At 49.2% G+C, this 136,200-nt stretch overlaps 11 protein-coding genes and 1 long non-coding RNA gene across 17 annotated transcripts; 6 read left to right on the top strand and 6 right to left on the bottom strand.

The window, feature by feature from the left end:
* Window positions 1-4,565: 4,565 nt before the first annotated feature.
* GP1BA (glycoprotein Ib platelet subunit alpha) lies at window positions 4,566-6,704 on the top strand. Its single transcript, XM_063113285.1, has 2 exons — window positions 4,566-6,024; window positions 6,205-6,704. Exons 1-2 carry the CDS (start codon window positions 4,566-4,568, stop codon window positions 6,702-6,704), a joined length of 1,959 nt encoding a protein of 652 aa, XP_062969355.1.
* A 2,092-nt stretch (window positions 6,705-8,796) lies between these two features.
* SLC25A11 (solute carrier family 25 member 11) lies at window positions 8,797-11,663 on the bottom strand. The gene is made up of 8 exons (XM_063110525.1): window positions 11,430-11,663; window positions 10,670-10,822; window positions 10,375-10,581; window positions 10,149-10,239; window positions 9,976-10,066; window positions 9,792-9,891; window positions 9,660-9,711; window positions 8,797-9,543 (listed from the first exon to the last, which is right to left on the bottom strand). Exons 1-8 carry the CDS (start codon window positions 11,522-11,524, stop codon window positions 9,388-9,390), a joined length of 945 nt encoding a protein of 314 aa, XP_062966595.1. The 5' UTR covers window positions 11,525-11,663; the 3' UTR covers window positions 8,797-9,387.
* A 62-nt stretch (window positions 11,664-11,725) lies between these two features.
* RNF167 (ring finger protein 167) lies at window positions 11,726-16,045 on the top strand. The gene is made up of 10 exons (XM_063111060.1): window positions 11,726-11,931; window positions 12,068-12,568; window positions 12,652-12,732; window positions 13,607-13,732; window positions 13,845-13,932; window positions 14,128-14,218; window positions 14,443-14,548; window positions 14,684-14,777; window positions 15,376-15,456; window positions 15,535-16,045. The coding sequence occupies exons 2-10, from the start codon at window positions 12,485-12,487 to the stop codon at window positions 15,840-15,842; spliced, it is 1,059 nt and encodes a 352-aa protein (XP_062967130.1). The 5' UTR covers window positions 11,726-11,931; window positions 12,068-12,484; the 3' UTR covers window positions 15,843-16,045.
* Window positions 16,046-16,522: 477 nt separating this feature from the next.
* PFN1 (profilin 1) lies at window positions 16,523-19,381 on the bottom strand. Its single transcript, XM_063112293.1, has 3 exons — window positions 19,069-19,381; window positions 17,441-17,633; window positions 16,523-16,857 (listed from the first exon to the last, which is right to left on the bottom strand). Exons 1-3 carry the CDS (start codon window positions 19,198-19,200, stop codon window positions 16,760-16,762), a joined length of 423 nt encoding a protein of 140 aa, XP_062968363.1. The 5' UTR covers window positions 19,201-19,381; the 3' UTR covers window positions 16,523-16,759.
* A 1,948-nt stretch (window positions 19,382-21,329) lies between these two features.
* ENO3 (enolase 3) lies at window positions 21,330-27,035 on the top strand. Of its 2 annotated transcripts, none has more exons than XM_063109584.1 (12): window positions 21,330-21,438; window positions 22,656-22,742; window positions 23,007-23,102; window positions 23,263-23,321; window positions 23,465-23,534; window positions 23,914-24,047; window positions 25,156-25,378; window positions 25,489-25,686; window positions 25,891-26,092; window positions 26,495-26,603; window positions 26,738-26,796; window positions 26,884-27,035. In XM_063109584.1, the coding sequence occupies exons 1-12, from the start codon at window positions 21,414-21,416 to the stop codon at window positions 26,951-26,953; spliced, it is 1,332 nt and encodes a 443-aa protein (XP_062965654.1). In that variant the 5' UTR covers window positions 21,330-21,413; the 3' UTR covers window positions 26,954-27,035. The 2 variants fall into 2 exon arrangements, with proteins under 2 accessions (XP_062965654.1, XP_062965655.1); XM_063109585.1 differs by lacking the exon at window positions 21,330-21,438 and adding an exon at window positions 21,931-22,025.
* A 798-nt stretch (window positions 27,036-27,833) lies between these two features.
* SPAG7 (sperm associated antigen 7) lies at window positions 27,834-32,587 on the bottom strand. The gene is made up of 7 exons (XM_063112469.1): window positions 32,478-32,587; window positions 29,414-29,481; window positions 29,089-29,177; window positions 28,864-28,948; window positions 28,626-28,715; window positions 28,370-28,526; window positions 27,834-28,254 (listed from the first exon to the last, which is right to left on the bottom strand). Exons 1-7 carry the CDS (start codon window positions 32,560-32,562, stop codon window positions 28,145-28,147), a joined length of 684 nt encoding a protein of 227 aa, XP_062968539.1. The 5' UTR covers window positions 32,563-32,587; the 3' UTR covers window positions 27,834-28,144.
* Window positions 32,588-32,764: 177 nt separating this feature from the next.
* CAMTA2 (calmodulin binding transcription activator 2) lies at window positions 32,765-49,711 on the bottom strand. Of its 3 annotated transcripts, none has more exons than XM_063112467.1 (22): window positions 49,639-49,711; window positions 48,195-48,289; window positions 47,911-48,014; window positions 46,647-46,714; window positions 46,429-46,564; window positions 45,796-45,867; window positions 45,383-45,536; window positions 44,956-45,090; window positions 43,432-44,369; window positions 42,579-42,705; window positions 41,069-41,203; window positions 38,655-38,770; window positions 37,818-38,002; window positions 37,294-37,372; window positions 36,927-37,149; window positions 36,390-36,691; window positions 35,094-35,290; window positions 34,676-34,859; window positions 34,400-34,471; window positions 33,910-34,097; window positions 33,667-33,741; window positions 32,765-33,580 (listed from the first exon to the last, which is right to left on the bottom strand). In XM_063112467.1, the coding sequence occupies exons 2-22, from the start codon at window positions 48,223-48,225 to the stop codon at window positions 33,517-33,519; spliced, it is 3,585 nt and encodes a 1,194-aa protein (XP_062968537.1). In that variant the 5' UTR covers window positions 48,226-48,289; window positions 49,639-49,711; the 3' UTR covers window positions 32,765-33,516. The 3 variants fall into 3 exon arrangements, with proteins under 3 accessions (XP_062968537.1, XP_062968536.1, XP_062968538.1); XM_063112466.1 differs by having other exon boundaries at window positions 45,796-45,882; XM_063112468.1 differs by lacking the exon at window positions 45,796-45,867.
* On the top strand, window positions 36,998-40,312 carry LOC134389044 (uncharacterized). Its single transcript, XR_010024673.1, has 3 exons — window positions 36,998-37,169; window positions 38,129-38,287; window positions 38,604-40,312. It is a non-coding gene; the product is annotated as an uncharacterized LOC134389044 (long non-coding RNA).
* Window positions 49,712-50,201: 490 nt separating the features above from the next.
* INCA1 (inhibitor of CDK, cyclin A1 interacting protein 1) lies at window positions 50,202-58,129 on the bottom strand. Of its 2 annotated transcripts, XM_063112462.1 has the most exons (7): window positions 57,969-58,129; window positions 54,174-54,261; window positions 52,173-52,286; window positions 51,876-51,915; window positions 51,426-51,619; window positions 50,807-50,963; window positions 50,202-50,586 (listed from the first exon to the last, which is right to left on the bottom strand). In XM_063112462.1, exons 2-7 carry the CDS (start codon window positions 54,215-54,217, stop codon window positions 50,446-50,448), a joined length of 690 nt encoding a protein of 229 aa, XP_062968532.1. In that variant the 5' UTR covers window positions 54,218-54,261; window positions 57,969-58,129; the 3' UTR covers window positions 50,202-50,445. The 2 variants fall into 2 exon arrangements, with proteins under 2 accessions (XP_062968532.1, XP_062968533.1); XM_063112463.1 differs by lacking the exons at window positions 54,174-54,261; window positions 57,969-58,129 and adding an exon at window positions 52,626-52,687.
* Window positions 56,460-79,629, top strand: KIF1C (kinesin family member 1C). 2 transcript variants are annotated; one of them, XM_063112461.1, is made up of 23 exons: window positions 56,460-56,696; window positions 58,383-58,503; window positions 58,750-58,882; window positions 59,304-59,380; window positions 59,758-59,937; window positions 60,630-60,695; window positions 61,181-61,359; window positions 61,446-61,557; window positions 62,009-62,086; window positions 62,238-62,303; window positions 62,395-62,470; window positions 62,931-63,009; window positions 63,223-63,368; window positions 64,511-64,680; window positions 64,844-64,923; window positions 65,058-65,133; window positions 70,730-70,809; window positions 71,709-71,803; window positions 74,813-74,896; window positions 75,303-75,489; window positions 75,635-75,707; window positions 76,388-77,008; window positions 78,402-79,629. In XM_063112461.1, exons 3-23 carry the CDS (start codon window positions 58,777-58,779, stop codon window positions 79,083-79,085), a joined length of 3,315 nt encoding a protein of 1,104 aa, XP_062968531.1. In that variant the 5' UTR covers window positions 56,460-56,696; window positions 58,383-58,503; window positions 58,750-58,776; the 3' UTR covers window positions 79,086-79,629. The 2 variants fall into 2 exon arrangements, with proteins under 2 accessions (XP_062968531.1, XP_062968529.1); XM_063112459.1 differs by having other exon boundaries at window positions 58,397-58,503.
* A 4,896-nt stretch (window positions 79,630-84,525) lies between these two features.
* On the bottom strand, window positions 84,526-85,846 carry SLC52A1 (solute carrier family 52 member 1). Its single transcript, XM_063109827.1, is given in 6 exon segments — window positions 84,526-84,575; window positions 84,578-84,725; window positions 84,831-84,957; window positions 85,051-85,502; window positions 85,505-85,583; window positions 85,585-85,846. Coding segments are annotated over 6 exon segments (1,053 nt in total). The 5' UTR covers window positions 85,782-85,846.
* A 30,006-nt stretch (window positions 85,847-115,852) lies between these two features.
* Window positions 115,853-128,013, top strand: ZFP3 (ZFP3 zinc finger protein). Its single transcript, XM_063111639.1, has 2 exons — window positions 115,853-116,006; window positions 126,270-128,013. Exon 2 carries the CDS (start codon window positions 126,278-126,280, stop codon window positions 127,787-127,789), a length of 1,512 nt encoding a protein of 503 aa, XP_062967709.1. The 5' UTR covers window positions 115,853-116,006; window positions 126,270-126,277; the 3' UTR covers window positions 127,790-128,013.
* Window positions 128,014-136,200: the final 8,187 nt, after the last annotated feature.

Raw genomic sequence — 136,200 nt, forward strand, 5'->3', positions numbered from 1 at the left:
TTCATGATTAGGTCGCACCCTGGGCTGAACTCAGGTAATGACAAGAAGAATCTAGTGGAAGGAACTTACAAAGACATTTTAGCTTTCTTGTTTTTCTTTTTCATGGCTGGCTGGTACCAGGATCCAAACCCTTGATCTTGGTGTAAAATACCACACTCTAACCAACTGAGCTAACCAGCCAGGCTCCCATTTTAGCTTTCATACTGAGAGGAAAAGGTGCCTACTTTTACAGTGCCATCAAGTTTGCACTCATTTGTGGAGATATAATCCCTCAAAAGGAAATTAGAGTCCTCTTATCCCAGAGGAATGATGCTGGATGAAAAAATTACAAATTCTCACCTTGGGTTCTACATTATAAAACATGTAGGATGCCACAAAGCAGTACTCAAATGAAAAGTATAATTGAAATAGATTTACCTAAAAAGCAAGAACCGTTGAAAATAAGTGAACCAAGATTTCAACTCAAGATAGTAGAAAGAAAATATGAAGATAGGCTCAAAATACGAGGAATTATTTTTTTTTAATTTTATTTTGTTGATACAAGGAATTATTAAAGATAAATGTAGATATTCATCAAATAGAAAAAAATTAATGAGCAATTGACTAATAAAATTAGAAACTGGTTCTTTAAATAGTTCAGTAAAATAGACCAATCTTTGGCAAGTTTGATGAAGACAGAAAGAAGGAGGGGGGACAGGATAGGGAGAAAGAGAGAGAGAATACAAATAAACAATATTGGGAGTCATAATTATAGATAAGGAGATTTTAACAAGTGATAAAAGTATTTTGGCTTTTTCTGTTGTTGACCTTTTTTTTGGCAGCTTGCCAGTAAGGGGACCTGAACCCTTGATCTTGGTGTTACCAACACCATGCTCTAACCAACTGAGCTAACTGGTTAGCCTGCAAATGATAAAAGTATGTGTTCAACTTTATACTAATAAATTTGAACATCCATATGAAATAGGAGATTTTATTGGAAAATATAAATGACCAAAATCGACTCAAGAAGTAGAAAACTCAACAGACCAGTCATTAGGAGCTGGAAAGGTATTCAAAGAGCTATCTCCCAAATGACGTCAGGTCCAGATGGGTTTATAGGTGAATTTCACCAGTCTACATAGATCAGAAAATCCCTGTGATCTATAACTGTCCCAGAGAATATAAAGTCTCCCAAATTATTTTGCAAGGCTAGCACAACCCTGATCACAAAACAAAATAAAATAAACACACAAACAGAAAAACAGACAAAACGCCCAAAAGAAATCTATAGGCCACACCTATTTTTTAATTTAGATGCAGAAGTTCTAAATAAAATGTAAGCAAATCAACCCAGAATTATGTTAAAAGAATAATTCATAATGACCAACTAGGGTTAATTCTAAGCATTCAAAGATGCAAATTTGAAAATGTGCTAACATAACATAACTCAGGACATTGACATCTGAAGAAAGTAAAACATTGATCACTTCAGTAGGTTCCAAAGCATCTGAGTCTTTTTTCTATATTTGGAAAATCCTTCAACTCAGGAATCTTTGGAGAAGCAGAATATATTTCTCATTACAGAAGCTGAAAATGCCAGATACTTCCTTTTCTAGACTCCCCTGCAGCTGGGTCACAGGCACATGACCAGTTAGACCCACACCCAGACTTTGAATAAGAGCTAGTATCACAAAGGAAGGGGTTGGCTGGTTAGCTCAGTTGGTTAGAGTGCAGCCTTATAACACCAAGGGCACCAGTTCAGATTCCCAGTACCAGCCAGCTGCCAAAAAACAAAAAGCAAAAAACTCAAAGGAATAAGAATAGTGCATAATTGTCTCTGCAGAGAGGAGGTTGTGGTAACAAAGAGTTTCTGGCTCAGCAGCTGGAGCCATGCAAGCAAGCTTCAGTCTTGCCGCAGGAGCAGAGCTCACCAGACTGGTTCTGCAGCCTGGTTCTGGACAGTGTTCCTGGCTGCATGGTCCTATGTCTGGTTCTCCAAGCCTCACTATCTGTGAAGTAGCTCATGTATTTTTAACAAATTCCTTTCCAGCCTAAATTAGCCAGAACATTTTCTGTTGCTTACAACACTGTTCCACCAGTGCAGTCAAAATCAACAGCCTCAGGTTCTTACTCAGCATCATGGCTTCTCTCTGTGTCCCACCTCACTTCCTGGTACTAACTGCCTCATTTTCTCCACATTTTCCATTACCTTTTGTAGCTAGAAAATCATATAAATAGCAAGTCTATGGATTAACTGCATCAGGCTCAAGTGTCCAGTCACCAGCTATAAGCAGTTAGGAGCAGGCTCATACAGTTGCATGGTGCCCCTTCTGGGGAACAGCAGGTGAGTATTTTCATCATCTTCTAATGATGGCAGTGAACCAACAGACGTGGTGGCTGACTTTCTGAAACAGACTCCTAACCTGGCCTTAGGAAGTCAGAAAAGGCTTTCCAGACAGGCCGGCCCATGGCTCACTCGGGAGAGTGTGGTGCTGATAACACCAAGGCCACAGGTTCAGATACTATATAGGGATGGCCGGTTAGCTCACTGGGTGAGCATGGTGCTGACAACACCAAGTCAAGGGTTAAGATCCCCTTACCGGTCATCTTTTAAAAAAAAAAGAAAGAAAGAAAAGGCTTTCCAGAGGAAGAAATTCTGAGCTGGAACTTGCCAGATAAGTAAGAGTTAGGCAGAAGAAGGAGAAAGTTCAAGTGCAGGAAAGAAATGATCAAGAGAGAGGGCAGAGTAGCAAAAACTGGGGCTGGACAGATAGGCAAAGATGAGATCTCACAGGACCTCGTAGGCCATGTTAGGGGCTTTAGACTTCCTCCTGAGAGCTATAAGGAGCCATTGGTGAGCTCCAAGCAGTGAAAGTGGAGCAAATTTGCAGTTCTGAAAGCCCATTCTGGCAGAGAATGGAGAGAAGAAGGAAATCAGAAAGTTGGGAGAAGGGCCAGCCCATGGCTCACTCGGGAGAGTGTGGTGCTGATAACACCAAGGCCACGGGTTCGGATCCCTATGTAGGGATGGCCGGTTAGCTCACTGGGTGAGCGTGGTGCTGACAACACCAAGTCAAGGGTAAAGATTCCCTTACCAGTCATCAAAAAAAAAAAAAAAAAGAAAGAAAGAAAGAAAGAAAGGAAGTTGGTAGACCAGCTAGGAGGCTTTCGCAGGGAAGTATTAGAAGACGGTGCCCCGGACAAGGAACGGGGGCGGTGGGGATGGAGAGCAGATGGAGAGACCGGAGATAAAATCAGCAGGACTGGTGGTAGGTTGGGTGTGGGGATCAAGGCGGGAGGAGGTAGGGGTGACTCTCAGGGATTTTGTTTGTACTGACCGAGTCAGTGAGTGGATGTTGGTACCGTTCACCAGGTTGAACAACTCAGGAGAATCTATTTGGAGAGAGATGATGAGCTCAGTCTTGAAAATATTGTTTTAGTGCCTGTGGGACATCCAAGTAGAGAAGCCCAAAAGGCAGTTGGACATATGTGTTTGGGTCTCCGGAGAGGAGTCTGGACTAGAGATACAGATCTGAGAGTCATTGGGGTCTAAGGGGTTGAAGACAAGGGAATGAATGAGGATAATCTCAGGTGGTTGTGTAGCATAAGAAAAAAAGAGGGCCTAAGAACCAACTCTGGGGGCAGGTAAATTGTTCAGGAAGGGCAGAGGAAGAGGAATCCACAAAGGAGGTTGAGAAGGACCAATCAGACGGGTAAGAGGAGAACCAAGAAAATTACAGCATCTTGTCTGACAGAGGCCAAAGAAAGATTCCCAAGGAGAGAGCGGCCATGGGTGTGCAGGCTGTGGAGATCAAGTGAGATCGTAATGGAGAAGGGTCCTGTGGTTGTAGAGGAAGGGAGGGCACCTGGCCTCAGCGAGAACTGAGTCAATGGAGAAGTGAGGGGAAGAAATCAACCTAGAGTGCAGTGAGAAGGCAGGGGGAGGTGAAGCAGGAGAGAATTAAAATTAGGCAACTCTAAAAATGCAGCCGTGAAGGGGGGCAGAGGGTGGCATCCGGAGAGGTTGGTAAAAGATGGATGAGAGGGGGTGGAGGAGTTCACTCCTGATCTCCCCAGTGCAATAGGAAAGTTGGAGAGAGAAGAGCCAAAAGGAGGGCTTGGGGGAAAGTTGTGGACGGAGGTGATAAGGGCCTGTGTCCAGGAGAGAGACTGTTCCCCGGGTCCCAGGAGCCCCTATCAGGCTGGTGTTTCCTCCCCATCCCCATCCCCTTCCTGCCACTGGCCAAGCCCTCCCTGGAGCTGGAAGAGAGAAGGACTGAGTCACACCCTGGAAGAAGCTCGGTGCCTTTGGAGGTCTTTCTGCCTGCCTGTAAGCTGGGGTTGGGGCTGGGAGAGAGGGGATCTGAGGGGAAAGTAAGAGCCAAGAGCTCGGAGCTAGTGGCTTAGGCTTTGGTAACAAGGGTGGGAGAAGGGAGTAGAGAGGATGGCAGCAGGCACGGAAACAAGTTTCTGGGAGAGATCCTGGGAGCTGCCCAGGGAATGCGGGGACTGGTCCTGGGGGAGTGATGCTGGGGACTGATGGGGCATCCACTCACCCCCCTCCTGCCCCCCACCCACAGGTCCCCATGCCTCTCCTCCTCTTGCTGCTCCTGCTGCCAAGCCCCTCACACCTCCAACACGTCTGTGAGGTCTCCATAGTGGCCAGCCAGGTAGAAGTGAACTGTGATGAGAAGAAACTGACAGCACTGCCTCCAGACCTGCCAGCAAACATAACCATCCTCCACCTGGGTAAGAACCCTCTGGAGACCTTCTCCACAGCTTCCCTGATGCCTTTCACTCGCCTCACTCGGCTGTACTTGGATAGAAGCAAGCTGGCCAGTCTACAGACTGATGAGATGCTGCCGCTGCTGGAGACCCTGGATCTATCTCACAATATGCTGAAGAAGCTGCCCTCACTGGGGCAGGCACTACCTAACCTCATTACCCTGGACGTCTCCTTCAACCAGCTGGACTCGTTGTCTCCTGGGGCTCTGGAAGGCCTGAGCCAACTCCATGAACTCTCCCTGCGTGGCAATAACCTGGCGACTCTGCCCCCAGGGCTCCTGGCACCCACAACCCAGCTGCAGAAGCTCAATCTGGCTGACAACAAGTTGCATGAGCTGCCCCATGGGCTCCTGGATGGGTTGGAGGACCTTGACACCCTCTACCTTCAAGGGAACATGCTGCGCACGATACCAAAAGGCTTCTTTGGGGACCACCTTCTGCCTTTTGCCTTTCTTCATGGCAACTACTGGCAATGCAACTGTGAGATCCTCTATTTCCGTCGCTGGCTGGAGAACAATGACAACAATGTCTACATATGGAAGGAGGGTGTGGATGTTAAGGCCATGACCCCCAACGTGAGCAGTGTGCAGTGTTACAATCTGGACAATATCCCCATCAGCAGCTTCCCAGGGAAGGACTGCCCCACCCTTGGTGATGTGGACAGCGCAGAAGACTATGATGTCTATTCAGAAGTGGACACTGAGGGTGCTAAGTTGTCTATCACTGGGACAGTGGTCAAGTTCTCTATCAACACCGAAGCCCACACAATCCACTGGGGCCTACTCTATCCACAATCTCCTGCTTCTCTAGACAGCCAAATTCCCTCCTTGCCTCCGACCCAAGAATCCACTAAGAAACAGACCACATTCCTAACCAGATGGATCCCAAATTCCACCATGTTCCCGGCTACCAAGGAATACATCACATTCTCCAAAACCCCGAAGCCCACCACTAAACCCACCACAACCCCAACCACCCCAAAGCCCACCACAACCCCAACCACCCCAAAGCCCACCACAACCCCGACCACCCCAAAGCCCACCACAACCCCAACCACCCCAAAGCCCACCACAACCCCAACCACCCCAAAGCCCACCACAACCCCAACCACCCCAAAGCCCACCACAACCCCAACTACCCCAAAGCCCACCACAACCCCGACCACCCCAAAGCCCACCACAACCCCAACCACCCCAAAGCCCACCACAACCCCAACCACCCCAAAGCCCACCACTAAACCCACCACAACCCCAACCACACCAGAGCACACAACCTCAACCACCCAGGAGCCCACCACAACCCCACCCACCCCAAAGCTTACCACAACCCTGACAACCCCAGAACACACAACCTCAGCCACCCCGGAGCCCACCCCAACCTCAACCATCCCAGAACCCGCCACAGTCCCAACCACGCTGGAGCCCACCTTACTCTCTACTATCTTAGAATCCACTACAATGTTCATCTCTAAAACTGCCAACACTTCAAAGGTCCGTGGAATGGCTCGAAGGAATTCGGATAGCTTCAGAACTGACCCTTTCCTCAATCCTGACTTTTGCTGCCTTCTCTCCCTGGGCTTCTATGTCTTGGGTCTCCTCTGGCTCCTGTGTGCTTCTGTGGTCCTTATCCTGCTGCTGACCTGGGTTCAGCACGTGAACCTACGGGCCCTGGACTCTGCCCAGCACGCTGCTCTGGCCACAGCCACGCAAACCTCACATGTGGAGGTGCAGAAGGGAAGGCAAGTGACAGTGCCCCGGGCCTGGCTGCTCTTCCTTCAAGGCTCACTCCCCACTTTCCGCTCCAGCCTCTTCCTGTGGGTGCGGCCTAGTGGTCGTGTGGGGCCTCTCATAGCAGGACGGCGGCCCTCAGCCCTGAGTCAGAGTCGTGGTCAGGACCTGCTGGGCACAGTGGGCATTAGGTACTCTGGCCACAGCCTCTGATGGTGGGAGGTTCAGGGACCTTGAGAAAGGCTCCAGTGAGCTTTTTATTGGGGTCTAGTGGGGGTGGGTGAGTAAGGAGCATGCGGTCATGGGGCGGTCTTAGTTACTTTTCCTTTATGAGAAGCCCCTCTTCACACCACAGGCACACGAACTCAGACCCAGCAGATGAGGAGGTAATGAGATGGAGGTGCTGGGGGTGGTCATAGAACAAAGCTCCCTACACTGCATGGGGGCTGCCAGACCACGTGGTTATTACCAGCACTTTTGGGAAGTTTTTAGGAAAAAAACAAGTGAATAGAATAGAGCATGCGTGGTTTCCACATGCTTCTGTGCATAGAATAAAATTTGGAAAGCCATTTATCAAGATGTGAGTTACAAGTATGGGTGGTTTTATTATTTTTCCTCTGCTTAGCATTTCTTAGTTTTCCACCATTATTGTACATTATTTATATAATAAAAAGTAGTTTTAAAAAGAAAATGTAGTTTCTTTTGAAGAGGAAGAGTGGCTGGGGCACCTGTTACAAGAATTCCCAAGGTCCCAACCATCTGCATCTTGGTCGCAACTACTCACCCAATAACCCCCTGGTCATAGCCTGCACTCCCCCTGCCCGGGGGGGGTCTCCTTCTCTCCTCCAGGAGTGAACACCCACCAGACCCCCCCAAGCATCAGATCTAGCTCAAGAACCATAAATCTCCCTGGAGTTTAGTGACACTACTGAGGTCTACCTGCCTGTAGCCTGCAGTACTAAGGGGAGAAAGCTGGGAGCCTGTTCATACCTGCAGCCGCAGAAATACAGCTCTCTTCACTGCCAGGTCAGTGGGCAATGGGAAGGGTGTGGGCCTGGAAGTGTGTGCCGTCCTGGTAGGTGTGACTGAATAGTCTTGGGTTTCCTACCATCAAGCTAGGACGCAGGCAAACGAGATCGACTTCCCTCCCCTGGTTCCATAGATTCTGCCATTCCCTAACCACATTGCTGAGGCTTTCTTTCCTGCCTCGTCTCCAGCTCAATCCAGGGCTTGGGGCCCAGAAATGGGATTTAAGGATGACCTTCCACAGAGAGCCCCCTCCTACAGATCATACTGGAAGGATCTTCCTAACCTGAAAATCTGACATCTCTCTCTTGCTTTGAACTCTTCCCCAGGCAGAGGACAAACTCCTGAGCTTAGAAATCGAGGACTTCCATACACTGACCCCAACTTAACAGTACAGCTGCATCTCTTTGCACTCTCCTCTGCAAGCTGTGCTCCAGCTATGGCAAACTTCTCATAGATTACCTGCTCCCCACCACTGTTCCTCCTCTGAGCCTTTGCCCTCGCTCTATGCCAGGAGTGCTGCCCCACTCCCTTCCCCAATCAGTCTAACTGCTACTATGAGCAGGTCTTGCCTCCTAGGCTGCGCCAAGTGCTCCAAGTTATAGTCTATTGCTACACTCTGTTTCCCAACTGCTCCTGCATCATCTGCCCCTCTGGACGTGGAACTCCTTAAGGACAAGGTCCAGGCTTCACTTCTCAAAGAAGCCACCAAACCCTAGGACAGTATGCATGGAGGGGTAAGGCAGTGGTAGCAGTACAGCCACCAGATGCTGAACTCCACCTCTCCTTCTGTTGACAAGGCTCTGCCAAGGGGACAGCTCCCACCTGCTGCCTGCCTGTCCCCTGGCCTGGCCTGAAGCCCTCTTGCTGCCCAGCACTCCTCCCAGTTTCACCTTCCCATGCCCTTTTACACCCTAAGAGGTTCCTAGGCCCCTTTAGGGCAGGGCCTGGGAATCACACATCTAAAGAAATGGAAAAGACCATAGCTCTCCCCACCTGAGGCCCAGATCAAGTCTTTGGCCAACATGCTCCCTTTCCTCAAGCCTCCAGGCTTTGGGGGTCTGGCTCCAGTGCCCATCCCCACAAGCCCTGCCCTGCCCTGCCACCCCCTGCTGGCTCCAGTCCATCACCAGACTCTAGGGACTTTTCCTGGGGTTTATGTAAGATGACTTGCGTGTCTGCTGCATTCTTGGGCAAGTAGCTGGGAAGCAACACACAGGACTGGAGTTTGGGTTTTCTTTCCCCGTCAGCTGCTGCGGCACGACTGATGTACAAAGCATTTGCATAAAACCAGCAGGTATTTCTTTAATAATTCTTCTTAAAAATTCCAGTTCCTGTTCTCCAGGGGTACCAGCTTCTTTGTCCAGTCTCCTCCCCCTCCTAAACCCCACAACTCTCCAGATTTGGGAGTGGTGTCATCCATCTAATTTATTGATTAAGTCCTCACTGAGGTAGAGGGAGGCAGGACCACATCCTCCCACTGCGAACCTTCTGACCATCTTAATAGCTTCTGCTCTCTCCTGTCCCCTCAGCTCTACCTTGGTTTCCCCACTGAGAAGGGGAATCTTCTGCTGTCCTGCGTGCCCTGAAACTAACACCCAAGAGGAGGTCATAAATCCTCAGGGAGTTTCCCAGCTCCCCCCAGGGAACAGCCAGGGACAGAGCAGTCATAAGGATCAGGACAAGCAGGGCAAACTAGAACGGGGGGTAGAAGAGACCAAAGTCCTTTACCACAAAGGAGGAAACCACACCGTGGAAGGGAAATAAATAGATGGGCCCAGGGCAGCAGAGTCCAGGCCCCAGGGGCACCGTAAATGTAGGTGGCGGAGAATGGGAGCCCTGGCACACCAGCTCCAGGCCCACTGCTGCCTCAGCCACTGAGGAAGAGACGCTTGTAGGCCTTGTTCATCTGCTCCAAGAAGATGAAGGTGAGGACGGTGTGGGGGCCCAGGCGGGCATAGTATGGTGTGAAGCCCTTCCACAGGCTGAAGAAGCCCTCATAGCGGATGACCTTCACCAGCACATCCTAGACAGACAGGCAGGCAGGGCGCCGGGGCTAGGACTTGGCCTCCAGGGCCTGTACCCCTACCCTCCCAGAGCATCCAACACTCCAGACCTAGCCCCCCAGCCCTGCTTCCTCACCAGCCCATTCTTGTATTCTGGCTTCCCGTCAATCATTCGCATGTTCTGAATCCTGAAAGAGTGAAGGTAGGGGCATGAGAGACAGAAAGGGGGCCCTCCCACCCCTCTCCAGGCCCAGGCCTGCACACTCACCGGGTCTTGGCAATGTCCACAGGCATGGAGGCGGCAGTGGTGACAAGGCCGCTGATCATGCTGGCACAGAAGTGGCACAGGATGTTATCAGAAAAGTAGCCTGGGGGGTGAAACAGAGGGTGGCAGTCTGCTTGGCGGTGGTGCAGGCCAGTCTGGGAGCTGAGGGCCCAGCTCTAGGTCTCACCTGAGTCCAGCAAGAACTGCTTGGATTGGGAGTAGGAGGCGAGCTGGGCAGCGTTGACAACAACAGCCCGAGCCATGGTAGGGATGCAGCCCTGGAGGTGAGGGAGTCGGGGAAGAGTCAGAAATACCTGAGAACTGACCCCACATTCCCTAAGTCTCCAGCACCTCACTCACCCGCCATAGTGTGGGGACCCCCTCTTCCCGGGTGATTCGAATCAGGGCGTTAAATACATTTTTGTAGCCACGGCGCTGGTCAGCTGGAAGCCTGGTGGGAAGGCAGGGAGAGGCCAAGGTCAGGACAGCCCACTCTGCCCCAAAGTAGCGGTGGGATTAGACATTGGTTCTTTCATTCTAGATCCCAGGAAATGCGGCTGGAGTTAGGTTCAGACCTGGAACTCACCGGCCATCGGCAGTCATGCGGATAAGAGCCACCTCAGCTGGTGTACCCACAAAGGCACCAGTTGCACCTGCGGTCATGCCAATCAGGGCTTTCAGCAGAAAGCCAGGGGGTGTACCATCGGCCCCAGTCAGGCGCTCAAACAGCACGGTATAGATGCCAAGGCGAGTAGTCGTGTAGGTGGCCTGGCGCAGCAGGCCAGCTGACAGCCTGGAGAGCAAAGGGATCAGTGAGCATGTCAGGCCAAGGTCTGGAGCTGCCAACCCACACCCTACCTCTCATCCTGAGGCTGCAGTACCCAGTGTAAATGCCCCTTAGCCCTTCTGCCTTCAGGATGCTGGTGAGGGCATGGAAGCTGGTTTTGTACTCTCGAGTCTTGGCCCCTTCCCCGCTCAGCTGCATCCGGTTCTTCACAAGGTCCAGAGGCTGCACAAAAACTGTAGCTCCCATCCTGGGGGTAGACGGGGATGAAGTCAAGGGTCTGGTGTTCAGATCTACCAAGGCCCACTATAGCCTAGCAGCAAGGAGTTACAAAGATCAGAGCCTGCCATGCGATTAAGGACTCAAGAAGCTGGTGGGCATGTGTATGAGTCTGTGTGTATACCAAGAGCAATGGTCTGAAAAGTCCAGTTGTCCAGCAGGAGCCATTCAATGAAAGAGCTCCAAGCAGCTCCATGGGGGTGAAGCAGTGACCTGGGACGGCATGCAGTCCGACCCAGGGAGGGAAGAAGGCGGGCATCCATGGCCTTTGACTCCAAGTATTCCTTCAGAAGCCATTTAATGATCTGGAACCCCACACAGCCCGGCAGAGCCAAGCAATAGGCTGGGGAACTCGGATGACCCGGGAGGGTTGTGCAATGACCCTGCATGCAGACCAGGAGGGGCCCTGCAATGCGCGAAAAGATCCTGGCAGGTCATACAGAACCTAGCAATATGCTGGCAATCGCGCTGACCCCGTGCTGGCTCAGTTCACTGCAAGAGACCCAGAGATGAACTGAGCCCGGTTCCTTGCGCTCGTCCCTTCCTCCTCCTTTCCCATCCCTGGGGCCTGAGCTTACCCGGCCAGGCCCCCAAACAGGAACTTGACGGACTTAGGGGAGGTACGGGGCTTCCCGTCCATCCCGCCGGCCCCAGGACTCGCCGTCGCCGCCATCGCCCCTCAATGGCCCTCGGCTCCGGGTCCCGTGTGCGCGCGGCCCTGCTCGCGCCCAAGGTGACACCGCGCGCGCGCGCGCGCACGCCACTCGGGCTCTCAGGTCCGGCACCAGCTGGAAGCTGGAAGCTGGTGCCGGCGCAGGCGCGCAGCGCAAAGGCGGCCGGGAGTAAGGAGGAGCTTGAAGGATACGGGCAGGAAGGGGTGTGGCTGATTTAGGAAGCCCGAGTATAGGAGCAGTATTTACCGATTTGGAATCGCGGGAAAATAGAGCAGTTTGTTTGAAGGTCTCGCGAGATCGAGTGAGTCAGGCTAGCTAGAGTTAGGAGGTCTCGCGATAGATACAGCAAGATTTCAGCTCGCGATACTTGAAGACACTACAGCGGCAACCAGAGGGAGGAGGAGAGGTTGGTAAAACAGGGCAGCTGCAGGATCCCGGGCACTAAGGGGAAACGATTAGGACGTCTTCTGGGGCACTGGTGCATTCTCTATCTTCATAAGCCCTCTCTCCATTTCTAACCTTTCTTTTAACCGGCCTTTTAGGGCCGGAAGTCCTTCATCTCGAGCACCCAATGCTGGAAGCGGCCGAACTTTCCTTACCGGAAACCCTTTTCCAGGGATAGGAAGACGACCTACCTGTCCGGAAGTCCCACCTCCTTGTGCTCCCCCACCCTTCCAGAAGTTTTTTTCTCACTGTGTTTACCTCTGTCCCTTCTCCTAGTGTTATCCCTGCACCAGAGAAGTATACATTTAGTGTCTCCCTCCAGCTCCAGTAAACGGGCTGGATATCTCACTCCCCGAGTCGGGGTTCCTTCCCCAGCGCCCCCATGTAGCTGGAAAGTGGGACCTGGGGGTGGTTGGACCCCTGGGATTTTGAAGGAGGGGCGGGGAGAGCGCAGAACTCGGCTTCTGCTCCTGCTACCGGGCCGCGGCCTTCTCAGCTTCCCCCCTCCCGCTATCATGCACCCTGCGGCCTTCTCTCTTCCTGTGGTTGTGGCCATTGTGCTGTGGGGAGCGGCCCCCATCCGGGGGCTCATTCGAGCGGTGAGTCTGAGGGGTGGATGGGGGAAGGGCGCTGAAGGGAACGTTTGCAGGCTGGAGGGGAACATGGACTTTTTTGTGCGCAGACCTCGGAACACAATGCCAGTATGGACTTTGCAGACCTCCCAGCTCTCTTTGGGGCTACCCTGAGCCAGGAGGGACTCCAGGTGATTTTCCTTTTTTTCTATTTCCTCAAATCCTCCACCCTGAGCAGGGGTTGAGGAGTCTTGCCTGGGTGAAGCTGGAGGTTGGAAAAGAGTCAAGTTAGGAGCTAAGTGCACAAGCACATCTAGTATAGAATCCAGAATCTAGAGGGAGAAGACAAAGTGTCCAGCCATGGAACTCTGAGCTTATGAGGGTGACTGAAAGTGGACTAAGACTAAAGGCAGGACGAAGTGGTGCTTATCAGTAGGGTCTCGGGAGCCAGTAATCGCTTGTATGACGTTGGACAAGTTAATTATCTCTAAGCCTTAGCTTATTTTACTGTAAAATAGGATAATAACAGAAGGTATTTTAGAATTATTGTGAAGATTAAGTTAGGCAAGTAATTTTGTAGTGCTTCGTCACAAAGACTGTCACATAGCTGGAACTCATTTGGGCCATAGATACTAGTAGAGTTTTGGGTAACTGGAAAGTTGAAAGGGGAGTGCATTCTGTTTGAGTATGTACTGGAGGGGGAATGTGAAACAATTTGAGAGAAAGTGATGTGGATGGGTAGAGAATTAAATTACCATCAGTGAGAAACTGGAAGGTAGAAGAATTGAGTTATCCTGGAGTATGGGGTACAGGATAGCACATCTGGGACAGAGAGAGATGATGGGAGTGTCCGGTGAAGAGATTTTGTTTGATGTAATTGCATCTTCAGGATGCTAAAGAGAAGATGTAGATTTCTGACTTGGGGGGGATGCTCAGACCCCAGGAATGAGAAGGAAATAAGGATAGAGGCTGTGTGGCATGTTGGAGCCAGTGTGCTTAGTGGGCTTTGTGAGGAGCAGAACCTAGAGAGAAGAAATCCAACTGTTGTTTGCTTCTCTCCCTCAGGGGTTCCTTGTGGAGGCTCACCCAGACAATGCATGCAGCCCCATTGCCCCACCACCCCCAGCCCCGGTCAACGGGTCAGTCTTTATTGCACTGCTTCGAAGATTCGACTGCAACTTTGACCTCAAGGTTGCTGAATGTGGAGTGGGAGCTGGGAAGCTGAGGGTAAAAAAAAAGGGCACCAGGAATGAAGGGAGGCAAGGCCCCTGATGGTTCTTTATCCTCCGTCTTGTTTCTCTAGGTCCTAAATGCTCAGAAGGCTGGGTATGGTGCAGCTGTGGTACACAACGTGAATTCCAATGAACTTTTGAACATGGTGTGGAATAGTGGTAAGGTTGGGGTATCTGGACAGTTGGGTTTCCAGAAGAGCTCAGACTGAGAGATGGTGGGAGGGCTGAAGGCTTAGGGAAAAGAAGCCAATTATTCTTTGGGTGGGATGAGGTAGAAATGCCAAATGCCAGCGTTCCCAAAGGATTTAAGGAGAGTAAGGTTGAGTCCCTGGTGTAACACCCTGATCCCTGCAGAGGAAATCCAGCAGCAGATCTGGATCCCGTCTGTGTTTATTGGGGAGAGGAGCTCCGAATACCTGCGTGCCCTCTTTGTCTACGAGAAGGGGTAGGACATGCGCCTCTTTCCCACTCTTCCTTCAGTAGTTCCATGCCAGCCTGCAGCCTCACTGCCCAATCATTTAGCCTCAGCTCCCTCCTGCCCTGCCTCTTGGCTTTTCTTCCCACTCCCTTTACTCTCCCATGGTCCTTGTCCAGAGCCAGTTACTTTGTCCCTCTTCCTTTGTCTCTTTGCCTTTCTTGCCCCTCTGAGATTGGACTTCCTTTCCCCAGGGCTCAGGTGCTTCTGGTTCCAGACAATAGCTTCCCCTTGGGCTATTACCTCATCCCTTTCACAGGGATTGTGGGACTGCTGGTATTGGCCATGGGAGCAGTGATGGTGAGTAGCTTAAGGAACATGATGGGAAGAGCTGGGGCCTGTAAGGCCAGACTGGATCTGGAGGTGGGGTTGGTTTGTACTAGATTGTCCAGTTTTGTTCCCTAAGCTTGGTCCATCCACTTTCCCTTCCCCTAGATAGTTCGTTGTATCCAGCATCGGAAACGGCTGCAGCGGAATCGACTTACCAAAGAGCAACTGAAACAGATTCCTACACACGAATATCAGAAGGGTGAGGGGGAGATGAGGGCCTTTCCCCCAGTTTACCTGGTTCTGAAGGAGTTTGTCAGCCTGAGATGCTCTTTTTCTTCTCTTTTTACCCACAAATACAATGAGGACAGCAGAGGACAGTAGAGCAGGAAGTGGAAAGCAAAGATGAGAAATGAAATAGTTGGGGGAAATAGAGGGTACAGATTTTGCTTATAAGAGAGAAGGTGGGGAGGATTCAGTCTGAGAAGGAAGAAACAGGTAAGGAGGGGCTGGGTCTTTAGGCCCTGAAGCCTTCAATGCCCATATAAGGATATAGCAGAAGCCCTGCCCCTCATTTCCACTCTTCCCACTCCCTCCCTCTCCACCCTCAGGCCACCTCCCCCAAAACCCACTTCCCTTACCTCTGCTTCTCTTTGCTTGTCCCTTCTAACCCCAAATTCATCCATGTTCAGCCCTGGCCTTATCTTACCTGCGAGTCTTAGCTCATTCACTGGCTTTGTAAGTCCAGGGAAAATAATTTTTGCAGAGCTTAGCTCCACCGCTGGCCTCCCAGAGTGAGTTCTTGTGGGCCTTGGTTGAGGGTGGCTCAGTGAGGGACTGGATTCCTTTTTCTCCCTCAGGAGACGAGTATGACGTCTGTGCCATCTGCCTGGATGAATATGAGGATGGGGACAAGCTGCGAGTACTCCCCTGTGCCCACGGTGAGGCCCTCACTGCCTGTGCTTATGCCCCCACCCCACCAGCAGGCACCAGGTGCTTCACCTCATTCCTCTCTGCAGCCTATCACAGCCGCTGTGTGGATCCCTGGCTCACTCAGACCCGGAAGACCTGCCCCATCTGCAAGCAACCTGTTCATCGGGGTCCTGGGGATGAGGAGCAGGAGGAAGAAATTCAGGGGCAAGAGGAGGGTGATGAGGAAGGGGAGCCAAGGGATCACCCTGCCTCAGAACGGACCCCACTCCTGGGCTCCAGCCCCATTCTTCCTACTTCCTTTGGCTCCCTGGCCCCAGCCCCTCTTGTTTTTCCTGGGCCCTCAACGGATCCCCCACCTTCTCCTTCCACCTCTTCACCTGCCATCCTGGTCTAGTATTCCTTCCCTTCGCCCCCACCTCTGGTGACCTATTTGCACAGGCCCTCTTCCTCCAGTCTTCTAAGTTGAGGGATAGAGGACATTTTCATCCCATGTTTCTCCCTCACACAGCCCCATCCTTTTGAGGGGATGGGCAGGGAGGGGTGCAAAGGGACTGGGTCTTCACTTCTTGGGTTAATAAAATTGTTTTTGTGGACTAAGGAAGGGTAAGATCATTCTCATACAGGTGAACTTATCCTTTGGGGGAAATCATCCCTTTATTTGCCATAAAGGGGCAGAGGAGAACTGGAGACTAACCTGTAGTCATGGGGACAGCCCCAGCAGGCATTTACTGTGACTCAGGAGGAGCCCCACCCACATGAGGATGACTCAATTGGCCCTGCCTTTCCCGCAGGCCTGGACCTATTCTCTAGCCTGGATGGCTCTATTCCATTACCCACCAATTCCACTAGCACACTTGAGAACTTAGCCCTGGAAATGCCACTGTGGAGGGGTGGGCCACCTAGCCAGGTAGGCCTAAAGCAGGTGCTTAGTCCTGGACCATGGAGGCAAGAAGCTAAAAATCCTGGACTTTGTAGTGCCTCAGTCTTTCAGCTCACAACCCAAAGCCAGAATGAAGGAGGCAGGTCACGGTGCCTGTCTCCCATTCTGACACCCAAGCTCAAGCCACACAGCACTTGTTAGTAGAATCTTTTTTATTCAGAAAAAAAAACAAAAAAAGTTTTCCAAGCACACACAGGAGGGGTATGGGTAGGGGGAGGTGTCTGTCCATCCAGCCCTGGCCCCCAGCCCATGTGGTTTTGGCAGCAATAAGGGGTATGGGGTAATGGCCCAAAAAATAAAAATGATGTGTGTGTATGGGAAGGAGGGGTGCAAAAGCTGTGGGGAGTGGTGGAGGGGAGGGACAGACGAGGTCAGTACTGGGCACGTCGCAGATGGGAGGCCATTTCATAACATTTCTTGTTGATCAAACCGCCGTGGACACCTTCTTTGCCCATCAGCAGAACTAGCGCTGGAGGAAAGAGAAAAGAGGCTAGGACCCAGGTGTCACAATTCCACCCCCTGCCAGCTGTTCAGCAGCTGTCCAGCCCTGGGGGCTGTAACCCAACCTCATCCCTCTCAACCCCCCCCCACACAGGGAGGCTGTCAGTCACCCTGAAACAATAGGGCTTTTCAAAAAGGGAAAATCAAGCTTAAAGGCTGAAGAGTAACAGACTAAAACTTAGGGGTCAAAGGCTTGTGTTCAGGCTAGCATCAGCTGTGCATGAGCCTGCCACTTCCAAATTTTAACAAAAGAGCTCAAAAGGTGAGACCTAAATGCTGACTTGGGACCTCACAGATCTACCTGCTCCAAGAGAAGAGAGTTTCTAAACTGAAAGGCTTAAAACAAGAAGGAACTTAACAGGTAATGCAGTTCAACTTCTTTATGTTACAAGATGAGGAACTGAGACAGCTGGGACTATCCAATGTGCCAGCATCCAGCAATGCTGGTCTCCCTTCCCACCGGAGAACCACAAAGAAAAACACCCAAAAGATTAATGGAAGGAGGTACATTAGGGATCTCAGAGCTATAGGAGTCAGACTCAGAAACTCACTCTTGGCAGTCATGGTGACAGTGACGTTGAAGGTAGGGGCTCCACTGGTGCTCTTGGTACGAAGATCCATGGTAAATTCCCCATCCTGCAGCAGTGAGTCCCGGATCACAGAACATTTCTGTCCCCCAAGTGTCAGCCCATTCACGAAAAAACTTGACCGATCTTTGCCAACCAGGACACCAACCTCAGCTGGCTGGAAGAGGAACCAAGTACTCATCAAGTTAGTACACCAAGGTTCCCACCTTTTTCTCCAAGGACCCACCTGCCTTTCACTTCTCTAGGAGCTAGAACCCCCGGGGGGGAGAGGTGTATGTTATGTACTTTGTACAAATCAATGAAATTTGAAAAACTCTTGGGATTATGGGAAGTTAGTGCAGAAAAATACCATGATCCTCAAACCTAGAAAACGGGATCAGAGAGGAAGGGATGACATATTCCTCTGAAGCCTTAGATCTCGGTGTTTAGTAAGGAAAGCAAATCCAGGAAATAAAGGGAGCCAAAAGTCAGTGAGGAGAGGGGAGAGTCTTTGGATGCTCAGAACTCTCCTTCAGGAAAAGCAGAAGCGGAGAGGGGAAGGGAGGGGGCGGGCGAGGCAGGAGAAGCAACTTTGCCCTTATTTGGTCAAAGGTTCTGAAGGAGTTGTTAGGGGCCCGGACGCCTGGGTCTCCAAGTAACCTAGAGTTTAAGCCTAGGTATCTATGCCCCGAGATGAAGAAGCAGACCCCTGGGGGCTTTTCGGGTAAGTTGGAAAACTTTTGAAGGTAGCCGGGGACTAGACACAGCAAGCCAGTTTTCGGGTCCAGATACCCCAGGGAACCTTTTTCTCCCACCCCCTTACACCCCAAGCCCCCACATCCGGTCCCCTCCCGCCCGGAAATCCCCTTACCCCTTTCAAACTTCCGCTCCCCCTCCCCACTTCCGGGCAGTGTGGACAGGGGAGATGGTGGTGGGGAAAGCAGCAGTCATCCCTTATTCCTTCACTTTACTATCCCGAACTTCTCACAAAGTTCCCCTGCTCCAGGCCCCGCCGGATGGCGGGAAGGCAGGGCGAGGGGACTTCCGGGACTGGCCTCACAGGAATGTTGAGTCCAACGTGCCGAGTTAGGGGGGGCGTGTGGCGGCCTCGCCCTCTCTAACGGAGTTGGGAGGAGCAGGTAGCCCACGGAGGACGGGCACGGAACGAAGGCCACGCGCCCGGAGCTCCCTCCCGCAGAGCGGGTAACAATAATGGAACGGGGCGCGAGCTGGCGGCCGGGGGTCCCCGAGTCCCTTCTCAATCACAATCCCTGGTTAAAATTGCAGCGCGCGCGCCCGCCCCGCCCTAGAGGAGGCGGAAGTGGGCCGCCGTACCGGGCGGCGCGCCCCTCCCCGCCCTGTGCCCCGGATGTAACGCCCCAGCGCAGAAAGCGGGGCGGCGGGCTGGATGGGCGGCCGCCGCCTGGGGCGTAGGACTTAGGGGCAACGGAGGGACCGGCTCACGTGCAGCCGCCATTCGCGCCGCTTCCAGGGCAAGGACCCGGTCAGGGCCTTTCGCTGCCCTCCCTAGCCCCCGCGCCGGCCCCCACCCAAGTCCCCCCCTCAGGGTCCGAGCATGACCAGTGCCCTGGACCGCGCAGACCTCGCAGTACCGTGATATTAACGAAGGTTTTCCCGGGGACGGCGGCCCAGACGGAGGGCGAATCCTTGTAGCCCACGATGGCCGCGTCCTGACAGGTCCCATCCGCCATGAGGTTGTCGATGTAGGCGTTCCACCCGGCCATGGCGCTGCTAACTGGGGCTGTTCTAGGCGCTGCTGCTAAGACCGCGGGCTAGGCTCGGGCTGCCTCGAGCTGGCGGGCGGGGGGAGGTGGAGAGCTCGGGGCACGCGCTGCCGTCCGGACCGCGGCTCTGGTAGCTGTGCAGCAGCCCTCGCACCGCCACTTCCTGCTCCTCCCCCCCCCCGATTTTTATTTGCAAAGGATGGTAGGGGCGGAGCCTTCTCCACATTCCCTCCCTCCCCCTTCTCCCCTGCTCAGACACCGAACTTTGCAAGTGCAATTTTAAAAATCCCTCCCCCATTGCAAAATTTGCAGAGTTCGATGGAAAGCAATGTAAAAGGATGTGGGAGGTGGCGGGAGAAGGGTTAAGGTTAAGGTTCTCTCCAGTTCCCACTGAATATTAACCAGACTTTGGTATAGGGGAAGTGAGCCTGAGGAAAGAAAGAAAGAGAAAGGAGGAAGAATGAGCAAGCTGCAAATTTAGCAAATTGAACAGGGTTCGGGGAACCCAGGGTTAAACGGCGTGACTCCTTCCCCCACCTCTGCCGGAGGGAAGGGACAGCGGGCGGCGGCGGCGCGTGCGCCCGCGCCTGCGCCGGGGTCGACAGGAAGAGCGCGTGGGGCGGTTGGGGCTGGCGGCCGGCTGTGCGGGCGCGCGTGGCCAGGCCATTTGGACCCTCCTGGGAACGAAGGCTGGCCCGGGACGTGTCTCCCGCCTGGCGGAAGGGGCGGGGGTGTGCGCGCAGCCGTCTCTCCACTCTTCATTTTACTTATTCAATAAACAAGGGAGGAAAGGGGGAATTTGACAAAGTACCCGCGGTCGTTCTCAGACCTAAAGGCACCCAGCGGCGCACTTCTGTCCCCAGCATCTGTCCGGGTTGCACTAGTTGGGGTCATTCGAACCCATCCCCACTCCAAGGAATCGGCTCCAGCCCAGGGCCTCACCCCGTGTCCCGGCCCCGCCCGCCCCTGCCGGGCCAGCAGTTGGGGTCACCGACCGTGCCCCTTGGCCCATCTCTCCAGAGGCCACTGAGCGCGGGCGCCCGCGGGGCGAAACGGGCGGGGCTATTTTTCAAGGCGGAGGAATACTAACGTTCCAAGATGGGCAACTTTTTCAAGAAGGGGAAAGTCCTTTCTACTTTGGGCCCACTGGGTTTTTTCTTCTTTTCCAGTCAAACTTTTGCTAAGTACTTGTGAGTCATTAGTTCGCTCACCGGGGAAGGGGGTGGGGCAGGTCTGTGCCGGGGGCTTAGCGCCCTCTCGCCGCTGAGGGGCTCGGCCGCTTCCGGTCCCTCGGGGGAGGGGCGCCGGGGTCACGCCCGCCTCTCGAGCGGGAAGGGGCTTCGTTCCTCTCTCATCCTCCCGAGCAGGGAGCCGCTCCCCGGCGTCCACCTCGACTCCCATGGCCCCCGACGCCCCCCGAGCCCGTGTTCCTCGACAGCCGCGCGGCTGAGTCACCGGCGGGCTCGGGCGGGGCCGCATTCGGGCACGTGGCGGCGCTCCCAGCTTGCCATCTCCTGACCTCTGGCCTGCCGCACCCCCCACCCCAGGGTGGAATACTCCCGGGAGGGAGCGGCCGGAGATAAAGGGGGAGGGCCGAGGTGGGAGACCGGCGGGGGGGCGGGTAGGGATCTGGGGTGGGGGCTGGGAGACGCACCGCGGGGCAGGCCGGCGGGGAGGAGAGCTGGGGAGAGGGCCGCCGGGGTGAGTCACCGGGCGCGGGCCGCTCGAGCGCCGGCGGGAGGGGCCTCCGAGTCGGGGGCGAGGAGCCCAGGCGCCCCAGAACCTCCGCCCATCGGCCGACTGGGGTTGCGGCAGAACTCGGGGCAAACCGCACACTCCCCCAGGAGCCACCAAGGCGAGAGGATGACCGGGTGCAGAGACCCACTACCTGGCAATGCTACAAGCGGACCGCCGGACGGGCCTCGGGCGTTCAGACGCGCACAAAGGGCCACCCCTCTCCTTCCGTCCATTCATTTTTTTCACTCCTGATTGAACACCAATCACTGATGGGCTGGGGCCGCGCGCTGAAGCTCCCACAGTCTGTGGGGAAAGGGACTCCTGACCGACAGTCTCCACGCTGGGCGACAAGTGCCCTCCCAGCGCTATCAGTCGGGCGCCGCGCCAGCTCAGAGGGCCCGTCTAAATTCGTCTCCCGGCCCCCACTCTCACCCTCCTCAATGGCCGGGAGAGGGTAGGATGGGGTGGCGCCGAGAATGGCCGTTATTAGGACCCTGAGAGGTGAGCCCCTCCCGCCTTCTGGGTGGGGGGTTCAGTTTGAGATCTTAGAACTTGCCCAGAATCCCCAGTCCCTTCCCCCAACGAGGGCAGAGGCCCGCCAAGTGAGCTGAGCATGTGTGAATGTCAATCCCGCAGCCCCTCTTCCAGGCCCCCTCCCCAGCCCTGCAGGGCTCAGGTTACCCCTGGCCTTTTCTAAAGGGCACTTGTTCCTCTTTAACCTTTGCAAAAGAGGAATATAATCCTGGGGAGGGGAGAGACCCCCCAATATGAAGCCTCTCCCCTGCCCCTCCCAACGGGTGGAATTAAAAGTAGAGACTTTTCTTGGGGGACAGAGAGAAAGTGAGGGCAGTCATTGACCTCTGGAAAGGGGGCAGGTGCCCAGGGCCAAAGACTTCTGCTTTAGGCTGTAGTGGGCACTTGGCGGCCAGCCCGGTGTGGAGGGGGGAGGATGGACAGAGAGGCGGGGCTGGCTGGGGGCTAGTGTGGCTCAGGGATAAATGCCCAGCCTGAGAGGGGGTGAGCTGACACTGTCCCAGCTGCCACCTAGACTCGGAGCTCCATCCAAACCCCCAGGGAAGACATCCCAGGTCTGGTGAATCTTTCAGCCCCAGCGGGTGGAGGTGATAAAGGGTGCGAGTAGTGCTGGCTTGAGGAAAGTGGGAGAAATTTAGGCTTTTTTTCTCCCTGTGACTGAGGATGCTTGAACAAAAGAGAGAAGCTGGAGCAGGCAGGACAGGGCAAACTCTGGGAGTACCCAAGGGCATATTGGAAAAGGAGGCTGTGGGGAGGGGCAGGCAGGGATGGATATAGAAGTGTAGAGTTGGAGCTGGTAGGGAATTGGGGGCCCAGGAGGGTTTGGGAGCAGGAAAATGGAAACCAGAAAGGATCTGAGGGAGAGGAAGCCATGGAGAACAGATTGCTTGACCAGAAGGGTGGAAGAACAAGACATAAGTGCAGTTTTGGGGGAGGTGGGGGTTCATGGAGTGGCAGAATCCGAAGAGTTATAAAGGAGAGGCCCCCTGGATTCTTAGGATGGGAGGGTGGAATAGGAGCTGTTCTGAGTGGGGGAGGGGGCGGCCTCTTTGGTCTGTGACCTTTTGGTGGGTATTTTTAGCTCAGGCACCTGCCTTCTTGGGGTGGGGAAGACTCTTAAAGGGCAAGGGATTTCTGGTTCCTTAAGAGATCAACTGTCCAAACTCACATCTCTTGTCCTGCAGCCATGGCCATGCAGAAAATCTTTGCCCGGGAAATCCTGGACTCCAGGGGCAACCCCACAGTGGAGGTGGATCTGTACACGGCCAAGGGTACCACAGGCCCATTGAATTAGTTTGCCTCAGAAGACCCCAACCCCATCTGGCCTTTGTCCCCCAATTCTGTACCACATCCTCTCCTTTCTCTGGGGTCCCCTTCCCAAAACTTTTGCAACTCTTCCAACCTGGCTCCAGAGCTAGGAGCAGCAGGAGTCTCTCTCTGTGCTGTCTCCCTGGGCTCAGAGAGAGTAGCTCACACTCAGCCCTCGGGAGGGGAGAGTGGGAACTCTTTTTGATATTCCAATTCCTCCTACCCAGGCCGATTCCGAGCAGCTGTGCCCAGCGGGGCTTCCACAGGTATCTATGAGGCTCTGGAACTTAGAGATGGAGATAAATCCCGCTACCTGGGCAAAGGTGAGGAAAGACCAGCGCAGAAGGAACCTTGTGTGGGTGGTTTCAGGACATGGGCACACAGGGGTAGAGGACTGGAATGCAAAGCTCTTCAGGAGCTGGGGGCTACAGGAAAAGGCCTGATTGAATCGGAGATCTGAACCTCCTCCTCTGGCCTCTCTAGGAGTCCTGAAGGCTGTGGAACACATCAACAAGACTCTAGGCCCTGCTCTGCTGGAAAAGGCAAGTGGAGGAGACTGCTCCTCTACGCTCCCCCCAACGCCCCAGCCGCCTCATCTTGGGCAGCTTCCTCCCCCAAATATCTTCACTTATCCTTCCACACGTGCCCTGACTTCTGAGAAATCTGACCTCTGCTCTTCCCTCAGAAACTAAGTGTTGTGGATCAAGAAAAAGTCGACAAATTTATGATTGAGCTGGATGGGACCGAGAATAAGTGTGAGTGAAGGGTTGGAGACGGGCAAGGGATGGGGAGAGACCACGTGAGGTCTGACTAGGGTTATTTCTGTGTCCCACATTTGGGGGCACACAGTAGCTGGATGGGTTTTTATTCATTCCACAGGCATTTCCTGATGTCTGCCCTCTGCCAGGCCTGGGCCAGACTGTGGACACAGACTTAAATTGAAACATTCCTCTGGGGTGGGGGCTCCCAGAGCTCCTCAGGCCATGTAGGGAGAGATCTGTTAACAAACTCTTAATGCACAATGGTTTGGAGCTCTGGATTCTTCCTGGGGTGACCAGAGGGGACGTTCAAGGAGATAACCCCAGACCCTGCAGGAGAAGATCTCACCCTTTCTTCCCACTTGCCTCCTTCCAGCCAAGTTTGGGGCCAATGCCATTCTGGGCGTGTCCTTGGCGGTGTGTAAGGCGGGAGCAGCCGAGAAGGGGGTCCCACTGTACCGACACATCGCAGATCTCGCTGGGAACCCTGACCTCATACTCCCAGTGCCTGTGAGTGCAGCTGCCCCTGCCAGATCCCACAGTGACAAAGCTGCCCCCACCCCGTGAGCAGTGCTTTAACAGTCCCTGGAAAATCCACCTTTCAGACCTGCTCCAAAGAAGCGGTTTCCTGAAACTGAATCTCTCCTGCTGCGGTTCAGCCCCTCCCTCTTTCCCACAATTCAAACCTTCCCTTACCAAGTAACCTGCTTCCTTCACATTCCAATCCTAGTCTCAAAAATTCCAACCTCAGCTAGCCGGTTAGTTCAGTTGGTGAGAACACATCCTCTTAACACCAAGGTCACGGGTTCAGATCCCAGTACCGGCCAGCACCTAAAAAAATAAATTCCAACCTTGTTCCGCCCATGCCTCCCACCCCCAGATCATTTTGAGACCTCTTTCATGGTGAGAATCTTGGCATTTCTTTGTATCTTCTTGAGTCCTTATTAAACCCATGCCCTCTTAACGGAAACCCTTTGAATTTAATCTCAATAATAATGTTACCATTTATTGTTACTTATTAGGAAGATTGTAGAAGAGCATGGACTGCTAGAGACAAACCACTGGGTTCCGATCCTGGCTCTCCCTGTTTCCTAGTTGTGTGATCTTAGGCGAATTACTTAACCTCTCTATGTCTCAATTTCCTCATGTGTAAAATGGGGGGTAATAATGGTACCTACTTAATAAAGGTGTTTTGAGAATGAAATGAGCTAATATATGTAAAGCACTTAGAACAGTGCCTGTCATGTTGTAAGTGCTGTAAAAGTGTTAGCTATTATAGAACTGGGCACATGCATAGAACTTCACATTCAATTTATCTAATTTTCAGCAAAAGATCCTGCAGGGAAGTTGTTATCCCCAATTTATAGATATGAGGAAAGAGGCTCTGAGGAGTAAAATTACTCATCCTAGACTACTCAGCTAATAAGTAGGGAAGCCAGGATTCCACCTTGAACCCCCTTCTTTTTTATTGGCGGCTGGCTGGTACAGGAATCCAGACCATTGACCTTGGTATTACCGGCACCACGCTCTAACCAAGTGAGCTAACAGACCAGCCCTCCCATCCTTTCTTGATCCCTCATGCCCTGGCCTAGACATGAGCCCTCTCTCCCCATCTCAGGCCTTCAACGTGATCAATGGGGGCTCCCATGCTGGAAACAAGCTGGCCATGCAGGAGTTCATGATTCTGCCTGTGGGAGCCAGCTCCTTCAAGGAAGCCATGCGCATTGGCGCCGAGGTCTACCACCACCTCAAGGGGGTCATCAAGGCCAAGTATGGGAAGGACGCCACCAACGTGGGTGACGAGGGTGGCTTTGCACCCAATATCCTGGAGAACAATGAGGGTCAGTGCTGAGCACCCGGGGGGGACAGATCCCCTGGGTCCTCATGGGGAAGGGAAGCTGCAAAGACAGGGGGCGCTGGAGTCTCAGGTCCTTTCTTGCTCCTCTCCCAGCCCTGGAGCTGCTGAAGACGGCCATCCAGGCAGCTGGTTACCCGGACAAGGTGGTGATCGGCATGGATGTGGCAGCATCTGAGTTCTATCGCAGCGGGAAATATGATCTTGACTTCAAGTCACCTGATGATCCTGCACGGTACATCACTGGGGAGAAGCTTGGGGAGCTGTACAAGAGCTTCATCAAGAACTATCCTGGTGAGACTCCCAGGTGTTCTAGTGTTCCTGCCCACGTACCCTGCAACTGCCTTATATACTGATTCGGTGCCCTGCTTTGCCACAGACATGGGTCCTTCCAACCCTTAGCCCCATGACAATCCCTATCCAAACTCTTCTGACCTGTTACCCCTCAATGAGGCCCCTTCTGACTTTGACTGTGACTCTGCTCCCAACCCTCACCAGTGGTCTCCATTGAGGATCCCTTTGACCAGGATGACTGGGCCACTTGGACCTCGTTCCTTTCTGGGGTGAACATCCAGATTGTGGGGGATGACCTCACAGTCACCAACCCCAAGAGGATTGCCCAGGCTGTTGAGAAGAAGGCCTGCAACTGCCTGCTGCTGAAGGTCAACCAGATTGGCTCTGTGACTGAATCCATCCAGGCGTGAGTGCCTCTCTGCTCCAGCTCTGCCCACTCCAGCTACAGTCTTGTCCACTAACTCCAAGTCTACCCTTCCCTTGGCACTTGACCCACCCATGTCTTCTTGACCTTAAGGCTTTGACTAACTCTTGGCCTGACCCCAAGAGTTTTGCCATTGCGGCCCTGCCATGTCCCCCACCCCCAGCCCATGCCATTCCTCTCACCCAGAGCCTGCCGTTCTCACCATCATTGCAGGAGCCCATATTCAACATCAGAAATCCCTCTTCTCTCCTACTTCCCAAAGAACATAGTCACTGCCTTTCCTGCAGTGTCCACTCCCCAAAACACAAGGGAAAAGCCCCATCCAGCCACTGGCTTCCCATGAGAGGGTCTCATAAGGCCTCATCATGTGTCCTCTCTACCCAGCTGCAAACTGGCTCAGTCTAACGGCTGGGGGGTGATGGTGAGCCACCGCTCTGGGGAGACTGAGGACACATTCATCGCTGACCTCGTGGTGGGGCTCTGCACAGGACAGGTACTTGTGGCTTCCTTCTACTGACAAGTTGTTCTTGGGGTTCCAGCCTCCTGCCCCTGAGTTGATGCCACCACAGGATGCTTTCTTGGGGCCAGGCCCAACTGCTTCCCTTCAAATTCTTCTTCCCTCCTCAGATCAAGACTGGCGCCCCCTGCCGCTCAGAACGTCTGGCCAAATACAACCAACTCATGAGGTACGAGGGGTACAGTGGGCTTGGGCATTGGGGAGCTGAGGGTTATTGGATTGGAAGGCAGCAGTTCTGACTTTATCTGCATCCTAGGATTGAAGAGGCTCTCGGGGACAAGGCTATCTTTGCTGGACGCAAGTTCCGTAACCCAAAGGCCAAGTGAGAAGCCGGAGGCCCCAGGACCCCACTGGACAGACCCGGGCCTTTGAGCCCTTCTCCCTGAAATAAACTCTAGTTCCAACCAAGACAGTGGTGTGCTCCTTTGTGGGAGGGAGGGAGGACAGGCTGGTCTCTGGGTTAGGAAATCCTGACAGGAGGTGGAGAGATATGGATTGAAAGAGGGGAGGCAGACACAGACATGTAACCTACTGGGACAAGAAGGAAGTGAGGGACTCAGAGACCGAATTTCACATTTTGGAAGGAGGTTGGGAGAAACATGCTGTGTGTGAAATAAAGCTGAAGAGGGGCTGATGAAACAAGGAACCAGCTCCAGGAGAAGGGGAGCACAGTGGGGAACCGAGCGTCCCACCACCACCATGAAAGGGGAGCGGGAGCAGGCCTGCCTCTGAGTTGAAGTGAATGGTCTGCAGAGTGCACTGTGGAGTAGAGGTCCCAGTCCCAGTGAGTGCTCTGTAAGGATAAGAGTGGGAATGAGAGCAGCTGCCACTTCCAGGGAGCGTATGAGGATCTGGAATTGTTCTAAACATTTGACACATACTGACCTGTGTAATCTTTGGAACAGTCCCATCACAGAGTTACCATGACTATCCCTATTTTACCAGTGAGGGAACTGAGGTACCAACAGTTAAATACCTTACCTAAGGTAACAGAGTTAGCAAATGGCAGAGCCAGGATACAAGGCTAGGCCATCTGGCTCCAGCAACTGCACCCTTGAAATACTGTATCTTATAAATCCCTAAGATAGTGCCATTAATTGGCCACCTTTCACCTAGACAGACAGCAATTTTATACTATTCAACCTAAAATTATTCCCCTTCTCTGCCAGTAGCTCCAAGACCCACCTTTCTGCTACAAACGAGGACTTTGGGTCAAACAGTGTTTATTGAATGTAAAGTAACCCCAGCCCCATGGGGAAGAAAACTCCAAGGAGATCAGCGAATAATACAGATTAAATACCCACCTGTGCATTCACACTCTCTTTCACACAAACACACACACCACAAACATATCCAAGTTCCAACAGTGACATCAAACACCTGCATCCCCCCAGCCTGAGTGACAGTTGGTAGGAGGTGCTTCAGAGGTGGGGCTCCAGGATGGGTTTTAATAGCAGCAGCCTTGTCCCTCCTGCCCCTGCCCTGCCCCAGGGGTCAAAGGGAGCTGGGTGGGGTGCCTAGGAAGTAGGCGGCAACTCTTCCCCGCTCTGCCGCAGACGCTTCTTGGCTCGGATTTCATTCATGGCCTCTTCGATGGAACGTGTGTCCCTCTTGTTGGCCACAGGCACTGGGGGCAGAGGAGAGGGTGGGGCGGGCCTAGGGGCTCTGTGCCCGGGCCTCGGCTCCCTTATCCCCCCTCCTATGTCCCCCCAGCCCTCCCCCAGCCCCCACAGTGGCCTCACCACAGCCGTAGGTCTTGTTGGCCTGTAGCATGTGGGCTGCATCCTTGGCTGCTCCCTTGCCAATGAGGTGGCTGTACTTGTCCTTGTAGTCACTGGCGGGGCTCACCACCACGGGGCCCTGCTGGGCTGCCTCCTCCTCCTGCCGCTGGGCCAGCTCCTACGGGTGCAGAGGTGGGACGCTGGTGCTCAGGAGCCTGACCTGCCCCCTCCCAGGTGGTGGGCTGCGGGGCTCCAGGGACTGCCCGGTATAGGTCACCTTTAGCTTCCGTTTCTCCTCAGCCTTCTGGGGGTCCCACTCCTCTCCACGACGGTAGGAGTCCAGCTCTTCATCTGAGGGTGCAAACTCCTGGGGAAGAAGGGAATGATGAGGTCAGGAGTCCAGATAAACATTTAACCTCATTCTCCCCGGGGGCCGGGGGTGGGGTGGGGGTGGGGGGTGTGCAGGGGCAGTGGCTGAGAAGGAGAGAGGAGAGTGAGGAATTTGGGCCTTTCACCTTTTTGAAGATCATGACATAGCGACACTCATCATCTTCCCCGAAGGAGAAGGATGTCAGGCCAGCCACTTCCACCACGTCGTGTCTGGGAAGGGACAACAGAGGGGAAAGAATACATTGAGCCACAAGGGGACCTATTGCCCTCCTCTTGAGGAGTCCCCCGCTAGCCCTTACATGCGCTCTTCAGCCGCCACTTCCTGCCTCCCGCAGCCCAGAGACACTCACAGTATGCTCCTCTCTATCTTGTTCATCGGCTGAAACTTTTTCTTGATCTGCCCACTGTCTTGGATGAAATCTGACACCTCTTTCTCCATCTTGGGAGAGGGGAAAGGGAAGACATGAGATGATGGCTCCACCCAAATATCCCTGTCCCCAACTGTGCCAACTGCCCCTCTATGCCTCCCCAAACCTTCCCCAGCCGCCATGCCACTGGCTTTCACGCTTCACCTCTCTTGAGACATTTTCAACAAAACTGAGTCCTCAACCTGCCAATTCTAACTTATTGGAAATCCTTCCTGAGGCTGTCTTCCATCTCTCCAGTTGTTCTTACCCTTTTCCGAAACTCCACTTTCTGTTGTTTCTCTTGCTCTTGCAGTTTCTTCAGGCGGGCAGCTTGCTCTGAGGGTAAGAAAAGGCAGCATGAGGCCAGGGCTGGCAGCATGGGTGGGGGGGGGTTTTGTAAGGCTTCAAAGGAAGTCTGGTTTCCACTGGGAGGCGTCAGGCTGAGAAGGTAGGATCACTGTTTATTCACCAAGCATTTATTGATCTTTATTGTATACCTGGCAGTGCGCTAGGCCTTGGGGTACCAAGATAATTAAGACACAGCTTTGCCCTTCAAGATTTAACAGTTTAGTGGGAGTGACATAGATTGGAATCATGCTTAACCCCATTTCTCAACCCCACTGGGGAAACCAATTAACAAGCATTTATTTAATGCCCACAGGGGGAGAAGAAGACACAACATTACAATTCCTTGAAGTTGACAGGACAAGCATACAGAAAGGACATTGTTGGGTGGGAGGGGGGAGAGAGAGGAGGGAGGGAGGTTTCAGTAATGGACCGCGATAATCAACCACATTGTATACCGACAAAATAAAATTAAAAAAAAAAAAAATTAATGCCCACAACATATAAAGAACTATAGGGCACCAGGGGAGGTGGCCTTAAAGCCTAAAGGGTTTATAATTTCATAGTCTACATAGGAAACGGGAAATTATTTAACTTCCTATATTCTGTAATACCTGCCGCCCCCCCCCCCCCCCACTTCTCACTTCTACAGACAGGATGAAGCTGAAAAGGCTAATCTGACACGCTTCCCTTTTGGGAGCGTAGGTGTCTAAGGCGGGCTGCAAAGGAACTCTCCACCCTCGGGTCTTGTTTAACTCTCCTCCTCTTCTTCAGATCCTGCCTCTGCACCAGACCTCCTCCATCTCGGTGGGTGGGGGGGGGGATATATTTCTAACCTGGACCCTCAACTTCTGCCTGTCTTCTCCCATGATGTGATTTTACTGTCTCTGAAGATTTGGGCATGGGCCCCTTACTACTCCTGCTCCTCAGCCTGAAATGCCCCATCCTCTTCTGCCATTTCAAATCCTTTACATTCTTAAGTCCCACTTCTTCCATAGGATATGAATCCCCCACAGCTGTGCCGAACCTCTTCCCACCTTCCTGTTACTCCATGCTTTGCACACGTTGTTCCTTCTACTTGGAATGCTTTTCCTCCTTTTGCAAATGTTGAGATTCACAGTGAGTCAGAGTTACTCATTTCTTCTTCTTGGTTCCAAGTGTTTGGTTCAGACACCCACTATAGCACGTGCTTTGAACTAACATACTATAATTTTTTATTTGTTTGTCTCCCCTCCCAGACTGTAAGCTCCTGGAAGGCATAAACGTTGTTCATCTCTCCTCCAGTTATCCTGCAGCAGCCCTAGGGCCTAACAGCGGAGGAGCTCTCATCTCTCTGACCTCAGTGTATCCCATTTTGGCCACTGACTGTTCTCTAACTGGTCTTGTTGTTTTTTCAAAATCCTTATATTTCTGACCACATAACTTATGTTCCCACATCAACAATCAACATCAACAGATGAACTCCATAAAATGAAAGTTTGTGCTGTTTGATGCATCACACAGTATGTTATGGTTAAATATATCCACTCCTTTTTATATTCCTGGCACCCAGGATCTAACTGGTTTTTGAGTCTTCTCTGTTTCTGGGGAGGTGGCATAAGATTATGGTTAAGAACATAGGTTTAAAAGTCACACTGGGCTTGAAACTCTGCCACTTACTAACCGTGTGACCTCAAGCAAGTGACTGAACTCTGAACTTAAGCTTCCTAGACTGTCAACTGCCGCTGGTGATCCCCAACCTAGACAGTCATTTGAGCATTAAATGATTCCAATTACCCCTTCCCATTATGCTCCCTCCTTCTGCAGAGCTTTCAAACACATACACTTCTTCTTTGTAACACTTTGCTCTTCTCTCCAGACCTCTGCTCACTAGCAGGCTAGGTTAGGACCCCCCGAGCAGCAGCTCTCATAGTTATTTTTTCCTTTAGAGTACGAATCAAGTTGGGTTATTAAACTTCTGTGTGACCACTGCATCAGTGAGCATCTCAGCCCCAGACTGTGGGCTCTTTGAGGGTACCCCTGTCCCCTGGCAGGCGTTCATTAAATAAGGGACATATTTAGATATTAAGCAGCCCTTGAACACTCTGAAGACATTCTGCCTGCCCTGGTCCCCCTCGGGCAGGCGGGAAGTCTGTGCCCGAGACGGGGCTCGTCCACAGTCAAGGCGGCAGGGTTGGGAGCTGGAATCCCGTGCAGGGCAGTCACTCCGCCGGCTCATTCATACGCCGCAGCGCGAAAAACCCTAGAGGGGCCTCCAGCGCCGGCCGGGACGCGCACTCACTGGCCGCCGACTCGAGCCTGCCTGCAGGGCAGCTACTCGGAGAGGGGAGACTATGGCCAATCGGATCCGGCGGGACATTCATGTCCCTCCAATCAACATCACGATCCATCCGCGTAGCTTGGGAACTTAAGGCTACACAAAAAAGCTGCGGGCGGGAGGCTGAAAATACTGGGTTAAGTCAAGCAGGCGGGGCGTGAGGACACTGAGAGGACCCAGGAACCAATGAGAGATGCTGGGGGGTGGGTGAGAAGGTAGGTCGAATGAAATAGCCAATAGAGGTGAAAGGACTGTGGATGGGCGTGCCCAGAGACCAATCGGAATAAAGATGTAGGTGGACGGGGCCAGGATGCGGTCGAACAGCCATTGTCCAATCCGAGAAGGGACGAGAGGGGTGGGGTTGGGGGGCGTCCTACCAATGAGAGCACGCTAGCAGCGGACAGGCGGGCCTGTCGGCTAATTGGAAACAAGGACTGCGGAAGGCCGGGACAGGGAGAAGAGGCCAGAGGCTGGAGCTCGGTTTCAGGTAGCCAATCATCGTCCGCTCAGAGCAGCGGGCGGGTCGACAGCCCTTTTAGGGACTCTAGGAGTCTCAGAAGGGGCCTGTGAGGGGTCTTTCAAGGTTGAGGAGACAGTATCATCCAAAGAGGGGAGAATGCGGTTCCGAGAACCGGGCGAAGTAAGGCGGTTGTGAATTTGGGATCCTCACCTCGGGCCTTGCGCCGAGTCTCCTGGTCACCGAGGCTGGGCGGCTTCTCCATGGAGCTCAGGATGGAGCCCAGTAGGTCCGCCATCTTGGAAGTGACTGAGAGGGGGCGGTGCGTCTTAAAGGGAAGGGCGAAATGCCTTTAAGGCCGGAAATACGTCGGCGGGGAAAAACCACGCACCCGTCCTGGCCCGGCGCTGATCCCAGGCTGGTGGCCACCTCCCGGCCCGCTCGGCCCCGTCCCGTCCCCCTCCCCCCCTCCCCCCCGCAGACAGACGCCGGAGGCTGGCTGGTGCAGCGATGTTTAATGGCAATTCGTATAAACCAAGCCCATGCACAAATAGAAAGTGCTCGTGGAGCCGGCAGGAGGCCCCCCGACGCGCCGGGGGACCACGAGCCGGGCTGTGCAGCCCTCCTCGCGGCGCCTTAAATAGATTCTTCACTATACTCTGTATGTTACAGTATGTACAAGCCCCTCCCCTCGGGGGACGGGTGCGGGACTCCGCAGCGCGTTCCTCTGGACACCCCCTCCCCTTCGGCCCCGAGGTTGGTGGCCAGAGTCGGGGTGATGGGGGAAGACAGGGCCAGGAAGGGAGGAGAGACGCAAACATGCGGAGTCGGGGTGGGGCACGGTCAGCCCTGAAACACGAGGGGCGCGCGCAGCGAAGGCGGATACATTCAGAGACGCGTCGAACAAATAAATAAGGCAAGTCAGGAAGGGGCCGAGTCGGGTGCACGCAGGGAGGGAGCTGTGGAGAAGGGGCAGGCAGGGCTCCGTAGGTCACAGCTGAAGATGCAGGTATGTGGGGCCTGGGTCTTCCGGAGCCAGGGACCAAAATAGGGGGCAAGACCAGGAGGGAAGAGGAGAGAGGTGTAGGAGCAGGGGGTGGGGAAAGGAAAGGGGAATAGGGTGGAGGCCTATGAAGGGCTCCTACGGAGGTGAAGGGAAAGCTGCCGACAGGGGCCTCCCCCGGCCCCAGAAAGCCCTCTCCCTGTTAAGACTGCAAAAAGCCCCTCAGGGTGGTGAGAAGGCGGGGAGAGGTCAGGTGGCCAGTCCAGGCTGGGGAAGCCCTTCCATCTCCTGGTTCTGCTTCAGTTCTCTCATCCTGCAGAGAGACAAGGGAAGGAGTCAAGAGACGGCGGGTCAGGGGAGGTGGCAGGGCAAAAATCCAGCCAGAGGAGGGATGAGTACCTGTGTCGGCAGCGCCGCAGGAATCTCATGATTTTCCGGGCTGCCTGGTCCTGCTTCTTAGTGAGAAAGGAGCCTCTGGTGGAAGAAAGAAAAGGTGGGGAGACCTCGGAACATTCCAGTATCCCATGCCCTCTGCCCTTTAGGCACCCTAGGAGGAAGGGGGTGGGGGGGCAAGATGATGATGATGAATAACAGGGAATGGACATGGAAGCAGTGGGTAGGCACGGAGGGCTGGGGCCATACTTGTTGCGGGCAGGCAGGGTGCCCGAGGACCGGTGGGGAGGCCCTGGCCGGCGGCGGTAGGAGCGGTAGTGCTGCTGGATGAGCACGGCTGCCCTGCGGCTCTGCTGAAATCGCTTCTGTTCATAGTAGCTTCGGAACTTGCTCTGGATCAGAATGGCCGCCTGGGTCATCTTCTTATAGAGTGCAAACTGCAGGAGTGGGGAGGAGGGACAAGGTATGAAATGGAGGGACAGACCCAAACCCCAGAGGGTCACCCCAACTTAGGTTGATGCAAGTCTCTTTCTCTAACCCACGCACTCATGGAAAGACTGAATCATCACAGACAACCTCACACTCAGATCTCATGCCTAATACCTTAAGTGCAATCCAGGTCAGCTTGTGGAGAGAGAAGGGGAGTTATGGCTCTGGCAGCATTCTGGATGCTCTGGGCTGGAATGGGTGCATGTGGGTGTGGGCTAGTGGGTATGCTTTCAGTAAAGAAGGTTCTCACCTGCTTGTACTTCCGGTAACAGCGCTGGATCACAGCTGCTGCTACCTCTTGCTGCTCCTTCAGCCTCCGGCCCTGAAGGGAGATGAGGAAGTCTAAGCACCTCACAGCCCACCTAATGGACCCCTGACCTGTCCCTCCAACTTTCCTGGGGTTCCCAACAGTTTACCCTATCTGAGGCCTGTCTGGATGACTGCTCTTCCTCCAAAAGCCCTGGGAGCCCACAGTCTCCCCTGACTGAAGATTGTGTAATTCATCCTGAGACCCCTGGCCCCTGACCTTGTACTTTCGGAAGGCTGTCTGGATGACTCTGGCTGCCTCATACAGTTCCCGCTGCTCATGATCCGATAGTGTCAGCAGGGCAAAATCACTTTCCATCTTGCCACTGGTTGATGCAGAGAGAAACTCTGCCCAGGAAGGTGCTGGAGGGATAGCCAGGCGACCTCGCTCAAAGGGCAGCTCACTGTAGGGGATAGGGAGGGGTGTCACAGGTGTCTGAAGTCCCACTTCTCCCACCTAGAAATCACTATGAAGACCCTCAGCAACAGAGTCCGGAGAGAATGGCTTCAGAGTTCATCAGCCAGTTCTGTTCCCTTCTCAAAGGCCCTGGGGCCTCATCCCCAGGCTGAGAAGCCTGCTCCCTCCCTCCCACCTTCCTTTGAAGAAGAATCCAGGGGCTTTGTCTTGAGCTGATCACCTGGGAGGTGCTGAGCTGGGGAAATGGTCCACGTTCTCCAGGTAGCTGGCCAGCCAGGACATGGTCTCACTGAGCCCCACGGCCCCTGGCCGCTCCCGCATTGAGGCTCCTGCCTCAGGGAGCCCCGTGAAGTCCTCTCGTTTAATCCTCTCTGGTGTGGCTTCAATGATCTGTTTGGCCAGTGAGATCATGTCCACCTGGATGAAGGGAGAAGCAGAGTGAGCCCTGAGGGGCCCCAATTGCCAGATGTTCCTGCCCTGCTGAAGCTGTAACCTCAGTCTCCCCTCCCCACATCTAGTTCTTTCTCTCTCCACCAAGCATTGAGGCCACACACTGAGATTGCTCTCCCTGCTAACCCTGTCTTCCTCAGTCACTGTTCCAGACTCATTCATTTATACTTATTGGGCTCCGCCTTGGGCGTATAGCCCTCCGTGCTGAGATGTTGTAGAGAACGTAGGGTAGGAGGGACATATTCCAAATGGGGATTCAGGAGCTGAGCAAATGAAGGACTTGACACTTTTCCAGCGTGCCTGCCCACTGTCCTACCTGGAACTGCCTCATGCCAGCCACCCAGCACATACTCCCACAGGCCTGGTCATGCCTGCCACCCCCCCCCCCCCACAGCTCTCAAAGAAACAGCCCCACTTGCTGACCACATGACACCCTTTTCAATGGCTCCAGCCCAGCCTCTGCTTCAGCCCTGAAGCCTGTGGCACTTCCTACTAGCCACACTCAGACACCCTGCCTTGTAGAGTTCTCTAAGTTTTTTGTACTTATTAGTGCTACCCAATTACCCAGTTAGCTTCTCTAAGGCAGATACGTCCCCAGTTTCTAGCAGAGAATTACATGGCTACACTTGAAGATTCACTGTCTCTTATTCATTCCACAAGACTTTCTTAGCTTTTATCATGTGCAAGTCTCCTTCCCACCCCAGATCACTACCAAATACCTCCATCCTGCCAACCTCTGCACCATACACCTCCCAGCTGCCTTGCATCACTTGGATTCCCCAAGAACCTTGTCCCTTCTTGGATCAACAGGTAACCCCTACAACCCAGCTTTGACTTAAGATATTCCCCAGAATTTTTAACCTCTGCTGCCTCATGACTTCTGAGTCACGAGGTCTGAAAGGAGCTAAGCAAAGAGTTACCTTGCCTATCCCAAAATATGAGTAAATGGCCCTTTCTTCCCATACTGAAGCCAGAGTGATTCTGATTCATGGAATAGTCTGCCTCATCCCACCTCTGCACCTCATTCCACTTCTAGCCCTTGTAATTCCATCAACAGAAGCAGTACCGGGATCACATCCACAGCCTGTGGGCTGTCAGTGTCCTCTGGAGCAGCTCCATCGTCTGGGGCTGGCAGGAGGACAGGAAGCGGGGGTGGGGGCCCTTTGGAGTTGGTGGCCTCATAGTCCATGAGGAGTAGGGGGGCCTGTGGGGCACCAGAGGAGAGCTGGCCTGGGACCATTTCCATAGTAATCTCAGAGGCTGGCAGAGGAGCAGGGGGAGGACTGCCATCCGGGGCACTAGAATAGGCTGATGTGACAGAGAAAGTGCCATCTGACAGTTCCGAGGGTGAGGAGACACTGCTCAGACCTGTAAGGGAAGGGAAGAGGGTGAGGGTGGCAGGAGCCATCAGCCATCCCTCAAGTCTCCCGCCTTCCCCATCCATCCTCGTTCTCAGTTTTCTTGTCTGCTCTTGCTCCTATTACCTCCCCATCCCTGCCTCCTCAGTTTGCCTCCTCCTCCTCCACTCTCTCCCACCTTTTGGCTTTGCCCTGGCTTATCCTACCTACATCCCTCTCGCACAAAGATTAGGGACAGTCCCCACCAGTGTCTGGGCTGGAGGAGGGTGGTGATAGGGGAAGTGGGGGCTCAGTTGAAGCCTCCTGTCTCTGCAGTTCCTCAAGACAGCGGGCAAGGCGCACATGACCCCGGGAATGAGCCACAGACAAGGGTAGACGGCCCAGAGAGTCAGGAATGCTCAGCGCCTGTCGGTTCCAACGGAAAAGGAGCACAGCAGCTTCCAGGTGTCCCAGGGCACAAGCCCACATCTGGGGAGAGGGGCACAGAGGTAAGGCCCAGGGCCCTTCCTCCAGGTGGCCAGGTCTTCAGACCCTAGCCCCCTCACCCCTCCTTGCATCCCTCAAAGGATCATCCCTTTGCCCATCGCCCCACATGCACTCAGTTATCCTCACCAGAGGTGTGCAAGAGAAATGATCCACGTTGAGTGGGTCAACCTCTTGCTCTAAGTCCAGACTTCCAGTCTCCACACTCCTGGAGGGTTTGGGAGAGGGACAACAGAGCCCAGTCAAGGGAAAGGTAACCAAAGTTGGAACATCAGAAGTAAAGGGACCGGGAACTGGGCTGTCTAAAAGCATTAAGGCCAGTGGGATGAGGCAGTCAAAGAGACTAATCAATTTGAGTAGGTCAAGAAGCCAAAGTGTCATAAGTCAGGGGATATTAAAATTCCCCAAGGCCGGCCCGTGGCTCACTCGGTAGAGCGTGGTGCTGACAACACCAAGCCAAGGGTTGAGATACCCTTACCGGTCATCTTTAAAAAAAAAAAAAAAAAAATTCCCCAGAATGCAAGTCCTCTCTCAGCCCCCTCCCTTCCCACAATGACCCCAGCTCTCTTTTGGCAGGGCTCTAGGTCCTCCTCAGTTCCCTGGCCCTTCTGTCCCAGTGGCTGCCCAGCCCCGTCCCTGCGGCCCCTGCTCACCGCCACTGGCTCAGGGTCTCGATGAGGCGGGCGTAGCCCTGGGCAGCGGCCAGGTGCAGAAGGCTCATGCCACGGAAGGGGCTTCCATGGGCCAGACGTTCAGGACCCCTCCAGGTGGAGCGTGGGATCATGCTCTCTACCAAGACCACCACCCGTGCCTCGAACCCAGGCCCCTGGCCTTCATCCTGCAGTACACACACCCTTATGCAGAGACCTGAGCATCTGGTCCCCTGACTAAGGATGGCCTTGGCCACCCCAATTCTGTCCTCCCAGCATCTAATTCTGCCCCCTCCCCACATTTCCTACTCCAGGTTCCCACCACTTTGACCTCTGATGGCCCATCACTTCTCCCAGTTTGAGTTCCTGTGTGGCCTCAGTGTCCCCTACTCCCACTGCCAACTTCCTCCAGTCCATCTGGAGGACCAGACCTCTCACACCCTTGCCTGTTATGTGCCTTCACATCAGCTCAGGTTAGTGCCACATCCACACATGGCTTCTCCCCCTCTTCTGCAAGCTTTTGCCAGCCCTCTTCCTTCAGAGACTCGGGACCCACAGAGTACTGATCCCCAACTCTCCTGACCCCCTCCCCCACCCTCTCCTTCACCTCCACCCTTCTTCAGACCAGAAATAGTCTGAAGCCTGTCATGCCAAGAGGGTGCCCAGAATAGCCACTCTTGCCACAGGGTGGGGGTGGGAGCAGGGTGACGTCAGGGAGAGGGAGGAAGGCTGGCTGAGGAGGCTGCGGACAGCAGAGCAAGGAGTCAGCCGGTAGAGCATTTTCTTCAGGTGGACCCTCCCCTTGTTCCTCACTGTGGACCTCCCTCCTCATGGAAGTACCTGAACTGGAGGAGTGTCAGGACCCTGGCAAGGTGTCTGTCCAGCTGCTGCAATCTCTGCCATCCGCTTCTCCATCTGCTCCAGTCGCTCCAGTATGGACATCCGGAACTGGTTGTCTGAGGGGGAATGGGTATGGGAGCTGAGTGGGCAGGGTCTAGGTGATGCCCTCAACACCAAAACTGGACCTGTCCCAGGATCTGGGGGGTGAAGACACAGAATCACTCTTTTCTCTTCCCCCAAACAGCAGCCCCTTTACCCACTCACCTTCTCAGTAAAGCCCGCCAGGACTCAGTCCTTAATTTAGAGCTTTTAATACTACCCAAGACCTAGAACCAGTATCCAGAACCAAGATTGTTTCCTTCAAGACACAGACAGTAGGAATTCCCAGACAGCCATCTAGCCCCCAGCTGGCCCAAATCACACATGTACACACCCTCCCCCCGCTTTTTTCTAGGTGAATGTTCTATCAGTTCTCGCCCCAGATACTACCTTTGTCCCCCATGCTGGGGCTGAAGGACACCAGGGTCCCTTCTTTCTGTTAACCAGTACCCAAAAGAGCTCAGGGACTGTGACCTGAAAGCACCACCCCCTCCTCCCAGCCCCCCGCAGCTGTCCATAAAGAGGATGGCGGGGGAGGGAAGGTGACAGAGATGAATAGCCATGTCCATTCCTCCTTCCTCCCACCCCATACACAAATACACATACGCGCACACACGCACGCACGCACACACACACACACACACACACACCCCAAGCTATATCTGTCCCCTCCTGAGATCAAACAAGGACAAGGAAGGGAAACAGGAGGGGCTCAGAGCCCTGGAAAAACAGGCACAGAGAAACTGAGTGAAGGTCGGGGGTGTTCTGAGATGCCAGGATAGAAGGGGATGAAGGAAGAGAGGTGACAGTGGGGGAGGGAGGCAGAGAACGCTGAGCAGAAACCCAGATATAACAGAGAAGAGAGAGAACAGAAAAGATAAACAAGGTGAAGGAGATGAGAGAAAAGACAAAAGAGCAGGGGGGAGTACCAAACCAACAATAAGAAAGGCAGACAAGAAGAGAGGCAAGTTAAGAAGAAATGGCAAGAAGAGGGAGGGAGGAAACTCATACAAGAGATGGTAAAACAAAAATTACACAGGGACAGAAAAATGAGATGAACAATCAGAGCAGGACAAAGAACAGGACCGAGAGACCGGGCAAGAGCCCAAGGCAGGCAGACTCGAAGCAGACAGGCAACCCAGCACACAGGCTTTGTGACTGGGGCCAGCTCCAAGAGTGGCAAAAGGAGGGACCAGAGCCCCTAGGGGAGAGAAACTGGCATGGAGGGACAAACTTGATAGGGATGACAGCAGAACGGACATCCGAGAGGCGACAATAGAGACACCAAGAGGATGACAAAGGAAAGCAAACATCAAGAAAGCAGCAGATTTCTCAAAGCCACAGGAGAGAGAACAAATACAAGGAACAAAAATAGTCCCAGATTTAAATAAATAAATACACCCCTCCACACACATATACATGTATGTGTGTGCCTCTGTGTTTTTGTGTAAGAAAGTACACCATGATATGAGCAGTGGATATCACTGGGTAGTAACAGTATAGGAAATTTTCATTTTCTACTTTGTGTTTTTCTGTAATTTCCAACTTTTCTATAATAAACACATATCTTTATAATCAGAGGAAGGAAACAACAAAACTTAAATATATTCAAGTGTGTGTGTATATATATATTTATATACTGTGCATAGCACCCATGAGAGCACTTTTAAAAGTTCATGGAAAGATTCATATTATCATTCAATTCTATTTTTTCCATGAACTTTTTTGAAGTACCCACACATGTATTGCTCTAGACCCTGTCCCTGCCCCAGCCTCTTGGTCTTCCTTGGCTAGATCCCATCCTTGGGATGGAGAGGACAGGGCAAGAACTGGGATAAAGATGGCTGCAAGAGTTATAGGGAAAGAAGGTAAGGAAAGTTTGCTGCCACATTCAGAAGTGACTAATGAAACAGGAACTGAAAAAAGAGTGGTGGGGCTGGCCGGTTAGCTTAGTTGGTTAGACTGTGCTGTTATAACAACAAGGTCAAGTGTTTGGATCCCTGTGCAGGCCAGCCACCAAAGCGTGGTGAAACAGGCTAAGTGGTGGCAATCTGAATCCTGAGGGGTATAGAAGCATGTCATGCTCAAAAGCTGTGGGGCAGGGGCCAGCCCATGGCTCACTTTGGAAAGTGCGGTGCTGATAACACCAAGACCATGGGTTCAGATCCCTATATAGCGATGGCCGGTTAGCTCACTTGGGAGAGCGTGGTGCTGACAACACCAGGTCAAGGGTTAAGATCCCCTTATTGGTCATCTTAAAAAAAAAAAAAAAGTTGTGGGGCATGACACTTGGGGTCAGAGAGCTAGGTACTTACCGTCCAGGGACAACCAGTCAAGTTGAGTACTAGGCAGAGACAGGAATCGGCGGGCTCGATACTCAAAGAGCACAGAAGCAGAAAGGGGTCCCTCCCGTCCTGCCACCTGCAAAGACACCAGCCCTACCTCATGGGCTGGAGAGGAAAGGGTCAGCGAAAAGGGCTCTTTTTCCCTGGCTCCTTCTCTTGCCACCTGTGTCAGAGCCACAGATGATCACTCCATATATATCTCCCCCCAACTCCCCTGATGTAGGCCAAGAGGCCCCTAGCTTCAGTGACCTTACCAATAACTGGGAAGGGAGTCTATTCATTTGAGAACTCAATATCTACTAGATAGGCCAGAGACCATTTGGATTCTAGACCCTGTAGATAAGGATGTTTGTTATTCAGCAGCAAGGTTTGGACGCTGAGGGTCAAGAGACACCTATACTTATGAACAACTTGATGGTAGATAAACCCTTGATCACTAAGATGAGAGTTCAGAGGTCATGACCCTGTTACTAAGATGGGGAGAAGGGGAGCTAGCTGCTCATGAACAGTGAGAGCTGTGTCCCAGGGTCTCAACGTTTATGTCCCTGAGGATGGAATTACCAGGCCCTGATCCCAAGATGAGGGGCCGAGACTTTTTCTGCCAATCCCCAGCTTCTCTGTTCTCATCCTCTTTCCTTCCATACATGGTTCAATGGAGCTATTGAGATTAGGGGAGAACATACTCATAGACAGCAAAGCTGTCAACCTGTCACTGTGGTGGTCTGTGGGGCCCCACAGGCTGACTGTGGAGTACAGGGTAAGGGGCATGGTTGGTGACAAAAGACTGGTGGTGCAGGGTAAGGGGCAAGGCTGGTGGTAGAGATGAGCCTAGGCAATGAAGTCTAGACCAGTGCTATCCAATAGAACTTTCTGCAATGACAGATATATTCTATATCTGCACTATCCAATAGCGCAATACTAGCCATATGTGGCTACTAAGCACTTGAAATATGATCAGTGTGACTAGAGAACTGAATTTTAAATTTTACTTAATTAAACAGGCACACGTGGCTAATGGCTACTGTATTGGACAGTGCAGGTATGGAAGCCAATGTCCTTCAGTTCCAAGACTGGTCAGAGGAGACCAAAATCATTCCCTTTTCATTCTCCCTGGATTGGGGTTGGAGGCTCTGGCTCCATTTAAGCCAGAGAACCTGAATGGATATGAGAGATCCCTTTGGTCAATGCCCGACCTTAGAAGGAGGGGAGGCCAAAGACCCAAGAAAGGAGCAGACTTATCTAAGGTCATGGGTTAGCTAATGAGTAGATTTCTTGGACCAGAACCTAGACATTCTGACACTTAAGACCAGGATCTTCTGCCTGCTGGGGGAGCTTGATGTTCAACCTTAGGACTGGACGATGTCCTTATACTCTCAGAACAACCCATTTCTTCCCAGTGCTTCCTAAAAGCCTGGACTTCCTGATCTGTCCTAACCACCCATATGTCAGTCCCTTCCCCTACTGTTCCCAATCTCCATACCAGGACAGTAGCAGCGTAAGACACCAGGCTGGACAAGTGAGGCTGGCACTGCGATGTGATCAAAGACACAGGAGTAATGCTCGGTGGCCTCTGTCCAAGGACCTGTGATGAGCACCTTGACCCCACCCTGCAGACAGAAGTCAGACAGTCATGTGAATGGAGTTGAGTCTTCATTCACTTATTCATTCACTTATTTATTCAGATCCTTAAAGAGTATCTACTGTATGGCAGGCCCTGTGCTAGAGTCTGGGGGTACAGGGGGAATAGTACCCAGTGGGTGAGGTCAGCTAGTCTATCCTTCCTCCCCAACATTCCTGCCAAGTAGTTACCTGATGTCTACCAGAATCTGCCAGAAATGGGAAACTCAGGGCCTCCCACAAGGCTACCAGAAAGCTGTCATCAGGAAGAAGTTCTGTTCTTAGGCTAATTCACCCCCACTGTAGTTCCTCCTTTCCCTCTCAGAGGCAACATAAAACAAAACTTCCCCACTGCTAAAGACAGCCTTTCAGCTACCTGAAGTCTGCAATCACATCCACACTGTATTTTCTTCTCCAGGCTGAACAGCCCCAGTTCCCTCCCCCAGAAAACAGTCACCAAGGGAATAAGGTCCCCAGGGGACTGGACAATGACATACGGAAGGGGGAGGGAAGGAAAAAGTGTTAGTCGGTGAGGACTGTGGAAACAAGAAAGAAGCTACACTCTACATAAAAATAGAGGTTGGAAAGAGAACTAAGAATCCATGAAAACTGACGGAAACTAGGTCACAGACCATGGGGTAAGAGTTAATACAATTTGTTTTGGGTATCAGAAAACAGATGGGAGGGAGAGGGGAGGAGATAAGCCTGAGACTCACCTCTGGGTAGGACCACTCTGGGGAGAAGTCTGTGATGGTGCTAAGAGCAGGAGAGAGCTGGGGGGCTGGGGCAGGGACACTTGGAGTTTCGTCACTGATGAGTTCTCCCATAAGGTCTGGGAATGATGAAAGACTGAAGGGCTCCAGTTCGCTGGCCCCACCAGGTCCTCCAAACAAGGCCTCCCCTCTTCCTACCCTGCCCGATGGCTCCAAGGGGGCAGGTGAGGGTGGGGGTGAAGGAGGGGATGAAGGTACAGATGGGACAGCCCCCTGGCCCTTGAGCTCCTCCCCACTGTCATCATCTTGGATGAAGAAGCAGTTTCCTCTTCTACCACCTGCTCCTGACTGGGGCGGGGGACCCTGAGCAGCCACCTGGGGCTCCAGGGCAGCAGCAGGCTCTAGGGCAGGACAGGGGGTATGGGCAGCCTCTGCCTCGGGGAAGTCTGGACTTAGCCCCTGGCCCCCTCCATATGTCTGGCCCCTCTGGGGGCTGTTGAGAAAACGATCAGGGTCAAAGGCAGGGCTAGGAGGAGCTGGTGGGGCAGAGGGCTCGGAGCTTACAACCACTGCCAAGCTCATGGAAGGCCTAGGATCAGCCTGGGGAGCCAAGTGCCTGGTAGGCGTCAAGCCACCAGCACGCTGCTCCAGTCCTGTCAGGAGGAGGATAGCTGTGCCTCCTCTCGACGAACCCCCTCGAGAGGTGGGAGGGCTAGGTCTGATTTCTAGGGGTTCGGCAAAGCCTGAGGAGGAGGAGGAGGAAGAAGAAGATGGGGAAGTATGTGCCTTGGGGAGCTCTGGGGGAAGTGGGGCTATCAGTGGAGGAGGCTCCGGGGGATGGGGATGGGGGATAGAGGTCAGGGTTAAAGCTCGGGGCTCCACTTTAGGAGAGATGATGCGGTGTTTCGTGCTGCTGCATTTGTGGGTAAGGCTCCCAGAACCTAGAGTGGAGAGGGGTGGGGAGGAGAGAAAGGATAAGACCCATTCTTCTCCAGCTTTTCCTTTCTGAAAGGCTTTATAAAAAATTTCCTGGGACCTCTCTATAGACCAGAGGTGTAATACTGATTATGGCCACTGGGAGGCATCAGAAATGCTCCCCACAACACACCACCCCCTTCCCCTCAAAACAAACAGGACTGATTGGAGGAATATTGCAGAGGACTGTGGGCTCAGGGGAGTAGCTGAGAGCAATAGGTAAAGGCAAAGAAAAAGGACAAAAGAACAGAACCAAGATGCCAACTGGGACTAAAGCTGAGGCTGGATATAATTGGTGGTGCTGCAGGGACAGGAGTTGCTAAAGGTAGAAGGCAGAAAAGGGCACGGGAAACCAGGACTGTTGAGTAAAAGGAACTGGGGCCAGTATGCACCCAGATGGGAAGGCCTCTGTTCATCTGTCCCATCTTTCCGGGACATACAAAAGACTTGCAAATCAGCATGCAAATCCCATCAATACAGAAATTCCCCTGGCTCGAGTAAGAGCAGTTTGGCTAGGTGGGAAGAGAGCTCCAGGGTCAGGGCTTAACTCACCAAGGCCCCCACTGCAGAGACAGGCGTGGGTTCGGGGGGCAGGCTTGGTTGGGTGCGTGTCCAAGATCTGCTGCACCAGCTGTTCTACAGAGAACTCCTCTGTCCCGTTCCCACAGCTCCACTTGATGCCATGAACTAGAGGAGAGTTGGAGGGAAGTACTGTGGGACCCCCACAAATCATCCCCCAATGTACCTTGATGGCTCCTCCAAGCACCTGACATGCTCCAAGACTTCTGGCTGGGTGAGGAGAGGCGAGCAACCTCTCCTCACCCAGCTTGGACACGGCTATCCTTTAGTAACCTTCTGCATATTTCAACACTTTTGAATGCACCAGCACCCCCACAGGGAAGTGGCCATCACCTTGGCCCCTTTGGAAGGCCCATTTCCATTTTCCCGTTGGAGCTCTATCCTCACCCTGCTGACTTACACATGGGCTTCAGCTGTCCCAACAGCTCCTCCCGGGACCACTTCAGCCACTCTCGACGGTCGCTGCTGATGGAACAAAAGATGGGGCTGCAGCCCTTTCCACAATCCTCCAGGGCTGGGACGTTCAGGTAGTGCACAAGGACGATGTCAGGGTTCTGAGAGCACAAGAGTATACACAGAGAGCCATGGGGTCCTGAGGTCCAAAGGCTCAGATTCCTAGTCCTCATTTTCTTCCTGGACATCCCCCCACCACACCCCCAATTTCTGGCTCTTTCCATCTTCAACCCCCCTCTCTTCTTCCCAGTCTCCTTTCCATGCTCAGAACCTAGTCATCCTTCCACTTCATCCTTTCAGACCCCCATATCCCTCAAAGAGCCAGGAAGAGTCTGGCTTCCTGAGCTCTTCTGTCCTTACCTGGAGTAGCCAGTAGCAGCGCCGATGGAATGTGGGGACGATGGAAGAGTGAACGTAGCAGCCATAGAGACACTGCCAGGAGACAGGCTGGGGTGGGGGGAGGGCTAGTCTGCTCCCCAACTCTTCCTCTGTTCAGTCCCTTTGCAGGAATCCCAGTCTTTCCACCAGTTCTCTTTAACCCTCCCCCCACTCCTTTCCAATCCCAGCTGCCTCAAGTCATAGATGAGGGATAGAGATAAGGGAACAGAGTCGCTGGGGCCCTACAGCAAGAACTATATGGGACCATCTAGAAATGTCAGAGGGCAGAGCAAGTGTACATTTGAGATGAAGAGCAATGATTTGGGGAAAAGAAACCTGTGCTTAGAGCATCATTGCTTGGATCCCTGAGGGAAATGCAAGAGAAGTGAGGGGCCTGGAGGGGAGGCCTAAGGCCTGGAGAGCTAGGTCATGGAGGGAAACAGGAAGCAGAGAGTGGGCTAAGCAGTCAGTCAGCTGATCCAAAGGGAGTGAGAAGGGAAAAGTGACTGGGAGTGAGTGAGGCAGACAATGCCACCAAGCCCCAGCAGGGCTGGAGCCCAGGTGAGGGTGGAGGAGGGTGGGCTAGGGCAGATAAGCTGGATGCCTGACTCTTACCTCCATGCCCTGGACCTTCAGCTTCATGTGGTCCTCTCGGGTGGTCTTCCCATCCTTCCGCTTCTTCCAGAGGTAACCATCCTTCCGATATTTCACCTTCTTGCGGTTGTAGAGGATGATGGAGCCATTCTGAGGCCTGGGAAGGGAAGGGTTGGCCTTGAGTTCTGTCAACAGAACCCAGGGCTGCTGCCACTCTCCACCTTCTTGGACTTTCTCACCTTGTCTTTGGGGCACAGGATAGCCACTCATCATGCTTCTCAAAGGTGATCAAGTAGGACGCAATCTCCTGTAGGACAAGAAGCACTCAGGTGGGTGTCCCCTTCATAGAGAGTCTCGGCCTGGCCTCTTGGTCATCCCTTCAGAATCTCACTCCCTGCTGAGTTGTGGCAGCTAGTGGAGCATGTTTCCAGGTATCTGGACCCTGCGATGTCCACTACCCTCCTAAGAATCCCAGGTTGCATCTCAGATGAAAGTCTAACCTTCTCTCCTTCTCTTCTTCTCTCCCTCCCAACTGGGGCCTTTATCCTGGGGCCAGGTCCATATTCTTGATCATTCTTTCTGCATACTATGAATAATTTTAGTCTCCCCAAATTCCATTTGTGTACCCTTTCCTGACTCAAAAAACTTCAATGGTTTGACACTGCCAGGAATTCCAGATTCTTCAGTCTGACTCCAAGGTTCTCCCAACAAGGGATCAAACCATCATTTCTACTATTTATCCATATTTCACCTACCATTCCTGCCAGATGGGCCCATTGATTCCTCCCTGAACATGCCCTGACCAGTCAGCTCCTGCATGTTAGTGCCCTGTAAACCAAAAGTGCCATGTGCACACCTCTCCATGTCTGGCAATCCTAGCCATTCTACAGACCAAATCCTTTCCTAGATGCTCCATGAAAGCCTCTGACCACCTGGTCTTTTCAGGGTGGCTCTATGGCATTTAAAACAATTACATACACACACTCTTTTACTGACAGTTCTCTTCTAACATCAAACCAATAATTATTGACCACCAACTACCTACGAGGCACTAAGTGTACAGAATACAGATGTGTAACACAAGGACTGCCCTCCAGAAGGAGCCAGTATGAGTGGTGGTTAAAACCAGGGGCTCTGGAGTGAGTTAGACAAACTACATGAGGTAAATTGGTTTCCTCATCAATAATACAGGGGTAATAACAGTGCCTGCTCTGAGCGTCCTTAGAGGATTAAATGAGATAACACAGGCCAAGTGCTTAGCACTGTGCCCAGTGTGTAAGAAATACTTTATAGACAGTAGCTGTTGTTTTTACTCAGGTGGATATGCCAAGGAGAAATGGGCTCCTACAAGATTCATGTCTTTATACCTCTTCTATGATCCCCAAAGAGCCTAGAACAGCACTCTACACTTAGGAGTGTCACAGACACAGAAAGACCCCCACTCACCCTCCTCTAGCCCACTAGACCTCTATGGGCCCTAATCCCCCAGGCTCCCTAGAAAACCTCATTTGTATTCCACCGTAGCCGCTCTGGAGGCAGCAGCGGGCAGCGAGGAAGACACTCCAGCAGCTTCTTGGGGAGAAAGATCTTCAGGTGGTGGCTGTTCTCTAGAGGGAATTAGAAGGGAGGGCTTAGTGTGCTGTCCCTGGCATCCCTGAGATGATAGTCTGGGGGGAAAGGGCAGAAGGCAATTCAGAGCATTGGGGAAAACTGAAACCATGGCAACAGCAGTGGGAAGGGTAGGGAAGAGGGGGGACGAGGACAAAAGACCTGGTCTGTGAACTCACCAGCAACCTCGGTGGTGTCCTTGGTATTCATGGTGAGGGCTCCGGGGGGCAAGGTCACCCCCGGCCTGAGGGGCCGGGGGGAGGGGGAGTCTGTGCTGGAAAGGGAGAGAACAAGGTCATGGCAGACTCCCCCACATTGATCCAGGATGAGGAGTGTAAGGTGGGGGAGGGGGTACAGAACTGGGTCATGTCATCTGGGAAAGATGAGGAAGAGGGCAGAAAGGGCTGGACTGTGATGTGACAGTAGAGCCAGGGAATAGAGGTGAGGGAGGACCCAGACATGGTGCCAGGAACCAACAGGAGTGGGGAGATACGACAGAACACAGTGATCAGGAAGAAACGGAGTGGGGTGGGGGAGGGGAGAAGGCTGGCAGGGCTGGGGCCTCAGAGGCCCTTCAGCTCCAGCTCTTGCAGCCGCCGGGCTATGTGGTCAGGTCCTGGGGGCTGGAACTCAGGGCATCCGGTCCTCAGAGGATGGTTTGGCAAGAGAGCCTGGATGCTGGGGGGAGGGCAGGAGATCTAAGTTTGGGGGGGGGGAGCTAGGCCTTAGAAGACACACCCTGAGTTTCTTCTCTATTTGATTTTTCCAAAGGGAAGGGCAGCTCTGGTAACTGATCCTAACCTACTCTCCTCCAGGTTGTCAGGGCCTGCTAGAATATGGGCTAGACACCCAGAACCCAGCTTCTCACTCTCAGGACAACCCATCCTCGGCCCTGAGGCTGACAGCTCTCTCCACCATCCTCCCCTTCTGCACCCTACTCCCCAAACGCCTCTGCCTCCCCTGGTCTCCAGGCCTACCCTACCCCATCTACCGCTCTGGCTCCAGCCTGAGCCTCCGCCCTTCTGGGGAAACAGATGGGAGCTGGAGGAGGCTCTCAGCGCCGGCTCCGCCAGGTGTCCAGGGATGGAGAGGGGGAGGAGGCCCGTCCGAGCTCGGCAGTGTGCAGCGAAGCTGGGGTTGGGGTAAGGAATCCACCCCAGGACGCAGGTGCGCAGTCCCGGCTAGGCAGCCTGCCAGGGTGCGGAGCGGGTCCTCGGCTGCGGGCCCGGGATCGGCGTGGGACTCGGACGCCTGGCGCCCCGGGCGGCCCCCCACTGGGGGACGGCGGTCCCCGGAGAACCTCCGAGGTGGGAGGGTCCTGCCCGCACAGAGGGATGTTCTGGAGTAGTCGCGGAGCAGAGTCCGCGGGCGCGCGGAGGGCGAGGGACAGTGCAGGTGCCGGGTGCGGGGGTCCCCGGGACAGTCCCGGCACGCGCTGGTTTGTCTTGGGGCCCAGGGCGGAGCGGCGCCCCCTGGCGCGGGGGAGGAGGAGGAAGCGGGGAGGTGGGGACGAAGCGGGAGGAGGGACGGTGGTCCCTGGCGCGGCGCTCCACGTCAGGACAGGGTAAAGTTGCGCCCCCTGGCGCGGGGGCGGGGAGGCGGACGGAAGGCCCTGGCTCTTACCTCCTGGGGTCCCGCGGGTGACGGCGGCAGCGGCCATTCTACCCCACACCGACCCCCCCCAGCGCCGGCTGACAGCGGCGTCTGACGTCACTGCGCACGGGGCGGGGCCTCCCAATTAAGGGGATGGGGGTCGGGAAGGGAACCTGGGGTCAGCACACTTGGGGTTCTGGCTGGGGCGCAGGGCGGAGGGATCCAGCTGCTGGGGCTTGACCCAGGCGGAGGGACTGGCTGCTGAGAAGGGAGCAACTGCTCTGAGGCGCGGGATGCCGGGTCCCGGAGGCGGAAGCCCAGCTGACTGACCGACGGACGGACGGACGGGAGGGCGGGGGCGGCGGTCTAGGGCTGGAACTGGAGGGGCTGGGCAAGGAACGCTGGACTGGGGGCGGGATTTTCCTCGCCTTGGCAACACTCCTTGACTTTGGGGACCCAGCCCATCTTCATTGTAGCTGGGTCCTCGAGAAGGTGAAAGGAGCCCTCCTGCCCCGTTAGCCTGTCCAACACTGCTTCACAGAAGGGAGAACAATTCCAGGCTCCACTTGCTTGATTTTTAATAACAGAACAGACAGAAAAGCACAGGGCAGGAGTGCGGCCCGGAGGAAAACGACTTGGGGAGTTGCTGGGAGAGGGGCAGGCAGAGATGGGGGCCAACGGAGGCTGTTAATGCCTAGTCCAGAGGACGGGAAAGGCAGGTGGAGAGGCCGAGGGAAGGGAAACCCCTTGAAGCCAGCAATGGGGGCGCTTCTGGTGATGCAGCTAGTCTTGGGTCCCTGAGGAAGCACCAGCATCGTGGGCTCGGATGGTTTCTCCTTACTCCTCAAACTCCATCTCCCAAGGGCTGGAAAAGGGGTTCCTACTGGCTGTGACAGTGTGGAAGGGGAGCAGAGAGCTCCACCGCCTGGAGGGGCAAGCCCCCGCCTGGCCCAGGGGACTCCATGGAGACCAAAGCAGCTGTAAAGATGAGAGAAATTGAGAAAAGAATGAAAGAATGGAAAAGCAGGTCTCTCTCCAGATTTCCTGTCGCCAATCCCAGGTACCCCAATCTCTGGCTCTCACCTGCTTTATTTTTGTTCCTCCCAAATCCAGCTATCCAACCTGGCTCTTGGCTTCATGCAAGACCAGGGATCCCCATCTCCCTCCACCACCCCAACAATTTCCACTCCAACCACACCTGGGCCCTGCCAGGAGCGAGAAAATGGTTCTGTTCCTGTGGGTAGGTTGCCCTCTCCTCTTCCAGATCAGTGGTGCTGGGGAATCCACAGGTGTCTTCGTCAAGCACTAGGGGCTCAGATGCAGCCCTAGAGCTGCCCCACTGGGCCTTTTTCAGTCTGTGGAGACTTTAGGCTTAGGAGAGAGGTACCTGGGGGCCAGGCTTCCTGTCCCTCCATTCTTCACCTTTCCATTCTGAAATACTTCCTGCTGGGACCCAAGGGTGTTGTCATTTGACCTCCAACTCTCCATTCCCAATTCTGCTTCTCTCAGACTGAAGTATTTTCAGTCCAAGGACCCAGAAGTGCCCCCTAGCTCCCCACTGTCCTACAGTTCTATAATATGCTTTCTTGTTTTCAGTGATCCAGTTTCCACTCCTTCCAGCTCATGTGGCTCATCCTCCGTCCCTCAGTTCCCTCCTTCTTTCCACATAATAGAAATTGTTTCAATAGCACCAAACTCACGGTTCCTTCCCAAACAACCTCCAATTCCCTTAAACCTTTCAACCCCTTCCTTACCTTAAGCCATCCTGCCCCCAAACCCTTATTGGCTCCCAGAGCCCAGATGTCTCGACTCCTTACTCATTGATGGTTCTCTGACGCCTCCTTAGGTCCTCCAGGTGATAAGTGACAGCCCTTACCCGGGCAGGGATGCCCCCAGGTCCCTGCTGCATTCCCTTCAAACGTGGTTTCCTCCTCTTTCTTCTGCAAAGCATCTCAGGGGGTGGGAGCCCCTCAGGGGGGAACAAGCCAGGCTGGGAGCAACCAGCGGCTCTCTGTGCCGGAGAATGGGGAAAATGAGCTAGAGGGCAGAACTGGGTCTCTCAGGGGAGCTTGAACTGAACTAGGGAGACAGGAGTCTTGAGAAGCCCAGCTGTGATCTGGAAAACAGGATAACTGATTCACAGAAAGGAGGGTCAGTACACTGGTTGGGGAACTCCAGAGCGAAGGGGTGATAGGAGGGCTGGGGACAGGATGGCAGTGGGTGCAATTTTCACAGAGAAGTGTTGAAGGGCAGAGAGTTTGTCATACCAGCATGGGTGGAAAATACTGTTCCTCCATCCTGATGGGGCTGTGAAGCACAAAAAGGGGGCTAAGTGCAGAGGGGATACCCCCTTTTACTTCTCTATTGACCTCTATATTCCCTATTGCTTCTCTAATGACCTCTCCCAACCACCTGTCTGGCATTTGGAGCTACAATGTCCATTAGCCATTGGGAAATTATGCCCAGACTAGGGCTTATTGCTATAAGGATTTATGGCAGTTTAAAATTGTACAGCCTCATCTTCCCACCTGCAGTTAGTCCCAATTTTCTCCTTCCCTACTCACCTGGGCCTTTGACTGAGGTTCTCCCAGAAGACATCTCCATAACGCTGGGGCATTGGTCTGAGGCTCTGGGAAGGCAAACTGGGGGGTAGAGATCGGCTGACCACCCTGGAACACCTGAGGTGAGGACAAGGTAGGCTCGGGTCTGGCTCTTCCTCTTCAGCATCTACTCACCTCAAGGATCAGGGGCCCGTCTTTCCAGGGGACCATACAGCTGCCAAGGTTCCCTTAGGCTATGTCCTCTCTTATCTACTTTGGCTGAGGAAGGTAGTGAGACCTCTGATTTGAAAGATTGGAGCTGGGATGAGGGTGGATATTGGCTATGGTTTGAGCCTCAGACTTCATTGCATCTCTAGCTTCTACACCTCATAGCCAGAGAACATGATATTTAGCAAGCAGAGTTTTAAAGAGGAAGGTCCTGAGCACTCAGGTAATATGACAGACAGGTCATATTACCTTTAGGTCAATGCAAGGATCCAGAAGAGAGGACTTTGCTGTTTACTCCAACTTTGTCTCCCGTATCTTAGAAGGACTAATATCCTTGTAGATAGGGAGGGGTATGCAGAGCTGTTTGAGAACAGTACTAATTACTTCCAAAGTCCCCAAATTGAATGATGACTGCTCTCCTGATCTCTAATAAGTGACTAGGCCTGGGGCCCTTTATCTTCTCCATCTCCATCTCTCTTTAGGTGATCTCACCCAGTCCCATAACTTTAAATAAATACCGCCAACGTGCTGATGACTCCCAAATCTCTATTTCCAGCCATGGTTCCTCCCTGGGCTCCACTCAACATCTCCTCCCCAGCCTTCTCTCTGAAAGGTGCCCCCAAAATGCCCAGTTGCTAGGGCCAAAAACCTGATATGCCTCATTTTCTTCACCTCCCACATCCAATCCACCAGCAAGTGCTGTCAGTTCTATATCTAAAATATACCTGCATTTCACCACTCCTCACTATTTCCATTCCCATCACCACATTCCAGATCATCTTCCCTTTCCTGAACTATTGCAATGGTCCCCTCCTCCTCTCCCTGATTCTATTCTCATCCTCCAACAAGCTATTCTGCACAGAGCAGTGAGAGTAATCTTTTAAAACACAATCACGTGAAATAAGACTTGAAACGTATTTCACAATTCTTTGGGCAGTGGGGGGCTGGATGAGTGAAGAAATGAAAAGATTATCCACATAATGATAATTATTGAAGCTGACTGAAAAGGGTACATCAGGTTCATGATACTATTTTTTCTACTTTTGTATTTGTTTGATATTTTCCACAACAAAAAATTGAAGAAAAAAATCCGCTTATGTCACTCCCTTGTTTAAAAAATTCCACTGATTTGTACTGTCTTTAGTATAAGATCCTAACTCTTCTCAGTGGCCTATAAGGTTCTGTATGATCTGGGCTCTGCCTAACTCTCTGACTTTACTCTCTACTCTTCCCTTGATGACTAGGTTTCAGTTACACTGGCTTGCTTCCTGTTCCTAGAACATACCAAGGTTGTTCCTTTTGGGGGTTTTACCTACTATTCCTTTTTCTCCCTCTTTGTCCTTATCTAAGCTACCTCCTTCTCATTTTTCAGATCTCAGTTCAAATTCACCTCCCCAGAACAGTCTTCCACAATCACCCTATCTAACCCTGTGTACCCCAAGACACTCTATTTTCCATTGTATTATACTTCTGTTTTATTTTTTTCATGGTACTCATCACTAGCTGAAATTATATTTATTTGTTTACATATCCCATCTCCCCCCACCTAGAATATAAGATCTATGAGAAGAGGACCTCTATCTTGCTAACTGTTGAATCCCCAGCACCTAATACAGTTCTTGGAACATTGCTGTGTTCAAAAACCATTTGTTGAATAAATTAATGAATCATCAATCCCCTGAGACGAGGCACTGAACTTCCTGTTCCTTATTTCCTGCTCTTCTCAGGGAAGGACCCACACGTGCAATCTTCTCTCCATTCCATTCACATTCTTCCCACCCAGTAGGAAGGACTCACTTGGCAAAGGGGATGAGGTTGTCTCCGTCTCCCTGTATCTGCATGATTGGACTGGGCTGGGTAGCTGGACTGAGTCTCCTCCTTGGTGCTGGGAGGATAATGGAAAAAGAATCATTCACTCATGTAACGGCTGTAAGGATGAGACCAGTAGCATATCTAGCAAATGGAAAGAGGATGTGTGTATCCTAAAAAAGGAAAGAGAGCTTAAAAGGTATTTTTAGTGCTGGACTATTAAATGAACATACAGGTTGAAGATGGTGAACACAGGAAAGGTGGATGTAGTAAAAGGTAAAGGAGAAAGAAAATTTCCTGAAGCTAAATGTGTAGAGTAAGTGAAATTTACAGATGACAGTTAAGTGACAACTGGCAATATGATGATGAAATGAAAAAGGATGACAGGTGAAGACTGAATGGGGCAGAGGCATTTGGGGATAGTTGGTATAGAACTGGTGCTTGCGGGTAGAGAAGTGGCAGAATTGATGGTTGTTAAATGAATCAGACATGAGTGGTTAGTGAAAGTTAAGGGCGGACAGAGTGGTCAATTGGTGATATTCCCTATTGGAATGGAGTGGGCAGTTAGGAATGTCTATAGTTAAAAAGGTGAGCTAAGAGGTCAGCTGAGCAGAGCCAGAATCAGAGGCAGCCAAAGATGACCTGATAGCCAGTTGGGGTGGGTAGAAAAAGTTAAGAATACTAGAAGATAGGGCCGGCCCGTGGCTCACTTGGGAGAGTGCGGTGCTGATAACACCAAGGCCATGGGTTCGGATCCCTATATAGGGATGGCCAGTTAGCTCACTTGGGAGACCGTGGTGCTGACAACACCAACTCAGGGGTTAAGATCCCCTTACCGGTCATCTTTTTTTTTTTTTTTTTTTTTTTAAAGAATACTAGGGCTGGCCCCCTGGCTCACGCGGGTTCGGATCCTATATAGGGATGGCCGGTGCGCTGACTGGCTGAGTGTGGTGCAGACCACACCGTGCCGAGAGTTGCGATCCCCTTACGGGTCCAAAAAAAAAAAGAATACTAGAAGTTAGGGAAGTGCACGTAGGCTGCACAAAGGACAGAAGAAGCCAAATGGAAACTGTTAGAGGTGAACGACTCTTTATCCAACTAGGGATGACTCCCAAACAAAACTGGAGATGGGCCGAGAAAGCAGTTAGGTGAGGTAAAAAATGGAGAGAGGAGTATTTAGGGCGCAGATGGCTGGGATAGAGTTGGGCTGAAAGGGCAGGTGGGGTTTAAATGGGATGTCCTCGGCCAGATGGGGTCAGCAGAACTCAGGGGCAGTAGGGAGCTGAGGGGCCCTCACACCTCAGGTAGTTGGGCCTGTATGGGTGGCCTAGATCTAAGGGGCAGGATGGAGCTTAAGGAAGCCAGACAGGATCCTCAACAGTTGACCTAGGGGTAGCCAAAGCCTTGGAGGGCAACCCAAGCCTGAAACGGTGTATGAGGACCCAGCTGGGGCTGAGGAGTCTGCCGAAGCCTGGAGCTGGGGTCTGGTGGTGGTGGCGGCGGCGGCCCAATCCTGAGGGCGTGGCTTGCCCCTGAAGTGGTTAGGGGACCTTCGGCAGGTGGAGTGGGGTGTGGCCAGACCTTCCGGAGCAGCCTAGCCTGAGGGCATAATTGCGGCCTGAGGAGTCCCTCTAGCCCTGAGGTGGTGAGCCCGTGTCTGAGGGTGCAGTCTGGGTCGGGAGGGGTGGTCTGGGCCTGAGAGGGCAGCTCCGGGCGTGAGGTGGTGGCCGGGGCTGAGGGGACTGCCGAACTTGAGGGCCAGGCGGGGACACTGCGCACGAGTGGCTACGCCGCCGCCGACCGCACTTGGCCCCTGCACCTGAGGCTGCTGTGCGGCGAAATCTAGAACGACGGGCCGGCGGGGAGGAGGAGAGAGGCGCTGACTGGAGCGGAGGGAGGAGCCGGCCGGCGCCTGCCGGCGCGCGCGCCGAGGGGCGGGGCCTAAGCTGAGCCGCCTCCTGGGCGGGGCCAGGGTGGAGGCCCCGCCCCCAGGCGCGCCTCCGACGGCGGCGACGTGCGCGGGTCCGGGGCCTGGGTCTCCTCCAGGGCCCACCCCCACTATTCTCCGGTCCTCAGGCTCCGATAACCCTTCCGAATGCCGGCGTCCTGCTGGCCCTTCTGTGTTCCGCGCTGGTTTCCTGGGTCCCCGCCCGGTGGGCCCCACAATCCAGGAGCACTGCCCCTTTAACAAGAGTAGCCCCGGTCGCTCCGGCCCCTTCTCGGGACGGCGCGCGCCCGCCCGTCCGCGCGCGCGCGCCGCCCCCACCCCCGCGCGTCCCCCGCCCCTCGCTCCCGCCCCAGCTCGCGCTGCCCGGGCGGGCGCCGGCCGCTGGCGCCGCTCCTGCTGTAGCCCCGGGGGCGCGAGTCCGTCGCCCGCCGCCCCGGCACCCGGCGAGGGGCGGGGGCAGCCCCGAACCGGCCCCGGATCTCCTCCGCTGCCATCTCACGCTTCCCGGAAAGTTTATCCCTTTGCACTCAGCGGAGGTGCCCCGGGAGCCCCGCCGCGACGAGGTGAGAGCTGGAGGCGGGGGGGGGGGCGGTGGGGGGACGCCCGCGGAGGAATGTGCCGGACTGGGGGGCGGGGAGCCGGGGTCCCGTTTGCACGACCGGGCGGAGGCCGGCTAGGCGCGAGAGCCGGGATCATGTGCTGTTTGTCCCGCGGAGGCGCAGAGAGGTGCCAGGCCCGGGGCGGCCGTCGGTTGGCTGGACAGGAGGACGGGGTCCTCATGGCGGCCCAGAGAAGCCAGGCGGAGGCCTCTTTGAGAACTACCCGGTGGGCAACGTGAAGGTGGCCCGAGGTCCCCTTTCGGGTCGGTCGGCCCCTCTCCAGCCGCAGGCTTCTCTCTGTTACCCCACTGTTCCTTTTCAGCTGCACCGCCTGACCCAGTACCTATCCCCCATTCCCTTACTCCACTATCTCCCAGCCATGTCCACCATTCCCTGTCCCATTAGCCGCAACGGTGTCACTATTGCGTGTCTCCACCAGTGTCCTTCCCTCCCCTGATCAGGGTCTGGAGGGTCAGGACTGTTCTTCCTGAGCCAGCCTCTGTGATTTCAGTTACTCCCTTCCTGTCCTGGGACAGACCAGCCCCCCTCACCCCTCCCATGCTCTGCCCAGGAAGGCTGGTGAGGTGAGGCTCAGCATGACAGGGGTTTGGGGTCCTTTGGGGCCGCAGAAGGGGGCCCAGCATCCCTTATCCCTTTCCATAGTCCTCCACCCTGCTGTCCGTGGGCGTGGGCCACTCAGCCTCTCCTCCTAGGGTGTGGGCACCTGATCACCCACATTCCTGGGCTACAGCCTGGCACCTTCCCCAGGGCAGTGGACGCCATGGCACTAGCCCTAGGCTGGGGTTTCGACCAGTCTGCCTCCTTTCCCTTCTTTCCCGTTTCAAGGAGTCCCCTAATACCCCCTCAACGAATCCTCCAAAAACACAGGTATTCTGGGACCCCAAGGGTAGAGCCCTGGGGGTTGGTATGATGGATACAGGATGACCCCACCCTCCCCTGCCTATTGTCTTGGATCCTGAGGAGGAAGTGCTGGGGGCTGGGGCAAGGGGTTTGAAGCCCAGGAAGCAAGCCCTATGGATCCTTGGACTTTTCCCATCAGCAGTCCTTACCTTATGTGTGGAGGTTGTGGTCCCTAGGGAGGAACTGGTTTCTTCTTTTCCCTTGCTAACTCTCTGGGGGACTTTTAGGGCAGATTTTGTGTTTGGGGTCTTCTCTCCTCCCATCTCTCTTCTGGGCTCCCAGTTTGTGCTTTGGTCCCGGAGTTCCCCTCCTTACCTGGTTAACATCTCTGTGTTTGATAACCCCTGTGTCTTCATTCCTTTCCTTCTTTTATTCTTTCCTTCATAATGTGACCTCAGTTTTGCCTTTTGTCTTATTTCTCTCATTTTCTACGTCTGTGACTTTGCGCATCCTCTCCCTCTTCCCACCATCTTCAGTGTTTCTGCCCATGTGTCCATCTCTCTGAATTGCCCTCTCTTACCCCTCTATCTGAATGTTCAGTACACATGTGAGTGACGAGGAATAAAATTATCACCGTCCTTGCCCTTGGATTCACATTGCATTCGGCCACTCCAGAGGGGCAGCTATCCTGACTTTTCCTAACATTCTGCCCCAGCCTGCCTAGCTAGGAACCGCAGACGGACCTCTGGAACCACAGGTGCCTCCTAACCATTCTTCCCCCACAACCAGCGTTTCCCCCACAGCCCCAGCTGGCGTGGCCGGGCCCCAAGAGTAGGATGGGGCTCCCCCTACAAGGGCCGGTGGCAGCCAGAACTGATACAGCCTCCCTGGTCTGGGGCCAGGACGCCAGGTAACTCTGGGGTGACAGTCCAGGTCCCTGCTACCTGGGATATGCCTTGGAGAGAGACAGAAATGCCTTTGGGAGTCCCCAAGACAATGCTAGTTGGGAGGAAGGCCAGGGGAGCAGGAACTGCGTCCTTGAGGGGCTGTGCAGCTGGGGTGGGAGAGTGGAGAGACTGGTTCCAGGGAGAAGCTGGGAGGCAACGTCTGGGTCCCCACAGTGGCTCTGACCACCCCTTCTTTCTCTGTCCTCCAGCTGAGGAGGGCGGGAGTGTCTGGAGCCATGGCTGGTGCCTCGGTGAAAGTGGCAGTGAGGGTTCGGCCCTTTAATGCCCGTGAGACCAGCCGGGATGCCAAGTGTGTGGTCAGCATGCAGGGCAACACCACCTGTGAGTGAGTCCCAGGGGCCTGGCTGGGCACAGGCAGGGAAGGCTGGGCCCACCATGTAGGCCAGTTCTGCCAGGCTGAACCGGGAGGAGGGCTGTGCTGGGCACAGAGCAGGTGCTAGTTGTAAGGGTGGGGGCTGGGACAGGCTGGCCTTTCCGTGTTCCCAGTCTCTGGGAGGGGGAATGTTGGCCTGGAGCCCTCCATTGCCCAATCCAGGGAGGCAGCTCAGTGGGGGCGGGTCCTAGGAAGCCAAAATTAGCTTTGGTGGCTGGAGGGGGTGGGGAGTATTAAAGGGGAGAGATGAGCTAGGACAGAGGTGTGGGGAGTGGGATGCCTGGATTCCAGGGGCTTGTGGGTTAGTGAGCAGAGGTTGGGAGTACCTGACCTTGGATTTCCCTTTTTTCTCCTTTCCTGTCCCGTCAGCCATCATCAATCCCAAACAGAGCAAGGATGCCCCCAAAAGCTTCACCTTTGACTACTCATACTGGTCACATACTTCGGTGAGGTTGTTGTGCTGGGGGAAGAGCTAAAATTTGGGACAGGGGATTTAGGTTCCAGGGAGGGGACACTGTTGGGAAATAGGACCTCCAGGAGATTGGTTGGGACTGGATTGGGAGGACTAGGACCCCTGGGTGGGGGTAGGTAGGACCCTTAGGTTGTGATTGGGATCACGATGGGGGAGGCAGAATTCCTTGGGATAATTAGGATCAGCAGGGGCTGGATAGGATCCCCAGGGATGATTAGGACAGTGCAGGTGGGGGGCATACTGGACCCTTGGGCAGTCATCAGTGATGGAGGCAAGACTCTTAGGATGTAGGCACCAAGGACAAAGTCATCCAGAGCTCTTGCTGTCTTTCTCGGTTCCCCTTACACCTAGGCTGAGGACCCCCAGTTTGCATCTCAGCAACAGGTATATCGGGACATTGGAGAAGAGATGCTCCTCCACGCCTTTGAAGGATACAATGTGTGCATCTTTGCCTATGGGCAGACTGGGGCTGGGAAATCCTACACCATGATGGGGCGTCAGGAGCCAGGGCAGCAGGGCATTGTGCCCCAGGTATGGGCTCAGGACTTGGCTGGGCAGCAGCCATCTTTAGCTGCCCCTAGGGGAGGAAGGACAGAGGTCTAAGGATCATGGATCAGACACCTGGCTTTCTGAGGCTGTCAGTGATAGGAACTGTGATGGGAGATATGGGCTAGCTGTGACCTGGACATCCAGGGCCCCTTGTGGAGAGGGTCTTTGCCCCTACTAGAGACAGTGAGGCTCAGTGAGAAGTGCCAAGGCTTTGGCATCAGAAAGCCTTGGGTTCACACCCTTGTTTTACCACTTACTACTGTGTTAACTTTGTTTCATAATTATTTGTGAATGTAGTTCACAAATATACTCACAAATACACTTGCTGGCTTGTGTACCATAGGCGAAGTGTTAACTGTAGAAAAAGCTGGTTGTGGATAACTGAAAGTCTATCATAATTCTCCCTGGCTATGCAGCATAGTGGCCTTGCATACAGGCTTGGGAGTCAGGATTCCTGGGTTTGTGTCCTGGCTCGCTGAGTACTAGCCTGTGATCTGGGCAAGTGTGAACCTCTCTGAGGTTGTTTTCCCTTCGGTAAAATGGGAATGACCCCTTCCTCAGGGCTGTGGTAGGGGTTAAATAGGGCCACTTGGGACTGGGCCTGGCCTGGGGTTGGGTGCTGCAGGTATGCCATTAACAGGAGCTTCTCTGTGCTTCTCTGTGTCCCCCTCCAGCTCTGTGAGGATCTCTTCTCTCGAGTTAGTGAGAACCAGAGTCCCCAGCTATCCTACTCTGTGGAAGTAAGCCCAGGTCTTGGTGGGGGCTTGGGAGGGGGCCTGGTGTCCCTGGGCAGGAAAGCAGGAGAGCAGAGCGATTAAGACTGAGCGCAGAGCTGGCCAGTTGGCTCAGTTGTTTAGAGTGTGGTGTTATAACACCAAGGTCAAAGGTTCGGATCCCTGTACCAGGCAGCAGCCAAAAAAAAAAAAAGCACAGTCTCTGGAGTCAGACAGCCCGAGATCTCATCCTGGCTCTTCTGGTTACTAACTGTGACTTTGGGCAGTGATTCCATCCTTCAGCTCCTGGGTATGTATATCTGTGGAATGCTAATTGTCAGACCCACTTCCTGGGGTTGTTGAGACGATCAGTGAGCAGGCATGTGCAAAATGCTTAGCACCACGGCTGGTGTACGTGAGCTACCTGTATCAGGCCCAGTGGAGTGTAGGATAAGTTTTGTTATCAGTATTATCACTAGCTTTGTTACTTCTTATTGGCTTCTCCCACTCAGGTGAGCTATATGGAGATCTATTGTGAGCGGGTACGAGACCTCTTGAACCCCAAGAGTCGGGGCTCTCTGCGGGTCCGGGAACACCCCATCCTGGGTCCCTACGTGCAAGACCTGTCAAAATTGGCTGTGACCTCCTATGCAGACATTGCTGACCTCATGGATTGTGGAAATAAGGCGCGGTGAGGCAGGCTGATGGAGTGGAGGGGAGGGAGCCAGGGTGGAAGGTGAGAGGCGGGACGCAGTGACTGCTCCTGAATCCCCCCAGGACTGTGGCTGCCACCAACATGAATGAGACCAGCAGCCGTTCCCATGCCGTCTTCACCATTGTCTTCACGCAGCGCTCTCACGACCAGCTCACTGGGCTGGACTCAGAGAAGGTGGGACCCATCTTCCCACCCACCTGTCTCTCTCCTCCCCTGTAATAAGGACAGTAATGTGATGGGAGGGGCTTGAGCCCTCCCTCCCTACCCATGCTGGGTCAAGCGCCTCCTCAGGACTCCACGGCCCCACTCTTCTTCCTCTCTTGTGTGCTTGTTTGTCTTTCTTACTGCGCTCCTCAGGGCAGGGCTTGGGTCCCACTCTGTCCCCTGTCCTGGCACACAGTGGGTCTATAAATATTTGAAAATGAGTTAATGAGCCAATGAATGAGTAACCAGCTCCTCTCTGTTGTCTTTTATATATTCGTTGCTTGTGTCCTTTTCCCTCGCTCCCTTCTGGCTTTCTCCAGCCCTCGCCAACCACCTACATTCCTGCTGCATGCTCCCTTGATTTGCCTGCCCTGTTCCCCCACTGACCCAATCACCTCCCGCTTCTTTCTTCTGACCCCAGGTCAGTAAGATCAGTTTGGTGGACCTTGCTGGGAGTGAGCGGGCCGACTCCTCAGGGGCCCGGGGCATGCGCCTGAAGGTGAGGGGGCTTTGGATGGGGGGCAGTGTTTGGGGCTGTGTGTGGAGGTCACTGATCATAACCTGGGACTCTCGCTGGGGAAGGGAGGAAGGGAAAGTGGATTGCATTGGGAGAGGAGGGTCACATCCCCACATTCCTCATCCCTTTCTAGGAGGGTGCCAACATCAATAAGTCCCTGACTACCCTAGGGAAGGTGATCTCGGCCCTTGCAGATATGGTAAGATCTGGGGGTTGGGAAGAGAAGGGGCTCAGGAAAGGAGGCAAATGGGGAGGCCCACCCTAACCCCATTCCCTCTCCCATCCCCCAGCAATCAAAGAAGCGGAAGTCGGATTTTATCCCTTACAGGGACTCTGTGCTCACCTGGCTGCTCAAGGAGAATTTGGGTGAGGGGCTCTTCCTCTCTCTCTTTGCTGACCCTGCCACCATCCACTAACCCCCTTTTATACATCTGACAAATCCCCTTGCCATCTCTAGAATCCTAAATCCCCTGGCTGTCCCACTGACTCACCCCCAACCCAGGGAACATCCTTGAAGATGTCCTGATACTGAGATTGGGGCCACACTCTCCCTACGAAGCCAAGGGCCTCACTGACCTGGCTGCCTGTGACCCCTCCCTGACCCCACACCCACTGCTGACTTTATCTCTCTCCCAGTGACCTGTGACTGTCCTGCAGATATCTCATGTCTTCCTGACCTCGCCCCCCACCATCACCCGATTCATGACTAGCCCCACAATCTTTAGCTTCATCTACCTCAGACAGTGACCCGATCAGACCCCTGCCTGGGCACTGAGGCCCCCTGATCCCATGACCCAGTCTGACTTTTCCCTCCTCCCATTCATAGGTGGGAACTCACGCACAGCAATGATCGCAGCCCTGAGCCCTGCTGACATCAATTATGAGGAGACTCTCAGCACCCTCAGGTGAGGCATCTGATTCTGGCAGGGATGGGGCAGCATACGAAAAGTGCCAGGAACTCAGAGGCTGGTTACTCAGGACTCTGCCCATAAGTCGGGGTAGACACCCAGCTCTGCCACAGTATCTTGAGGCCTGGGAGGGAGAAAGGGAAACGGGCAGCAGACCAAGGGTCCCCTGTACCTGGGCCTTACCAGTCCCAATCCTCCCTCCTCACATAGGTATGCTGACCGCACCAAGCAAATCCGCTGCAATGCCATCATCAATGAGGACCCTAATGCCCGGCTGATCCGGGAACTGCAGGAGGAGGTGGCCCGGCTACGGGAACTGCTGATGGCTCAGGGGCTCTCAGCCTCTGCTCTGGGAGGTAGGGATCCAGGAACGCCTCTTGGCCCACTCCATCCCTCCCCACTTGGCTTTGCCCAGTCCTGGGGCCAGGGAGGTACCACCCACCGTGAAGCCCTTCATGTGCTCAGTGACACGGACACAGATATGGAGAGGGGACATATGTCTTCAGATGCTGCAGAGCTGGAAGGTACTAATTCTCTGGGGAGTGTAAGGATTCAGAGGAACCCTGTCAGGCTCCTGGAACTAATAAAATGACAGATGCAGGAATAAATGGCAAGTCCCATGTTTATGGTTCAAACAGTAAATTGTTGGGCTGGCCCGTGGCTCACTCGGGAGAGTGTGGTGCTGATAACACCAAGGCTACGGGTTCGGATCCCATATAGGGATGGCCGGTTAGCTCACTGGGTGAGCGTGGTGGTGACAACACCAAGTCAAGGGTTAAGATCCCCTTACTGGTCATCTTTAAAAATAAAATAAAATAAAGTAAACAGTAAATTGTTAAGCAGAGGCTGCTGGGGCGCTCGTCTTGACAGAAGTTCTTGTAAAACATCAGGGTTATGGTTGACCATAAGCTTAGCAGTCAACAGTGGATGATTTCTAAAATGTAATGCTCAGCCTTGCTGATGTGCAATCCATATTAGAGGATGTATAAGCCATGTTGACCAGGGCAAGTATGGACCTTGCATTTGGTCTTAGAGTCCATCCATTGAGGGTAGTCAGGATACTGAGAGGCACAGTGTGGGGAATAAGGGTGTTCTTGGGAAGAGAAGGATAAGGTGGGTATGATGTTTGCCTTCCAATATTTGAAGGGTTGTCTTGCAGGAAAAAAAGCAGTAGTTTCTTATCCCAGAGAGGAGATCTAGAAACAGTGAGCACACGGTGTGAGACAGATTTCAACTCAACGCTAAGTGCAAGTCCTCTAACAATGGAAAGAACTGGATGCCTCATTTAATAATGAGCTCTCCGTCCCTGGATACAAGCAGAGACTGGGTGCCCATTTGTCAAGGCTGCTTAGGAGGGCTCCCTGCCTGGTGGGAGGTTGACCAGATGTCTTCTGCAGTTCTTACAGACTGGTCCTCTGTGAAGCCCTTGGCCGCCTCTGTATCTCTGGTCAGTTCCTTCTTTCCTTAGCCTCATGCTTTCGATTCTTCCTCCTTCCAGGCCTGAAGGTGGAAGAAGGGAGTCCTGGAGGTGCTCTGCCAGCTGTATCGTCTCCCACTGCCCCAGCTTCACCCTCATCTCCCCCCACACATAATGGGGAGCTGGAGCCATCATTCTCCCCCAACACTGAGCCCCAGATTGGGCCTGAGGAGGCCATGGAGAGGCTGCAGGTGGGAAGCTGGAGCTGGCAAAAAGGGTAGGGGTCTGGGGGCTGCTGGGAGTTTACTTCTCCAAAGCCAGGGTTGAAGAAGAAGGAATCCCAGGAGTAGCATGGCCTCCATGGTAGGTACTTGTCCCCACTATCCTGATCCCTGCCTGTCCTTGTGTCCCCAGGAGACGGAGAAAATTATAGCTGAGCTGAATGAGACCTGGGAAGAGAAGCTACGCAAGACGGAAGCCCTGAGGATGGAGAGGTGCGAGGGACTGGGGCTGACAGCTAGAGCCCTAGAAGGAGGAGGATGGGAAGGGAGGTCAGGTCAGGCCCTGCAGGGAAGGAGGTCATAGGTCGTGATGACAAGACTGACATTCGCCTCTCCTTTGCCCACAGAGAAGCATTGCTGGCTGAGATGGGGGTGGCCGTCCGGGAGGATGGGGGAACCGTGGGCGTCTTCTCTCCAAAGAAGGTGAGTAAGGGAGGGATTGGGTAAAAAGGCCTAGGGAGCTCTTTGGAGGCTTAGAGAAAAGGCTTGGCAGTGGCATGGTAGTGAGTTCTAACTCTGGTCTCTCCCTCTGAGGTCTTAGACTTGTCTTTCTGTCATCTCTGTCGCCTTTCTTTTTTTTTTTTTTTTTTTTCTTTTTCGTGACCGGCACTCAGCCAGTGAGTGCACCGGCCATTCCTATATAGGATCCGAACCCGCGGCCGCTGGGAGCGTTGCCGCGCTCCCAGCGCAGCACCCTCCCAAGTGCGCCACAGGCTCGGCCCTCTGTCACCTTTCTTGCCACCTTCTCTCTGCATTGTCTGGCTATCGCTGCCTTCTCCATCTATTCATCTGACATCCAGAGAGTCTGGTGCTTATTAAGTGCCTGTGGCCAAAGACTCTAGGGACCACAGAGATGACACAGTCCTGGCCCTTAAGGGGATTGCAAGAGTTGCTTAGAATCTGGGTCTTGGCTAATGTACACTGACATGTGTGTATGTGAGTTCATGTATAGGATTTATCTCTGGACTCAGAAACTGGTTGTATGGTTACCTCAGGAGAGAGAGAGAGGTACTGGGGAATTGGAGGTTGGTTGGGATAGAGACTTAGTCCCTGTCTGCACTTTTATATCACTTGAATTTTGTATCCTGTGCATATGTTACCTAGCCAAAAAAAGTAACTGAGAAAAAAAAAAAAAAAAAAAAAAAATATATATATATATATTTTAAAGATGACTGGTAAGGGGATCTTAACTCTTGACTTGGTGTTGTCAGCACCACGCTCTCCCAAGTGAGCCACGGGCTGGCCCCTGAAAATTTTTTTAAAAGAATAACTTGGGAAGACCAGACTGTAAAGGAAGTAGAGTAGGAGTAAGCACTGTGCTATAAGATAGTGATTCTCAGTGCAGTGAGAGGCTAATTGTAGATGGAAGCATCATTGTGGCCTGGAGATACATGGGAACTGATTTCCTGGAGAAGGTGGTTTGGAAAGTGGAGCCTGAAAGATGGGAGGGTAGAGAGGTGTAGGGACAACACGAGGCTAAGCAGGCTCTGGATACATGTTGCCTGAGTGGGACATGCCAGAGCCTGACACGTGCCTGCTAGTTAGTAGGATCTCAGTAAATCTTTGTTGAGAGGAGGGAAGGAAGCAGGACAGGAGTGGTCAGGCTCAGTGGGAGGCACAGGGACCAACCAGTCAAAGTGGACACTGGCTGTAGACAACCAGCACAGCTGTACTGGTGCATACCAGTGAAGGGATGATGTGCAGGCCCGTTTGAACAGAGCAGGAACTTCCAGTCCCACTGGGGAACCAGCCAAACCTGTCTGGTCCGTGGTGTGAAGTAGAACAGGATTAGGCCACCTGGGAGAGGTGGTGGGTTACTGGAAGGAGGTTCCTCTCTATTTCGTAAGGTCAGGTTCAGCTGGGAGACTGAGAAAGCAGGGATCATTGAACCCCTGGTCTGAAAAGAGGAGAGGGGTTTGGTCATGCCTGGCCCAAACCACAGTGAGGGAGGGAGTGAGCTACGGGGTGGATTATTAACAGCAGCAGGCCAGGCTGAGGGGCCTGGTCCAGGGCTGGGTACCCAGGGCTTTGGGGTCCTTCTGAGGGAGCCAGATCCTCCTGGGACCCAGCCACATCTCAGATAGCTTCCAGCCATCTTTGCGTGCCTGTATCTGGGGCGCTTCCACCACAGTTGCAGGGATGGAGAAAAGGCAGAAAGGAATGGGAGACTGATGGGATGGGTGTGTCTTCCCTGGAGGGCTTAATACTGCACAGGGATGCTACCTACTAAGCCCAGAGACCAAAGGGAGGGAGTTCTTTTTTTTTGTTTTTTGTTTTGACAACTGGCTGGTATGGGGATCCCAACCCTTACTTTGGTGGTATCAGCACTACATTCTACTGACTGAGCTAACCGGCCAGTTCTTGTTTTGTTTTTAGTTGTTCTTGTAAAGGTAATAGGTATCAGAGAGAATGTTCAAATAGCGCTAAAAGGTATGTGTGGTGAAAAGTAAGTCTCCTTTCTTCCCACGCTCAAGTTCCCTTCCCAGAGGCAACCCCCATTATCAGTTCTTAATGTATTCTCATAGAGATAGTCTATGCATGTGCAGATGTGTGTGATATATATAATTATACACACACACACACACACACACACACGCACACACACGCACATGGCCTTTTTTTTTTTTTTTTTAAGTTTATTTATTTATTTATTTAAAGATGACCGGTAAGGGGATCTTAACCCTTGCCTTGGTGTTGTCAGCACCACACTCTCCCAAGTGAGCCAATCGGCCATCCCTATATAGGGATCCGAACCTGTGACCTTGGCGTTATCAGCAACACACTCTCCCAAGTGAGCCACGGGCCGGCCCCTATGGCCTTTTTATTTTTTATTTTTTATTTTTTTATTTTTATTTTTTAAAATTTTATTATTATTTTTTTTAAAAGATGACCGGTAAGGGGATCTTAACCCTTGACTTGGTGTTGTCAGCACCATGCTCAGCCTGTGAGCGAACCGGCCATCCGTATATGGGATCCGAACCTGGGGCCTTGGTGTTATCAGCACCGCACTCTCCCGAGTGAGCCACGGGCCGGCCCTCCTATGGCCTTTTTAATAGTAGTGGTCGCATACTTTATTTTAAAGGTTACTTTGCTTTTTTCACCGTATCAGAATATTCCATTGTGTTGACACGGGATAATTTATTTATTTAACCAGCTTTCTACCAAAGAACATTTTAGGTTATTTCCTATTCTTTGATACTCTAAACAGTGCTACAATGGATAGTCTTATATAGGTCTGTGTTCTGTAGAACAAATTCCTAGAAGTGGTGATTTTGGGTCGAATGGCAGCCATTTAAAATTTTGATATATATTGCCACAGTGCCCTCTGAGGATTATAACCATGCTGATTTATCCTTCCAAAAGTAATGTACAGGAGGGCGCATTTCCCCTCACCCTCTTCAACATCCTGGGTTATCAGACTTTTTGATCTTTGCCAGTGTGACTGGTGAGAAAGGTGTCTTAGGATAGTTCACTTTTGCGTTTTTCTCAAGGTGGTAAGGATGAACATATTCTCCCATGTTTAAAAGGCATGTGTATTTCAGAAGGGAGAGCTGTTAGACTCTTGGGAGAAATGGGTTTGTTGGAGGTAGCTCCAACCCAGGAATGGTCGGGTGGAGAATTGGGTTCTAAAGGAAAGGCTACAGTTTGTCTTGGAGAGAGCGTAAGGAAATTCCCCTTTTGCTGGGACCCCTACCACCAGAACTAAGGACTTCTTAAATCAGTGGTTTTCATACTCCGACCTTCCTTCTCAGGGGCTGAAGTGGAAGGGCAGGACCAGGCTCTGGCCTGAGCAGCTCCCTGCTTATCTGCTCGACGCCCTGGGCTTCTAGATAAGATTTCATTTGAACAAAGAGTTCCCAGGCTGAACAAAAATTGAAAAGCACTTCCCCAAATCGTGTCCCCTCTTCCCAGGAATAGATCTCTTTCTGTTTCCAGAGCCCATCAGTGTTTGCCAGTCCCAAAGCAGGCCTGACACTGCAGTGTAGGGAGGGGATGTGAGCACTCCCTCAAGAGAAGTATTGCAGCAGCGATTGCTGGAGAGCCTAAATGGAGGGGCAGACAGATGGATGCACGTTGTATCCCGCGTGGACACAACCTTGGGCTTTAGCCGCTTGGGATGCATGTCACAGAAGTACAGGCCTCCCTTACTGGCTGCTTCCCCTCCACACCCTGCTCTTTCCTGCCTCTGTGCTTCTGCTCACACTCCTGTGTTCATCTGGAGCTTTCTTCCGTCTGGGTGTTCACGCCCTCCTTATCCTCAGAGCCCAGCCCCCGCTTTGCCTTTCCCATGAAGTCTTCTTGAACCCCCTGAGTTCATGTGAGTCCCTTCCAGAATACGGTGGCACTTGACTCCCTTGGAACAAATGAGTGAATGAGTAGACTCAGCGAGGGTGTTCGAGGATCAGAAACTCCTCTACTAGGCTCCTGTTTCCCAACTTGGAATGGTGTTTCCACACCAAGTCTCCTCTCCCCAAGTTGACTCATTTCCTTACAGATAGGACAGCAGCATCTGGGTATGACTCATTGCTCTGTCCCACCCAGCACCTCATGGGGTCACACTCATAGAAAGCCCACAGTAAATCCTTGTAAAGCAGAGGCAGGTGGACTTGTGTTCGGTTGGAAGGCTTAGGAAAGCTTCGTGGAGGAAGTGGCATTTGAGAAAGACCATGAGGGACATGAATGATTTTGACAGGTGGTGGTGGGAGTAGGGGTGGAGGGGGGAGGGAGGCTGTTCTGGTGAGGGAGTGCTCACCAGGCAGGTGGGCTGCCAGGGATGCTGGAGGCTGGCCTCTGGAGGGAGTGCTTAGCAGTCCGCTGGGTGGGCACCCACAGTGGGTGAGAGGGCCTGGGAAAGGGGCTTGGACAGGTGGGCTGGCCTTGACATGGAGGACACTCAGGGATGTCAGGGTAAATTGCAGGCTCGAATCAGGTGGGCATGGGGTGCCAGCTGGAAGGTCTTGGTGGAGAAGCAATGACATGCCATGGTGTGGTATGGGCAAGAAGCTGGGAGACCTGCGGAGGTGGCAGGAAGCCAGTCAGGCCTGGGGTAGGTGGTGCAGAGGGCAGACAGGTGTGGGCGGAGGCAGCAGACGATGGGGAGGGAGACTCCTCTGGGAGTGGTGGCCTGTGGCCTGAGGGGGTCTAGAGGGAACAAGGCCTGTGTGCCACTGAGTTACATGCCTGGGGGGGGTGGAGAAATCATATCAGAAAGAAGTCAGGAAAACTTCCTTTGGTGGAAGGGAATGGGCTGGGTTTTCAGCACAGAGCAGCATCATGATCAGCCAGGTATGTGGGATGGATTCTGTCAGGGGGCTTCTGGCAGGGACAGCTCCACGCAGCTGCTGCAGTGACTCTGGCCTGAGGTGGAGCAGGCCCAGGCAGGGGCAGTGTCAGGGAAGTCAGGGAGTCGACAGCTAGAAACAGGTTTGTTTGTTTCACTTGCTTTTAAATTGAAGTGACACTTTTATTTTTAAATGGTAATTATGACGGTAATCCCTGCTCCTAAGACACTCAAGGTGTAGTGAAAGGTGAGAAGTCCAGTCTCCTCACCCAGCCCCTCCTTTACCCTCCAGAAGTTGCAAGACATGTTTTGAGGGAAGAAATGATGGGACCTGGGGACAGAGGGAAGACAGGGAAGAAGAGGAGGGTGTATGTGGATTTTAAGGCTTCCCATCAAGGAGTTTGGGGGCCAACGCACCTCTGAAGAGACAGGCCTTTAGGAGGTGGCTGACTTGGCGGGGTGTGGTGATTTTTGTAGGCCCCATTGTGTGAGGTTGGGCTGTCCTGAAGGCAGTTGATGTGAGAGGTGGGAACCAAAGAACCAAAGATGATCCTTAGGGCAGGGGGATAATGGGAGAAGGAGGGTAGGAGAGATTTCCAAGCATGAGGGCAGGGGTGAGCAGCTCGCAGTGTCAGGACCCAGAGGGTGTCTGCTTCCGTTCCTCCTCCCTTCGTCCTGGTGGCAGCCCTCACTGGCTCTCAGGAGCCTTCCCCTGATCACTTTCCTCTTGCCCCTCAGACTCCCCACCTGGTGAACCTGAATGAAGACCCCCTGATGTCTGAATGTCTGCTCTACCACATCAAAGATGGTGTCACCAGGTAGCATGTACCAAGTGGCTGGGGTGTGGGTGGGGTGGTTCTCCTTTTGGGGTGGGGTGGTTCTCCTTTTGGGGTGTGGCTGCAGAGGGATGTTCACACTGGTGCCTTCCTTTTCTGGTGGTCACTGGAGACACCCCAGATCTCTGGGCAGCTGCCTCCACAGCCCTGCTTGCTCTTCTGGCTTCTTGACAAGTTGCTGAACCTGCCTGCTCCAGGGCCATCGTGCCTCCACCCACCAATTTGGTTAGGGCGAGATGCCTCCTGGGACCAAACTGATCCCGCACATGTGAGGATGGCTCTTGATTTACTAGGCAGAAGAGCTGGTGGGAAACTTAGACCACCAGAGTCTTAGGCCCTAACATCATTGCCTTGGCATCCCCTGGTGGGACTCTTCACAGGGGAGGGAGAAGGGAGACAGGGCCCGCCCCACATTGTTGAGGCCAGCGCTGTGGCTGAGGGCAGGTGGCTTCACTGGCTGAGGCTCACAAAGCCCTGGGGCTTGGTGCCTCCTGTAGTTAAAGGGGTGAGGGCGCCCCTTCTCCTCCCACCACAGACATTTGTGGCTATCCTTGGAGATCATCGTGGGTAGGGAGTGAACCCTTAGGGTGATCAGCCCTAAGCATGGGTGGGAGGCTGTGGCTGAGGGTGCCTGTCTGCTCCTGGTTCGCTTTGCCCCCTTGCTGTGTAACACAGTGACTAAGAAGGCTCACGTCCCAGCTTCACCACTGCCCGGCTGCGTGACCTTGGGCAAGGTACTTTACCTCCCTGAGCCTCAGCTTCCTCATCTGTGAAATGGGACTAATTGTGGTTGGCTTGTGGAGCTGGATGAACCATGTTCAGGAGGGTCTTGGCAAATGTCTGGCACATAACTCAGAAAATGTTGGCCATTGCTTCCCCAGGGTTGGCCAGGTAGATGTGGACATCAAGCTGACCGGACAGTTCATCAGGGAGCAACATTGTCTGTTCCGGAGCATCCCTCAGCCAGATGGAGAAGGTAATGGCTGAGGGGGTGAGAGTGGAGTGGCCAGACAAGGAGAGAGACAGTTCCCATGTCCCACCGCACACACTGAACACAGAGGCCTGGGTTGGGCACTGGGGAGTGCAGCCACATAGGGAGGGGATGTGTCTTGGCCCTCAGAGGGGCTTTGAGCTCATGGGTATGAGTTGGGGAATGCCAAGGGTTGGCTCTCTGCACCCAGCCCGAGAGGGCAGACCACTGCATGGTCAGGGAGGGGTGAGGGTCCCGAGGCAGAAACAGAAGACTGGCATGCTGGGGGATGGAGATCTCATCCTTCTCCTTGCTCTTTTCAGCCTAATATTACAGCCTGGTCATTTTTTATGAAAACCTGTTTTTGTTTCAGTGGGATATCTGAGTTATTTCTGTGGAAAACCTGCTTCTATCTAGTGATGACTGCAAAGGTTTCTGATAGTTAATGGTCCATGTGTCCCTCTGGTCCCAGTTTTGGAGACTTTAGCTCTTATGTAGCCATAGCAGCAAAAGCTTTCAGGAATCACAAACCCTCAGGGTAAAGGTACTAGCCTTTCTGACATCAATAACACAATACTTGTGTGATTCAGGGTGTATTTTTAGGTCACCAGTTTGTTCTGGTTCAGTCACCTTAAAAAAATGGAATGATTTGGGTTCAGGTAGGCCCAAGTGAAGTTGAGCTCTGTGCAAATGAGTTGGGAGGGAGGGCAGGGAGACAGAATGTGGTACACATGAACTTTCTGTCAATACATATCCCATGCGCTGTGCCTCAAAGACTAGGAGTACCTGGCCAAATGCCTTTGAGGGGACAGGGATGTGGGGCAAGCGTGGTCAGCACATTTTTAAAAATAAAAGACACTATGGTGTGGCTGATAGCAGCTCAGGTTTAAGACCTGCCCATTGAATTTCAGTTTGGTTCAGGGTCAGTAGATTAACACAGTCATTCTGGTCTGGTTCAAGTCCCAGTGACAGCAAACGCTTCCGGCACTTTGGGCTGAAAGTTCTTGAATCAGTTCAGTTCAGTGGGTTATTTCCAAGTTCCTGTTCTGTGGTTACCTCTGTGTGCTAGGGGAGATACCAAAGCCATGCAAGGCCCTGGAGTGGCCCACTTTCCAGGGGCTCCCGGCGTGTTTGGGGAGATGACAGGAATGCCCGAGACTGTTAAGTCACAGTGAAAGTTGCCAGTGCTGCTGTGCCCCAAAGGGTGGGAGCTGGAGAGGTTTAAGCCACTCGGGTCTCTTCTTACAGCAGATTTAAGACTTGACCAGAGACAGGCAGAGAGGACGGGGGCAGCATGGACAGAGGTGTGGACGTAGAAGAATAGTTATTACTTAACTGATCATCTGCCTTGGGTCTTTGCATTTCTCCCTCAGCTCACAGGTGAGGGAACTGAGGCTCTCAGAGCCTCAGTGATTTGCCCAAGACCACACAGCTTGGCAGGAAATGGCATAACTGGATTCGAGCACAGGATGGCAGGCTCCAGGGGCTGTGCTGTGAACTGTGTCCTGGGCTGCCAGGTTGCTGTGGGGTCAAGGACAGGGAGAAGGCTGCCCTGGCCTGGCTGGAGTGCTTGTCTCCTCACGTGGCCCCATTTTCCCTCTGTAACACCTGTCCCTTCTTTTATTTTATTTTATTTTTGGCAGCTGGCTGGTACAGGGATCCGAATCCTTGACCTTGGTGTTGCGATAGCCCTTCTTTTAGTGGAGACTTTCGATTCTCTGCTTTTAAAAAAATTGTTAGAATTAAATGACTTTAGATTATTTTGTTTGTTGTCTGTCTTACCAGCCGGAGCTAAGCTTTATGAGAGCAGAGGTTTTTGTTTTTTATCGCTGCTGTATTTCCAAGACCTAATAAAACAGTGCTGGCAGATAGTAGGGGCTCAGTGTATTTGTGGAATCAGTGAATGAATTTTGGGGCCTGGTGGGGTTAGACTGCCCCCTTGTAGCCACCTGCATTCCGTCCTTCTCCGCCTTCTTCCGTTGCTGTTACCTGGACACACTGCACCACCGCAGCTGTGTCTGCCTGTCCTCTTCCTCTTCTCCATCATTTCTTTCTGCCTGTTGAAATCTGAGTCTCCCTTTGGCTTAGAAGGTACCACTTCCACATAATCATTTCCAGTCCTGTGCCCCTAAGCCGTATTCGTCTCTGTCCTCTTTGTCCTCTCATAGCATCTATAGTCCCCATCTCTGCCTGATGTTGCAGTTCATCCCAGTTTCTGTGTTTCTCTGTTAGTTTTAGTATAAATAACTCATGTTTGCATATTGTTTTATAGTTTATTTATTTGAGCCTTTCAACTACACTGTAAAAAAAAAAAAGATTTCATGACTCATTTTATAGAAGATCACAGCAGTGAGATGACTTGCTCAGCACCCTGGCTGAGAGTCACAGAGCCTGGGTCTTTGGAATATCAGGTTCCTCTGTGACAATGAGTCACTGCTTCATGAGGGCAGGGAGCTGCCTTGGGCATCTTCAGTCCCCAGCAAGCAGCAGGCTCAGTGATCTGTACTGAGGAGCCTTGACAGATGTCTGTGTTGGGTTGACTTTATCTTGTCATATGTTGGCTGTGGCTTGAGAGGATTAGTCAGGTGGTAGTTTGCAAGATGCATCAGACAGAGAGGTGGGCTGGGAGCCTGCTGGAGGAATCCAGGCCTGGCCAGGGAGCAGTTGGGATGGACATCTGGAAGGCAGAATGACAGGGCCTCTGACCAGTTGAACATGAGGAATGAAGCCTGAGGATTCCTGGTTTTCTAAGCTGCTGCTGGGAGGATGGTGGTGGGTGAGCAGGGAGCCACTGCAGAGGCTTCTGTGAGTTGTAGTTGGGGCTCTAACCCTCCTTCTGCTCTTCCTTTCCCGTGCTGCCTGCCACCAGAGGGCCGTGGCACCCCCCCACAGGTACTGGGGGTGGGACTGGTGGTGCATGTGTTATTTTGGGGAGTAAAGCAAGGTGGGCATTGGTGACCATCACCCACCTTCCCCCAGGGTCTAATCTTTCCCTTCCTGTCTCCCTCCGTTCAGTGGTGGTCACCCTGGAGCCTTGTGAAGGAGCTGAGACATATGTCAATGGGAAACTTGTGACGGAGCCACTGGTGCTGAAGTCAGGTAGAAGACGGGTCTCAGAGTGATGGGTCTGGGACGTGGCCTTAAGAAGGAAGTCCTAGGGCTTTCTGGGCTCATTCTAGTGTAGGAACCTGAAATTAATAAGAAATAGCCTGGGGATATGAGGAAGGAGCTTGGCAGCGACGATAGCTTGGTGTCTCTAGCTGTCCAGGGAAACAGGAAGGGGCTGCCAAGCACCCCTACCCCATTCCCTTTGGTCAACAGGGATGGGGTGGTTCCTGGGCTCAACCACGGGTGTGTCAGCTCTGACTGCCCTCAAACTTGGGGTGATGAGACAAAGGGTGTCAGGGTCCCGGGGACTTGGGAGCAAGGTCCTATGTGCCTTAGGCTGGGGATGGGTTTGCTGCTGTGGGGAAGTGAGTCTACTTTTCCCTTTTCCTGTCTCCAGGGAATAGGATTGTGATGGGCAAGAACCATGTTTTCCGCTTCAATCACCCGGAGCAGGCACGGCTGGAACGGGAACGAGGGGTCCCCCCGCCCCCAGGACCACCCTCTGAGCCTGTGGACTGGAACTTTGCCCAGAAGGAACTGCTGGAGCAGCAAGGCATCGACATCAAACTGGAGATGGAGAAGAGGTGCGAGGGGGTACCCATGTGCCCCGTGGCCTCCAGGCTGTCTCTCCCAGCCCCCAGGCCCCAGCATCGTCCTCTTGTCAGATACCCCACTGAGGTGGCTGCAGAGCCCCACACAGCTCTCCCTCCCCTCCTCACCCAATCCCAGGCTGCAGGATCTGGAGAATCAGTACCGGAAAGAAAAGGAAGAAGCTGATCTTCTGTTGGAGCAGCAGCGACTGGTGAGGGGTGGGCTGGGACTCGGTGGGCTGGTCATCTGAACCAGAGTAGGAGGTAGGTCCAGGGATGAGAGGTAGGGGTGGCTCTAGGAGGAAAAACCGCTAGGAGAGTATTCTGATGGGGCAGGAAACCTTGTGTGCATGGAGGTCACGTTCCTCCCAGTTGACTGGGGATTCCCAAACTCCATTCGTCCTGTGCTGCCTTTATGATTTTCACCATACCCAAGTACCAGCTGTACTGTTATTTGTTATTTGTTTTTTTGGTGGCTGGCCGGTACAGGGATCTGAACCCTTGACCTTGGTGTTCCTGGGTGGCACTCTGACCAACTGAGCTAATTGGCCAGCCTGTACTATTACTAAGATTGTCCTTTAAATGGACTTTTAAATCTTTAATCTGATCCTGAGCAGTAATATATCTGCACAGAATTCCAGACTTGATTATCTACACCTAGTATCTGTGATCACTTTCTCTGTGTCAGCACTGTTCTAAATACTTGGCATACACTAATTCTCCAAATGTATCTGTAGCAGAGGTTAAGCAGTCTGCCCAAGGATGCAAAGTTAGTTAGGGGTGGGGGCAGGACTTGAACCCAGCCACTCTGATGGGGGTGTTTCTGTTGTCTTTGGGTCACTCTGGCCTCTGCATGGCCTTTGCCCTCTCCCCATCTTCTCTCTGGCCCTAGTATGCAGACTCTGACAGCGGGGATGACTCTGACAAGCGCTCCTGTGAAGAGAGCTGGCGGCTGATCTCCTCCTTGCGGGAGCAGCTGCCCCCCACCACGGTCCAGACCATCGTCAAGCGCTGTGGTCTGCCCAGCAGCGGCAAGCGCAGAGCCCCTCGCAGGGTTTATCAGATCCCCCAGCGGCGGCGGCTGCAGGGCAAAGACCCCCGCTGGGCCACCATGGCTGACCTGAAGATGCAGGCAGTGAAGGAGATCTGCTACGAGGTGGCCCTGGCTGACTTCCGGCACGGGCGGGCTGAGATTGAGGCCCTGGCCGCCCTCAAGATGCGGGAGCTGTGTCGTACCTATGGCAAGCCGGAAGGGCCCGGAGATGCCTGGAGGGCTGTGGCCCGGGATGTCTGGGACACAGTGGGTGAAGAGGAAGGAGGCAGTGGTGGCGGCGGCGGAGGTGGCAGCGAGGACGGAGCACGCGGGGCAGAGGTGGAGGACCTCCGGGCTCACATCGACAAGCTGACGGGGATTCTGCAGGAAGTGAAGCTGCAGAACAGCAGCAAGGACCGTGAGCTGCAGGCCCTGAGGGACCGCATGCTCCGCATGGAGAGGGTCATTCCCCTGACCCAGGTAGGAAGGCCCCAGCCTGGCTTTGTCCCTCCTCTTCTCTCTTCCTTCAGTTTGTCCCTTTCGGAACCTGACCTTTCACCTCAGATCCCTACCTCCTTCTCCCTCTGTCTTTAAAAAATGTTAATGGAAGTATAATGCAGTTTTTCTCAGTGTAGTTTATGAATCACCTGCCTCACAATCACTAGGCTGCTGATTACAAATGCAGATTCCTGGGTCCCATCCCAGACCTACTGAATCTGCATTTATAATGAATGATTGATAATAAGCTCCCCAGGTGTTTCTGAAGTACAATAAAGTTTGAGAACTACTGAACTAAAGTGACCAATTCTTTTTTTTTTTTTTTTTTTTTTTAAAGACGACTGGTAAGGGGATCTTAACCCTTGACTTGGTGTTGTCAGCAGCACACTCTCCCAAGTGAGCCACAGGCCGGCCCCTAAAGTGACTAATTCTTAAGTTACAGCTTAAAGAATGTTCTCCACACACGTGTACCCTCTGATAATCACCCCTCCTCTCTGGTTGACCATTAACTCTGTGGTAGCGCTGTGCTGAGTGCTTTTCGTGTGTTATCTTGTTTAATCTTCACAGTAGCCCCTTGAATGGTGGTGGTATCATCTGTCCTTGCTTTGCATGTATTCGCTCAAATAAACATTTGAGTGCCTACTGTGCCAGACTTGGTGCTAGCCACTTAACAGGGACCCTTTCTGCTCTAGTCCAGCTTCCCTTCTGATGGGGAACGACAGTCAGTCTTAATCATAGCTCCTGGTTACTGAGGGCTCAACTTTCTGAACGCAGCTCCTCCTCCTCTTCCCTTGTTCACTCCACTCCAGCCTCGCTGGTGTCCTTGCTGTTCCTTGAACATGCTGGACACACTTCAGCCTCTGCACCTCCTTTTCCCTCTGCCTGGAATGCTATTCCCCCAGGTGGCCACATAGCTTGCTCCTCTCTTCCTTGAGGCCTTTACTGAAATAACTTCTCGATGAATCCATTTCTGTCCATTTGTAGCAGCCACTGCTGTGCCAGCTTCCTGTCCTCCCTGCTCTGTTCTCTATCTGAAATGTGAATCATTTTTTATAACAACCTTATGCACTAGGTACTGTTGTTATTGATGTCATCTTCCAGATGAGTAAACTGAGGCACAGAGAGGTTACAAGCCAAGGATCCAACCACACAGCTAGGAAGTGGCAGACCCAGGACTGAGCTCAGGCCACCTGGCTGTTAAGCCTGTGCCCCTAATCCACTATTCTTCTAGCTTCCTTATCTCCAAGCCCTTCTCTGGACCCCTTGACATCCAGCCACTCTAGGTCCTTCTAACATCCTTGTGGATCCACACGTCCTCAGGATTCAGCTCTCCTCACATCCCTTCTCCTTTTCTCTCACCCCCTCTCCCTCCCAGGATCATGAGGATGAGAATGACGAAGCCAGTGAGGCCACGTGGGCCACACCTGAAGGGTCAGAGGCAGTAGAGGAGGCAGCCCCCAGCGACCGAGTGCCCTCAGCCCGGCCCCCCTCACCACCCCTGTCAAGCTGGGAGCGGGTGTCGCGGTTGATGGAGGAAGACCCTGCCTTCCGTCGTGGCCGCCTTCGCTGGCTCAAGCAGGAGCAGCTGCGGCTGCAGGGACTGCAGGGCTCTGGGGGCCGGGGTGGGGGGCTGCGTAGGGCCCCAGCCCGCTTCGTGCCTCCTCACGACTGCAAGCTGCGCTTCCCCTTCAAGAGCAATCCCCAGCACCGGGAGTCCTGGCCAGGGATGGGGAGTGGGGAGGCCCCAGCTCCACCTCAAACCCCTGAGGAGGTCACTCCCCCTCCAGCCACCCCTGCCCGTAGGCCTCCAAGTCCCCGCAGGTCCCACCGTCCCCGCAGGAACTCCCTGGATGGAGGGGGCCGATCCCGGGGAGGGGGTTCCACACAGCCCGAACCCCAGCACTTCCAGCCCAAAAAGCACAACTATTATCCCCAGCAGCCCCAACCTTACCCAGCCCCACGACCCCCAGGGCCCCGCTACCCCCCCTACACTACTCCCCCGCGAATGAGGCGGCAGCGCTCAGCCCCTGACCTCAAGGAGAGCGGGGCGGCCGTGTGAGTCCTGCATCCTGGGCAGAGAGGGCCTGGTGGGCCCCTTGCTGGGAGAAGGGAAGACGCTGGGAAGCTGCTTCCCCAGAAGCCCTGGGGCAGAGAGGCCCTGGAGAGGAGAGAGAAGGTCCGAGTAGGTGACAGAAGACCAGGGGTGACTGAGCCGGAGGCTGAGGGAAGGAGGAAGGCACGGAGTTGCCAGGAGCAAACCAAAGTGAAGGAAGAGCGATAGGAAGCCGCCTCGGGGCCACCCCTTGCAGAGGGGGGTCCCACAAACGCTGCTATGGGTGGGGTGGGGGGCTAGGGGGCTGCGTAGCCAGTGTTTGACTTTCTTTGCGAGTGGGGACAAGGGGAAGAGAACAGAGTGAGGTGAGTTCTCCCCGGCCCTGTCTGTCTGCCTGTCTGTGGTGGGTTTCTGTGTCCAGGGAGGTGTGGTGGGATCGTAAGTCATTCCCCTCCCCTTCCAGGCCTCCTGCTATATTTGGGGGACCTGTCTGTTTTGGCTGGAGTCCCATGAGGATGTGGGACCCTCTAATAAAGGATAGCAAACAGAGGGAGCTTGTGTCTTGTCATTTGTTTTGGGGTTTTAATGGAGGTATAGGTTACATAAGTAAAACACAGATCTTAAGTGTACATCCCAGTGAATTTTTACGTGTGTAATCTCCCACGCAGTCACCACCCACATCAAGATATAAGAATGTTTCTGTCTTGTTCGTTGAACGTTCAGTGTCATGTCTCCTCTCTTCGGGGTACATAACCCATTCTCTTTTTTCCTTCTTTGGTTTTTGCTTACCCAGTGTGCACATCTGCCCCCAACACCGCCCTCATTATCCTGGACAATGTAGAGGCACTACCAGCCTGTTGATTCCCAACTGGCTGTTGCAACAGATATGGAAGGACTTGGAGGGTACAGAGGGGTTCTGCTTCGTTAAATCTCCTAACTTGTCTGAAAGGTCTCCCACGTAGTCACAATCTCCCCAGATAGGGAAGGTGTTGGTCAGGCCCACCTGAGTTTTCATCCTGGCCGTGTTATCTGCCTTTCTGCAAGTGCATTCAGTATTCCCAGTAATAGTTTATTAATCCTAAGACTTTTCAGGAGAGATAACTGCTTGTTTTAACGTTCTGGCTGGGAGCAGCAAGCCCACGGCAGTCATGTCCTAAAGGTTTTTTAGGTTAGGCTATTCCCCTGCTCTGTCTTCAGCTTGCCAGACTCTGGAATCCCGGCGTTTTCATCCTGTTCTCAGGAAAACACTTCCACCCACTCGAAACTTTGAGCTGCTTCTCCGCAGCTTCCTGAGGCCAGTCTTGAGGTGCAAGCAGCCAAAACCACAGATATCCCAGCTTCAGCCAAACCACGGTGTGGCAAGGATACGTTTAGGTTTACCCTTAGTTTCCGCACCCCGAGGCTGGCTACCTTTATTTTGACGCCTTTGACTGCCAGGTCTTTAGGGACCTGTAGTTGGTGACCTAAGATCTGGAATGTAATGGATAGTTTGGTGACAGTGTTTACTTGAGCAGTTTATAATCTGGCTGGGGAAACTAAATGTGAGCAAGAAAATGATAGAATACAAGGTTCCCTGCAGGTCAGAGCAAGCAAAGTGGTACAACGTGCTGTGGGAGTCACGGTAGGAAAACTAGCCTGCTTGTTTAAAATGCAGTTGGATTCTTTTTCCCTGAAGACTCTGCTTTATATAAATATGTATTATCTGCCATTTAAAAAGTCCACTTCTCCAACCTTCCAAGTCAACTTTTCATGTTGTGGACAAACTTTGTTTAGATTTTTTTTCAGTGAAGTGCCCAATAACTTATTTGTGCTATGTGTGCCAGCATGTAGTGTTTCATTTAGTCCTTAACATAACCCTATAAAGTAGGTCTTTTGTCTCCATTTTTCCAATGGGAAGACAGAGGTTTGAGTATATTAATGAGTTGTCCAAATTCATACAGTTCTTAAGAGGCAAAGTTAGGATTCCGACCCGGGTCAACCAGACTAAAGCCCAGACTCCATCTCACACCTCTAGGTCATCAGATGTCACCCTTCCTTCTAGAAACCATGTTGCCTTCTCAAATTAGATCTTCTAAAGTATTTCATGAGCCTGCCTCTAGTTGCTGGTCTCTCCCAAGCTGCCCTGGGAGAGCCACTATTTTGTGGGGCTCCCCTGGTGTCATGAGAAGTCATCAAAATAATCTGCCAGTTGCCTGGTTCACTCAATTTTAACATTTCTACTATTTCACCCTGGTTTCCTTGGAAATTCAGTTTTCTTTATCTCTCTCTTTGGAGACTTCTTTTATTAGTTGTTTAGACTTTTTGTTCCGTCACCTGGGGTTTTTGTATCTTGAATACATTTGGGGATCTCAATACTTTTTTTCCCCAAGTCTTCTTTATACATTTCTGTATTCATAGCTTCTAATTTTGATTTGAAATTGTTCTTTTCCCTTTTAAAGACTGTCAGCAGCCACCTGATGCTATTTTGGTTTGGGTGGACCACGGGTAGGTTCTACTTACAGTCCCCAAAGACCCACCACTCCTGACGTGTCACAAACTCCGCTTGCACTATCATCCTATTCCTTCACACAAAGTCTTTGTGGTTTTTTTGTTTAATATTTTATTAGCATATTCTTTATTATAAATCATACTTATTCTTTATGCCCCTTATCCAATCTCTCCCCTTTTCTTTCCTCCTCCCCCTTCTAATAACCATAGGTTAGTTCTCTCCATCTGATAGATTAAGTATTCTTCTGTTGATTTGTTGCCTAGATGATCTGTCCAGTACTGAGGTAGGTGTGATCAAGTCCTCCCCTATTACCATAAACCAGATGCTTCTATTCCTCTGGAGTGGGCTTTGTGGAGAGATAGGACCTCTTGTCTTTTTTTTTTGGTCTCCGCTGGTGCCTCTGCTTGTGTCAGTGCAGTTGAGAGTCTGGCATGCCATCTGCACAGTTGCTGTGACTGCTGCTATAGAGACCAGCTGCTATTGTGGCAGCCATGGCAACTGCAGTGACTATGGTGGGCAACCTGCGTGGAAATGGTGTTTTTGGTGTGCTCTTTACCTGGTTGGGGCTGGGTTCAGCTTCACCCACTCCATGCCTCAGGAGGTCCCCAGTGGGCTCCAGGATGGTGGCCCACATGAAGTCTTTGGAACCCTAGGTGTCACTGGGGTCCTGTACCAGTAGAATTTTAGGGAATGCTACCCAAAGCAGGCTGGTTTTAAGTAGATTCTACTTAACCAAATTTGGATCACAGGCTCTCTATCACTGGTACTCTGTGCTGCCTCATTAACATCTCTGGCTACTCAGTTGTTCACCTCTCCAGGTTAAAGGCCAGCGGCCTCTGCCTTATTACACAAGTTCTCACTCCTACTACCCACTTCTGCCTCTCCTGAAGGGAAAGAGGAGACTGTGGCATCATCTGGATAGTGCGTCTCATCTAAAGGTCTGGTCTCCAGATGTGAGTTGTAGAAACTGCTTTTCTCATCCCTAAACAATTCCACAGCTGTAGGAGCTGACATTAACCTGCAACATCCCTGATAGCCTCATCAATGAGGATTTCCACTTCAATTCCTCCAGTTCCTCCCACCCCCATCCCCAGTCCCTGGAGGAGGAATATGTTTTCAGATACCTGGGAAAGTCTTGCCTTGAGTATCTGTAGCTCCTAGACTGTAGCTGGGTTCTTGCCTGATATGCAGACGTGTAGCCTGGCCTGAAAAGTTCTTGTGCCTAACAAGCTATAATGTTATGAGGCGACCCTGACTGTTAGCTACAGTGACTCTCCTCTACTACCCATTAAAACTTCTTTACAAATCACCGTGGAAACTGTTCTGGGTGTTCTTGCAGAGCCTTCTCAGCTGCAGAGAAGCAGCTCTTCTTTCTTCACGTCCAAGGCACCATCCCCAACAGTTCAGGCCATAATCAGAACCTTTGGAGTATGCAGACCTGGGTCCAAGCCTCCTCACTAATTAGCTGTTTTACTCTGGTTAAGTCACCTTTTCTGGGACTCAGTTTTCTTTTTTGTGAAATAGGACTAATATGAACTCAATGAAGCTGTTTGGAAGGTTTAATGAGATAATTCACGTAAAAGGCTTAGAAACATATCAGGAGCTCCATGTGGGTGCCTTCCCATTTTCCTTGCTCTGGACTGGGAATGAAGCCTTGGGAAAGAAGGGACGTACCGCAAAAAGAGGTCAGGTCCCAGAAGATGCTAAAGCTCCTCTCCAGCTGAACCCTCCGCAATGGCCTGCATCCTCCGCAATGGCCTGCATCCCCTACTCCCCACCGCGAAACTTCTTCCCAAGCCTTTGGTTGTTGTCCCATTATTGTCCGCCAGGGGGAGAAAAAGCGCAGATTCTCTCGAAGGTCTCCTTTGTTTGCGCGTTCACAGAGCCTTAGGAGAAGAGAGCGTGGCCGTGCGCGCCCCCGCGCCCGTGCGCGCCCGTGCGTGAGTCTCCCGGGGCGGGGCGAAGGGCGCAGGCGCAAAAGGCCGGTTGGGGCGCGGCAGCTGCCCCGGGTTTTGTGTTCTCCGAGCGGCTGGGGCTGGGGTGGGGAATGAGGCTGGGGGACCGGGCGCGGGCTGGGGAGCAGAGGAAGGCGACGTCGGGGCTGGGCCGGGGCCCTGCCAGCATTTCTTCTTCTTCTCGCACTAGCTCGCATCTTCGTTTGCCGGAAGGGAGCGGTCATTAAGCAACTTCTAATGTAGGAACTTTGCAGGGAAAGTGACCAACCCGAGGGGAGAAGATGCCCCTTTACCAGAGGAGGTTTCGGATTGGGGTTTGCTTTGTTTGATATTGAAGAAATGCAGAAAAGGAGAAGGAGTAAAATCGAAGCAATTGATATTTCCATCACCCCGAAATACCTTTCCATTGCTGTTCCTCCTGAAAATGGATCCTAAAATATTTGTTCCACAAGTACTTATTGGACACGTACCTATATACTAAGCACTTAGCACTGTTGGGGTGTGAGGGACTACAGAAGGAAAAGAGTGATGGTCAGGAAACAGGATTTTTAGAAATCTGTGTGAATGAGTGCAGGTTAGAGTGTCTTTAAGGGACAGTCCCAGAGCAAATGCCAGGGAATCACTTTACTGAGAAAGATTTTAGACAAGAAAACAGAAAAGCTGTGAATATGATAAGAAAAGTATTACAATTTGTATTTCAGTCTAATTGCACGTTAGAGAATATATATATGAAAAATTATTTAACCTAATTCTCCGATTTCATTGATTTTTTTCTTGTAAGGTTTAAAAAACCAAAGGTCCAGGGGCCAAGCCCACAGCCTCAACCGGTTCCTGGCTTCAAGCCTGCTCTTTGGTGCCCAACCTGGCCTGAAGTGTCAAGGTCTCCTGTGGAGTGTGCAGGTGTCCATGAGTGTGCCTGTGTTGGGGAGGCCTCCCTGTAGCACTGTGGCAGCCTCAAGGTGAAGACAGGTGGGGCAGAGTGAGGTTCCCCACCTGCCCGGGCTCAGTGTCCACATGGGTCCACACAATCCTTTCTGCTGCAGAACACGTGGGAGGGAACATAGCAATGGTACCCAGCAGGGGGCCCAGCCGAATAGCCTTGCCAGCCACCAGCAATGTCAGCCATCTCCTGCCATGCAGCAGGGAACTGGCCACCACCTTCGTGTATGAAGAACACGCCCAGACACAGACCCAAAACAGCACCTGAGCAGGGGGACATAGCAGCAGGCTGAGCATGAGATGCTCCTGGGCAACACCACCCTCCAGGGCAACACCACCCTCCCTGCTTAATGTCCCCACTGTGCTCACCACAAGGACCATCCCTGCAGAGGTGCCCACCAGGGGCAGGCATGGACTCAGTATTGTCAGTGCCATCAGTTAGGTCCCAAAGAGCATGCCCTACAGAGAGAGACTGACCAGCCCTGCCAGGTACTTGCTGGGGGTAAGTGGAGACTCAGGGCTGCTGCAACAGGACCCAGTGCCCATCCCTAAGTTCCACCTACCAAGCGGTTTAGGGCCCCATGTGCACCTGCACAGCACACCTGTGGCCAGGAAGCAGGCAAGGGGATTGGTGGTGCTGCCCGGCACCATGGCCAGGTGGTAGGCCAGGCACCCATAAGGCAAGCAAGAAAAACTCTGCACATCAGGCAGCACACCATTGGTCAGAATGTTGGTGACCACCAGAAGGCCCAGCAGGCAAGTGCCATGGGCTGAGAGTAGCCAGTGGACCTCAGGGCCAGGGGTGGTGCCTGCTGCCTGGCTTGGTGACTTCTGCAAAGGTGAACCCTCTTCCTCTTCCTCCTCCTTCCCTGCTCATGGGGCTCCTACCCACAGGCCAGTCTCCAGGCCTGCTGTGGGTACCGATGGTGGTGGCAGCAACAGAAGCAGGAGACCCTGGAAGGCTGCAACCAAAGTGGCCAGAAGGGTGGTCATTGCCCAGAAGAAGGTGATGGTGGGAAAACGCTCAGTGAATTGGGAGGAGAGGGCCCAGGGGTACTGTTGGTGGGGGCTGGTGGGCTTTCGACGTGGCCCACACCCTGCACTAGGGCCAGCACACAGGGTGCTGAGAACCTGGCCCAGGAAGAAAGACCGTAAGAAGAGAGGTGGCAGGTGGCTCAGGAAGGGCAGGAAAGGGACATTAGAGGTGCAGCAGACCAGCGCCAGCACCAAAGCCAGTGTTAGGAAGGCCATAGAGTGGAGCTGCCCTGCTGTTGGGGCCACATGGTGCCATAGAGGGGCCAGCAGCGCTTTACCCACCATGTTCAGCACCTGCACCACCTGGATGGGGACCTGTTTGCCCCTGCCTGGGGCCACCACCTCCACAGGGTCACCCTGTTCTCAGGTTCCCCAGCATCACAAACAGGAGAGAGGCTCTCTTGAGAGGCTCCAGCTTGCAGGGAAGGGGAGGCCATGTCAGGACACTGGGGAATGGTTGCAACAGGGACTGTATGGCCCTCAAAGCCTAAAATATTTATTATCTGGCCATTTACTGAATTTGCTGGTCTATCTTCCTCACTAGGATGTAAATTCGCTGAGATTAGATACCTTGTCTATTTCACTACCTACCCTATTCTCAGTGATCACTACACCACAGAGTAGCTGCTCAAATAATTGTCTAATGAATGAACCAATAAAACCCCGAAATCTGTGTTTTAAAAAAACAAACTCCCTAGATGATTTTGATGTGCAACAAGGCTTGACCTCACTGCTGAGGGGAAAGGCTAAACCAGACTGAAGTGGGGGTCAAATTTAGGTCCCCACAGTAATACCAAGCGATGGCGTTTTTAGTACTTGGAGATTAGGATTAAAAAGACACTGTCCAACACTTTTTTGTGTGTGCTAATTGTATGGCAGGCACTGTTCTAAATATTTAAAAAATATTAATAAACTTAATCCTCCTAACTGCCCAATGGAGTGGCTATTATTATTATAATTATTCTATTTACACATGAGGAAACTGAGGCATGTATAGATTAAGCCACTTGCCCAAGCTTCTGCAGATAGTAAGCAGAGCCAGGACTTGAGCCTTGGTGATGGTCTGACTCCAGGTCCTGTGCCCTTAACTTAGGATATCACTTTGCTCCTAGGCCAGAGGTTCCTGCTACTGCCTGTTTGTGAATCACTTATTGACAATTTATAGATAAAGTTGCCTATGTGTTAGGGACCTTGTAGAGTAAGGAAAGAAAAATAATAGGGGCTGGCCAGTTAGCTCAGTTGGTTAGAGTGCAGTGTTGTAACACCAAGGTCAAGGGTTCGGATCCCCATACTGGCCAGCTGCCAAAAAAAAAAAAAACAACAAGGAAAATAATAAAGTGCAGGTGCTTCTCTTAGAATAAGTCTGAGACAAACGAGACCACTATGTCTTTAGAAGTGGAGCCCTGGCTGGAGAGAGGCAGACTGTAAGAGAGGCAGCACCCACAGGCAGGGAATCCAGGGGCAGGCTGTGAATGGTTATTGTTAGAAGTGTGCCTGGGGTGGGTGTGATTTGAGGAAATTATAAAAGTGTCTTGTGTGTGGGTCCCACTGAGGGATGGATACTGAAAGTAGGAGGCAGGAGAACCTTACATAATGAAGAACATCTCTGGGCACTGCTGTGTCCTGAGATCAAATCTGTTCCTGTGTGGGGTGAGAGGGCTGACAGAAATGGGAAGAGAGGTCGTTGTGGGAAGTGCCTCAAACCATGGGCTTCACCCCGAATTTTTACAAAAATCCCCAGGGTTGGGGATCAGGGGATGGGGAATAATCAAGGGGGCCAAAAGTTGGTCTAACTTGCCAAGGTGCAGAGCCTTCTCAGCTGGAGGACCCCTGTGATTCTTGGGGGACCGGCTCCCTGGGGTACTTACTCCACAGTGGCTAACCAGCCCTAAGCTATTACTTGCCAGCTCAGTCCACCCTACCCCTACGGCACCCTGTGCCCCAGGGAATGGGGCATGCTGGGGGAACAGTACTTCTTAGATAGGGAGGGGGTGAGTTTGGGGGGGCCTAAGGCTGTCCTGGTTCAGCAGCCAAGAAGACGATGGCTCTTCCTGATCACTCGTCCTATCCAGTGCAGATGTGTGGGTGGGGCAGTGCTAAGGATTTTCCAAGTCTCCAATCCCCGAATTTTTCACTTCCCCTAATTTTCCTACCTGTTAGCCAGAAAGTACCTAGACAATTGCTAGGGTTTCTATTTTTTTTTTTATTTTTTATTATTATTTTTATTTTTTTGTCTTTTTCATGACCGGTACTCAGCCAGTGAGTGCACCGGCCATTCCTATATAGGATCCCAACCCACGGCGGGAGCATCGCTGCGCTCCCAGCGCCGCACTCTCCCGAGTGCGCCACGGGGTTGGCCCATCTATTTTTTTTTTTTTTTTAAATAAAAAGATGACCAGTAAGGGGATCTTAACCCTTGACTTGGTGTTATCAGCACCACGCTCTCCCAAGTGAGAGAACTGGCCATCCCTATAAAGGGATCTGAACCCGTGGTCTTGGTATTATCAGCACCACACTCTCCCAAGTGAGCCACGGGCTGGCCCTTAGGGTTTCTATTTTGAAGACCTCACAGCGGCATTCAATGTTCTTATGGTGGGCGTGGGTAGGGCAGGGTTGTTACAGACAGACCAGACTTGGCTTGCCCTCTCTCATTAAACAAGCAACTCAAAAGCCCAGAAGTTGGTGCAAGGATTGGAAAGTTTATTCAGATAACCGGCATCTGGGGGATAACCAGGCTAAAATCATGCAAATTTCTGATGCTCGTTCTGAGATTTATAAAGGGGAAGAGGCGGGAAGATGAGGTAAGAGTCTTTGTTCTGAAAAAAACGGGGGAGTCTGGGAGCAGCAGATGGTCTAAGTCAAATGTCAGGATCCCATGATGGATTGGGAACTTCAACATCACAGAGTCTGTGGTCAGCTTCAAGTCCTTGATGTTACTTCGGGGTCCTTATCTCTTAAGGAGAGTTCAAGGATAATAACCTCAGTCAAACATCATAAAAATACCTGACTTGGATTTCTAATTAACATGGATGCAGTTTTCCTTTAAGTAAGAGGGGGAGCTTGCAACCAGCTAGGTTGTCTTGCCTCTCTCTTGTATCTCCTCTTGTTTGCAGCTGATTAGAGAGGTAAGTAAAAAAAGAAATTTAACTTCAGTCCTTAATTGTAGGCGCACAACCTCTGAAGTAAATCAGCATAAGAGGGGTGATTTCACCTCTGGGCAGTCTCTCAATTCCTCTGCTAACCTCAAGGGATTGATGATTATTAGTTCCCAAATTAAGGGCTGACTGAAATGTTCTGCTCGGTCTTAGTTACCCCAAAGATGGTTGTTTTTCTGTCTAAGGTCCCTTTCAGGGGGATACAAGGTTCTCACAGCCTTGTGGGGAACTGGGCTGGCCTTGGAGTAGGCACTTGAAGTCCCTTACTTCATGGGCTGTTGCATATGGGATAAACTCTTCTTACGGACTTTGGTGACTTATCCCACATCTGTGTAGCAGAAGGTCATCACAGATGAATTTTGTGTCTTCCAGCATTTGCCTGCTGCTTGGCAGCAGCCCCCCACTCTCTCTGCTATCTCAGGGTCACCTGGCCTCGGATCTCAGAGAAGTTGATAAGCTCAGTCAGCCTGAATCCTTATCTTACTCCTCCTTCAACCTGGCTCCTCCCGGGTCTGGGATGCCTCCCTTTGGGTGATTGTGAAGGGCCACAGTTCTTACCCCTCTAGTGTTATGGTCTCCAGTCTAGGACCTGATTTTGACAACTCACCTTGGGAGAGAACAAATCCAGCCAAACAGTATAACTTAAACCTTTAAGATGGATTTGGCATCACCCTGTCTCCCCCTCAAATAGATACTTCTGTGGGGCAAACTTTTTAGAAAACAAGCCCATAGATGAGGTTTGGTACTTTCTCATTAGAAACTTAGAAATATTTGGAACTTAAGTCTCAGACAGGCCTTGAGCAGCAGCACTGGCTTGGAAGGGCTGGAAGGAACTTTAGAGAACATTTGATCCATTATCTCATTTTATTTACTTTTAAAAATATTTATGAAGGGTCCACTGCATAGGAAGCATTTTGCTATGTGTTTTGGATGACACAAAGGCATATTGAATATATATATAAGATCCCACAGGGTCTGGTCCTGTCCTTCCTCTCCTGCCCCCTTTCTGGCGCGCTCTCCCTCCCACCATATTGCTTATGGTTCTTTGAAGACACCATGCCATTTCTGGCCTTTGTGCCTTTCCTCTTCGTGCAAGGTCCTCCACTCCTCGCAGCCTCCTTCCGCTGGATACTTCTGCTCACGAGTCTCAGCTTAGCTGCTGTAGTTTCAAGCAACCTTGATTACCTCAGTCTGGGTTAAGTACCCTTTTGTTTTCAAGCTTATCCTATCAGTAAGTTTACCATATGATAATACAATTGTAAATTTTGTGTTTCTCTTCTCTCCTTGACTCTGGACTCCTTGAGGTTAGGGACTGAGTCTTATTTGCCCTTTGAATCAGACCCAGATTTTCCTCTAATGGAGATTGCAGTTCAGCAGGAGAGAGAAGCCATCATGAGGCTTGTAAAATGATTATATCAAGGTGGGTATGATAATGCCAGAAGAGTTGTATCAATGAGACAACTGAGGCTGTGACTTGCCTAAAGTCACTCTTGGCTTCTTGCAACTGGCCAGAGACCAAAGTCCACCTCCAGCTGAAGAAATAGTCTGGGAAGGAGTCTGAAACCAAGCCAGACTTCAGCTTCAGAGCTAAAGATCTCAAGCATCAGGGAGGTTGAGACTAAGATTAGGAGCCCAAGTCATAAACAGGTGAATGTTCTGGTAACAAGACAGTGAAGAATAGTGGAAGGGGTCCGAGACTGGGCACCAGGAGACCTGGGTCTTGGTTCATGCTTTGTTCCACCTGACCTCTTGCCTTAGCATCCACTTCATTCTATAATTGTAAGACTTGTGCACCGTGCACAAATCCCACACGTCGGGGTGGCTCACCTCACTAAAACCACGAGACAGAGACCACTGCAATCAAGCAAGAGGAGTTTATTCCAGCATGCTGGGGTCACTCAGTCTCCTGGACAGGAGCGACCCCGAGCTCTTAACACAAGCACTTTTTATACAGTTGTTTAGACAGATACAGTTGTTTAGACAGATTTTGGCAACAGGATGCATTGTTTATTGTTTACAGGTTATCAGAGGTGACCTTTGGATTTATTGGTGGGCTTTAGCGGGCTGGCACACCAATAAGGAATAGTGTATTTCCCAATCGTTTATCTTTCTTGTGGCCAGGTGGCCTCTAGATAAGGAACTGGTCAGTTCCTGGAACCGGGTGGTGATTACTCCCTTCCTGGAATTTAGCGTGCCTGGGCCTGCCTTGACTTGCCTGGCCTCTGCATATCCCCTTAGAAGCTGCCTTACTTAAAATGGCATTAGTTATGTTTTCTCGTCAGAAGCAAATTGCGCATGTTAAAGTTATATTTTATTCTTACATAATGAGAACCCATTAAATTTCCCTCTTCTTGAAAGCAAAGATCATATTTTGTTTGTGTAGCTTCCTCTCTTATTACCTATCTTATGGTAGATGCTAAAATTATTGACTAAAAGAACGACTCCCTTTTATCAGTAACATGCAGTGGCCAGGGGCATGGACTCTCAGCCACTCACTAGCTGTGTGGCTTTGGGCAAGTTACTTAAGCTTTCTGTGCCAAAGTTTCCTCACATGTAAATGGGAATAATAGTACCTATCTCATAAGGTTGCATTGAGGAGTCAGTGAACACTCGGCCCTGAGCCTGGCACACTGTAAGTGCTGTAAGCATGAGCTCCTAGTCCATTCCTCCTTCCAAATGTGTCACAGCAGGAAATGCTATGTTCAGTATTGAAACATTGTCAGATAATGAGACTTCTTCCCCTCCCTGACTTAGGGGCTTCTTCTCCCACCCCCAAATCTGCTCTGACCAAACACTGATGAGTCGTGAAGTCCTCCCAGAGAGCTGTTATTATCCCAGGTATTTTTTGTGGATTACTTGGTTTAGGTCTGCAGTTTAAGGGTGAATGTAAATTTACTTATTAATATTTGTGTGTGTGTGTTTACAAGAAGGAATGTCTTTAGGTAGTTTCCTGATTGTCAGAGAACCCAGGGAGGTTTTTATATTGGTAGAGTTAGAAGAGTGATGTCTTAGAGGATTAATAATGATTAGATCCACGAGTCAAGTCAATATCTTATGATCAGCACAGTTTACTACTTAAGTGGGCAAAGGCAGTCCTCAACACCAAGGTCAAGGGTTCGGATGCCTGGAGTGACCAGCCACCAAAAAAAAAAAGACAGTTTTCTACAACAAACACTCAAACGAATGTCGATTCCTGTAACAAACATTCATAGGCTGAAGGTTACAAGGTAAAAATTCTTAGAATTATGAAAACAACCCTTCCAATATTAATGAAAATCTCTTTGCCCCAGTAGAAAACTGAAATCCAGTTCTAGCAGGACAAGATACAGAATAAGTAAAGGTTTAACTTGAATTTTATGGCCACTGGTATGTAAATATTTCCCCACCTTATTTCTCTTTCTTCTGAAAAACAAAGGCTAACGACTACTCCAGTGCTTTGCGTTCTCTAAGCATTTCATTTACATCCAACGTATTTGGTTTATAGGGTTTTTTTCTGTTTTTTGGGGTTTTCTTTTGACTGGTAAAGGGATCACGACCTTTGACTTGGGGTTGTCAGCACCAAGCTCGCCCAGTGAGCTAACCGGCCATCCCTACATAGGGATCCAAACCCATGGCCTTGGTGTTATCAGCACCACACTCTCCCAAGTGAGCCACCGGTGGGCCCATTTACAGGTTTTTTTAATTCCGCAGGCTGAGCTGGATTTTCTTCAGATGACAGAGATTGAGATGCTGAAGCCAGAGGAGGTGAGATAAGATAAACAGTGGAGTGAAACGTGGGCCACAGCCCAGTGGAAGGAAAAGAAACATGTGGCTCTGATTCTGAATGTCTGCTCCTAACCACGCTGAAACTGAATCCAAGTGCAGCCAGTCCTCTGCCTGGTTTTGCTGCCCTATACCACCAACAATGTCTGTTTCAGAAAGTTTTTTCCTATTTTAAGCCTCCTTACTTCTTTTCACAGTACCTACATCTGGCACCAGACAGAGGCCTGCAGGGAAAGGGAGCCTTCCCAAGCGCTGCTTTCTTTCAAAGAGGGGACAAACTACAAACACCCGTCTTGGGTGTCTTCCAGGCATGGCTGCTGAGATTATCTTCCGGGCCAGAGTGGGATAAGAGGGAGGCTGTCTGGGCAAGCATCATCCTACCTCGTGCTTATCTCCTTTTAAGGGCATTTATTTTATTTCTATTCGGACAAACAAATAAGAAGATTTTTTTTTTTTTTTTTTTAAAGATGACCGGTAAGGGGATCTTAACCCTTGACTTGGTGTTGTCAGCACCACGCTCAGCCAGTGAGCGAACCGGCCATCCCTATATGGGATCCCAACCCGTGGCCTTGGTGTTATCAGCACCACACTCTCCCGAGTGAGCCACGGGCCGGCCCCAAAATAAGAAGATTTTCTATGGAAGACTGGACACTCAGAGGAACTTCAAGACGGGGGCGCATATTCCTGCTTTCTGTGCAGCTTTGCCAGGGGGAAGACAAGGAGAAGGGAAAAGATGGGCTTGGAAAGCTTAACTGAGCCTCCTTGAGCTGGTTTGGTATCTCAGTTGAATGAACATTGCAGTTTGCCATCATCACTTACAAGCACCTCTCTGCAGCTGAAAGTGAGTTCAGAAAGATAACCACAGAGACTGTGTGAAGGTTGTTTCACCCCCAGAAGCAGCATTCCCGTGTGGGAATGCTGAATCCAGACGTGAAGACAGATGGCATGAGATGGTTCAGAGGATAGATTGTTCATGAGCTTGTGATATTGGACTAAATCATTGAAAAGACGCATAAAGAAGCAATTCCAACTGTAAGAAAAATGAAAGAAACGGTCAGGCTCCCTCAGGTGTTCAGAATCTTGCTGAGCATGACCTAGCCTGTTTAATGTAAATATGTTAATTGTGCATGTGAGCCCAAGTGTTCTTTGGTTGTCTGACTCACACCCAGGTGTTCCTGGGTTATCTGACAAGTATTAAAGACAAATGGCTCTGATCCAGAGTGCCCCTGGGAGCGTCCCAGGGGCCCCCAGGAATGTCCATCTCCCCAGGCCACCAGGCCACAGCTGCTGCTGCTGCTGAGGAGGCTGGGACTGAGCTGGCGTCTGCATGGAGCATGCCAACCTTGCCAACGGCTCCCAGGATCTTTTCCAGTTACCTAGATAGCAACCTGTACATGAGGGGGTCTGTGACCAGCTTGGCATTTCAGGGGTCTCTGACCCAGCCTATTATGTGAAGGGGTCTGTGACCCAGTCTGTACAACGAGCTTAAAGGGTCTGAGCCCTATCCCGACACCAACATATTGAGTGATCCCGTTTATATGAAATATCTAGAATAGGCAAAGCTCTAGAGCCAGAAAGTAGATAAGTGGTTGCCTAGGGCTGGGCTGGGGTTGGTGGATGGAGAGAGACTGCTAATGGGTACAAAGCTGCTTTTCGAGATGAGGAAAATGTTTAAGATTAGATTATAGTAATGAGTGCACATCTCTGTAAGTCCACTGAATTTTACACTTTAAGGGATAAAATTTATGGCATGTGGATTTTATCTCAAAAAAGCTATTTAAATAAAAAAAGCCTCCTCTCCCTGAATTAAAGCAATTCCCAGTCTAAATATAGTTAAGGAGGAAAATATTCCCACCAAGGGAAGTAAGATTAAAAAATATAGATGAAGTAAGATTGACTACGAGTTGGTGGTTGTTGAACGTGGGTGATAAGTACTTAGGTGTTCACATTCTATTTTGGTATGTTTGAAATTTTCCATAACAAGTTAAGCAAATTTTAAAAAATTAAAACACACACAAACCACCCAAAAAAGTTTCAGTAAGTGAGAGGACTGAAAATGGATGTTGCTAAAAGCTGAAACAAACTCACAGACACCAACTGAAAGAAGGATTAGCACAAGTTTCAGGGACACATGAAAAGCATATGTCTTGCGTTGCTGTAACAGAATACCTGAGTCTGGGTAATTTATAAAGAGAAGAGGTTTATTTGACCATGATTATGGTGGCTGGAAAATCCAATAGCATGGAGCCAGCATCTGCTTGACTGTGTCACAACTTGGTGGAGAAGCAGAGAGGTCAGTGGGTGAGTGCAAAGAGGGCCAAACAGGGGAGGTGACCTCGCTTTACAATAACCCACTGTCAGGAACTAATCCATTCCCATGAGGGCCAGAATTCACTCCCACACGAGAACTGACCCAGTCTCAGCAGAAAGAGATTAATCTTTTTTTTTTTTTTTGGTGGCTGGCCAGTAGCAGATCGAACCCCGGACCTTGGTGTTATCAACACTGCACTGTAACCAACTTAATTTAATCCATTTTAACAACCCAATCACCTCTTAAAGGCCTCACCTTCCAACACTGCCATGTTGGCGACCAAACCTCAACATGAGATTTGGTGGAGACAAACCATGTTCAGTCCATAGCGTGTAGGTCTTGTTCTGGGCATTTAGAACTAGGCCAACTGATGAGAGAAATTTAGAATGTCCATAGCTGATAATTTACATCTTCACCAATATTTCTTTTCCTTATGCAAGTATTATTTTGTAGATGCAAAAAAAGGGGGGGACAGGAGAATGAAGAGGTAAGAATTATCTCTGTTATCTTTTTTGAGGTGAAATAGAGAATAAAATATTTATTCTGAAAATAACATGGAAAAAAAACTAACACTATATGAAAAGATACATACAATGAAAAGTGGGTCTCCCTCCTAAGACAGACCATAACTTTTATTTCCCAGAGACAATTGTCATCAGCAGCAGCAGTTCTTATGAATGCAGAATATACACGTGTGTGTACACACACACATACACACACACTCATCTTTTTTCCTTATATTCAAGTATGTATATACACATATGTGTGTGTATACATGTATAACATATATATAGTTATATATATGGGGTATACTATTTTCCACCTTGCTTTTTTCACTTAGTTTATCTTAAAGGGAATCCAATGGTCATTTTTTCAATGTCACTAAGGTATCTTTCTTCCTCCCACAAATTAGATGGTGATTTTCTTTTTTTTTTTTTTTTTTTTTTGCCGTTTTTTCGTGACCAGCACTCAGCCAGTGAGTGAACTGGTCAGTCCTATATAGGATCCGAACCCGCGGCGGGAGCGTCGCCGCGCTGCCAGCGCAGCACTCTACCGAGTGCGCCACGGGCTCGGCCTTAGATGGTGATTTTCAATGCCAGAGGGAAGTCTCAGCCCTAGATCAAAATAAATCTCTAGGGCCGACCCCGTGGCTCACTCGGGAGAGTGCGGCGCTGGGAGCGCAGCAGCACTCCCGCCGCGGGTTCGGATCCTATATAGGGATGGCCAGTGCGCTCACTGGCTGAGTGCGGTCACAAAAAAAAAAAAAAAAAAAAAACTCTAAGTTAGAGAAAGGACAGTCCTCCTTTTGCGTTACATGAAAGAACAATAGTCCACAGTGAGTCTGAGATCAGGTCGGAGGAAAGGCTAGTGGAAAAAAGAAAAGAAAGAAAGGCAGCAAGGAGTCAGGGAAAGTCAGGTTAAGCGTGAGATTCAGGTGCTCAGAATCTGACTGTCCACAGCGTGTTGCTCTCCTGATAGGTGTGTTTGAACTCAAGGGAATGAGGCATGATCCACTCCCGAACCCGTGGGCAACACTTTTTTTTTTTTTTTTTTTTTTTTTTTAAAGATGACTGGTAAGGGGATCTTAACCCTCGGCTTGGTGTTGTCAGCACCACACTCTCCCAAGTGAGCCACAGGCCATCCCTATATAGGGATCCGAACCCGTGGCCTTGGTGTCATCAGCACCACACTCTCCCAAGTGAGCCACAGGCCAGCCCTCATAGGCAACATTTCTACTCTTACCACAGGAGTTCCCAAACATAACCTGCACACTGTGTTGGCTCATGGTGAGGTCTGCCCTGGTCCCGAGGAAAATGCCTATGTCCTATAAAACTGCCTCATATATGACTATAGATAAAAAATTCTAATTAAAATATTACCAAGTAGACTCCAGCAGTATGACAAAAATCATTGTATAGTACAATAAATATTTAAAATTCAAGAAATTAGTAAGTACAAATCAATACAGCAATACATTTAAGAAGAAAAACATATGATTATAGCAACAGATTAATGGCCTTGGACAAAATTTAGCGCTCAGTACCAATAGTAGCAGACACTACTGAGGTAAGCGTCCTTCCACTTCCCTTCACATATTGAAAGAAATTTAGCATCAGCAAAGAGAATTTATTCCCAAATTTATACCCAATTGAAGAGTGAACATTACAGTAAATGATTAAATGTTGGGAAATTTTTCATTACGTTTGGATAAAAATATACCTACTATCACCATAATATTCAACCGTGTTCTGAAGATTCTAACTACTGTAATAAGAAAAGTAAATAAAGCAATAAATATAAATATTGAAAAATAAATAAAATTTTATTTGCAGATTACATAATTGATAGCCTATGAGTCTTAAAGTTGTCTTATAAAAATTGAATGAGGGTTCAGACTATATATTCAATGTAGGAGAAAATAATTACATCAATATAGCAAGCATGTATCCGGAATGACATTCAAGTCAGTCAGGAAAAAAAAAGAACAAAAATAATACAGAAAGATAACAATAGGAAAGAGAAAGTAAAGGAATGATGATTGGCCAAGAAATAGGTTCGAAAAACGCTCAACCGAAAATTTAGGAAAATATATACATATTAAAACATATACCTAAAGTGAAACTATAGGGACATTCAATTTATCAATTGATAGGAGTCTAAGAAAACAATCTGGTAATATCTAGTAGAGTTGGAAATATAGATAACTTATGATCAATTTCGTAATATCTTACATAATTCAAAGTGTATATAATGTATGTACAATTTATGCTTCTATGTGTATACAATTACAGAAATATCAGTTCACATAAACCAATGGTCGCAGACAAGGATATTCATTAAAGTATATTTAAGTAGTAAAAATTTGTTAAAACCTAAATACTTGTCAATAAGAGCAGGCTTAAATACATTATGGTATGTTCATATAAAAAACTGGACCAGCCATTGATTGCAGAGGAAGATGTGAGCGGCACAGAAATCCACTGTGCATTTCCTTTCCCAACATAGCTAAGCATCTGCCATTACATCTGAATATTCCATCCTTAAGGTCACTCTTTTCTGTTATGGGGGCATTTCCACTGTGGGTTCACATCTGTGTGCCAACTGTCCCTTTCCTCATTACCATCCAGGGCTCTTTCTCTTGCTCCAATAAAGTAATCACATCAGGCTTAGGAATGGTACATCCCAGTGAGATCAGGTTGCTGTAGTTCTCCAGCATCACATCCCTGTATAAATCCCTCTGAGCAGAGTCCAGGCCCTCCCACTCCTCTTGGGAGAGGTCTATGGCCACATCCCTGAATGCCAAGGACACATGGGCCATGGTTTTAGAATTGCAAGAACTTGTTGGTTCTTCTTGGGCTTCCTCCACCAGAGAAGCAAAGAGTCCAGGGAAGCCAGGGCTGGAAGGTTAATTAAACTTAGAGGGGTTCCTTGGCACTTTCTTCTTCCCCCAGTTCTTGAACATTCTCCTTCAATACAGGACTTTTTTTTCTTTCTTTCTTTTTTTTTTTTTTTACCATTACGATTCTTCTTTGAATGAACAAGTCAAGGTGAGCTGCATCTGCAGACTAGCACCGACTTCTTTTCTAGCTGCAACCAACTCACCCACTTGGTTGAACCATCAAGAATACATGGAAAGGGGCTCTCGGTGTCCAAGGATCTCCGCCCAGGGGGCTTCTAGGAAATGTCGAAAAGAGAAACTTTAGACAAATTAAATATAACAGAGTTTAACAGAGTCCCCCAAACCAGAATAGATTCAGTGCTGCGGCAGGTAAGATTTATGGATAGAAAAAGGAAAGTTGACGTACAGAAAACAGAAGTGAGGTACAGAAACAGCTGGACTGGTTACAGCTGGGCGTTTGCCTTATTTGAACAAGGTTTGAACAGTTGGCTGCCTGTAATTGGCTGAGACTTGGCTACTTGTTATTAGAGTAGGTCACAGTCTGTTTACACATCAGTTAGGTTACAGTCCACTGTGTCCAGAGAAACTGTTAGGTCAAGTTTAACTTAACATATGTAAAAAACTTCCTCATTTTTAATCATTCTTCGTCCATTTTCTAGACATATTGTAATTAATTTAACTACTTCCCTATGGATACATTCAGACTGTTTCAAACCATTCAGTATTATGAACAATGTTAAACTAAACAATTTTGTACACATGTAATTTTATGCACAATAAAGTCTTTCTGTGGAATACATTCCTATAAGTGGAATTGCTCAAAGGATGCATGCATTTTGCATTTGGAAATATGTACTCTCCCTATAATCTATGCCAATTTGCACTCCTCCAACAATCAACAAGCTTTCATGTCCCCGTCCCCTCATCAACAAGATTTTATCAAATTTTTTAATCTGGTTTGGCCAGTTAGCTCAGTTGGTTAGAGCACAGTGTTAGAACACCAAGGCCAAGGGTTCGGATCCCCTACCAGCCAGCCAACAAAAGTAAGATTTTTTTTTTTTTTAATCTTTACCAGTGAGCTAGGTGAAAATGTGACACATGTGGCAAAAAAATAAAAAATAAAAAATAAATTACACCGTATGTATTAGCTCAGGCTGCCATAACAAAATGTCATAGACTGGGAGCCGTGCACAACAGAAATTTATTTTCTCACAGTTCTGGAAGCTGGAAGTTCGACATCAAGGTTCCAGTTGATTTGGTTTCTGGCAAGGACTCTTCTTGGTTTGTAGATGGATGCCTTCTCACCATGTCCTCACATGGCCTTTTCTCGGTGTGGAGGGGAGAGAGAGAGAGAGAGAGCACTCTGTGCCTCTTCTTATAAGAACACCTAGTAATCCTATTGGATCAGTGCCCCCACCCTTATGAGCTCATTTAACTTTAATTACTCCAAATACAGCCACGCTGGGAGTTAGCTCTTTAACATATGAATTTTGGGGGGACACATACATTCAGTTTGTAACAGTATGCGCCACATCAGAGAATTCATACTGGAGAAGAATCATAGAAACAGTAAATGTGAGAACATTTTCAAAGGGAATTTAGAGCTTATTAGGTATCATTGGATTCATAGTGGAAAGAAACCTTATGAATGTATGGAACAGGGGAAAACTTTTTAGGTGGTGATCTCCACTTGTTCAACATCAAAGGATTCACAGAAGAGAAATGCCATAGGAATGCAGTGTGTGTGGAAAAACTTTCTGGAGGAGCTCATACGTTGTAGAGAATTCACTTGGGAGAAAACCCTGTGAGTGAGTGAGTGTGGAAAAGCCTTCAGCTACAGGTTAGGTCCTACGGAACATCAGAGAATTCACACAGGGAAGGAACCCTATGGACATAAGGAGTGTGGGAAACATGTAGACGTAATTCAGCCTTAGCAGTCTGCAAACTTCATGGTAGAAGAGAAACCCTTTGAATGTGCTGACTGTGGGAAAACCTTTCCTCAGAGCCCACGTCTTATTCTACACCACTGAATCCACTCGGGAGAGAAACCCTATAATTTACTGGATGTGGTGAAACCTTTCATCAGAGCAAGAATCTTATACCACATCAAAGAATTGATTCCGGAGAGAAACCCTGTGAATGTCATAAAATGTTGGAGGTCCTTCAATTATCGTTCATACCTTATTTGACTCCAGAGAATTCATGCTGGAGAGAAACTGACTGTGATAAGTGTGGAAATACTGTCTGGCCTAGGTCAGTCTTTAAGACAACAATAAAGAATTCATTTGAGTGAGAAATCCTATGACTGTAATGAAAATGGGATTCCTTCAGCCATACTTCTACCTAGAATCTACTTTGCAAAAGAAAAATATGGTGTCAACTTGAGGAAATTAAGTGCATTTTATGGATTTATTTCATGATGTAAATCTGCCAGCTGAGCTGTGTAGGCACCTCCTTCGTTCATACATTTATTTTTTGTTTGTTTTTTATGGTGGCAAAATGCACATAATATAAAATTTGCCGTTGTAACCATTTTTAAGTGTACAGTTCTATGGCATTAACATTCACGTTGTTGTGCAACCATCACCACAGACATTTTCATCTTCCCAAACTGAAGCTCTGCACCCACTAGATACTAACTCCCCACCCCTCACCCCCAGTCCCTGGTAACCACCATTCTACTTTCTGTTTCTATGAATTTGACTATTCCAAGAACCTCATATAAGAGGAATCACACTATTTATCTTTTGTGACTGGCTTATTTGTTGGAATTTAATGAAATCCTTCTTGCTTCTCTTGCAACATAAGCAGTTCAAATATCTTTGTCTGTAAGGATTCAAGACCCTGATATCTTTTATAGACATTTATTTTCTACCCAGAATCAGGGAAGTGCGAGGTAGCTCTGGAATTGTCCAAACTCCAAAGAGGGTATTGGTGAGTTTTCTACCAAGATGTAGTTTGTAAATGGGAAGAAGAAATCTAAGAGGCTGTGGGAAAAGAGCCCTCAAATCTCTGAAGGATGAAGGGGCCCTGGTACAAATGAGGCAAGTGAAAGCTGACCATCAGGACCAGTGGAGTATTTTCTGGCATTTAAAATTGAGTTAAATTCCCCTTCAGGATGATGCATGTTTTTTTTTTGTTTGTTTTTTTAAAGATGACCAGTAAGGGGATCTCAACCCTTGGCTTGGTGTTGTCAGCACCACGCTCAGCCAGTGAGCGAACCAGCCATCCCTATATGGGATCCGAACCCGTGGCCTTGGTGTTATCAGCACCACACTCTCCCGAGTGAGCCACCAGCCGGCCCAGGATGATGCATGTTAGTGAGGAGGTTGTGAGGATGCGTTGTTGCTTACCTGAGTTGATGCTTAACCCTGTTCAGGACTAGGCCTCTGTGCTGTTACCCATACCTCATCCTTCTGAACACATACAAAGCTAAACCATATGGGTTCCCATCCAGAAACTCTTTCAAGACAGAACTGGAGTGAGGTGAGCAAGGTGCCTAGGGAGCAAAACTCGAGGAGGCACTCGCTCTCTTGCATGAGCCTGAGCGTGGGGGACACATTAAGAACTGTGCTCTTGGGCCTCACATACCTCATCCTAGGCCAGGCCCTGGACAGACGCCCTGAAGTCCGGATGACCTGCTTAGTGGGGATAAAATGGAAATGGCCTCTGGACCTTGGGAGTCTTGGAACAGCTGGAGCAGACAGAAAGGGATGGAAGGAGGAAATGAGAGAAATGCTTGGGAAGAAGGTAGCCAAGGGAAAGAGATATAGGAGTGGGCTCAGTCACAGGGCTACAGCTGGCAAAACTGGGCAGCTCTAAGACACACATCTCCTGTCTTCATGGGTACGAGTAATGGGTCTCCCTGTATCTTTTCACTCATTCATTGAGTACCCACGATGTCAGACACATTGCCAGCTGTTAAGAACATGTTTTGGTTGGACTCTTTTCATGCAAGAAGTAGAGGTCTTAAGAAGCTAGCTCAGGTGATGGGGCTTTATCATATTTCCAATGGAGGGTTAACTCAGCACGTCTTGGCTACCCAAACCCTGCACATTCCAAGGGTCTTCAAGACTAGCCCTTGATTAGTTCCTGGGAGACAAACCCTAAGCCCTTGAAATATCCTGCCTGATTAAGAGTGTCTTTGTATTCCTGACAAAGGTAGTATGTGATAACCATGAGATGGAGAATAAACACAGGTTTCTGAATGACAAGGGGCTTTGGGCCGGGCTGTATGCGTTTGACTCCTGGGGGGTGTGGAGACTGAGTACCTAATGTCAGTCATGTGCTCACTCCTTGCTTATGTGACTAACTCCCAATAAAAGTCCTGAACTCCAAATGTTCCCTGGTTGGCAACATTTTCTATGAGTTGTCACACCTTGTTGCTGGGAGAACTGGAAGCTGGCACCTGCTCTCCTGAACTCCACCCTATATGCCTTTTTCCTTTGCTGATTTAATCTGTGTTCTTTCACTGTAATAAACTGTAAATGTGAGTACAATCATGAGCTTCCTGAACTTGGTGAGTCCTTCTAGTGAACTATTAAAACCTGGAGGTGGTCTTAGGGACCACCAACATAGATACTCTTGCAGGGGAACTCAGGAAAAGCTTCTGAACAGGCAGATTTCAGGTTGTTTTGGATCCATGGCAGCTCAAAGGACCAATAGCAGGAATTGGCAGGTTTCACCTTAGTCCTTCCACTTGAGACTTTCCCCTTCTCCCTTCAGACAGCACTGAAAGAAGAATCAAATTAGCACTTTTTTTTTACTGTATTATTGTCAACATTGGCCTCTTATTCTACTTACGATGCTACTCAGTCTGAAAAGTCTGAGATTGTCTTTGTATCCCTGTCACCATCTTGTCTATTTGATCTTTCATTTCCCCCTGTCCATATCTTTTTCTGTAAAAGCATCCTTTAAAAAGAAAACTGAAGTTCTTAGTATGCTGTATCAGTTGGATTGTGTTTGGCAGTGAGTAGCAGAGACACAAAATAACAGTGGCTTACCCACAATTTAAGTTTATTTTTCTCTCACATAAAAGGCTAGAGGTAGACAATTCAGGGTTTCGAGGGATGCAGGCTGCTTCAAGCATACCACTCTGATGTCCCTAGGGTGCAGCCCCGGCATTCTGGTGTAAGATGGAGCTCCTGTTGTTACGAACAAGTGCCAGGCAGGGAATGGAGGAAGGCACTTGCCATCTGTCTCTCCGTGAAATTCCCCACAAGCTGTCACCTCCACTCATGTCCCACAGGCCAGGGCTTAGCCACATGGCCACTCCCAGCTCAAGGAAGTCTGGAAATTGTACTTTTTACAGCAAGCAGCCATATGCCCAGCTAAACCTTTGGGATTCTAAGAGGGGTGGGCAATACTGGGGCAGGCAAACACCAGTCTGCCACAGTGGTCTTCACATTTTTCTCTTTCCTGTATCTACCAGGACCCATGCTTCACTGCCGTATGTGCCAACAGAAATGGCTTGCCTGATTTGGGATGTCAACTATGATATTACTCATAAGTAATACACTTACTTACTGTTTTTGTTTGTTTGTTTGTTTGTTTTTAAAAAAGATGACCGGTAAGGGGATCTTAACCCTTGACTTGGCGTTGTCAGCACCACGCTCTCCCAAGTGAGCTAACCAGCCATCCCTATATAGGGATCCAAACCTGTGGCCTTGGTGTTATCAGCACCACACTCTCCCAAGTAAGCCACAGGCCAGCCCTCACTTACGTACTGTTATAACATACAGTATGCATGTCTAAACATGTCCATTGATATAAAAAGAATTAGAAAAAAGTCTAGAGGAGGTAGATTCATCTGTATATTAAAATTTATAGGTTCATTGAAATTTAAACACTTGACTCAAGGCCACCCCGTCCATACAAAGTGGCAGCTGTGCCAGGAAATCAACTTTTTCCTTCCTTATCCACTTTCCCTGCCACAGTTGGATTCTTGTTTGTAGGCTCCTGGCGCCACCTGGTGTCCAGTGAGAAAACTCCATTCTCTCACATGGAAAGGACGCAAACCTATAAAAATATCTCCTTCTCTTAATTCCACTTCAGATAATCTTTCTCAGACAAAGACCCTGAACTGCTACCCTCTTCTTCCAACTCTTGCCGGCTACCTCAAGAAAACCTCGTCTCCTCACTTAGAGCAGCAGTAGCTGCAGTGGTAAAACTTCCATTATATACATTCTCATGCCTAGCAGGTGCTACATACTTTTTATGCAGTATCTCATTTAATTCTCACAAGAACCCTATGTACTAATACTATTCCCATTTTATAGGAGAGGAAACTGAGGCTCAGGGGTCAGGTTTCTGTCCCAAGTACACAGAGCTAGTATGTGGCAGAAGCCCAAGGGGAGTGCAGGGCTGTCTCCAAAGCCCTTGACTCTGGAAAGTTCTCCTAAAAGTACCAATGTTTACCCTCCTCACTGAAATTTTAATTTCATTGATCTGGGGTGAGGCATGGTGTTAAGGGCTGAATTGTGCCTCCCCCACCCCCCAAATTTAGAAGCCCTAACCCCCCAGTGTGACTGTGTTTGAAATAGAGCCTTTAAGGAGGTAATTAAGGTTAAATGAGGTTATAAGGGTGGGGCCCAAATCCGATAGATGGGTGTCATAAGAAGAGGAAGAGACACCAGGAGTGCATACACAGGAAAGACCATGCAAGGACACAGCGAAAAGGTGGCCGCATGAAAACCAAGGAGAGAGGTCTTGGGAGAAACCAAACCTGCTGACCCCTTTATCTTGATCTTGGATTTCCAGCCTCCAGAACTGTGAGAAAATTAATTTTCTGTTGTTTAAGTCACCAGGTCTGTGGTACTTTGCTATGTTAGCCTCAGCAGACTAACACACGTGGACATCAATTTTTTTTTTCACTCCCTGGGTAATTCTAAGGTGCACCTGAGATGAGAATCAGGGCTAATCTAAGCTACACTCCTACATTTGGTGGTAAGCCAGATTAGTGTGTTACAGGGCACATGCAGCTCCTGGCTGAAGCGCCCCAAAATTGATGCCAAACTCACAGGTCCAGCTGCCTGCTCCCAGACAAAAACCAAACAACCAAAAGTCAAATGTTGGTGAAAATGGAAGTCAGCTTTTATTCAGGAATACCAGTGACCTAAGGAGAGATGTTAGGCTACTGCAAATCTCTGGTAAATTGGAAGGAGAATGGGCAGGCTAAAGCCATCACAAAGACTCAGGTTTACTGAGGGGTTTTTAAAGAGCAGGATGGGGGAATGGAACGTGGGAAATGAAAAGTGGGAGGGAGGGGGATGTGAGCAGCAAGGGCTTCATGCAAGGTCTCAGGTGCAAAGTCTTGCCAAGACTCTGTCCAGTTTCTGCTCCCATCTTTGCTGTTGTCTCAGGGTCTGTGTAGTGTGTGTAAGTCTGCAGTTTCAGGCTGGCTGGAAACCCACTTTACATTCACGTAAATAATGCCATCCTGCCCCATAAGCAAGGTTCAAAATATCAAATAACCATGGGAAAAGAGGGAATTCAGAGAAATGCGTGCCAAGGGGAAAAAAAAAAAAACAAAAAACTATGTCCTTTGAAAATTTAGCTACGGCCCATGTGGTTTTAGGTCCTGACATGGCTTTAGTCCTACTCACTCCAGCACTAAGAGAAAAGGCAGCTTTGGGTTCTGGGGTAAAAATGGGCTAACAACTTTTAGAACACTTGAAAGAATGCAGAAAATCCCCTTAATAACTCCACCTGCTCCCTCACTTTCTTTTATTCTCATTCTATTTACTCAACATCAGCATTCATGGTAAATCAAGCAGCTCTTACTTACTTTCCCTTTGTTTCATTTTGTGCCTGGTATTGCCAGAACTTTGTTTTATATTGCTCATTGCAAGGGCATGCTATTTCACTGGCATTACTGAATATATTTTTGTGGGTTGTTAGGAGAACTTACCCAACATTCATAACAATGTTCTCAAGCATAAATAAATGTACTTTAGGTTTCAAATACCAATTTAAAAATGGGATTTGGTAGCACATCCTGCATGTAGGTTTAAGGATGTCTGTATACTTAGGTGTTTTGGCATATGTTTGCTGAAATATTCATCATTAATTCTCTTTAGTGTGAATTTCACCATCCAGGCTTGCTGTGTTACTAGGATACTGAATTTAAATTTGTAGGCTTGCTCCTCAGGGTTGAGGTAACTTTAGATTTAATGATTCCCAAATGCAACAGAATCACCTGGGGATTAAAATACAAATAGCTCTGCCTCCATCCTAAACCTTCAAAATTACTCTTCTGAGCTGGGTCCGGGAATCTGTACTCCATTCATCAGGGACCCTGCCTTATATTTGTGTGGTATTACTGGATGCATTTTATGTGACATTAAGTAATTTTAAATCACGTAATATAGAATTGATTTTGTACACAAAATTTGAAATAAAGCCTATTCCCTCAAATTAAAACAAAATTTCAAGAATCACAATTTGAAAGCTTGTGAAGAAAATTGTAAAAGATTCACATGATTCACCCTCATGCTGATAAACAAATGACTGCCTCTTCCACGATCATCATGACAGGTGTTTTGATCTGCTTCTGAACCTCCTGCAGTGATGCAGTGGATAGCACTGTCATTTAAAAGTGTGCTGTAATGCCACAGCCAAGGGGAACCTAAAGAGACATGACTGCTAAGTGTAATATGGTATTCTGGATGGATCCTGGAAGAGAAAAAATACATTAGGTAAAAACTAAGGAAATCTAAACCAGATATGAACTTTAGTTAATAACAATGTATTGATACTGGTTCATTAATTGTGACAAGTATACCGTACTTATATTAGATGTCAGGGAACCTGAATGTGGGGTATATGGAACACTCTGTATTACTTTGCAATTTTTCTGCAAATATAAAATTGTTCTAAAGTTAAAAGTTTATTTAAAATATTAGTTCAGTGGGTTAGAGCATGGTGGTGATAACACCAAGGTCCAGGATTCAATCCCTGTACTGGCCAGCTGAGAAAAAGTAAAAAAGAAAATAATAAAATTAAAGAATTACAAAGATGTCAAAAATGTACTGTTATAATTTAAAATATTTTATATTCTATAACATCATCCTTGTGTTCATTCAGCAGTGGTGCTGTTAGCCTAGAAAAATGCATGTAAAAATCTCTTTTTAAAAATGGCAGTAAGATGTAATAAAACTACATGAACACATTTCAATAACTGCCATGCTACTTGTACTATAAATTTAGGAGAGAGTACCCTGTGAAATCTTAGAAATAATGAACACAGCCTTAAAGCAAAATAGGTACACTGATTGTAGGTTTATGAGCCACGTGTTGGTAACATCCCATTTAAATTTTATTTCTACTGGGAAAATTGTCTTAAACTATGTGATGGCTTCAGAAACACATTTCTTATTTCTTTCATAAAACCAGCAGCTCTGTCTATGAGAATTTTTGTCACAGAGAAGGGATCTTGTTGGAGACAAAATAGTTTATTGAAAAATTTTTTGATGGGCCACATCTTGACCATTAGCTGACAAATGGTCAAAACAGTGGTAAAACAGGCCAGGCCATGCTTCAGGGTCCCATTAAGGGGTGGCAGCAGATTGTGCAAGTGGGACTTAGGAAGGCAGTCAGGTTGTAATGAGAAAAGTCTGGGGAGAAGTCTGCAGATGTGGGCACTAATCCTGGCCTCTGTTCTGATCTGAGTAAGCTTGGAGAAGTCACTGAACTCCTTTGGGCCTCCCTCATCTGTAAAAGCCTTATCTGTTGTTGCTGTAGATAGACTAAGCTTCAAGAGACTTTGACCATGGTTAATATATGTAAGAAGGCTTTATAAACTATGTTAGGTATTTGTAAGGTTTGGATTTGTTATCGTTCTTTTAAACCATGCCTCAAAGCCTATATTTTGCCTACCTTAGTAAGAACTATACACCATAATTCCTTTTATGGCATTAAAATAGTGAAGTCCAGGGGCATAATTTAAGTGACTCACTATTGCAGGGGTAGGGTGAGTTTGAACGAGGGAGGGAGGCAATGATCCCAAGATTAATCTGGAGAATTTGTGGGTGTCAGCAGCACAATTAAGCCTCAGAAACAAAGGGAACCTTTTCTTTGAGAGAGACCCTGAGGTGTCATCACAGTTATCATAGGTTTGCAGTGGCAGGAGGAACAAGGACAGCATTGTGGGCAGGTGTGCAGCACAAGAGAAAAGGCAGTATGAAGAATGATTACACAGAGTGTGGGAGATGGCAAATAGATTGCGTCAGCCTGAGGAGAAAGGTTGCATCTTAGAGAAGAGATCTTGCCGGAGGACTGAATAGTTCATGAAAAATATTTTTCATGGCCACATCTTGAGCTGGGAAAATGACACCATGAAATAGATTTAGATCCATGCATTTATGGTCAATTGATTTTCAACAAAGATGCCAAGAACACACAATGAGGAACAATCCATCTCTTTAATAAATGATTTTGAAAAATTGGATATCCACATGCTGACGAATGAAATTAGACCTTTATTTCACACTGTATTCAAAAATCAATTCAAAATGGGCTAAAGACTTAAATATAAGACCTGAAACTATAAAACTACTAGAAGAAAACATAGGGGGAAAGCTCCATCACATTGTTCTTGGCAATAATTTTTTTGATATGATCCCCAAAACACAGGCAACAAAAGTAAAAATAGACAAATGGGATTACATCAAACTAAAAAGCTTCTGCATAGCCAAGAAAACAGAATGAAGTGACAACCTACAGAATAGGATAAAATATTTGCAAATCATACATCTGATAAAGGGTTAATATCCAAAGTATATAAGGAGCTCAAACAACTCTGTAGTAAGAAAACAAATAACCTGATTAAAAAAGGGGCAAAGAAGATATGGAACCAACCTAAATGTCCATCAACAGACAACTACATAAAGAAAATGTGGTATACATACACAATGGAATACTACTCAGCCATAAAAAAGAATGAAATTTTGCCATTTGCAGCAACATGGATGAACTTGGAGAAAAATATGTCAAGTGAAATAAGCCAGGCACAGAAAGAGAAATATTGAACACCCTCATTCATAAGTGGGAGCTAAAAAATAAAGATACAAAGAAGGAAACAATAAACACAATAATATGTTGAACTTTCAGAAGGAGAGAACAGAACTGTGGCTATTAGAGGTGGGAAAGAGAGAGGGGGGTTAGGGAGAAATTGGTTAACGGACACAAGGAATGAAATGTTATGTAATGGTAAATATGCCAACTATCCTGATTTGATCACCACTTATTGTACACAAATACTCCTGGTCAACTCTGTACCTCACAAATATGTATAATCAATTACGTTTCAATAATTTAAAGAAAAGATGTACTGTAAACATTTCACTTGTTTGGACATTTAACTGTTATCCTTAAAAAATTTTTTTTTAGCTATGATAAATATCAAATTGATGAAAAAAAGAAAAAAGAAAGAAAGAAAGAAAAAGGGGCAAAGGACCCGAATAAACATTTCTCAAAATAAGACATAGGAAAGGCCAACAGGTATGTGAAAAAATGTTCATCATTACCAATCATTAGGGAAATGCAAATTAAAACCACAATGAGACATCACCTCACACCTGTTAGAATGGTTATTATCAAAAAGAAAATAAGTGTTAGGGCCAGCCCATGGCTCACTCGGGAGAATGCGGTGCTGATAACACCAGGGCCACGGGTTCGGATCCTATATAGGGATGGCCGGTTCGCTCACTGGCTGAGCGTGGTGCTGACAACACCAAATCAAGAGTTGAGATCCCCTTACCGGTCATCTTTAAAAAAAAAAAAAAGAAAGAAAGAAAATAAGTGTTGAAGAGGTGGGGATGTAGATTAGTACAGCCATTATGGAAACAGTATGGAGATTCCTCAAAAAAAAAAAAAAAAAAGTTGAACTACACTACCATATGATCCAGCAATCCCACTACTGGGTATATATCCAAAGGAAATGAAATCAGTATGTTGAAGATGTTAGGTTCGGGGAGAGGGAGGAAAGGGAAAGAGAGAGACCCAAGCCAGGCACTATTTCAGCCAAAAAGCTTTATTCCACTAACGTGGAGGGGAGACTGAGCCAGATCAGTTCTCCCGCCGAACAAAGGAAAGCAGGGGTTAATAAGCCTTTGACGGTTCTGACAGAGTAATAGGCAATTTTGAAATCAGTGCTATGCAAGGCGACACAGCCCTTGTAGTCTGCTAATACCTGGTCGGTTAGGGCATAGGCTTCTAATTAGTGTCATTACTATATCAGTGCCAAGTGCTCCAGCCTGAAGCCGGCCACAGCAGCCCACAAGACATTCCTTTGATGGTAATGGTCATGTGTACCCCTTCCCAGGAGAGGGATTTCGGGGCTCAGTTCCCAGAACTGAAAAGGGAAAGGGGAGAGGGAGAAGGGAAGAAAGTTGCTTAACCTGGCTGTGCTGATGTTAAGCCAGACATGAGGCCTAGCAGAAGAGATATCTGCACTCCCATATTCGTTGCAGCATTATTTACAGTAGCTAAGATATGGGATACACATAAGCGTCCATCAATGGATGAATGAATAAAGAAAATGTGGTATATAGGAGGGTACTTTAGAAAGTTCATGGAAGGATTCATATTGTCCTTTAATTATATTTTTCCACGAACTTTCTGAAGTACCCTCATATACACAACAGAATACTATCAAGTCTTAAAGAAGAAGAAAATCTGGTCATTTGCGACAACATATGTGAACCTGGAGAACATTATGTTAAGTGAAATAAGCCAGGCAAAGAAAGAAAATACTGGGTGCTTTCTCTCATATGTGGCATCTGAAACAGTCGAATTCATAGAAGCAGAGAGTACAATAGTGGTTACCAGGGGCTGGGGTGATCGGGGGGTTGGAGAGATGTCAAAGGGCACAAAATTTCAGTTAGACAGTAGGAATAAGTTCAAGAGATCTATTATAAAATGAGGTGGCTCAATCGGGAGAGTGCGGTGCTGATAACACCAAGGCCACAGGTTCGGATCCCATATAGGGATGGCCAGTTTGCTCACTGGCTGAGCGTAGTGCTGACAACACCAAGTCAAGGGTTAAGATCCCCTTACCGTCATCTTTAAAAATAAATAAATAAATAAAATGAGGTGATTATAGTAAATAACAGTGTATTGTATACATGACAACCACTGAGCATTGATTTTAAGTGTTCTCACCACAAAAAATAAATATTTGAAGTAGCGCACATGTTAATTAGCTCGCTTTAGCTGTTCCATGATGTATACATACAAGGGTACTTCGAAAAGTTTGTGGGCGGGGGTCGGTCACTTAGCTAGCTCGGTTGGTTAGAGTGTGGTGCTAACATCAAGGTCCAGGGTTCAATATCCCTGTACCAACTAGGTGCCAAAAAAAAAAAAGTTTATGGAAAAACATGATAAAAAAATGCATCTTTCCGTGAACCTTTTGAAGACCCCTCCTATTTCAAACATCATTTTGTACATAATAAATATACACATCTTTTATTTATCACTTTAAAAATAAATAAACTAATTAAAAAATAGAGTTAGGAGTTGTTTTGGCAGCCTTAAGTTTCTGTAGTTACACTGGGAGCTTATATGTCCCTGTGATGTGGGAGACACTGAGACTTGATTTTCCTCTCAAGTTATTTTCTCAAAAAAAAAAAAAAAAAAAGAGCCTCTGCAAAATTCGTGTGGGACTGCCTTGAGCCTGGGGTGGCAAATCATTTCACTCATGTGTGAATTCACACTAATCAGTAACAGTTGCCTGGAGCCTTGTGATGAGTGGGGTTCTAAGGCAGCCTCAGGGATTGGTGGGCAAGAGCATGATTATGCATGGCTCAGTGGTGGCAAGTGTGTTGACTATTTTGCTGACCTTGTGAGGACTCCAGATCCCTGGAGAAGAGCCTCCTATGCTGGGGGACAGCTTTCTTCTGCTTTGTCCTCTGATCACTTGTTCCTTTGTATCCTCTGCTGTTGTCAAGTTCCATCGCAACCTCTCCCACCACTTCCAGCTCACCTTCTTGAAGCCCAGCCCTGATCCCTCTACTAGGGCAGCCTTCTCTTTGTTTCTTCTCTCACAGCACCAAACCATGAAGCGGTTATTGGGAGGCTGAGATTTCAGGACGTCGCTGCATTTTACCCCATGTAAAAGGGGCAGTGGTTTCACCTAAAAGAAATATGGACCTTACAGGACCCCAAGGGCACATTAGAGAACTTGCCCAAGAAGGATCTGCTATCCAAGCACAGTAAAAACATGACCTTGCCAGGTCAGGTTCAGAATTGGTTGCTCTGGTCTCCTTGGTGTAATTGTTAACTCTAGAGTGGGAAGCTGCCCTTTTGCTCTACTTACTCACATCTTCATAGCTGGAGGTGTGAGGGGAAACACTGAGAACTTCATTGAGCCTTGATTCAGCTTTAATCAGTCACTTTAATGTGTAGAGGTGAGATTGGAGTATTTCGGTTCAGCAAGTTTCAATTGAACAGGGCCCAGCACTGCTAGTGCCTCCTGTAGGAAATGTAAGGAAGTCCTGGAAATGGTTGTCACGTAAGGCAAGTGCATTTGTGTCACACTGAGTCTTCGGGTGTATAGGATGTTCTGTGATGCTGGCCTAGTTAAAAGAAGGAAGGCAGGAGCATGGAGGGAGGTGACAATGATAAATAAGAAGTAGATGTGGGGAGCTGGGAAGAAGAGCAGATAACAGGGAGAGAAAGCTTGTTAGATTGTCCACAGGTTATATGCATGTGGGAGAGGGGATTTAAAAAAACATGAAGGTTTACAAGGTGGTACAAATCTTTTGGCCATTTCTTTCAGAATCCTAAGAGTAACTTACACTTACAATGTTATTTAAGTCTGAAAGGACAGTGACTACAGATACTAATAATTTGCTAATACTTGGAATGTGACCCATAGATAACTGAAAATATAATTATGAACAGCACTAGGCCTAAATAAGAGTAGTAAACTAATTTGAGTGATGACGTACTTTTAAAGTATAAGAAAGGAGTGCAGCCAGTCCTTGTAGCCCGCCTTCCCACGTCTTCCACACAAAGCAGAGAAGGGATAAGGGTGAATAAGAGCAATATGTCTTTTATTTTCCATGTGCCTATCCCTGTGTGAATTCAGAAGTGTGGCCAAGGTTGCTACCTACTTTTTTTCTCTCTTCCAAGAAGAACAAAACTCCTTATACTTACCTATAAACTCAATTCTATGGATGTACCATGCTCATTAGTAGACCAAGAAACACCAGTTCCCACCCAGTCATACATATCCTCATGCATGCTGAATATGGGAATAGTTTTTATGGACCATATGCCCTGGTCTCCTTCCCTCAGTGGATTCCCATCGCTCCAGATGGCTCCTAAGTTGGCTAGTGTAATAAAGCAGATGGTGGGCAGGGGAGTAGCCAGGAGACAGCTTATCCTTTTCCTTTCTAACCCACATATGAGGACTGATCAAATGAAGCATCGTTAATGCCTGGGCCGATGATTCCCAAACTTTAATGTGCATCGGAACCCTGAACAGCTTGTTAAAACGCTGATTGCTGAGCTCCAACCACAGAGTTTCTGATTCAGGAGATCTGTGGGTGGGGCCCGAGAATTTTATTTCTAACAAGTTCCCAAGTGATGCTAATGCTGTTGGTTCAGAGACTACACTTTGAGAACCACTGGCCTAAGCTATTGGTTTTCAACCTTGGTTGTATGTTAGAATTACCTGGAAAGTTAAAGACATAACAAAACAAAACACTAACCCATGCCTAGGTCATATCTCAGATCAATTTCAAGAGAACCTATGTGGGTAGCACCAGACATCAGTATTTTAAAAAATTCCCAGGGGCCGGCCTGTGGCTCACTTGGGAGAGTGCGGAGCTGATAATACCAAAGCCACAGGTTCGGATCCCTATATCTTAGCCGGTTAGCTCAGTTGGGAGAGTGTGGTGCTGATAATGCCAAGGCCACAGGTTCGGATCCCTATATCTAGCCGGTTAGCTCACTTGGGAGAGTGTGGTGCTGACAACACCAAGTCAAGGATTAAGATCCCCTTACTGATCATCTTTTAAAAAAATAAAATAAAATAAAAATTCCCAGGTGATTCCAATGTGCAGCCAAGGTTAAGAATCGTGATTTAGGCTCTTGAGGCAGATGTCCATTAATGCAGGTGTACTAGATAAAAGTCAGTAGAACTAAATGCCTTCCACCTTTGTTTCTGAGGCAGGATACTTTGATCATATGGGCACCTTTCCTTTGGATGAATGCGGCTGCAGTGATTATGACGGTAATTGAATCCTCTTGGATTATGGCTTGGAGAAAGGTTGGAGCAAAGTGAAGAAAGTTGAAATGGCAATTATGGAAAATGGTAAACATGCTGACTGGGAAACAGTGGTTTCTGGGCATAAGTCAAATACCTCTGCAAAACGGAGACCATAACATTATCTTGGGGCTCTTCTCCAAAATATGTGATTCTTCCCACTCGTTGTTAGCAGCCTGAGCAAAGAAAATGGACATTTTGACTGAATAGGGTTAACAAACTTCCCAGGCAGTTGCAGATAGTAGGGCAAAGGAGTTCAGAGTACTGGTGTGAGTGGCTAAAGTGATGCACCCTAGCGTCTAGGGCCTAATTCCAACGATAAACTGAAGAGAAAGTTTTCCTTTCTGCTAGGTTGTGTATTGGATACATACACAATATCCCTTTCTCAGGGTAGTCACTCCTTTCCCTATTTCACAGGATTACGGTGATGCAAACACAGAAACCCGCCCTCACCACTGAGGCAGACAGGTGACCCGGGCCTGGCTAATCACACACACTCTCTCTCCCTGATTGGTCCAGGGGTGAGCACCAGACCCAAACAGGGCCAATCACAGTCCTTCCCTGTGATTGATATTTGGGAGGGATGATGTAGTTTGAGGCAACGTTACATATGATGAAATCCTTCTTCGACGTAGTGGTCTTTGAACTGCGACCTGAAAAACAAAAAGCTCGTTGTGCAAAGTTATGGAGGAAGAGCAGAGGATGGAAGAAACACAAAGGTTCTGAGGCCAGAACGGGGCCTCGCTTGTTGAAGGCAGATAAGACCAGTGTAGGGTGCTGTTTCCATGGCCTGAACCGCTGCCCCCCCTTTCTCTCTCTCTTTTGACTGCTGTCGGTTTCGGGATTGCGAACCACTGACCTTGGTGTTATAACACTGCGATCTAACCAACTAAACTAACCAGCCAGCCCTTCCCCTTACTCTTAACCTTGGTCATTCCCGCCCACCCTTCAGATTTCAGCCCAAGCCTCACTCCTTCAAGCCCTCCTTGACCTCAGAGCGGGTATCCCTTTGCCCCCAGCAGACCACTGGCCTGTTCTGAGGATCTGCAGACCTGTGTTTACCAGACTCACAGATCTCGGGAAAGGGAGCGACGGGATAAGAGGGAAGCGGGTCGGGCGGTAAAGGAGGCCTGCGAACCATCCCCGCGGGAAGGTGAAGCGGATTCCCAGTTTCTCCAGCCCAGATCAATGCTTGGGGAGCGGCACCAGCGCGCAGAGCGGCCGGTCACCGGGCGGAAGTGCATCCCTGGAGCCGTTCTAGGAAACCCGGAGGACCCCGCTCGTCAGTGGTACTGGGGCTCAAGTGGGCATCGCCCGGTGCACGGGGCCATTCCAGGGAGCCGACTCGGCAAGCGTCGGCGACATGGGGGATTGGGCTAGGGCGAGAGCCGCAGAAAAGTTGAGGGGCAACGGCGAGGAGGCGACGGCGTGCTGACCACCTGCCCCTCCGGCGGAGTGCAGCGCGCGCTGATTGGATGGAGTGCCGCCGGGGAGCGGAAGTGGCCGGTGCCCGTCGCCCGTGACACCGAGACAACAGCTGCGGGAGCTGTGCGAGCGGCCGAGCGGCGCCGGGAGCCCGAGCCGAGGGAGCGTGGGGCGGTGGCGGCCTGCGGTGAGACCTCGTTCCGTCACGACTTGGGGGAGGAGGGCGCTGGGCTCCCGACTTCCCGGCCCGCGAGCGGAGCGGAAACCCCACGTTTAGGCCCGTTCCTGACACGGGTCTCCTTGTGACCTTGGACTTTATGCCCCCCTCCCCCGGGCTTCCATTTCCCCACCTGCACACACAGAGGGTGGGACTGGACACTGCCGGGGACTGTTCCTGCTCTGGTTCGCTGCCTGTCAGTCGCGGGGGCGGGAGAAGCAGGGACACCTCCTCGGTCCCGACGTGGGGAACGATGGGAGCTGTGGTTTTCTCTGACATTCCACCCCAAGTAAAGCGTTGCGACGAAATGGCGGGCAGGGTCAAAAACTTAAGGCTCCTGGGGCAGACTGTGTGCGCCCTGTGCTGACAGACAGCATATTGGCTTATGAGGATTAGTTATGGAAAGGAGAACAGGTTTGAGCGCAGAGTTGATAGAGCCCTCTTGATTGTGGGTACCAGAGGGAGGACAGAGGAAAGGAGGATAACAGTGCCTTAGACTAAGCACCATCCAGATTGGGAGAAGGAACTTATTTTTACAAATAGTTATTGACACCAGCTACGTGTCAGACACTGTTCTAGGCTCTTTAGATGCAAAGATGAATGAAATATCCAGTCAGCCCTCAAGAGTATGGCAGATTCGTTATGTAGATAAGACATTTACACAAATTCACTTCACAGATATTTACCAGGTATCGGAAATGTGCTGGGCACTGGGAATACAAAGATGAATAGAAGATCATCCTTGCTCATGGTCTAGAGAAGAAAACAGACATGAAAGTAAACTAACAGTACGAGAGTAATTACTACAAAATGAAGGAGTATCTGTCTTATGACCCTGGGGCCAGGGAAGGAAATGGAGAGGACGAGCCATGCTTGAGCTGAGTTTTGGAGATATTTGAGTGTAAAAGGCGGGCAAGAGTATTCCTGGAAGTGGGAATAACTTGTTCTCAAAGGCAAAGAAGCTTTAAAGAATAGGAAGTGTTTGAACTGTAGGACACTGAGCATAACTGCAGCTTTCAGCAGTTATTGGAGAGTGTGGGACAGAAGATGGGGAAAGCAAACAGGCCTCACCATGAGGGCATATGAGCCATGTGAAGAAGTTTTTATTCTGTAGGCCTTGGGGAACAATAAATAGGAAGTGACATGATAATTATAGCACAAAGAAAGAGGTGAGAAAAGGTCTCGTGAAATGCTGGTTCAGAGCACCAAGAGAGAACCTCTTTTCTGCTGATGTTAGTGAAGATTTTGGGGAGGAGATGGTCCTTGTACTAGATATTATTTGGTAGGACCCGGCCTTTCAGAAGTTAGGGGAAAGCATTTGTATCAGTTAAGATGCTTTTGTCTGTGGCTTAAAAATATGCAAGTATATAAGCTCTTATAATTGGAAATCAAGAGGGATAGCAGTTTCAGGAATGACTTAAAGCAGTGGCCCTGGCTCCATTGTCCCTTGATTTTCTTACTCTGCCTGCCTTCATCCACAAGCTGGTAGTGACTTGGCAGTGGCAGGTCCAGGCCACAGTATATGGAAGTCTCTTCCTGTGGTTCTCTCAGGATGGCAGGAAACTATTCCCAGAAGTTCCTGCAAACTTCCTCAAGATATTGACCCAGATGAAGGCATATGTCTTTTCCTGAATGAGGGATCTCTGCATCCCTGCTGTTTCTGAACCAGTCACTTGCAAGGGATATGGTATTTATTTGACTGGGGTAACCCAACTGAGGTGCCCTCCTGGAGCTCTTGGGTGAGGTCAGATCTCCTAAAAAGAGAGCAAGACTACTCTAAATGTTTTTGCTCAAATAACCCATAAAATAATTTTGAAAAGCTTTGTAGCCCCTTACACATTAGTAAGTTGACATCCAAAATGTTTCCATTTCTCATCATACATTTTAATAGTTTTGAAGGATATTATTTTTGATGTATTAAAAATTTTGACATTTCAAAATAAAACCTCATCCCAATTTCCAGAATACCTTCCCTTGGTTCTGTGTACCCACCACATTCTTCATCCCCTCTGTAACCTCCATCTGTTGGCATCCACTCCTCCCCCACCCACCCCCCTTCATTTGCATCCCTGTCCCACTCAGTCATCTCAACTGTGTCCTGGCTAATATTTGAATCCCTCACTTCCTCAGTCTTGCCCACACACATCTCTCTGGATTCCCAGCCTGCTCTGGGGCTGCCAAGAGCATCACTGGAGAAAGTTAGGAGAGCATGCCGATTGGCTCCTCTTCACACTGATGCTCTCCAGCATGCTTGTCTCATAAGGAGCTTGTGAGGGTTAAACAAGATAATAATGTCTGTGAATTGCTTAGCACATAGTAAGTGCTCATCATTATTCTCTATATCAGAATGTCAGTGCATCCTTCCATATCTATCCCAACCTTAGATGTGCTCATTGAAGTCAAAATGTTTTCTCTGTTCTTTTCTTATTCCTCCTGTACTTCCTGGCCTCTGATGCTTTGCTTGCCCATTTTCTGCCCAGAATGCTGTAGTGCGGTAGTTGTCAAAAGGAAGTTTGTGGAGGGGGTACACAAACACTTTCTGCAACATCTGTGGGCACAGATTGTTGAATGGAAATCAGTTTCTAGATCCTTGACTTCAATTTGTATGCTTGCCTGCAATCAATCTGCTTGAGAATGGGCCTGTGGCCAAAGGTTTCTCTTTCTCTCCTCCTTGTTCACAATTGTTCTTTTCCTACTTTAGAAAGAAAGACATACCTTCCATTCATCTCCTCCTTAATTGTACCTATGGTACATCACTCTGGGGTGGAAAAATATCTGGAGTGCCATACAAAGGAACAGTTTGTTGAAGAAGTAAATGATTCTTGGACGCTTTGTCACACAAGTCCCAGTCTTTGCTTTCAACAAAATTTTATTTATTTATTTATTTATATTTTTAAAATGATGACCGGTAAGGGGATCTTAACCCTTGACTTGGTGTTGTCAGCACCATGCTCTCCCAAGTGAGCTAACTGGCCATCCTATATAGGGATCCGAACCCGTGGCCTTGGTGTTATCAGCACCACACTCTCCCAAGTGAGCCATGGGCCGGCCCTCAACAAAATTTTAAAAAGACTTAATCAGGCTGTCACCTAGCTGATAGATTATTTAATAGTCTTAAAAAATTTTTTTTTTTTTTTACTACAAATCACAATGTGATTTTTGGCAGATAAGTTCAAAGAATTAAGTGATATTGCTATCACAAGAGATTGCTGTAAACTCTGATTTAGGTAATTTGGGCAAAATCAGGCCCAGGCATGGTAACTAGAATCAGTCTGATAACCATAACAGAAAGGTGGTTTTTAACTCAGAAAAGCGTATCTAGTCAATTGTAATATACCTGTCCTGTCTGCTCTCTGAGAAGTTGAGGGAAGTGGAGGGATAATCAAGGAAATAAAAAGTCAGAGCAAGAACTGGTGATGTATCTTTAATCTTGCTGCTTGACACACATGTTGATCTGCTTGGTAAGCTGGACCTTTAGACCACTGAGAGTGGGATAACTTCCTTTGTCATTAAGAATTCTTAACAGTGGTTTCCAGGCCTGGCTGGGCATCAGAATCACCTGGGGCACTTGTTAAAAATACATATCCCTTCCCCCTCCACCAGAGATTCTGATTCTGAGAGGTCTGAGGTGGGACCTGAATATTAGTATTTTTAACAAATTTCCCAGTTTATTCTTATGCAGCTAGCCTAGTTCAGGCCAAGAGCCATTATTTAAGAATCATTCATCTAACCAGATCTTCCTGCCATGTTTGCAAGCCTACTAAACAATTTTCAGAGTTTTATGTGGCTTCCTATGTAGATTTCCACCTATGCACTATGGTCCTTTACAAGTTGTCTGATGGTAGACTAAAGGCAAAATGTCTACCAACTGAAAAGGTTTCTTGAGACTGAAAAATGAAATAGGCAATTCCATGTGGTAAAGCAAAGAATTTTATTAGGGTAACTTACATACAGGATGATGGATCAGGTGGGCGATGACCCAGAGGTATATACAAGGTTTCTCCATGCCACCTCCTGATTGAGCCCAAATTTATGTAGGCACTTCACACAAAGTTGGGGAAAAAGCCAAGAAGCAATTGCTAACTAAGAAACAAGCTACCGTCACTAACTCCAAATGTCTTAGGACAATGATTACTATTTTTGGTGGTCTTGTGGTGCAGGTAGCTAGACTGGCTGTTGCCATATCAGTGCTTAATCATTAAATTCCTTCTTTGTAGTCAGCAAGCTGTTTCTACCTGTTGTTGTAACTATCTTACCAGTAGTTACTGTATAACTTTTGTGGGCGGAGTTCACACAAAGGACATAGCAAGTGGAAAAGGCTTCAAGATGAAGTAAGTTATGTTCATAGTCTTACAGTTTTATTTCTCATTGTTACTTTATAGGTGGGTATCTGGTTTATGCATCAGTATTTTGTGTGTGAAGCTTTCTGAGTCTGCTCTCCTAGGGTGCATTGAAAGACAAATCCAGGTCTGCAGAGTTGAGGGCTCTATTCTGAACTATGGAGACCCAGTAGAGGCCTGACTGTTGTCCCCCAAACTGAGGACTAAGAGTGGCCAACCTATACTCCTCAGGTGGCACCTCCATCTTACCTCTCTCCATAAACAGCTAATTTCAGATTTAGAAAAGTGAAGAAGTGAGAGAAAGATAGAAAATTGGGTTTGGGAATTTGAGAAGTGGAGTGTTTCCATATGAGGATGAGGCCTCAATGTGTGGCTGTGCCTCTGGGAAAATCAACCAAATGGAGGTTGACTTTGATTTGTATATGAGAAGGTACCTATAAAACACCATTTAACAAACGACACTGACAGAATGCAGAATAAAAGAATAGTAAGGGGAGTCAAATTTAGTTGGGGAAGACTTTCTTAATTTGAGTTTTGAATCAGGTCTTGAATTTGGGGATAAATACATACCAACTTATATTGTATCTTGCTTTACTAAGAACAAGTAATTTTCCATATGTTGTGGTACAGATGTAGGTTCTACGAATGCTGACTTTGTAAAGAACTAGATGATAGAAAAGAATTATATGGGGCATAAGGATGAAAAGGAAAGGCCAAAGAAGAGGTTGGAAGTAGATGGGGACTGAAATACCAGCTTGTGGACCTTGTTTTTTGGTGGGTATTAGAAAGAAATTTATTTAAGACAGTATTTCCAATCTCAGATGGTACCAGGGATGAAGAAAATAGCTAAATTCTCTATAATGGATCCTCACAATTATATAGACACATATTATGTATAATTTTCAGATTTCAACAAAAAGGAGAAATCCGGCTTTTGAGTGCCCTCCCCTACTCCAGGGAGAATTAGAGAAGATGCCAAGGGGAGGAAAGTTGAAGAAGATTCCAGCTCATTTTGAGGGGTAGCCCAAAGAGCTTCCAAGACTTCCGGATTTCAGTAGGAGATCAGGTTCCTTCCAGGTGTCAGGGGAGGGGGCGTTGCCCGAGCTGTACTGATGAGTGACTAGAGAGGCCCCAGGGTAGGATGGTGGTAGTAACCACCATCCCATGGATGACTGGAGAAAAAGAGCAGTACAAAGGTCACCCAAAAATCACTACTTTCCCCTTTCCTCACCACTTGACATCAGTCTCTCCTGCCACTCAGGGTCTTCATTTCTTCAATACTCTCATCTTTTTTTTTTTTTTTTTTTTTGTCGTTTTTTCGTGACCGGCACTCAGCCAGTGAGTGCACTAGTCAGTCCTATATAGGATCCGAACCCGTGGCGGGAGCGTTGCTGCGCTCCCAGCGCAGCACTCTACCAAGTGCGCCACGGGCTCGGCCCAATACTCTCATCTTTTCTTTCCTCTTAACCCCCGTCTCTCTACTGACACCATCCTTTCTAATATAAACATGTTCAAATCTCTCCCACTAGAGAAAATCCTTGACCTGTGCCACATTCACATTACTGTTTATCTTGGTCTTCTCCTTTTATCCACATTTTTAAAAAAGCAGCAGCAAATTCATTATTCAGTCCACTGTCATTCAGCTTCCTTTTTTTTTTTTTTTTTTTTAAATAATAAGTACATTCTAAGATGTTGTTGGAGTGAGGAAGAAGGAGTGAGGTTGGCCCATGGCTGGCTGGGTAGCTGGCCTGGTTGCCATTGATGGTGCACAGGGCCAAAGCTCACAGCCCAGCAGCCTCAAGACCCCAGGGGGCTTCTGGCTCCAGCTCCAGCCTGGTTGCCCTATTCAGCTTCTGCTTCTACCATTTCACTGAATCTGTTCTCTTGGGTCATCTGTGACCACCATATGTCTCAGTAGACATTTGCCAATTCTTATCCTATTGTGTGTCTCAACTGCATTTGATACTGTTTAATTCCCTCTGCCATTGCCCTGGTGACTTCTGATACTGTATTCTGGTTATTCTGTTTCACTAACCATTCTTTCTCTTCCTCCACCCACTCCTTTATTATTGGAGTCCAAACAGGAAACAGATGGCTCACTCAAATTACGATAATTTGAGGAGGGTTTATTTGCAAAGAAGTTAATTTTAAATGATATAGGTGTGGGCAGGGTATTGAGGAATCTGGGTCTGGCAGCAGTGGAGTGGTCACCAGCCCCGGGCCTGAAGAGACAAGAGGTAGTAGAGGTTACTGGAACCCAGGTGCTGAGACAATTGGGTAGGATAGACTTCTTCAGAGGAGTAATGACTTTCAGTTGAGAGACACCACCAGCCTTGGGTGACCTCATGGGAAGGAACCAGGAAAATAAATACCCTGACTGCCTCCTTCCTACTTTCCGTCTCCTGCTGGGGCTCCCCATTGATGGGCCACAGTTAGAAGCCAGAAGGCCTGTTGATGTGTGTCATACAGCTTAGCCGTCTGGGACAGACAGCAGTGCGGAGAAAGGTGGAAAGAAGATCTAGAGGGAGAAAATGGAAGATAACTGGACTACTCTTGACTGTTAGTTTTGACTCCTAGTTTCTGTCCTCAGTCTCTGACAGTTCTCACACTATACTCATGCTGATTACTCAAGTCAGTATCTTTAGTCCTGACTAAGCTTTAGACCAATATATTTTGACTGATTCCTTGATACCTTTATATGGATATCTTAACTCATCGTGTCCAAAACAAAGCTCATCTGTCGTCTTCCCTCCTGAACTAGCTCTTCCTCCAGTATTCCCAGTCTTGGTGGCACCACCATCCATCTAATTACCATCTGTGAAATTAAGGGGGATCTGGGCACCACCTTTGACTCCTCCCTCTTCCTTACCATCTATATTCAATCACACACCAAACCTTGCAGAATTTGACCTCTTAAATACTTCTCCAGTCTGTCTTCTCTTCATCCCCACGATTACTATTGCCCTAGTTAGATCTTATCACCTTTTGTTTTGATGACTCCATCAGCCTCCTAACTGATCTCCCTATGTCCAGGCCTATGGCCCTCTTGTTCAGCAACTAAATGGCCACGAGTGTACCTCTACCTGAAATGCTAATCTGACCAGGGATCATGTCACTCCTTGGCTTAAAAACCAATCCATAACTCTTATACACTGTTGGTGGGAATGCAAATTAGAACAGCCATTATGGAAAATAATATGGAGGTTCCTCAAAAAACTAAAAATAGAACTACCATACGATCCAGCAATCCCACTACTGGGTATATGTCCGAGGAAGGGAAATCAGAGTATTGGAGAGATAGTTGTACTCCCATGTTTATTGCAGCACTATTCACAATAGCCAAGGTATGGAATCAACCCAAATGTCCATCAACAGATGAATGGATAAAGAGAATGTGTTATATATACACACACAATGGAATACTATTCAGCCGTAAAAAAGAATGAAATCCTGTCATTCATGGCAACATGGATGAGCTTAGAGGATATTATGTTAAGTGAAATAAGCCAGGAACAGAAAGAGAAATATGTGCATGTTCTCACTCATGTGGAAGATAAGAAAGATGATCACATAGAAGTAGAGAGTAGGGCTGAGCCCGTGGCGCACTCGGGAGAGTGCGGCGCTGGGAGCGCAGCGACCCACCGCGGGTTTGGATCCTACATAGGAATGGCCAAGTGCACTCACTGGCTGAGTGCCGGTCACGAAAAAGACAAAAAAAAAAAGAAGTAGAGAGTAGAATAGTGGTTACCAGAAGCTGGGAAGGATATGGGGGAAGGGAGGTAGTGAGAGGTTGGTTTACAGATACAAAATTACAACTAGATAGGAGAGATAAGATCTAATTTCTATAGCACTGAAGGGTAACTATAATTAATAACAATTTATTGTATATTTTCAGTTAGCCAGAAGAGAGGATTTTGAATGTTCCCAACATAAAGAAATGATAAATGTTTTAGGTGATGGATATGTTGATTGACCTGATTTGATCATTACACATTGTATACATGTATCAAAATTTCACACAGTATTTCATAAGTATGTATAATTATTTATGTGTCAATTAAAAATTAATAAAAATAGAAAAAAGAAAAAAAAATTGCGTGACTCTGCATTGTCTAAAGGATGAAGTTTCATACCTGCCCATTGCCCCTTGAGAATCATCTTCCACAGTTAACACTTCTGCTCATGGGAGGATTGTATTCCCCAGACTTGCTGTGGTGCACGAATATGCCACGCTCACAAAGGGCCACTTTAATATAGCTCCAGATTGCTTACCACCCAAACAGAGGTCAGGCTTATTCTAGCGTTTGGACCCCAGTTCTGTGATGGGGACAGCTAAATGCCTAGGGCAACTGTATTAGTTAGGAATAGGTTTGGCTTCATATATATATATATATATATATATATATATATATATATATATATATATATATATATTTAAAGGCTTCATGGAGTCATTAGGGACCAAGTTTCTTCCAGCTCTGATCCCCAGTCCTAGGGTATGCTGATGTAGTCATGGTCCACGATGGCACTCCAACTGTCACATCATTCCCCAGGAACAGGATGGAAGAAGAAAATGAAGAAATGCATCCCCTCGTCCTTTAGGAGAGTTCTCAGTGTCAAATATTCTTTCATTTGCATCTTACTATCATTGGCCAGAATTTGGTCACATGGCCAAACCCAGCTGCAAAGAAAGCTGGGGAATGTATTTCTTTAGCTAGGTTCATTGCCACACTAAGTAAATTTATTATTCTGTTGTGAGGAGATGGAGAAGAATAGATATTGTGGGTTGCAACTAAAAATCTTTGCCACAGCCTTTAAAAGTTTTAAAATGTACACTTTAATATCTATAAAAGTATTTAATAAAACAAAAAGAAAAAGATCTATAAAAGTATTAATAAAATTTTATAAAAGGGCTGATTACAAAATTAATATATAAAAATTAACAGCATTGCTATATATGAAAATAACAAGTAGAAAATGTAAGAAAAACTAAATGAAAAAACATACAGAGATGTGATGGATATAAAAACATCAGGATAAGTTTGGAAATTTTCTAAAATTATACTAAAATTTATTTGGAAAAATATGAAAATAGGAAATATCTGAAAAAGAAGACGGAGAGATAACTTTCTCTAACATATTAAAATTTTTAATAAAGCTCCAGCATGTTGAACAGTTGGTATTTAGAGAAGAAATAGATGACTAGAACTGAATGGAATCCAGAAATTGACCCAGATATATGTGGACATTTAGACCATGGTATAGGTGGCATTTTAATTCAGTAGGGAAAAGAATTATTATGTAAGTGGTATTGACACAATTCACTAGCAATTTAGAACCTTACTACATCCAAATGTAAGGGAGCCACTGGTAGTTACTTTTGTGCTAGTTATAATTAAGTCACATTAACCTTTTGAATGGGTAACCCCTATAGATAGTATCCCCTGCTCTATAGAGCTGGTGGGTACCACAGGACTAGATTAAGAGTAGTTCCTCTTGCTGCTCATTTAGTGGTTATTTCCTCTGTAAACCTGAAACATTTCTAATAACTTGTCATTTTTGTCCCTTTTCCCAGCCTTTTCCTTATACACATCTATTAATATGGCCACCATTTTCCCTAAATGTTTTCTTTACATCAGCATCTTCTTATCATCCATTTCCTATTTCTCTCCTTAAATCTCTGACCATTTTTCTGTGTTCAGTCAGCATCTGCTGTTTAGTATGTCCACCATAATCCCAAATCTCTGTCTTCAGCAGCATCCTGTTATTTCACCAGACACCGGGACTGGTTTTGAGTGCTATCAGAACTGTCTCAGAACTCTGTACTCCTGCAGCATCGGCTTCATCTAAGTATGACATAGTCACTTCACATACTTAACCTCTCTCATTTCAGATTGTAAGATGGGGACTGAGAACAAGGAGCTGATTCCCAAGGAAGAAATTTCTGAAGAATCTGAGCTACATGGGTCAATATTAGAAAAACTTCCAAAAGTGGTTTACCAAGATCACAATGTTAGAGCAGCATGTGAAGAAGACATATTGGAGGGACATTCGAGAGAGTCCACAGAAGATGCTATAGAACAGATATCTCCTCAGGAGAGAGACTTTGCATCAGGGTTGATTATCTTTAAGAAATCACCCTCAAGTGAGGAAGACCAGGAGAATAAAGAGAGAGAGAGAGGCTGTAGCCCCTGCCTAAATCTGATCATACAACAGGGGGGTACCATAGCAGAGGGACTTAGTACATTTGCTACCTCTGGCCAAAACTTCATAGAGAATTTAGAACCTAACAAAACACAGAGAAGTTCTGTGGAAGAAAAGCCTCACATATGTAAAGAATGTGGGAAAGCCTTTAATCAGAACTCACATCTCATCCAGCATATGAGAGTTCACAGTGGAGAAAAACCCTTTGAATGCAAAGAATGTGGAAAGACATTTGGAACTAATTCAAGCCTTCGAAGGCACTTGAGAATCCATGCTGGAGAGAAACCGTTTGCTTGTAGTGAATGTGGAAAGGCCTTTATTCAGAGTTCACATCTTATCCATCATTACAGAATTCATACTGGAGAGAGACCCTATAAGTGTGAAGAATGTGGTAAAGGCTTCAGCCAGAATTCAGCCCTCATTCTACACCAGAGAATCCATACTGGTGAGAAACCTTATGAATGCAACGAATGTGGGAAGACTTTTAGGGTTAGCTCACAGCTTATTCAGCATCAGAGAATTCATACTGAAGAAAGATATCATGAGTGCAGTGAGTGTGGCAAAGCCTTCAAGCACAGCTCAGGCCTTATTAGACACCAGAAAATTCATACTGGAGAAAAACCTTATCTGTGTAATGAATGCGGGAAGGGCTTTGGTCAGAGTTCTGAGCTTATCCGGCATCAAAGAATTCATACAGGGGACAAACCCTATGAATGTAATGAATGTGGGAAAACTTTTGGCCAGAACTCAGAAATTATTAGACATATTAGAATTCATACTGGTGAGAAGCCCTATGTATGTAAGGAATGTGGGAAGGCCTTCAGGGGGAACTCAGAACTTCTTAGACATGAGAGAATTCACACTGGAGAGAAACCCTATGAGTGCTTCGAGTGTGGAAAGGCCTTCAGGCGGACCTCTCATCTTATTGTCCACCAGAGAATTCATACAGGAGAAAAACCCCATCAATGTAATGAGTGTGCAAGAACCTTCTGGGATAACTCTGAGCTGCTTCGCCACCAGAAAATTCATGTTGGAGAGAAACCTTATGAATGTAATGAGTGTGAAAAAACATTCAGCCAGCATTCCCAACTTATCATACATCAGAGAATTCACACTGGAGAGAAGCCTTACGAGTGCCAAGAATGTCAGAAGACCTTTAGTCGGAGCTCTCACCTCCTCCGACATCAAAGTGTTCACTGCATGGAGTGATCTGCAGAATTGGAAGGCTTTTTGTGGAAAGTCTGAAATCAGACTTACTAATTTGTTCATAATCTGTCGCCCGGTTCTTAGATCAAATGAATGGAGAGAATCTCCTCTGTCCTTCTGCTGATTTTTATTTAAACAGTTGGTCAAAAAGGAGGCACTTTAATGAATTATTTGTTGAGAAGTTTCAATTAACTGAGTTAAATTGTGAAAGCTGTTTCAGGCCTTAATTACCATGTCCCTCTTTCCTTCACTTCCTTCTTTCTCCCTCAGTGGATCACATAACATTGGGGGTCAGTATTAGCCATCTAGCCTAAATTGTTAGTCTCTAGGAAAAGTGGGGAACAGCATTCCACCACCTCCTAAGAATGACAAAGTTGACTCATTGAATGTTATCCCCTGAAATGTTAGAAAGTCATGACTTAGAAGACACACCTCATTCTTCTGTCCACCGTTTAGTATTGGAATAATTTAGTAAGCTTTTACTGGCCACAAAATCTTCCAGCCATGCTATCAAGTTCCCTTAGAAGATGGCAGCAGTAGTGAAGAAGTAGGAAGCTTTTGTCATTTTACATCTGCTAGGCTTTCTCATTCATCTGAAGAGGGTGCCATGACTGAGGGAACTGATAGACAATTTATAGGATTGTAAGTGAAGGCCTTAGAACCCAGAGGGGCTGAATAGGCAAGGCCAGGGGATAAACAATTGAGGCCAGACTACTCAGCATGGGTAGAGCAGCTCTTTAGTAGCTATCCTCACTTCAGGGCTGCTCAGACTGACTACTGCTCCTAAGAATTCTGCTGCATTCACTTTGGCCCCAGTTCCTGCCACTGCTGACTGATCCTGTGTCAGGAACTAGCAGAGAGGACTGCAGCTTCACCTCCACTGGGCACCTGGCCACAGTGATGAGCTGGTTCACCTGACTAACCAGAGCCTGTCCTTGCCAAAGTACTTCAGCTCTCATGACCTGGACCCCACTGCTAGCAGCCCTGGCTGATAGGCCAGGATGTGACACCCTCTTCTTGGTTTGCTCCTTGGCCTTGGAATTCTTTCTTCAAGATCTCTACATATGTTTTCTGTGTTCTCCTATATGTTATTTCTTCTTTAAGGAAATGCATCCTCCATTTTCTTGTGTCCATGTTTCTGAGGCAGTGGGTATTAGTGGGAATTGCACTAATAGGGATCCAGCAGGCCTGGGGTCTGGTCTGAGAGCTAGACCTTGCATAAGGCACTTCACCTGCTGGTCTCTGATTTTCTCACCTATAAAATGAGGAGAGTTGAACTAAATGACTTCTGAAGTTTCAAACAGCCCAATAATTCCTTGATTCCTTTTTTAAAATCTAACTTTACGTATCTTCATTGTTTTTTTCTTTAACGTCTTTATTACACTGATACTAATCACTAATATTTATTGAGTGTATACTGTATGCCAGGCACAGTGCCAGACAGTTTACATTTTTATTTTCACAGCATCCCTATGATGTGGTTACTCTTTTTAAAAGAAGCTTTATTGAGGTATACTCTGCATACCATAAAATACACCTGTTTTGAGTGTTCAGTTGGATGATTTTTAATTAATTAACAGGGTTTGCACAACTATCAATGATGTGAGTATTCTTACCCCAATTTAAAAGATGAGGAGGGACATAATGGGGCGTTAAGTAATTTATCCTGATCATACAGCTAGTAAGTGCTAGAGCCAAGACTGTAAGCCTGGTCTATGCTCTTAACCACTGTGCAGATAGGCAGTGTATTAGTCTGTTTCTGTTGCTTATAACAGAATAGCTGGAACTGGGTGATCTGTAAAGAAAAGCAAAATTTATTGCTTACACTTTCTAAGGCTGAGAAGTCTAAAGTCCATTTGGTGGTGGCTACAGTGACCCAGGGTCTCACATTGCAAGATGGTGAAAGGAGAGAGAGCAAGAGAGAAAGAGAAAACAGACTCTCCTCTTTTAAAGCCCTCAGAACCACACCCCTGACCACCACTTTTAATCCATTCACTACTGCACATTCCCACAATCCAATCACCTCTTCAAGGCTCCACCTTTCAATGATGATAATAGGATTTCCCACCTTCACAGGCACAGTGGGGGCTAAATTTCTAATACATAAAACTTGGGGGATATGATTCAAGCTTCAGTGAGTTTTGGGGGACATAATTCAATCTACTACAGGCAGATTCATTACTGCCTTACTTGAAATCCTTTGCATGTTTTTTACTACTAATTACTAAATAGATTTGAATATTATGAATTAAATCATGTCTTTGGAAACATAACTGGTCATGGCTAAAATCCACAACATGGGTTTATTCTGTACCCTCAATATAAGTGTCTCCCCAGGTTTATACTCTTGGCTTGAGAAAAGAGCTGTACAAATAAAGTTGATTGCAGTTTCCACATCCTTCCAGGTACCTCTGACTCTTAACAGTCAAACTCTTAGCAGAAAAAGTTCTTTGACTTCTTCCCTTAGTGTGATTATAAGTGGTGTGTACTCTCTTAATCCCTTTTTTGTTGCTTGAGCTCAAATTGAGTTGTGCCCAGACCATATCTTTCTCATCTGAAACCTGGATCCCTTTAACTTCTGATAACCTGTGCTCACATTTTATTTCCACATTCACCCCTTGCCAGCCCTGATACAGAACTCAGCACCTCTTCAAACTGCCACCAAAGAGTCTACTCACACAAACACAATGAGTAATATGGATTTCACTGAAGAATGGTGTAAGAGGTGGAGAAGGGTTCACATTGTACTTCCTGTTAGACCACCAGTGAAGATTTTTCTTTGTCCTCCCCTCTCAGGGCTCGGCCACATCAGCTCATTTTTTCTTGCCAGATTTCTAGTCCATCTCCTCCCCCCTGCCCCCCCGCCAATTGCCTTCTTAAACCCATCACTGCTCAGCAAAAGAAAAGGCCCTTCAGTTAACAATCCACTCATTCCAACATTAGTGACCAACTTTTGTTGTACCTGAGCATCTTCTTAAGGTGGGGGTGGGGGGGAGTCATAGATTCTCAGAAAAATCTTCCAACATATATTTCTCTTTTACTTCTGTTTGCCTCCCTCCTTCAGTTTACTTAGGAGTCAGTATCTGACCATAATTGTGACTGGTAGTCCTAATTGTGTGCAAGTAGAATTCTACCAAGGAAAAGACATTATCTTAATTTTAGACCCATTTGAAAAACAAAACAAAAAACAAACAGGCCTCATAGTTTCAAAGTCCTACCTAAATACCCAGAAGTATCCTTCAGAATTTCTGAAGCTATGCCCATGTACTTTTTTCTTCCTTCCCTAATTAAACTTAATTTTAATGGTATACTAACACTTTAGGTAAATAAAGTATTTCTTTACAATTTTATGGATATGATGCTTTTCTAATGTTTATTATTACAAACTGCATTATGTTTCATCATGGCCTTAATATGACTTTGATTACCAGTTTCATCCCCGCACTATAAGTTTCACCCTTTCCTAAGTACCCCTACGTGCTGTGCTGTTAGCTTCTGGCTTTGCATATGCTGTTCATTCTGTGTCCTTGATCTTCTGCTTTACTTGGGGAGATCCTTGGTCTTTCATAACAGGACAAGTGTTACCTATTGTGTGTGTGTGCATGCATGTGAGTGTATACACATTTTTCTTCTTGATTAACAACTTTATGTAATATATTCTGGGTCATCTGGATAGTCCCATTAAAAAAAATTACCTTAATGAGATTTCAGGCTGCTGCTGCTGTTGATGATTGCTTGCAATTCAGTTTTTACAAGTGTTCTAGGTGACTCCCGGTCTAAGGCAGGTTCCTGAGACTGCTAAATCAAGAATCTTTGAGAACCAGGAAATCTCTGCTATACATGCAATTTCAGGGAATTCATGGACATCCTGTAACCAATCCTCCAACCCCAGTAGTCCTTTACACATTCCTAAAGCAAACTTTTACCTTAAAGAAAAAAAAATTACCAAGTAACTTCTGTCATAACCTCTTCTTCACCGCATTCCTCAGCTTTTGGAATGAAGCCTTGTCAACGACCTGCCTGGGTGAACCCCTGAAAATGGGCGGCAGCTGGAGCCTCAGTAAAAGCCGGGTGGGAAGGGGTGGGGACGATTCTGGTGTTGCCTGAGGGAAGGAGGAGCCTCAGTAAGGCAGATTGGTGTAGTCATCAATCGCCAGCTGGGCCCCTGCGACGTGAAAGCGCCTGTGCCTGGCGCCAGGAAACTCGGGCCGGAACAATCTAGTGGCGGTAAGAGCTGCGAACAGGAGAGAAGGCTTCGGTCTCCCAATCACCAAGGCAGTCATCCGGCGTCCAGAAGGGGAGGAGGAAGGCGGCTCGAGGGCTTGGGGACAGCGGCCGCCGGGACAGGCGAAGCCCCTTCTATGAGCGCCCGGACCCGGGCTCGTCCCCCTTTCCAAGCCTCTGGGCGACCCTCCCACGTCTTTGCCTCCCAGCCCGGGGCTTAGCGCAGGGAATGGGCCGTGACTCCAGCCTCTCCTGCAGTACCGGCTGACAAGAACACTCGTTCTTGTTCGTAACACTCTTTGCAGGCAGTTTTCATCCGGGGACCCAACTTCCAAAAGGTCACCGGATGCGCTCGGCCGCCACCTTGCCCCGGGTGCAAGAGGTAGGAGCCCCTCGAAGGACACGCCAACCTCGACGCGGGCGGAAGCGTGCCTGTGGCTGGGGCCTCTAGGAAGCCGGGAGACCCCTCGCGTGTGCGCGCCCCCCGCAGACCCGGTGACCAGCAGGTTCCAATGCTAAGGGCGGAGGGACCCCGGTCGGGCTCGCTGCCGTGCGGGCTCTGGAGCGCCCGCGGGGCTGTCCCTGTCCTGAGTCGGTGGCCCGGCGGCCTGTCGCTCTGGCTGATGGGATTTATCGTTTGTGGGGACGTTTCACATCCCAGCGAGGGTTTCCTCAAGACATTCCACAGATACTGACGGAGTCCTCGCCTAGGCTCTTTTGGACTTCCAGCCAGGCTTGTTAAGATAATTATTTAATTAGTTATTACAATTTAGCTTAGTTGCGATGGGAAAGGACAGACTCAAGATATGAAAGGCAGGGTTGGCTTTAGAAATAAGTCATTGTCCTCTGAGACTGTTGGAGGGATTAAGAAGATAGATGTGGAGGCCGTGAGTGCTGGGGCCAGCGGAGTTGAGCATTTGAGGCCTTTTGCTAAAGGGGAGGATGGTTGTGTGTAGGGAGAGGGCAGGGGTCTGTGACAGGTCCTGGGCAGATTATCCAGAGAATCATCAAGAAAGAAGCAAAACGCTTCTGTGCCTTTGGTCGTCTGGTTATACAGGACATTCTCTAGGCTGCACTGAGTGGGGGTGAGGCGTGACGTTAGTCAGAGTAGGCAGTATAATCCACATTCCATTCCATTGACTCTGAAGTGGGGGGAATCCCAGAAGTACAAGTGAATGTGCGAAAGACCTGGGAGATTTTCATGCCTTCAGGAGGAGAAGACTTCAGATGGAAATCGGAGATTTCTCTGCATGAGAGTTCAGACTGGTGAGAAACCCTACTAATGTAAAGAGTGTGGGAAGACCTTGAGATAGAACTCCCAACTTGGGAGTTCATCAGAAAATTCACAATGGAGGAGGCTTTTGGATGCCAATGTGGAAAAAACTGTGGTCAGAGCCCTCACCAACTTCAGCATCAGAGCATCTACAGTGCCAGCGATCTGGAAATTTACTGACTGTAGGACACTTTCTGACCTGAAACTTTGCTTTGCTGTAATCTTTCCTCTTCTTCACTAGGGTCAGTAATCTTGTTCTGCTCCTTGAGGACAGAGCTAACTCTTGAATGAGTGTACCACATTCTGCTCAAGGTTGCCACTCAAAAATTAATAAATGGGGCCGGCCCATTAGCTCATTTGGGAGAGCGTGGTGCTGATAACACCAAGGTCAGGGGTTCAGATCCCTGTACTGGCCAGCCGCCAAAACAAACAAACAAGCAAACAAACAAAGAATGAATGAATTAATTCAACAAGAGGCAATAAACGATGAACCTGACATTTCAAATTTAATGAACTGAAAGTAACATCATGATGCCTTTGCTGTCCTTTATTTTTCTATGCAAATCCTTTATCCTCCCAAATGCCAAAATGATGGTGATGTCATTAAAGGTCTGAAACAACCCACCTGATCTTTCTGTGACATGTGGGCAGGTCAAGTATTGAACAGGTGAACCACAGCCTTTCTTTACCTGAGGGAATTGATCCACTATACCATTTACTCAAAAACAAGATAGCCACAGGTTGCTGTACACACACTCCTTTTCCTTGCAACTTTCAGCACTGGGGAAAAAAAAAAATCAGATCTTTTGTCTGTATCACCCTCAAAAATCAAAATCTTTCATAATAGGATTTGTTTACTTCTTGATCTCATTTATGTTTTTTACCCATTATTTCCATCTTCTTGGATAAATTTTTTTCTTGATATGAGCTATCTTAAATGTAAGTATTTGCAGGGTTCAGTATTCTTATTTCTGCAGCTTCTTCATCATCATCACAGGCTTATTTTTCCTCAAATGTATTAATAGGCTCAGGATAATTTTGAAAATTAGTTTTCAAATGGCTTGTTATCAAAAGGATTAGATTCTACTGCAAGACAAACTGTGTGCTGGAAGCCTGGCTGCCCAGAGCACAATCCTGTCAAAGCTGGAAATTCTGTCCTTCAAATACAGGCATAATCTCTTTAACTCCTTTTGTCTTTCCCCCTTTTTCTTACTCAGAAATTTTACTCAGACTATTTGCTAAGGTACCTCAGAAAAGCTTCTGTTCAGGGCTGGCCCGTGGCTCACTCGGGAGAGTGTGGTGCTGGTAATACCAAGGCCACGGGTTTGGATCCCTATATAGGGATGGCCGGTTGCTCACCGAGTGAGCGTGGTGCTGAAAACACTAAGTCAAGGGTTAAGATCCCCTAACCGGTCATCTTTTAGGAAAAAAAAAAAAGAAAAGCTTCTGTTCTTTTTTTCTTCCATGTCACGTGGACCCATTTGGAAGCTAGAAATAAGCTCCAATCAGGCAAAGAAACAGAGCAATAACACATGAAATGCAACTGAGTCAAGGAAAAAGTAGCCATTTGTTTTTAAGACATAGTGGACCAAATAACCAGTGCCATCAGCCTGTAAAGACCATGAGCACACCCAGAAGTCTCTTCAGAATTCAACATGGATTGTATTATCTGGTTACTTCCTGTAGTGGATTGAATTATGTGCCCCCAAAATTCCCTGAAGCTTGAGCTGTGTCCCCCAAGTTTTATGTATTAGGAACTTAGCCCTCATGTGACTGTTAAGAGCGTGGGAAATCCTATTATGGTAATTGTAAGGTGGGGCCTTGAAGAAGTGATTGGGTTGTACGACCATGCAGTAGTGAATGGATTAAAAATGGTGGTCAGGGGCATGGTTCTGAGGGCTTTAAAAGAAAAGGAGAGTCTTTCTCTCTCTCTCTGCTCTCTTTGCTTCCACCGTCTTGCAATGTGAGACCCTGGGTCACTGTTGCCACCACTAGATGGACTTTGGACTTCCCAGCCTCAGAAACTGTAAGCAATAAATTTCATTTCCTTTATAAATTACCCAGTTCCAAGTATTTTGCTATAGGCAACACAAATGTACTGATACACTTCCTGAGTGTGTTCCCTTATCCATAAAGTGGGGAAAATACCTACCCTTCAGGGTGTGGGAGTATAATACATAATAATATATATGAAAGCCCAATGCCTGGTACATATTAGGAGATTAATAAATGCAGTTTCTTTTTCTCCTATACTCATTTTCCTTCTCTGATTTACCACAAGTTAAGGATGTTTTCTCACAAGTATATAATTCAAAGAGAATAAAAATTGTATCTTATCCACTGCATTGTACTAATTTTTATTTCCTGTGGTGTTTTATCTTAAATGTTCATTATTTTATCTACCTTAAGTATGCTAGGTAGCCTTTGTCAGTTGACATGGCAATCTCATTACCACTTACAACACTGTTTCTTTGTCAAGTCTAACCAGTGGATTTACCATGAAATTTCTGAATGTAATGTGTTTGACGTCAATCGTAGAAGGCTTCTTTCTTTAAAAACAGGAATTCCACTGAGATGTGCTTATGATATTTAGGTTTCCTGAAAAGTCAATACAGATATCCCTAACTTACGATGGTTCAGCTTACAATTTTCTGTCTTTAGCATCATGCCAAAGTGACATGCTCAACTTACGATAGAGTTATGTCCAAAAAAGCTCACTTGTAAATTGGAAATATTGTAAATCAAAAACTCACTTTCCACTTACAATATTTTCAACTTAACAATAGATTTATCTGGACATAACTCTGTCATGAGTTGAGGAGCATCTGTACTTCATTCTACTTCTTATAAGTTTTTGCCCTTGTTTCTAAAATAAAATACTACACCTAGACCAATTATGTTATCTGTGCATTTATTA

This window comes from Cynocephalus volans, chromosome 10 (genome assembly GCF_027409185.1).
Source record: "Cynocephalus volans isolate mCynVol1 chromosome 10, mCynVol1.pri, whole genome shotgun sequence".
Taxonomy (NCBI): Eukaryota; Metazoa; Chordata; class Mammalia; order Dermoptera; family Cynocephalidae; genus Cynocephalus; species Cynocephalus volans.

Excerpts from the sequence above, each read along its gene's own strand:
- INCA1 (XM_063112462.1), bottom strand. The coding sequence starts at position 54,217 with ATGCAGATACAGGGAGACGGAGACAACCTCATCCCCTTTGCCAA. Across the intron at positions 51,916-52,172 it reads AACCTCAGTCAAAGGCCCAG|CCCCATCAGGATGGAGGAAC; the intron begins GTGAGTAGGGAA and ends TGTGCTTCACAG. Across the intron at positions 50,964-51,425 it reads CGTCAGAGAACCATCAATGA|ACTGAAAAAGGCCCAGTGGG; the intron begins GTAAGGAGTCGA and ends AAGTCTCCACAG.
- PFN1 (XM_063112293.1), bottom strand. The coding sequence starts at position 19,200 with ATGGCCGGGTGGAACGCCTACATCGACAACCTCATGGCGGATGGGACC. Across the intron at positions 17,634-19,068 it reads AAACCTTCGTTAATATCACG|CCAGCTGAGGTTGGTGTCCT; the intron begins GTACTGCGAGGT and ends TTCCTCTTCCAG. Across the intron at positions 16,858-17,440 it reads TGTCACCATGACTGCCAAGA|CGCTAGTTCTGCTGATGGGC; the intron begins GTGAGTTTCTGA and ends TCTTTCCTCCAG.
- RNF167 (XM_063111060.1), top strand. The coding sequence starts at position 12,485 with ATGCACCCTGCGGCCTTCTCTCTTCCTGTGGTTGTGGCCATTGTGCTG. Across the intron at positions 12,733-13,606 it reads TGAGCCAGGAGGGACTCCAG|GGGTTCCTTGTGGAGGCTCA; the intron begins GTGATTTTCCTT and ends TCTCTCCCTCAG. Across the intron at positions 14,778-15,375 it reads TACACACGAATATCAGAAGG|GAGACGAGTATGACGTCTGT; the intron begins GTGAGGGGGAGA and ends TTTCTCCCTCAG.
- ZFP3 (XM_063111639.1), top strand. The coding sequence starts at position 126,278 with ATGGGGACTGAGAACAAGGAGCTGATTCCCAAGGAAGAAATTTCTGAA.
- ENO3 (XM_063109584.1), top strand. The coding sequence starts at position 21,414 with ATGGCCGTTATTAGGACCCTGAGAG. Across the intron at positions 23,535-23,913 it reads GGATGGGACCGAGAATAAGT|CCAAGTTTGGGGCCAATGCC; the intron begins GTGAGTGAAGGG and ends GCCTCCTTCCAG. Across the intron at positions 26,604-26,737 it reads TGGGGCTCTGCACAGGACAG|ATCAAGACTGGCGCCCCCTG; the intron begins GTACTTGTGGCT and ends TTCCCTCCTCAG.
- SLC25A11 (XM_063110525.1), bottom strand. The coding sequence starts at position 11,524 with ATGGCGGCGACGGCGAGTCCTGGGGCCGGCGGGATGGACGGGAAGCCC. Across the intron at positions 10,823-11,429 it reads CTGTTTGGGGGCCTGGCCGG|GATGGGAGCTACAGTTTTTG; the intron begins GTAAGCTCAGGC and ends GTCTACCCCCAG. Across the intron at positions 9,892-9,975 it reads GCAGTTCTTGCTGGACTCAG|GCTACTTTTCTGATAACATC; the intron begins GTGAGACCTAGA and ends TTCACCCCCCAG.
- KIF1C (XM_063112461.1), top strand. The coding sequence starts at position 58,777 with ATGGCTGGTGCCTCGGTGAAAGTGGCAGTGAGGGTTCGGCCCTTTAAT. Across the intron at positions 59,381-59,757 it reads CATACTGGTCACATACTTCG|GCTGAGGACCCCCAGTTTGC; the intron begins GTGAGGTTGTTG and ends CCTTACACCTAG. Across the intron at positions 62,304-62,394 it reads TCTCGGCCCTTGCAGATATG|CAATCAAAGAAGCGGAAGTC; the intron begins GTAAGATCTGGG and ends CCCATCCCCCAG.
- GP1BA (XM_063113285.1), top strand. The coding sequence starts at position 4,566 with ATGCCTCTCCTCCTCTTGCTGCTCCTGCTGCCAAGCCCCTCACACCTC. Across the intron at positions 6,025-6,204 it reads CACCACAACCCCAACCACAC|TCTTAGAATCCACTACAATG; the intron begins CAGAGCACACAA and ends TACTCTCTACTA.
- CAMTA2 (XM_063112466.1), bottom strand. The coding sequence starts at position 48,225 with ATGAATACCAAGGACACCACCGAGGTTGCTG. Across the intron at positions 45,883-46,428 it reads TGAAGGTCCAGGGCATGGAG|CCTGTCTCCTGGCAGTGTCT; the intron begins GTAAGAGTCAGG and ends CCCCCACCCCAG. Across the intron at positions 34,472-34,675 it reads CAGCCTTCCGAAAGTACAAG|GGCCGGAGGCTGAAGGAGCA; the intron begins GTCAGGGGCCAG and ends ATCTCCCTTCAG.
- SPAG7 (XM_063112469.1), bottom strand. The coding sequence starts at position 32,562 with ATGGCGGACCTACTGGGCTCCATCCTGAGCTCCATGGAGAAGCCGCCC. Across the intron at positions 28,949-29,088 it reads AAGATAGAGAGGAGCATACT|ACACGACGTGGTGGAAGTGG; the intron begins GTGAGTGTCTCT and ends GTCCCTTCCCAG. Across the intron at positions 28,716-28,863 it reads ATGTCATGATCTTCAAAAAG|GAGTTTGCACCCTCAGATGA; the intron begins GTGAAAGGCCCA and ends CTTCTTCCCCAG.